Genomic DNA, 144,179 nt, shown 5'->3' with positions numbered 1-144,179 from the left:
CAAACACATGGCTCCAAGGATCGGCACACAGCACAAGCAGTGTCTGAGGGACACCTTTAACCCTTTCAGTGCTGCATCCCTTCCTCCTCTTTCCCCACCACAGAGCAGATCACCCGCACACCTGTGCTCCCCAAGACCTCCCTGATATGCATGGATGGAGTTTGCATGTTTCACCAGCACACTGATTCCTAGCTTTTCCCTCCCCATTTCTGTGGTCATGTGCTAGGGTAATGGGTGTTTAACGCGGTGCTCAGCCATACGTCCAGTACCAGGCCTGCCTCAGGGCAGGCAGCAGAGACGGTGGGCAACGTGAGGCTATTCAGGTTTTCCCTGAGGATCACACTGGGATTAATGCAAACGGAGCCATGGGGGGAGGGTCTAGTGCTGAAGCACGGCCAGCCTGTTGGCCACAGTATGTGCTCCTCTGAAGGCTGGCACCTCTTGCAGCTCAGCGCCCCCTAAGAGCAAGCTGGGGTGCTGGTCGATACTGGGTCTGCCCACTGAATCCCTGAACATTAATTGGGATGGAGGAGAGAATGCGAGGGGCCAGGCTGTGGTGGGCTCCGGGTTGTGTGCCCAGAGGTGAGGGAAAGGAGGGGGCAGGCACATGGAGCCCTTGCACCCTGTGGTACAGGCGCAGTCAGCACGTTGTATGGAGCCACTGCTGTAGGCTAGTGACTGACTCTTGGAAAGGAGCAAGGTGCAAGTATGACCATGGTCCCTCCCCTCCGCCTGTACTGCCCAGCACAGCTGGTCTGGTGGAGTGCAGCATTCCCTACACCCACTCAGATGGCCTCAGAGCAGCTGCTTCAGCCTATGCTCCATTGAGTTCCTGGCTGACTAGGCACATCCCTCTGCTTGCCATCACCCACGGGGTCAGGGGGTGCCTCCTGTGACTGTGGAGCCTATTTCCGATCCTCCGTCTGTTCACGCATCTGGGCAGAGTTCCTCTGGGCGGCGTCCACTGGCTCCCTTGACGCCTTCAAGGAGAAGTGGGCACTGTCCGGGGTTCTCTGCTCAGTGTCCCCGTCAGGTTCCCTTCGTTTGACCCTTTGACCGCACTCCTGTCCCTGATATTTCATTAGTTGTGCCCCGGAAACATTTGGTTTCCAGGTCCTGTGGATCCTCCCCTTAGGCTGAGGGGGGGAGTCCTTTAGCAGTGGACGGGCTTTCACCTGCCCAGTTCCTGGATCCCAGTAGGATCACCTGGGCTGGCCCGGAGAGTGGACTCTCATCCTTCCCTTTGATTAGGAATGACTCTGAGAAATGCAGGGCTTGAGAGCAGAGCAGGTGGAGAACAGGCAGCAATACTGTAGTGCCCCATGTGATTGAGTTGCCGTTCTCTCCGGCTCCCTGTGCACCACAAGTCAGTGGCGCCCTCCAGGAGTCCTGCTCCTTGGGCGCCCAGGCCCAGCATTCAGCAGCAGCTGCCGCTGGGTCCCCAGTGATGGCAAATCAGGAGCAAGACAGAAGCAGTTGGAGAAGAGCAGCAGCAGCTGGTGTATGGAGCAGGCCAGTTAGGCCTCAAGCTGGAAGGTCTAGGACTTGCTGCTAAGGTTGGGAACTTTCCAGGCAAAGCGAGGGCTGAATGTGGGAGGAGCAAAGGTCTCTCGTCATGCGAGTTGGCCTCAGCAGGGGCCACCATGAGGTCCCATTCAGTTCAGTTAATGTCATTACATGGATACAGCTCTATGGCATGCCCAGTGTGTCCTGAAGCCATGCCATCAGCAAGGCTGAGCAGGCGTGCCACAGGGCTGGCTCCGAACCAGGCTGGGGTGAGTATAAACGTGACGGGGAGAAGGGAGAGCAGGAACTCCAGGTTGATTTAATTGCAGCCAGAGCTCCTGGAGGTTCTGTTTTGACTGTTAAAAACTCTCCATTCTAAAACAAACCCTCCCCACCCCCCTTTGGAACGTCCCTCTTCACCTCACCAATCTGCTCTGCCTTTGATTCCTTTTCATTTCTCTTAATTGATGGTGATTTTGCCAAGTTGTCCAAAACTTTGTTTTGCCTGGAATTCTATAACAATAAGTCCCTTCCTCTGGCTACAGCCACATCTGTCCTGCAGCTTCTTGCTCCCAAAGCCTTTCCTGGGGTCAGTGATTTCAGAGGAGTCATAAAAGCCTGCTGAGGCCTCCCTCTCATGACACAGCTGGTCTCTCAGGGCACGCCTGGGCTGCTGCAGCTGGGGTGTCAGCCTCCAGGAAGAACAGACTTTTGGAAGGATCTGCGGTAGGGGGCTTGCACTAGGGGAGGATGGAGTTGGGGGGCAGGGAGATGTGTGACGAGGGGTCTTGTTAGAAAGGAATATTGTGAAGTCTGGATTTTCCATGCTGTCTGCAGAATCCCTTCTTATTTGGCATGAGCCTTGTGGTGCAGATCCAGATTGAAAAATTTCTGAGTCTCCAGGGTGCTGCGATTTGGGATTTTGGTGCTGACCCCATGTAGATGTGGCCCCAGCTGGCAATGTTCTGATCCAGATGCAAAGTTCAGGCACATTCAGCTCCTCAGTCTGGGTTCAAAGCAGCTGTACTAGGCTCTTTTGGAGATCTACATTTGGTTCCCTCCCTGCATTTCAGGCTCAGGTGTCATCCTGGGCTGGAACTGGTTGCAGCTTTGATTATATAGGCACATTACTTGCACTGGGCCAGCACATGCAGTCCTCAGCCAGGGCTTCCATCTCTTGCACTTGCATTTACCCAATGAGGGTGAAGATTTGATTTAGTTCAGCTTTGAGGTTCAAATGTGACTGTGGATTTTAGTGTTTGTTAAAATGAAGCGACCAGCAGCCCTTCAGTAGTATTGTCAAGCCCAGTGCACTCTACCCACACAGTCCTGACATGCAGCATCCGCTGTCTTTCCTATTCTGGGTCACCACACAGCTCCACCAAGGCTCCTCAATCCTCATCTGCAGTTCCCTGCTGTTCCAGCTTTGGCCTCTCCTACACAGATATTGCCAGTAATACCAAAGTGCAGAGAAAAGTCCACTGAAGAAGAGCCTGAGGCATTAACATTGGTAAATCAATTAAACTAACTTCATTGGGCACATCTGAACTTGGTCACCAGAGGTGAAAGGTCTGTAGGGCATTAATGCATTGTGGTGCTCAGTCACTGACCCAGCGGCTTTGGGCTTTAGTTCATTTCCCACTTGTGCTGTGTCATGTTCTCCAGAAGAGAAAATCTGGTTTTCTTTTCCTTCTTCACCTTCTTCCCAGTTTTGCTGCCAGGACAAGTTCTCCCAGAGCTTTAGTTCCTGGCATACATGCATGGGTACATGAGGTGCCATACAACATATGGGGGTCAGGCCTTAGGAAGTTAGTTCTTTTCCATACATTGGTTAAAACTTCACCAACCTTAGGAAGTGGCTGTCTTGGATATGAGACAGGGAATATATAGATCAGAGGTGGTACCTTTTAGGGGTGAACTTGTGGATTTTGGAAGAGGATGGCAAGGAAACAGGAGGTGTTTTGATCAAGAAACAACTTGTTGTTCAGACCCATTCCTTCCAGAGCTACATCAAACTTTGTTTGGAAGTTAATTGCCGAACATTATGTTCAGAGCCAGGCAAACGGAGGTGGTGGGGGCCAGTGGATGCAGCACTGAAGTTGGACTCAGGAAATCTGTGTTCTGTTCCTGGATTATCAATTCATATCCAGACTCAGGTTGATCGTTTAGTGGCCTCAGTCTGCTTTTTAATAGGCAGTCACTGGACACTAGTTGGCCTCCTGGTTGGCAGTCCCAGCAGGGAGGCTGAAGGCTGCACTCTCTCCCTTAGAGATGGCAGTTTCATCAAAGGCTGACATGTATTGTTGCGGTGAGGAAAACTTGAATTGTAGTAGTCCATGCTGTCTGGGTCCTGTGGCTCAGCAGAGCACTGTGTTCTATGTCACGCATTCACTTAGTGCCTGCAGCTAAGTGTTAAGGATCTTCAGTTCCCATAAGCTCTCATTCTCCGTTGCTCTGCATCTTATGTAGGTATTTACCTCAGTGCCAGTGGATGTGAAACTCTACCAAACCAGAACTGGGCTGGTGTAAATAACAGCACCAAGTAAAGGGCAATGCAGACTCAGGCCCACTGAGTCCGCCTCACCGGATTTCAGAACTCTAGTGGGAACAGCTACGCTGCTGTTTTTCCTGCCATGGAACAAGTCCTGGTCTATAGACCCAGGCTCTGAGACGTGCTGTCATGGGTGGGTGTTTTGGGTTTTTTTACAGTGTAGACATACCCAGAGATAGAAGAAACTCAGCACCCAACTCATAAGGGAAACAAGTCACCATGAAGAGTAGGCAACTGGCAATGCAGCTGTTGGAGTGAAGCGGGATCTCTAGGTTAGCATTGCTCCAAAGCGGAAAGCAGGGAAGATGTATAATTTAAGAAGAATGGGTCTTTAACAACACATGGTGGGATGGAAAGGGGGGGGGTCCAACTAGGTTCATCTTCCTGAAGGGGGGCTCAGCTTTGAAGAGTTTGGGAATGCTGTGCTAGGGTGAGAAGGAGAAAAGCACTTTTGGGAGTCTCAAGATGTTCACATTTCCTTCCTGGGTCTTTAGGGTGAACAAGTAGAAGGAGCCGAGAGAGAAAGTGTAAGGAAAACTATTGCTAGCACGCTTGATAATGAAACTCATGTGAGCCAGTGAAAAAGGAGCAGGAGACCTTTTAAAAATAAAAAAGGCAAAATGTTTCTTGGAAAATGTGATTTTTTTCCCCCAATCCCTTCTTTTCATTATATTATTTCATGTTATTGCAACATATACAGAAGAGCGACCCAATGCACCTACTGGCACGGAACCAAAAGAAAAGTCATAAAATGAAGATAAAAGCACTTTAGCATGGAACCCAACTGAATAAACAATAAAAGGCAAATGTCTTTGCAGTTTTATATCTCTGCCCTTCCTTTAGTTAGGGTCTTTTGTTACTGTCCTCCCTAGTTTGCTTCTCTCCAAGCCACTTGGTGCTCTAAGATCCATAGGGGCTGGGGTGCCCCCTCCCAATCTAAACCCCTATCCCCCCGCCACAGTGAAGCATCACTGACATCATCATCTGATATCAAGGCCGGAGCTCTGACATCACCCCAGAAGATGTGGAGACGTTGTGCTCACAGAAGAACCGAGAAAGAGGCGATGGGACAAATGGCCCCGAATGTTTCTGTTCAGCCTCCTAACGAACAGCAATGTTTGGGACCAAAAGCTGCAAAAATAATTTGGAAGGGGGAAAATGCAGCTGCTCCTGCGAAATCTTAGCCTTGTTTTCTTTTGGGCTGTTTGCTGAAGTAGAAGGTCAGGGAGCACACATCCATACATCCATGCTGATGGATGAGAAACTGTCCATCAGGAGTGAGGGATTGGGATGAAATTATTATTGTAACACAAATGTGTGCCGATACAGCAATTACTGGCCTGAGAGCAGGATGTAGGAGAGAATGTGCATTAGAGGTTGCAGGGTGTTAAAGAAATATCTCAGCAGTGAGAGGAAACAATACAACAGTTCTCTCTCTCTCTTTTTTTTTTAAATAGTGGAGCCATGCCCCGAATTTCTCAGACGACTTTCCTGTTAGGGCCACCTCCTTGGAGAAATATGAAATCAGAGGCGTTGGGGAACGAGACATCTGAGAAGAAACCATATATTATGGCCGCAGCTGGCTCCATGGTGATAGTGTGTCCTTCCAGAAAATCTGTTCCTGGATTGGGTCAACTTGCCCTCAGCCAAACTGGTGCTGGGGCATCCCATTGGCCTTTGGTTGGGGTGTTGATTGTTTGAACTGGTGTAGCCCTTTCTTAGGGACTGTTCCTTCACTAGGCATAATGGAAATTGAATGCAAAGCAAAGCCTGCTTTTCTTTCTTTCACCACCATTTGCTCTGCTTTTCTTAGGACAGTCCTTCAGTATTTCCAGGCTGGCTCTTACCTCAAGTCTCCTGAAACCTCAATGGGTGGAGCTGAAATGCCTCCATTCCAGCTAGTCCCCAAGGGCTGCTTTGCATCCACTCTTCTTTTCCCCCAGCTATGTTAATGGGCTCACAAGGGAGACATGGCCAAAAGAGCAGAGCCTGCCGTGGGGGATTTTGAGACAGCAGTCGGACCCTCAGACCCCCAGTGGCCACACAATCCATCTGTCAGGAAAGGTCCCTCTTTTCCTGACCACCATGTGGTTTAGTCTCTCACATGTAGCTCCCCATCGGTGGGGCGGATTCAACTTGTACCACAGGGATGTCATTGTCCTCTGAAAGGCTGCTGCCAGAGCCCTAGCAGCTTCCTCTGCTCCAGGATGAACTTCAGAGAAAAATGCTACCTTTTCCCTGGAGCTTGACCAGTGCTCAGCAACACAACCGAGACAGCTGGCCTGCTTGGAGCTGCATTTACCAAGCTGAACTGGGACCCCTTCTGGGCTTTCCATAGTCAGGATCCTGAGCAGGAGTAAAAATTAAAATTAGCCCAGTTCTCTCCAACTGGTGCAACATCTGGGAAGGGAAGGAGGATCCTGAAGGGGAAGAATGGCTGTTTCAGAGCTCCCTTGCTCCCCATCCTGCTGAGTCCAGCTGCCAGCTCTAGACCCAGATCCTCTGGACCAGCCAAGACATGCTCAGCTCAATCTTGGATGGAGACAGAGTGGCATTAAGGTAACTTGATGGTTCTCTGACTCCACTCTCTCTTATACTGGCTGCCAATGGCCCACAGAGGCCATTTTGGCAGCATGCAGGGGCATCCCAGCTACTCCTTTTTTCCCTGACCGCATCCCTTTGTCCAGGAGTTGAAAGGGGTTGCACCAGGAGCTGCTATGACAGCCCCGTGCCACTGGACAATTCTCCTTGGCTAGGGGAATGTTCAACTGGCCAACTAAATCAGGTTTAAATTGCGTTTGTGCTACCAATTGGTGTCTATCAGACTTAATGGACTGGAGAATCTATCCGGGCCCAGGGCCTCAGCTGGTATCAATCGGTGTAGCTCCAGTGAACATGGCATGTGCTGAGTTACGCCAGCTGTGGATCTGGCCCTAAACTACTTGCTTAGTTTCTGCAAGAGAAAGAGATTTGAGGGTCAGAAGAGATATCTGATTCAAACGAGTGGACCCAAACACCCCGGAAATTCTGAAGAATTTGGATCTGGATTCATATTTTGCATCTTGGATCAGCCTCTCTTTGAAAGTGGTCTTTGGTTGGGCCACAAATTAAAGCCAAATGAACAGCCTAGCTCCTGTGGAGCTGACAGAGCTGTTGACCATCTGTGAAATTTATGGCTAGTCCATAAGAAAGACAGGGGAGGCTGACCTATCCTTAAAAGTCCCTAAAACAATATATTCTTGCCTATAAAAAAAAAGAAAAAATTAGTAATTTTAAACCACAAGCAAATATCTTACATTCCTAAGCAGTGACGCCCTCTGTTTACCACCGGTATTATTCTCAATGAGCTGGAACTGTGAAAATGAATATTTTCTTCGACCTCATTCGTTACCATCGAAAAAAGTCAGAGGAAAAACAAAGTCGTTCAACAAAATGATTGAATGAAAGAATAACATGCAAGCGCAGAAATATATCTGTCATGCTTGCAGAAATTGATTTAAAATGATACTTTAATGCAGTCATAATAGTGATTAATAATACTCAGCACTTACTGGGGCTTTAGTTTTGGTTACACACAGTTGTCAGTCAGTTTTTAAAAGAAAATATCAGAGTGCCCCTAAAACATGTGGTCTGGTGACGTTCAGGGGAGCGATAGACGGGGGTACAAGGATTAAAATCTCAAACATACTTGTGCCTTCAGTCAGGTTATCTCCAGGCTCAGTAACAACTCAGACCACACAAGTAAAATGCTGAAAGAACTTTTACTGGTTCCGCAATATAACCTACAGCAGAGGAATCTGGTAAGCAGAAGAGACTTACGGCTGCCAACTTTGCTGAAGAAACCTTTCTAAGCAAACTAACCTGTCTGCCAGGGGTGAATCGCCCCCTACAGGGCAAGACAGGTTACATGCACTGGAATTGAAGAGAAGTGTGAGTTGCAATAGGGGACGGGCACTGCCGAAGAAGCTCATGCTGCTGGCATCCCATCTGGCACTGGCAGGGCATTGCTGAGGGCAGTTATATGCATCTAGAGAGACCAGGGAATATAGTTGTCATCGTCACCATCAAGGGAAGCCTGGGTAACAAACAAGAGGAGTTGGAATTGCTCACTAATGAGCAATTGGATGCAGTTGGTATTTCTGAAACCTAGCAGGATGATGTGGGTGATTGAAATGGCTGAGGGAGGACTTCCACGTTTGGCCTAACAAGCAAAGAATACACTTCTATCTAGAGACCCCCTACACTGAGCAAGTATGGTTATCCCTGCGATGCTGGAGGGTTAGGCCAACTCCAGGCCTAGATATCAACTGAGAGTCTTTTGGGCGTAACACCTGGGGAATGTTCTTAAAAGTAAGCTAAAACTGTGGTAAAATATTGAGTTTTTGTAGTTTCCTCAGTGCTGGTGAATGGACAACTGTACTACTCATGGGCTAATCTCTATTTCTCACATTGAGAGTAATATTTGTACAGATGTGTTACAGAGCTCTCACCTGGCTGGGACAGACCCCAGGGTAACAACAGCCATTAAGCATTGCTGAGTTTCACCCAGAGCAATGGCTACACCCCTGAGGGGACACAGTAGTTGAGCGATGCCCATTAAAAAGCAACGTGTCCAGAGGAAACTCATCCATTGCATGAAGATAGGTAGAAACCAACGTATGGGACAATGGAGAAGGGGGGAACTCCCACTCAGGGAAGAGTAACACAGGATGGCTTCACCGAAGAGTGACCTCCTGGACTCCCCCGCCTCCCCACCTGTTCCATCTTTGAGCCCTGGGTCGGAATAGTCCCATGGCAGGGCTTTCCCACACAAGCGGCCTAGCGGAAGGAAACAGGGTTTTCTTTCCCAGACTGGACTCTAAGCAGCAAGGACTTTCTCTGTTGGATGAAGGACCACCAGCTGCCACTGCAGAGCTAAGCTTCAGAAGCTGAACCTATCAGACTGTGTTACATTTAACAGAAGTTTTTGTAACCTCTGTTTGTGTTTGTCTGTCCATGTCTTTAGTTTTAGGAGCACTGTGCAACTCTCTCTTGCTTCCTTTGCATTTAATTAATAAAGCCAACATAAGTTCCTGACAGGATGAGGCTTATTGGAGAAAGGCAGGAGATCGAGGGAAGGACTGACCTGGTCCTTTGGAAACAGAGGAACTTGGATTTGCTGGGATATTACGGTGAAAGGGGCCGAATGTCACAGGGGTCCTCCTCACTCGGTGTCAAGAAGGACTGGGGTTTCCAAGGGACTGTTTAAACTCTATACTAAAGCTGGCAAAAGCCCAAGGCATTACTAAGCTGTGTAGTTAAGTGGTGTGTCTAACGAGTTAGAGTCACAGCTGGCTCTGGGTTAGCTTCCCTGTTATTGGACAGTCTGCCCTGAAGTGGAACCCCTGGTCTTGAGATACCAAAGGGCATGACAATCCCCATTTTAGATGTAGGGAAACTGAGGCACAGAGAGGGGCAGGGACTTGCCCAAGGTCACCCAGCAGTGCTAAGAATAGACTGCAGGGCTCCTGAGTCCCAGTCTAGTGCACAATCCACAGGTGCACCCATGCAGCTGTGTAAAACATTTATTTCTTGGGCTCACCTGTATAACGGGCCCATGGCACAACCTGTGATCAAAGCCCCCTTCCATTGGGAGTCAGAGCTGGATGTGGCTCCAAGTATCAGAGCTGACACCTGGCTCTATGATAGGCCCAACAAAACTGCTGGAGCCATCCCTTTGAACTGCTGGGAAGTTTGGGTTTCTTTCTGGATCAGAACTTGGCACCTCTCTGTCTCAGGACTGCTAGGTACCAGCTGCGTTCCAGAGCAGAGGCAGCGCCCATCCTGCACTCCAAGGCTGGCCTGGCTCATGGCCATGATGCCTCCCACAATGGTTGTTTGTGCGCGCAAAGGCTGGTCGACGTCCCCAGCCTGCCCAGCTCCCCATAGCTAATCATCACGTCGGGTAATTGAAAAAGCCACCAAGTGTCGGCCAGGAGCCGTCAGTGATGGCAGAAAGGCCAGGCCTGCAGGTGTGTGCTGGGAGCCAGCCGGCTGCCTCTGGCTGTGACGGGAATAGGGTTACAGGTGGGCAGCCCAGCAATGCCAGGGATGCGAGGAATCCATTCTTGGCCTCAAAAGGACGCATTCTTTAGCGACTAATTAAAAAAAATATTCAGGGACGGTGGGGGCTGTGGGGTGGGCGCACACCTGCTCCGCGGGGACCCAGCCAAGCGGGGGAGAGGGACGGGAACAGGAGGATGCAGGATGACAGTGGGAACCAAGGTGCTGGGAGACAGCAAGGGGGCCCCAGAGGGCTCATTTGTGAAACTGGGCTGGGGGAAGGCAGTGTAGGGGGAGCAGCACAAAAGGATCAAGAACCAGGATCATATGACTTTGCGGTCCCTCATGTGAATTCTTCCTTTAGCACAGCCCATCAGTGCCAGCTGGGACTCTGCCAGGGTGAGCTTCCCCATGGCAGTGCCCGTCAGTGCCAGCTGGATGCCAGTAGCGTGAGTTCCCCACAGTATTGCCCTGCCGGTGCCAGCTGGGACTTTGCCAGGATGAGCTTCCCCATGGCAGGTCCTTTTTCACAGCTAGTATCCAAGGCTACAATTACCGTACGATAAGCCTCTTCACCTTAGTGTCTCGTTAATATAATATGGGCATCGAGCAGTGTGAGCTTCCCCACAGCCATGCCCTGTCCCTGCCAGCTGAGGTTGTCAGATCTCCCTTCAGTCCCTTCCCCACTTGCTCCTCCGAATTCACCCTTCACCTAGGCCAGAAGGAGAAGAAACTCCAAAGCCCACCTCTTGGCTCAGCTGGCAAAGTGGGCAGTGCTCCCACCGCTCCCCCACTGTCATGTATTTGGGGTCAGTTCCCTGGCATTGTCTCCAGCTGCTTTGCTCTCTGTCTCTATGCCACTCCTTTCATTCCCCCTCCGAACAGGGGCTGGGAGAGGTAGAAGCCTGTCAGAGTTGGATCACACAGCACTCACTCTGATCCTTGGGGAGTGCAGCCACCCCTATGCATGTGCTGCAGTTGATTTGAGAGCAGCCCTTAGGCTGCTCTAAGTTACACCTGGAGCCATTTACAAGTTACACCTGGAGCTCCCAGCCAGCCAAGGATCAGAGAACCACAACAGAGGCTTAGAAGTATCTTTCCCATGTTCTCCTCAACAGCACCCAGGGCAAGGTCAGTGCAGCTGAGAATCTAGCCCTTGATTCCTACCAACTCACCAGTGTTGAGGCTGATCTGGAGCTCTGCATCTCTTGGAGAGGTCATTGTCACATCTCCATCCCATTCATTGCTACCCCAGGGAATGGCAAGAGAGGGACCTGCTGTAGCCTGCAGAGGCTAGCCTGCACATTCATCTAGGGCTGCCTGGTCTACCCAGCCTCGGAGCAATGCTGAGATGGCTGGGGGCAGAGATTAGAGATTTGGAGAGTAGGGGGCATGGAAAGAGGAGCTTGGGAGAAGCCTGGGGATAGGAGCAGAAGGAAATGAGAAGAGACCATGGATCTGTGTGCAAGGCAAGCAGTGAATGACTGCAGAAAAGCCACCAGCCACTGGAGCAATAGACAATTGCTAGATGTAGGTGGCATTAGTGGAAAGCAATTCAAATAAGGGCTCCCCAGGGGTGAATGGGTGGAAGGCTGGCTAAAGGAGGAGTGTGACAGGGAGGGAGCAGCATTCTCGAGGCAGCAGGAACACCTCACTGCAGTACTGTGATTTAACAATTATATTCGGCAACCGGATAGATAAAAGTGGAGTCTGTATTTTAATAAGAGAACCCCCAAACTTTGTAACTCTCTAGGTCTTTCATTAGCCTCCTTCCTATTAGGTACCTACAGGGACCACCAGATGGTGTTACGCCACAAAGGGGTTTTTACAAGGTAAAAGTAATGTAAAAAAGAAAGGCTCCCTGTTATGACGTGTGTTTTGCCCTATAATATCTGTTAATCTGGTAACTAGATGGCTAATCATTTTGCAGTGCTTGCTCATGGATGAGTTTTGATGGCGCCCATGTGAGTTGCTGTACATATTTTCTAGGTGTGCCAGGAAAGCTGATATAAAATATAGTATATTGTTGCAACTAATGTTCTAGCTCAGTGGTTCCCAAACTAGGGGGGCTGCTTGTTCAAGGAAAGCCCCTGGCAGTCTGGGCTGGTTTGTTTACCTGGCGCATCCACAGGTTCGGCCGATCGCAGCTCGCAGTGGCCGCAGTTCGCTGCTCTCGGCCAATGAGAGCTTCAGGAAGCGGCGTGGGCCAAGGGACGTGCTGGCTGCCCTTCCTGCAGCCCCCATTGGCCTGAAGCAGCGAACTGCAGCCACTGGGAGCTGCGATCAGCCGAACCTGCGGACGCAGCAGGTAAACAAACTGGTCCGGCCCGCCAGGGGCTTTCCCTGAACAAGCGATGCCCCTAGTTTGGGAACCACTGTTCTAGCTAGTAGCTATGTTTAATGTTCCTGCCACAACCAGCATTTTAAGGGGCAGATTCTGCTCCAAACAAAATTAGTTGGAATTTTGGCCCAGATTCTGAACGGAATTTTGGTGCCTGAAATCAATGGGAGTTAGGTGCCTAAATACTTTAAGGATCTAGTCCTTGGCCCTTGTGTTCAGTGGAGCAGGACTGAGGCTGAGGTTATTAAACCTGAAACTATTTTAAAAAATCAGATGTACCTGTCACTGTTTATGCTGGCTGGTTACTCTTTGCATGGCTCTCAGCTCCACCAGCAACTGGACACAAAATCCATTTCATATTGGTTCCTAAGCAGTTTCTAGTCCATTACAGGTTCAGGTTTTCATGCACTGGTGTAGTGCTACAATGTTATGGCTGGAAACGGTTCAGGGAAGCTTGTGTAGCCATGAAAGAACGGTTCCTTTCTTCCCTGCAAAATGACAATGGTACGAAGAGCAGAAAGCATACCTGCTATAGAACAGTAATGATGGTGAGGCCCTCGGAGAGCCCTTGCCAAAAATAGGGGAAATCTCCTGTATTGATCTATCAAATTTATTGACTCTGCAAAATGGGAGCCTGCCAATTGACTCAGAAAGAGCTCTCCTTTTCACGTCGGCTTCCCAGAGGTTACGTGTGTAGGAAACACTTCCTACTTGTGTAGGAGTTCAATTTGTGTGGTTATCCGTAATGCCTAGCTCTTACTGATAGATCACAAAGCACTTTACAAGGGAGGTCAGGAGCATTAGCCACATTGTATAGCTTGGGAAACTGAGGAATATAACCCAAGTCTCATAGGCCCGCCATTGTGGGGAACTTTCCTGGCTTATACACTACCACGGTGAAATGGGCTAGGGAAAGGATCTGAGTCCTCACTCCCACTCCCCTTACCCAGAGGCCTGCCTGACCTCAAGGGCTCCCCTTCCACTCTCCTGTATGTCAGAGTCCTCGTAACTCCAAAAAAGCTGGGCCAGAGCCATCCTTAGGCATACGCAGCATATGCGACTGTGTAGGGCACCCAAAAATTTGGAGCATCCCTGGGTCTTCGTGTCCACCCTCCCATTCTTCCTATCCCTGTTCTGACCCTTTCTGCAGGTTCCCACAGCTAGCTGCTGAAGCCTGGTGAGTCTTCCTCCAGAGGGGATCTAGTAACTTAAAAGTGAAAAAGCCTTCCAGCTGCCAGACCTATTAGCACAACACTGAAACTGTTAAAGAGCCATTCAAGTGGTAATGAAACCATTTAACAGGCATTTGCCAACCCCCAGGTATATACTGTCAGTTTCTGAATCTACTGACAAAAGAAGTTGTGCATTACTGTAATATTTACTCAGAACATGTTAGTCCTCAGGACCTTAGTTTAAAAGTTTCTCTAAAAATATTTCATTAAAAGATTGACAAAGATTATAAAATCACATCTCTAAAAAATCCTTGCATAGATATTTAGATGCACAATCTATTCATCAAAACTAGTTCATCTAGTTTGATGAACTAGATGAAGTGAGGTTTTTACCCACAAAAGCTTATGCTCAAATAAATCTGTTAGTCTTTAAGGTGCCACCGGACTCCTTGTTGTTTTTCAGAGTAACAGCCGTGTTAGTCTGTATTCGCAAAATGTTGTTTTTGTGGATACAGACTGACACATCTATCCCCTGATACTTGAATCTATTCATCTTTAGCCTTATATGCTTGGATCTTCAGACATATAGTTTTTTAAATAAATCTTTCAAAAGACTACCCTTATCTAAAATACACATTTTAATTTTAATTACTATAGTACAAAAAACTTGCTTCCAAAGTCTTCCTGTCCATCTCTTTCTCCCTTCACCCCCCTGTTGAAGAGAGCCCTTAAAGAGACAACACCCCTTTCCCTCCAGATAGCTGGACAAACGAGTTTCCCTTTTTTTGCTTCTGGCTATTTGATGAACTAGTTTTAAGAGATCCCTCCAGCAAAATCAGTGCCTTAGTAAAATATAAAATCCTTCGTTATGCCTAAAATCTTTGGAAACATTTTTTAAAGTTGATGAAATTTCATAAACATGTCTATTGTTATGTAGATCACACAAAGTAAACTAGTGTTTCCTTTTTCTAAAAACAATGAACATTGTTATGAACACACTAAACCTCTGTGACTGATTAATTGGATGTCTTTGTTAACTGGATGTCTTTGTTTCAATGAGTTAAATATGTAGTAATCTGGAATGATTACTTTATGAAGGTTTAAGAGTACATTTAAAATATAAAATCAGCTTAGAAATATTAAGAAATTGTAAAACAGAGAAGAGCTGCATCATGTATTCCATAATACTTAATGTTGTATTCAGCAGGACAGCTGACTTGCCCTTACTACAAAGTTTTTGCGAATAAATCTCTGACAAACTTCAAGGTATATCAAAATACCTGACATTTTTTATTCCCAAGTTTAGTGCTTTTAATTGGGTACCTTCTGCATGTCCAGTCTTCACCATCTGGCATGCAGTGGAAAACATGCTCCATGTTCTTTTGAAAAAAACATTCTTCTGCAATTTCTTTCTAACGTCATTTGCTTCATTTGGGTTCAGGGATTTGGCTGGAAGGGGGTGAGCAGGGAGAGGGGGGAAGAGAGGAGGGAGACTTAAGCAGAGTGGGGGCAGGGTGTGGGGCAGAGCAGGAGTGGAGTATGGGTGGAGCCACAGGCAGAAGAGATGGGCTGGGGAGCTAGCCTCCCCAAGTGGCGGCTTCACCCACTGCCCATGACAGCAGGTAAGAGCGGGTCAGCTTCTGCACACTCATCACGCACAGCAATCTCCTTAGGCAGGGGCCGTATTCACGGAGCCAAATGCGCCGGCGCTGCACATTCTGCGTGAGGGAGAGGGTATGGGAGTCTCTAGAGGGAACTGTGACTCTCCACCACCGTGAGGCAGGCCGGGTGGCTCGCTATCCTTGCTGCCTCGTCCCTCCCCCTGCAGTCTGCGAACCCCGGCTGCTGTTGGGCATGGGGCACCAGTTTAATAATACTGCTGGGCCCAGGATTCCTGGGGGGCTCGGTCCCCAACCTTGTCATGGTCATTTACTGACCATGCTATAGACCACCGGACCAGGGGGATGAGGTAGATGAGGCTTTCTTCCGGCAGCTCACGGAAGCTACTAGATCGCATGCCCTGATTCTCATGGGTGACTTTAATTTTCCTGATATCTGCTGGGAGAGCAATACAGCGGTGCATAGACAATCCAGGAAGTTTTTGGAAAGCGTACGGGACAATTTCCTGGCGCAAGTGCTAGAGGAGCCAACCAAGGGGGGGCGCTTTTCTTGACCTGCTGCTCACAAACCGGGTAGAATTAGTGGGGGAAGCAAAAGTGGATGGGAATCTGGGAGGCAGTGACCATGAGTTGGTTGAGTTCAGGATCCTGACTCAGGGAAGAAAGGTAAGCAGCAGGATACGGACCCTGGACTTCAGGAAGGCAGACTTCGACTCCCTCAGGGAACGGATGGCCAGGATCCCCTGGGGGACTAACTTGAAGGGGAAAGGAGTCCAGGAGAGCTGGCTGTATTTCAAGGAATCCCTGTTGAGGTTACAGGGACAAACCATCCCGATGAGTCGAAAGAATAGTAAATATGGCAGGTGACCAGCTTGGCTTAATGGTGAAATCCTAGCGGATCTTAAACATAAAAAAGAAGCTTACAAGAAGTGTAAGGTTGGACATATGACCAGGGAAGAGTATAAAAATATTGCTCGGGCATGTAGGAATGATATCAGGAGGGTCAAATCGCACCTGGAGCTGCAGCTAGCAAGAGATGTCAAGAGTAACAAGAAGGGTTTCTTCAGGTATGTTGGCAACAAGAAGAAAGCCAAGGAAAGTGTGGGCCCCTTACTGAATGAGGGAGGCAACCTAGTGACAGAGGATGTGGAAAAAGCTAATGTACTCAATGCTTTTTTTGCCTCTGTCTTCACTAACAAGGTCAGCTCCCAGACTGCTGCGCTGGGCATCACAAAATGGGGAAGAGATGGCCAGCCCTCTGTGGAGATAGAGGTGGTTAGGGACTATTTAGAAAAGCTGGATGTGCACAAGTCCATGGGGCCGGACGAGTTGCATCCGAGAGTGCTGAAGAAATTGGCGGCTGTGATTGCAGAGCCATTGGCCATTATCTTTGAAAACTCGTGGCGAACCGGGGAAGTCCCGGATGACTGGAAAAAGGCTAATGTAGTGCCAATCTTTAAAAAAGGGAAGAAGGAGGATCCTGGGAACTACAGGCCAGTCAGCCTCACCTCAGTCCCTGGAAAAATCATGGAGCAGGTCCTCAAAGAATCAATCCTGATGCACTTGCATGAGAGGAAAGTGATCAGGAACAGCCAGCATGGATTCACCAAGGGAAGGTCATGCCTGACTAATCTAATCGCCCTTTATGATGAGATTACTGGTTCTGTGGATGAAGGGAAAGCAGTGGATGTATTGTTTCTTGACTTTAGCAAAGCTTTTGACACGGTCTCCCACAGTATTCTTGTCAGCAAGTTAAGGAAGTATGGGCTGGATGAATGCACTATAAGGTGGGTAGAAAGCTGGCTAGATTGTCGGGCTCAACGGGTAGTGATCAATGGCTCCATGTCTAGTTGGCAGCCGGTATCAAGTGGAGTGCCCCAAGGGTCGGTCCTGGGGCCGGTTTTGTTCAATATCTTCATAAATGATCTGGAGGATGGTGTGGATTGCACTCTCAGCAAATTTGCGGATGATACTAAACTGGGAGGAGTGGTAGATACGCTGGAGGGGAGGGATAGGATACAGAAGGACCTAGACAAATTGGAGGATTGGGCCAAAAGAAATCTGATGAGGTTCAATAAGGATAAGTGCAGGGTCCTGCACTTAGGATGGAAGAATCCAATGCACCGCTACAGACTAGGGACCGAATGGCTAGGCAGCAGTTCTGCGGAAAAGGACCTAGGGGTGACAGTGGACGAGAAGCTGGATATGAGTCAGCAGTGTGCCCTTGTTGCCAAGAAGGCCAATGGCATTTTGGGATGTATAAGTAGGGACATAGCGAGCAGATCGAGGGACGTGATCGTTCCCCTCTATTCAACATTGGTGAGGCCTCATCTGGAGTACTGTGTCCAGTTTTGGGCCCCACACTACAAGAAGGATGTGGATAAATTGGAGAGAGTCCAGCGAAGGGCAACAAAAATGATTAGGGGTCTAGAACACATGACTTATGAGGAGAGGCTGAGGGAGCTGGGATTGTTTAGCCTGCAGAAGAGAAGAATGAGGGGGGATTTGATAGCTGCTTTCAACTACCTGAAAGGGGGTTCCAAAGAGGATGGCTCTAGACTGTTCTCAATGGTAGCAGATGACAGAATGAGGAGTAATGGTCTCAAGTTGCAGTGGGGGAGGTTTAGATTGGATATTAGGAAAAACTTTTTCACTAAGAGGATGGTGAAACACTGGAATGCGTTACCTAGGGAGGTGGTAGAATCTCCTTTCTTAGAGGTTTTTAAGGTCAGGCTTGACAAAGCCCTGGCTGGGATGATTTAACTGGGAATTGGTCCTGCTTCGAGCAGGGGGTTGGACTAGATGACCTTCAGGGGTCCCTTCCAACCCTGATATTCTATGATTCTATGATTTAGGGCAGGGGCTAGGGTGTTCCCACTCTGGGGTGCTCTCTCCGCACTGGATGCTTCCCAGACCCACTGATCATTACATATAATAAAAAGCAAATACAATTTATTAAACAGCAATCAGTTAAAAAAAATAAGGAAAAAATGGGAAAGTTTAAAGGAAAACACATAACCCTGCTCTGTGGCACGGGGACACCACAACCAGCCATCTCTGGAATGTAAGGGAACTTCAGTCTGTTCCTCACAAGTCCCAAGCCTCCTTCTCAGGCCCTGGCTGTGCTGCTGGGATGCTGCGGGTCAGACACTTGCTCTGGTGGTGGCCACGTGCCTTCAGGCTCTAGATGGCAGGACTCTTCTTTCCAGCATCAGCCTCCCCCCGTCAGGGTTACGATCCCCCTCCAGTCTTGCCCCTGCTTGCTGGGAGCCAATCAAAAAAAAGAAGCAACAAGCTATAAGCCAAACAAGCAACAAGCTACAAACCAAAAACTAGCCAACAAGCAACTCACAAGCCAATTAAGCCTAAAACAAGCCCAGTTTCTGCTTTTTCATGGGTTTGGTATGTCTGCCAGGCAATTCCAGCTCACATGGAGGACTAAACCTGCCCTCCTCCCCGCCCACCTCCTGACTCCCACATTTGCCTGCCCGCCCTGTCAATCAGCAATGCTCCTCTGCCATGTACATTGGCCAAACTGGACAGTCTCTACATAAAAGAATAAATGGACACAAATCAGATGTCAAGAATTATAACATTCAAAAACCAGTTGGAGAACACTTCAATCTCTTTAGTCACTCAATTACAGACCTAAAAGTGGCAATTCTTCAACAAAAAAACTTCAGAAACAGACTCCAACAAGAGACTGCTGAATTGGAATTAATTTGCAAACTGGATACAATTAACTTAGGCTTGAATAAAGACTGGAAGTGGATGGGTCATTACACAAAGTAAAACTATTTCCCCATGTTTATTTCCCCCCTCCCCCGATGTTCTTGTCAACTGTTGGAAATGGCCCACCTTGATTATCACTATAAAAGGTTTCTCCCCCTCCCCCACTCTCCTGCTGGTAATAGCTCACCTTACCTGATCACTCTCATTACGGTGAGTATGGTAACACCCATTGTTTCGTGTTCTCTGTGTATATAAATCTCCCCACTGTATTTTCCACTGAATGCATCCTATGAAGTGAGCTGTAGCTCACAAAAGCTTATGCTCAAATAAATTGGTTAGTCTCTAAGGTGCCACAAGTCCTCCTTTTCTTTTTGCAGATACAGACTAACACAGCTGCTACTCTGAAACCTGAGTTTTAGTAAGGGGCCAACAGTCCCCTTATACAAAGTTCACACCGTATTTTGTGAAAATCAGGCAATTTTCCTAATAATTTTGCATAGAAGAAACACCCCACCACCAAACCCATATTTTGAGTTTTCTCCATCATGATGTGAATATTCACATGCCGCCTCTGCTTTTAAATGATTTCAGGTGGGAAACATATATCGGGGGCTGGTGAACGCAATGTGCCACAATGCAAAGAAATCATGCCCCAGATACCTAATGAAATGCTGGTGGAAGTTTTGATGGCCTGATGGGTGGAAAGACAGTGCAATTCTGCTGGAGACCTGGGTTCTCTTCCCTTCTGTATGACTGTGCATCATTTGTGTCATAGCTCTGTGCCTCAGTTTCCCCAGCTGTGAAATTAGGATGATGCTCAGAGTTCTATGGATGGAAAGTGCTTTGGAAGAGCTAAGTCCTGTTATATTACCTAAACATGAGCCAGAATTGATATTCTCCATGGGTTCTCTGAAGATACTCCTCTCCATGTGGGCTATGCTGTATGCACCTTTTGCTCCGGAAAGTGGCTTGTGTGCTGCATGCTCCAAAGCCACCTTGCTGATTCCACAGGGAAGCCTGGACACTGGAAACCCGGGTTGAGGAGCTGGATGCAGTCCCGGGTCCCCTGGGCTGGGAGGGCAGGTGAGAGTCCAGCAGGGGATGTGCACTGTTGTTCACATGGAGTCAGAGGGTTGCAAGAAGGCAATCTCCTTTCCCCAGATCCACTCTCTGCCCCTCGCTCTCCCCTGTCTCCTGCACAGACCAGCAGTTCCCAGATGCCCCAGCGGATGACAAATTGATGGATTAGCACCTCCACTCCAGCAATCTGCTCTCATGGACCAGCCCCAGGTAGCACCAGATTTTATAATCAGCATTTTCTGAGGTTGCAGGAGCTCTTCCCCTTTCTGCCTTCCCAGCTCCTGGCTGCATCTCGCCTTTTTGCCTTGCCTGGTGTGGAGCTCAGCTGGCCAGGAAACAATGCCCTTCCTGTCCTTGCTGAGGCAAGCAAAGGATGTATCCAGCACTCTGTCTGGGGAAAGCCTGTTAGGTTGGGGCACTGCTCACAACCTCAACCCCTTCCAAAACAACCCTGCCTCTCATGGGTCCCAGGGGGCATGGACAGGTAACCTGCTGCCCCTCAGCACACACAGATGGGATGTTAGTCATTGGCCTTTGGCTGCTGATCCTAAGAGCCTAGATCCCTTCAATCCTCCCTTCCCAGGAGCTGGTGGCATCATGGATCATGGAACTAGGGTGCTGGGGGTGTGGCCGCACCCCCTGGCTTGAAATGATTTCCATCATATACAGGGTTTAAGGTTTACATGGGGGGCTCTCAGCACCCCCACTATACACATTGCTCCAGCGCCCTGGGGTGCACACATCCGCATCAGCAATGTCAGCAAAAAGAGCATGGGGGAGGGAGCAGGAGGAAGTGGCCACAGTCAGCAATGACAGGAGTCGGGCAGATTGGCACAGACACTGATGAGACACAGGGAGGGCTTAAGGGGAGGAGCTCCCAGTGAGGGAGGTGGTGCGCTGCAGGATCTATCCCTAGTGCAGAAGGAATGGGGTGCACTGTGGGATCTGGCCCTAGAGTAGAGGGCAGGGAGTGCACTGCAGGATCTGGCCCTAGAGCAGAGGGCAGGGGGTGTGGGCGGGATCTGGCCCTAGAGCAGAGGGCAGGGGGTTCACTGTGGGGTCTGGCCTAGTGCAGAAGTAATGCGGTGCTCTGCGGGATCTGGCCCTAGAGCAGAGGGCAGGGGATGCACTGGAGGATCTGGCCCCAAAGCAGAGGGCAGGGGATGCACTGGAGGATCTGGCCCTAGAGTAGAGGGTACGGGGATGCACAGTGGGAACTGGCTTTGGTTGCTGTCTCTGGCTTTGCAGGGATGTGTTTTACTAAATCATATTCTCCTGATCTACCTCCTCTCTCCCACCCCCCCCAAAGTGAACCAATGGGGTCAGGCCAGCTAATATGCCTAGACTGGGTTTCTCTCCTTTTCTCTCTTCCAAGGCAGGTGCTCTAGGATGCTGCAAGCTTTGTGCACTGTTACTCCACCTCTTCCCAGTCCTGCACATTATGAGAGCAAATATGTCAATCATAACACAGAAACTCTGCCAACTAATTGTGCCCTGTGATTACTCCAAACAGGAGCTCAAGCCAAGCAGGCATACCCATGCTGACTGTGCCATGGGAATTCCCACTAATTACACCGCTGTGTACTGTAATACTTAGTACATAGGCACCATGTTACAAGTTATACGCCTTGCAGTATTGAGAAAAGGAGGGTGGGGTGGGAGAGACTGAGCCTGGGAGGTGGGTGGGGAGAGACTGGCACTGGCTGGGCAAAGAGCCTGGAACTTGGATGAGGAGCATGGGAGGATGAAGACTGGGACTAGCTGGGTGAGGAGACTGGGACTGGGATGAGGAACCAGGAAGAGACAGGACTGGGACAGGGGCAGAAGAAAGTAAATCCTGGAGGAAGAGGGACAGAAGGGTCATTGCCCACTAGAGGACTCTCTCCTCCAGGACTGGGAATGTAATCCAAGGTTTCTTGGGTTCAGTATCCCTCTGCTTTCAGCAAATGTCTGTGAAGTCCATTGGCATAGTGTGTGTCTCACCCTCCTCTAGTGTAGGTTCATGTAGAAGATTACAGCCTACTACTGCTATCAGTTATTCTATCAGCTCCAGTGGTTGAGGTCCGTGTGGTGGATCTAAAAGTTCCAACCCTGCTGATAACTCATGTGGGCATCAATACGATGGCACATGGTGAAATTTCTGTTTTTCGAATCTGCTTCTTTAAAAAACCCAGGGAATTACACCAAAAAACTATGTGAAAAAGTAACTGAGGCTGCAAAATCAAGCACTCAATAGCTAGGAAATGCACAGAGCCTGTGCAACACACTAACTGTATTATGTGAACCCATGTCACGCCTAGATTCACGGACATGCCCATTATACTAGTACATGCCAATAATACCATGTGAACACAAACAAATCATCCCACATGAGAACATGCAGTCGTACCATACGAAAATATGCAATCCATCAAATGTGCACACAAGGGGATTTCCACTGGGTGCTTCCAGCTCTGCCACCCAGCTCCCTCATGTCTTCAGATTTTCTGTAAGTGAGTTGAAAATCCAAGCTACCTCCAAGGAGAAATTGGTGGTGGCAGGTGGAAGTCTCCTCTCCTAATTCTGATCAACTAAATTAAAGGGGTGGAAAATTGGTATTTCATGCAAAACACTGGGAAGGTTAACCAATTCCAGATGCTGTTTCAGAAAGCCTCCCTCTGACATGATCTGCTGCAGATAAACGCATGGAAGCTGCCTCATGGTATTGTATTACAAGCCATTGAAGTTTCCAAACAATGCTGTGTGCCAGGCCCAGTCTCCTGCCTTATTGCTGTTCTATAAATGGAGCAGATGGGCTCCAAGAGACAGCAGGGCTGCAACTCTGTCCTGGCTCGAGCAGAGTGCCTACCTACCTTTGCAGTTCTGGAGGCTGAAGCAGCCAGTGATATCATGGGGGTTGGGATGGCTACAAAGTTCCATCCCAAAGATTAGGCAGAGCTATGCCAAGTCTCGCACAGGGAAGTTTGTTGCATTGAACAGATAGGGACAGGAACCCTGTGCTTCAGGGCATAAGCCAGTCTCTAGCTGAGGAGGGTTAGAAATAGGTTATTCCATAATGCACCACTCTGGGGTTTCTTACACCTTCTCCTGCATCTTGTGCTGTCTGCTGTTGGAGAGAAGATCCCAGCCTGGATAATGGGCTGCTGTGATCAGTTTCGGCAATTCCTGCAGTGCTATAGCATTGGGCAGCATGTTGCGCAAAGCAGTGGGTTGTATTAATTGGCAGCATTAGGCAGTACGTTGTGTGGAGCAGTGCATTCCATTAGGTAGTATGTTTAGGGCTTCATTTTTAGGATTTATTTTTAGCAGTTTTTGAGTTCTGTGTAGATGTCCAAGAACCAGGGTTGTGGGGGGTTGGTCTTTCTCTTTGTGTGTACATGTAATACTGTTTCAAATAGCACTATATTAAAGCATGCTAGGGAACCTTTAGTGCTCACCAGCAGGATCTACAGGGACTAATTAATGTACTGCACATTAGTGTGCTTTAGAAATCACACCACATAGTCCACATTAGTTCTCCAAAGAAGTCACACAAATGAGGATCATTCTTGTCAGTTGCCAGCTTGTGCAGATCAAGGAGTGACTGGTTCACATTCTTTTCCAGGTGCAAGGCACACTCCATTGCTGTCAGCCCATTCTCCCAATCATCACGATCTGGTTTCTTGATGTCCTGCGAAAAGATAGCCAAGTAGCCCTTAGACCAGTGGTTCCCAAACTGGGGTTCGTGAACCTCTGGGGATTCACGAAATGTTACAGGGGGTTCGCAGGAAAAAATTCCTGAATGGTGGACAGAGCTGTTCCTAGGGATTCCGGGCAACACGAGACCAGCAGCCTGGAGCCCCTGGACTTCCAAGAGCTAAGCAGATCAAAGCAAGCTTATCTATCTCACTGAGGAGATTTAAACTTCAAGACTCCTTATAAGAAATGCAAAGGGAAGTGGATATTTTTTGCTGTTTTTAAAATGAAACAGGCAGCGAGTATTGTTTTTAAAATTATGATGAAGAACAAGTTTAAGCTTTGTTGTAATGTGCGTGATTTGCCTGGACTGCTCAAGACTTGAATGCTTGTGTAGCAGGAATTCTTGATTTGAGTTGTCTTTTTAAATCCCTGCATGCTGTTTCACATCTGATACTCCTTGATGAAAGCTAGGAGCCTTGTCTTATAACAGGCCTATTCAAAGTGATATAAGTGACGGAAGTGAGATCTTGAAGAGTGTTGCCGTTTTCATAAGGTAATAAAGATACTGTCATGATAAATAATAATTAATAATACATAGTGTGTAATAAGCATGTCGTAAAAACCAATGTTATATTTCCAAGAGCACTGCTTTTCTAATTTATACTCAGGTAAAGGAGAAAAGCCCTGGAAATGTTCATTTTTAGGAGGGGGTTTGCCAGACTTGATATTTTAGTGAAAGAGGTTTGCGGATTGGTAAAGTTTGGGAACCACTGCCTTAGACACATGCCAGGAGCAGTGACATTGCCTGTATAGATAAGCTGGACTGGGAAAGGGTGAAGTCAGCACAAACTGGGCCACTATTTCTCGTGTTTTTCCAGTGTTTATTGGATAAACACCTATTGCATTTGTTTTGCACTGGTGTGTTTATCAGTTAAAACCTAAACTCAGACACCCTAAGTATGCTGCATTAGACAGCACGTCATATTAGCTATTCCCAAACTTTGCTTCATATCAGGTGCCAACATAGTTAACAAGCTGTGCTCCCGCTTTGATTCAGTCCCTTTAATGAAAGCCATATATAACCACTATAGCCAAAATCCCACTCCCAGCTGCTATCAAACTAGGTCCAATCTCATAGCCCTGATGCCACAGAGAGCACTTCAGGATCTGTGCACATGTGATTTTTTCATATCTACTTAGAAAGCATTTTAACCAATGGGAGTACAGTATGCAAATATACTACTGCCAGATATAAAATGATAGGCTGAGTTATTTCTGACTTCATACAGTCCCACATCCTTCCTAAGCATGAACTGTTCATAACTGTGGAAATTAATCTGTTAATTTAAACAAAAATCTTGACAGTTTTCCTTCTATTTTCCCTTTGTTTCTTTAACAGAATCTTATATCACAATTAAAATGCAGGAGGAAGGGAGTGTTTTGAAGAGAACATTAATAAAACTAGGTTTATAAACCAACATCCTTCAAATACATGAAACGTAATCTATGAAACCCCAGTATGGCTCCACGTGTCTCAGACCTCAGAAACCATTCTCTCTTGGGGATGTGATGAGACCCCTTTGTGCAGAGGTGTGTTTGTCTTGTCCTGTAGCTCACGTAGGGCTTGTCTGGACAAACTCTTTGTTCATGGCAAACTGAGGTGTAAATCAACCCTTCACAGCCTTCCGCGCACTAAGGCTACGTGTGCACTACGAGCTAGAGCCGTGCCCCAGCTCCGGTAGACATACTCACGCTAGCCTAGATCGCACTGAGCTAGCATGCTATAAAAGTAGTGCAGCCATGGTAGCACGGGCTAACTACCCTGAGTGTGCCCCCATGGAATCAGGTGGGTTTGGACCAGGCACGGCTAGCCCATGCTGCTGCTTGCTGCTGCCAGTGCCACTGCGGCTACGCTGCTATTTTTAGCGCACTAGCTCAATTCAGCTAGCACAAGTGTGTCTACACGAGCGGGGAGTGACACCCCTAGCTCCAAGTGTAGATGTTGCCTGTATAGCCCCTGCTGCTGCACGCTACACTTCCCTAGTGCACTTTAATCTCCTCCCGTTTCAAAGTGCACCAAGCACGATTGTGTGGTGTTCCCTGTCCAACATGGAGCAGGACGCTTTAATAGGGTGCATAGTGTCACTGTCCCCATTTTAAAGATGGGGAAACTGAGGCACTGAGTGGCCAAGCCACATAACAAAGACAAGACTAGAACCCAGGTCTCTTGCCTTCCAAGCAAGGGGTGTGATGCTGTCTTCGGATCAGACCCACACGCCATTCGAAGCTGGGTTTGGAGATGTAGTTCACTGGCTCAACCTCTCTTTTGCGGCTGACCTGGGAAAGCTCAGCTTTGTCTCCCTGACTCCTGGCCCTGTGCAGTTTGCTGCCTTTGCCACGTGCTCCCCATCTGGCTGCCTGTTCGGTAAACCCAGCCTGTTGCTCTGCAGGCGGCAGCACACCTGCCCCGGAGCTGGGGACATTGCTGACATTCCTGACTGCCCAAGCCCACTTCCTGCTCCCCCTTCTTTCTTTCTGCTGGAAGCTGTTCTACCCCCACCTCCTCTCGCCCTGAGTTTGTTTTCTTAGAAGGTGGGTCTGGCACTTGCAAAGCTGAACAATTTCCTGCCCCAGAGAACACAGTCCTTCCCCGTTTGGTCTCCTTGCCTTTCTCCACCCTGGCTTGGGATTTTCTGTCCTATATGCTACAGACTCTCCCACCTGTGACCCCACCTGACCTCACTAGCAGCTCTGCTGGGGAGTGATGTTGGGAAGATCATGCTACCCCTCTGGACCTCATTTTCCCCAGGATAATGAAGCTTTGAAATCTCTGGATGGAAAAGGTTGAGGCTTGTGCAAAGCAGCAGTACTTTGAAGGGTCAGGCTCGGTCAGTACTTAGAGTAGTGGTTCTCAACCCGCAGCCTGCGGGCTGCTTGCGGCTCAATCAGCACACAGCTGTGGCCCATGTGACATCTTCAGGGCCATACAGGTAGTGTATATATTGTGTGGATGCAGCCCACACACAGAGAGCTGCATATGGGACCCACAATGGCAAAGAGGTTCAGAACCACTGACTTAGAGGGAATCCTCTGAGGAGCATGTGACACTCTGTATCTCGGGGGAACACTCTGCACCCCCATGTTCATCCCTATAATGTGATTGTGTGGTATCCAATGCAAAGTTTGTCATGTCGGGTGTCTTCGGAACACTCATGATGCACTGAGCATTGTTGTTATAGTAATGTTACAGGTTGTAATTTCATGTGTATAGTTATGAGGCTGAAAATATGTCCGCTTGGCTTAAAACAAGCCCAGGAACAGAGGGGCAGTTCACACCTCATCAGGGCAGGTATGAGAAAACCCAGTCGAACCTCACAGGAACAAAGGACACTAGCCTAGGCAGCAACAAAGAATCTGTTAGATTCCCAAGTCATCCCCTTCCCTTGGTCAGTTTGGGACTATGATGAGATAATGCTCACCTGACCCTGAAAGGGGGAGGGCAAAGCCAAGAGGGAAGAAAGAACATGATAAAAGGGAGAGACATTTGCCATGCTCTGCCTCTCTCTGCCACCTCCATCTACAGACATCACCACCAAGCGACTGAAGCGCTGATCAAAGGGGAGAGCCTGACTGAAGGGCAACCAGCCAGCCTGTGGTGAGAAGCATCTAAGTTTGTAAGGGCACTGAAAGTGTTACGATCAGCTTAGAATGCGTTTTGCTTTTATTTCATTTGACCAAATCTGACTTCTTGTGCTTTGACTTATAATCACCTAAAATCTATCTTTTGTAGTTAATAAATTTGTTTGTTTATTCTACCTGAAGCAGTGTGTTTGTTTTGATGCATGACAGAGACTCCCCTCGGGATAACAAGCCTGGTACCTATCAATTTTTTTGTTAAATTAACGAACTCATATAAGCTTGCAGCATCCAGCAGGCATAACTGGAGCCTGCAAGACGGAGGTTCCTAAGGTTGTGTCTGGGCCTGGACATATTGGCTAGTGTCATTCGGTTGTATAATCCAAGGAGCAGCTTACATGCTAGAGGCTGTGCGTGAACAGCCCTGGAGTGGGGGTTCTCACAGAAGAGCAGGGTAAGGCTGGCTCCCAGAGTCAGGGATTGGAGTGACCTAGCAGATCACTGGTCCAGATGACACCAGGGGAATATCACAAGCACCCAGTGCTGCAGAAGAGTGCTTGTACAATCCAGTAGGTGGCATTCATCCCTCTGTGTCAATATTGACCCCGTGGCCTAGCGTAAGACTGGGCTTCATGCTGCTAGAGAGCATGCTTTTCAGAGGAAATGTAAAACCAAGCTCCTAGCTACTGGGATAACTAAAGATCCTGGCATTTTCCCCTGTGTGTGGGGGGGCTTAGCCCTGCTGTCCTGGCGACACTCCTGCTCAAGTCATTACATTCTGCCTAATTGCATTCCCTCTGCAGTTTCGTTTCCCATCCTAAAACAGCTGCCCCATTCCATCCCAGAAGTGGCTGCATTCTGCAGTGAGTGAGGGGGAAGAGCTTCTCCTGATACTGCATTCGTACATCAGCTGGAGTGTAAGATATTCTCCCTGTTCATCGCTAGCCTCTTTTGCCCGAGAGTTTGCCTGCCCCTCTGCCACCATGACCTCTCATGATAGTTAACGTCCTGCCGGAACAATGATACTGTTGACCAAGAGGGGGAGAAGGAACCTGGACAGGAGATGGACCTAGCCTATGGTACTCACTGCAACAAGAGGTAAGAGACCACCAGATGGGAGATAGGTAAGAGGGGAGAGGGGCAGTCAGTCAGATGCAAGAGAGGAGCTGGAAGACAGTGGGCAGGATGGGTTCTGGGGCTGAGCAGTGATGAGAAGGAGCAGAATGGGCCAGGTGACGGTGGGCAGGAGTGGCGATAGGGCTGGCCAGTGGTGGATGGGGAGGAGTGATGGGGCTAGGAAGTGGTGGATGGGGAGGGGTGATAGGGCTGGGCAGTGGTGGGGCTAGGAAGTGGTGGGTAGGGCTAGGGAGTGGGGTTGGGCAGTGGTGGATGGGGAGGAGAGATGGGGCTGGGCAATAGGGGTGGCCAGTGGCAGATGAGAGGGGGAGGGGTCTGGGCGATCGGGTTGCACAGTGGCAGATGGGAGGGGGCTGGGCAATGGGGGTGGACTGTGGCAGTTGGGAGAGGAAGGGGGATGGGCAATGGGGGTGGACAGTGGGTGACCAGATGTCCCAATTTTATAGGGACAGTCCTGATATTTTGGGCTTTGTCTTATATAGGAGCCTATTACTCCCCATCCCCTGTCCCAGTTTTTCATATTTGCTGTTTGGTCACCTGTAGCGGGGTAGTTACCCCGCTCTGGTAGAAAAAGTCTAGGTTGATTGGGGAAGCAGCCACAGCTGGGACCACACCTGGCCCTATTGTAAGGGCTCAGGGAGAAGCTGGGTCAGTCTCTCTCTAGCTGTGGAGAGAGAAGGACCTAGTTGCCTGGGAATAGGGTACCTGGATCAGACCCGTGCTGGGGAAGTGCAAGAGGAGCTGTGGAGCTCTAGCCTGGCAACTCCCCAGACTGAGGCCTCGATAAAGGCCTATGTGGGTATTGGACATGGAGCAGGTCCTCAAGGAATCAATTTTGAAGCACTTCAAGGAGAGGAAAGTGATCACGAACAGTCAGCATGGATTCACCAAGGGCAAGTCATGCCTGACCAACCTGATTGCCTTCTATGATGAGATAACTGGCTCTGTGGATGAGGGGAAAGCAATGGACGTATTATTCCTTGACTTTAGCAAAGCTTTTGATACTGGTCTCCCACAGAATTCTTGCCAGCAAGTGAAAGAAGTATGGGCTGGATGAACGGACTATAAGATGGATTGAAAGCTGGCTAGATCATCGGGCTCAACGGGTAGTGATCAATGGCTCCATGTCTAGCTGGCAGCCGGTATCAAGTGGAGTGCCCCAAGGGTCGATCCTCGGGCTGCTTTTGTTCAATATCTTCATTAATGATCTGGAGGATGGCATGGATTGCACCCTCAGCAAGTTTGCAGATGACACTAAACTGGGAAGTAGATACGCTGGAGGGTAAGGATAGGATACAGAGGGACCTAGACAAATTAGAAGATTGGGTCAAAAGAAATCTGATGAGGTTCAACAAGGACAAGTGCAGAGTCCTGCACTTAGGAGGGAAGAATCCCATGCACCACTACAGATTAGGGACTGAATAGCTAGGGAGCAGTTCTCCAGAAAAGGACCTAGGGGTTACAGTGGATGAGAAGCTGAATATGAGTCTACAGTGTGCCCTTGTTGCCAAGAAGGCTAACGGCATTTTGGGCTGTATAAGTAGGGGCATTGCCAGCAAATCAAGGGACGTGATCGTTCCCCTCTATTCAACATTGGTGAGGCCTCATCTGGAGTACTGTGTCCAGTTTTGGGCCCCACACTACAAGAAGGATGTGGAAAAATTGGAAAGAGTCCAGCAGAGGGCAACACAAATGATTAGGGGACTGGAACACATGACTTATGAGGGGATGCCAAGGGAACTGGGATTGTTTAGTCTGCGGAAGAGAAGAATGAGGAGGGATTTGAGAGCTGCTTTCAACTACCTGAAAGGGGGTTCCAAAGAGGATGGATCTAGACTGTTCTCAGCGGTAGCATATGACAGAATAAGGAGTAATGGTCTCCAGTTGCAGTGGGGGAGGTTTAGGTTGGATATTAGGAAAAACTTTTTCACTAGGAGGGTGGGGAAGCACTGGAATGGGTAACCTAGGGAGGTGGTGGAATCTCCTTCCTTTGAGGTTTTTAAGGTCAGGCTTGACAAAGCCCTGGCTGCGATGATTTAATTGGTGTTGGTCCTGCTTTGAGCAGGGGGTTGGACTAGATGACCTCCTGAGGTCCCTTCCAACCCTGATATTCTATGATTCTATGAGGCACCACACCAGTGAGTCAGCGCTGTTACATCACCCTACCAGTGGCAGATGGGAGGGCGGGGAGGGAGACCGGGCAATGGGGTTGGGCACTCGCAGATGGGAGAGGGAGGGGGCCGGGCAATGGGGGTGGCCATTGGCCGATGGGTGGGTGAGGTGGTTGGGCAATGGGGTTGGACATTGGCAGATGAGAGGGGGAGGGGACCGGGTAATGGAGTTGGGCAGTGGCAGATAGGTGGGGTGGGGTCCATGAGACAATCTCTCTGTTCAGATGTGACCCACACAGGAAAACCTTTGAGCCCCCAGTGCTCTACAGCTCTCTGTCTGTCTATCCATCCCTCTCTCCCCTTCTCTCCACATTCCGTCTGCCTGTCTCTCCCTTCTCCCTCTCTCCCGTTATCTGGCCCCTCTGCAGTTTGCAGAAGGCTTTGTTGGTTTAAGGGGCAGCTTCCCAGCCTGTGAGTGCCAGGGAGGTGTGGTGCTGCTCAACCATTTCCTCTCCTGACAGGGAATGGGACAGCCTGCCTGCTTCCCAGCTCACAGCCTGGCTTCTCCGGTGCTGGAATGCTGGAGCCGAACTCGGGCCTTGGGAATTTTTCCTTTGCTTGTCAGCGTGATGGTAGCCACAGGTATTCAGAGGGGCCTTGATAGAAAGAAAACGCCCACGGGGCAGCAGATGGGGACGCCCAGCCCAAATCACTGCAGATTCCACCCCGCCGGCTGCTGTGGGAGGGGAGCGTGGAGCAGGCCAAGCGACACCCCTCCCTGACCTAGGCAGCACAGCTCCGTTTGGGGGTCCGTGTGCAATGAGCCGGGGAGGGCTCAGACCCTGGTGGATGGATGGCACCATCACACACACGGTGCCAGAGCTTTGGCTTGGCCTTAGCTTCTGGCTGATAAATGCCTGGTGCGGAGCCTCAATGTCCTGAACCCCAGGCTGGGGCCTGGCTGGTTCTGAAATGAGCCAAGGCCATGAATGGTGTGTGCTTTGGGGATCACTGTCAGTGCTGGGGGACCTGACAAGGAGAGGGAACACACTTCACATGGGTGCACAAAGGGTCTGCTTTGGTAGGCAGCAGAAAGGGGCTGCACAGAGGTCTTAGGAGGTGTCTGCGGCCTCAGTGTACAGGAGATTCATGTGCCCGTATGAAGCACGTTCCATCTCCCTCTCAGCCCTGCAGCTGGGAGTCACTCAGTTCCCATCCCCCATGCTGCCTCCCTGAGTCCCACACCTGTCCTCCTCCCGCTGCAGATTCCCGGACTCTAGTGCCTGCCTGATCCACTGCCATGCTCACACCAAAGCATCCTGCTGTGGGCCCCAGTGCTGACTCAGCTAGCCTGGCACTAGCTGCTCCTGGCACCAGGCAGGGAATCTGGGTCCATCCCCCTGTGTCTCATGACTGACGAAGCTAGTGAAATAGCGCTGCTTTCCCGGGAGCCCTGTGCCTGCTTCCCTGGCCCCTGGCCACTCCTCCCAATGGCGACGGGGCAACAAGGCTCCTGTCTCCCCCTGGGACTGGTAGATCCAGCAGTGTTTCACTGTGGTGAAGACATGTCGCACAGACAGTGATGACATGCCTGGGAAATGCCCTCCTCCCTGGCTCGGGCTGCTTACCCTCCTGAGCCAGATGGGGGCGGTGAGGCTGGGGCTGTAGAGACATCATGGCCAGCTCGCTCTTGGCACTTGAACCCACCAGCACACAGAAGAGGCAAGGGAACCTACTTATTCCTGGAGGGTGGCAGGCGCAGGAAGCCTCCAGGAGGGTGTGAATCACAACCTGATGGCCGCTAGTGAGCAAAGACACGTGAGGGGGGCAGCTGCTCTGCTGCTGTCAGTGCACAAAGCAGTATTCCTGCCACTCATGGCTGATCTGATGCACAGCCTGCTCTCTTTGGCATGACACCAGGTGCCGCTAGGCCCTGTGGCCAAGAGGCAAGAGGATCCCACCTCCCAGCACTGTGTCCTCTCCTACCCGTGCCTGGTATGTCCCAGTTGGCTGAGATCATGCAGACTGCAGCACCCTGATGGCAGGTGCTGGGCCAAGAGCTCTCCCCCAAACTTGGTCTGGTCGCCACTCCATCTGGACAAAGGGGTACCCGGGTCCCATGCGCCAGGTCACAATGCCACTCACAGAAATGGCCTGACCTCCCCTCGGTACAGAGGCGCGGCTTGGACAAATGTGAGTGGCGCTGCGATCATGCAGCCCAAGTAACACTCTGGCTCACTCTGGCCACAGTCGTCCCGATTGAAAGTATTCGGGCCATGGCCCCCATCTGCAGCCTATGGAACTTTGAGCAAGTGCAAAACCTTAGGGGGGCATCTGCCACCCCAGTTAGCAGCATTGTGCTCACTCCCAGTGCCCTACAGACCTGCCAACAAACTGGTATTGCCTGAACACAGGGATTGGTGCCAAGCTCCTGGCCACGCTGGACTTTGTCGACCAGTGGCTGTTCAGCTATTTCCCTCTTCTCCTCCTGGGCTGTGTTTAATTCACACTTCTCCTACCCTCCGATCCCATTCCCAGATCTGCTGCCCTTTTGGACTCCTGTCCCCATCCCCAGGCCCAGTTCCTGCCTGTCCGCCGCTTCCTACACACCAACCAGGGGGTGCGTTTGGTTCGGGGCTTGCAAATCATCCCCAGAACATCTCCCCTTTGTAGCAGTTTAGGGCAGCTCCTTCCAGTGAAGTCTATGGACCTTGGAAACATGGAATTAGCAACCACCCAGATCAACTTGGGCCAGGGGCACGGGCCAGGATTTTCCTATTTTGGTATTTATCCGGCACCCATCACTGGAGTGTTTAGCTGCTTGGGGCGCGTGAATCCCATGGACACATTTTAATCCCTTGGGGCAGCATTTCTTATGGTGGCTGGCAAGGCACAGTGATTTTCAGGGGACCTTCCATTACCATGCTGTTCGGTATCTCCGTCTAGTGGCACCTGCCATGTCAGGGAGGATGTTGTGGGTGCTGGCAGGTTACCCCTGGGGTTCATGGTGCCAGAAAGAGATGGTTTCTATAGGTTATTTGTGTGGGACTGTTCTTATAATACTACATTTTGAGTAGATGATGGGAGAGAAGCAATCATGGAAGGGCAGTCAACCAGTGCTGCTTCTGCTCCCCTTGGAAGCAGCGTCCCAGGGCGATCCACAAACTGTGACTAAAGGAGCCAATCCAGCTGCAATCCAGTTTGGTGGACATGAGAGTTAAGGATGCTTGTGGAAAGGGACCAGGCAGCTTGTGGTGGGACTCAGTCCTGAAGGAGGTTGCCTTGCTGCTGGGGTTGCTGACCTGAGTGCAATGGCTGCCATGGTCAGAGATGCCGGCTTCACCCATCATGTCTTACTTCCTAATGCACTTGACCGTGTTTCACTGTGGGACCTTCCAGGTCAGTGCTGCAACAGAGAGTAGGACACAGCCTGCAGAGTCCCCCCGACCACTCCCTTTTTCCACGCCCATCCTTTGTTGCAATTCAGATCCAATCTTTCCAGTGGGGCCTGTAGCTCAGAACCAGCCCCTGGATCCACTAGTCAGTGGGTTCCCTACAGGTGATACTAGATGAGATTCACTTGCCTGGATTTTGCAGGGTAGAACAGATGCTCTAACGGTCCCTGCTGGTCTTACAAATGGACAAGTCCAGAATGGGCCTGGCCGTTGAGGGCAGGTTCTGAATCGGATCTGAACACGGTGGCTCAGAAGATGGGGGTGGATGGACCCAGAAAAGGTGAGAAATGTGCTGTGATCAGATGGTGAAATGCAGAGCGAACAGGAGCAGAGACTCTCTCCCATTGTGGCCTCACTCTTGGCCTCTGCTAATATTCTCCCCACCCTGCTGCCGACAGAAACCCTGAAAAACGACACGCCTGTCAGGAAACCTTCAACCTGGGCCAATGGGTTTTTACACATCTGCCAGTATAATCCAACCTTATCCAAATAACTATAACCCGGGCTCTCCAGCTTTGATCCAGTGCTCCAGCTTTTCTATTTACTTAATTGTCCCGTCCCTGCTCTGAACGGGCTCTGTGCCCACAGCTGCTGCCTTTGCATTCTTCAGGGCTTATCACAGGCTGCTCACCTGTTTGCCATTACCCAGAGTGCCCCAGGAATATGGGGCTGTCTGAGCGCACCTACCCCCAGCTGAGCATTTGCTGCAGGGCGACCACCTGCTCAGGAGTTTAAACAATGGCCCTTATATGGTGCCTTGGCCTGTGTCGGATCGATGCTGTGATCCAGTCTGGACCAGTATTTCCTCACCCTGTGATGCAGAGGTATATGGCTTTCCTCTTAGTGGGAAATTGTGGGAGGTGACCCCATATGTCTGGTATTTTCCACATACTCAACCTTCCTCACATCAGACAGTAGCTGCTGATTACTAGCTCAACCATGGGTTGACTGGCGCCTATGGCCACCACTTGAATATTGTCCAGGTCCTTTTCATGCTCTTCCTTTTTTTCATCACTAGCCATCCCTTTCCCTCCACACCAAAGGTAGCTGTGGACTCCACTTGGTCTCATACAGCCATGTTACCTGTAGCTGGGAAGCAACTTTGGGTATGTCTACACAGCAGTTGGGGGTTATATAGCATATATAGACTTACCCAACCTAGCTTTGATCAAGCTAGCTTGCTAAAACTAGCATAGCCACGGTGGCACAGACTAGCTGGCTGAGTACAAGCCCTCCTGGGACCCTAGGTATGTACTTCAGTGGCTAGCCCATGCCACCATCTGTGCCACTGAAGCTACACTGTTATTTTTCATAAGCTAGTTCGGGTATGCCTATGCATACTGCCCTGACTCTTTGGATCTGCCAGTGACAGCATGGGTGGAGAGGTGAACTGTGTGGGTGAAACTGATGCAAAACAACAAAGCTATGCATCCATTAGAAGCAGCCAGTAGAGACCATCATGGATCTGGTTCAATGCAGGGCAGGTCATGCCCATCCATCCTGGCCCTGCAGAGCCACCAGTGCTACTTTATGGCCTAGTGGGTGGGAATTTGCCATAGGATGCATCCCGTCCAGATTGGTGGTGGGAGTGAACTGAGATTTGATTTGCATGAGCACCCCATAACTAGAGTTTGTGAGGGGGAGTTCAGATTGCCACATCCTTGGCATCTTACAGTATGAATGTCCCTGCCTTCCTATGTACGCATGGCGACTTCACACAAGGCTGGCCGTTTGCTCCCACACCACATGTCCTTTGCGTTGGCCTGTGCCTGCCCCACTGCTCAGTGCAACTTGGCCTCTGCAGCTTGACTGAATCTTAGCAGCCTGTGTTCAAAGTCTCACTTCCTCACCCCCTCTGTCCACATCATCAAACAGCTTGGTATAAGTGGCTCAGGCTGGGAATGCCAAGGGATGCTGCTCAACAGCAGTGAGGTATGGAAGCAAGGTCTGCATGACCTCTCCCCTGACATCTAGCAATGAGTTGGGGAAGAAGACTTCATGAACTGACCTTGTTTGCATAGACATGCCCGCTCTGCCTAAGTGCATGGCATGATGGGTCTGCTTTACCCAAATGATCATGTGACGGGTTCGGTCACAGAGGCCCCCTTGGGACTGTCACCTGATGTGCTGAAACTACCTCTGAGCCCATTTTCTCTGATGGCTTGGGACTCCATAACCCTGCCTTGTTGTGCCAGACATGCTAGCTTGCTGCAACATAGACCCAGGGTCTGAACCACACCCCCAAAACTGCAGACTTAACTGAAAACAGCTCAGCAAGTACTCCTGTTTCCAGCACCCAGACACCCAGCTCCCAATAGGATCCAAACCCCAAATAAAATGGTTTTACACTGTATAAAACTTATACAGGGTAAACTCATAAATTGTCAGCCCTCTATAACACTGGTAGAGAGAGATGCACAGCTGTTTGCTCCCCCAGGTATTAATCACTTACTCTGGGTTAATTAATAAACAAAAGTGATTAAGTATAAAAAGTAGGATTTAAGTGATTCAAGTAATAACAGACAGAACAGAGTAAGTTACCAAGCAAAATAAAACAAAACATGCAAGTCTAAGCCTAATACATTAAGAAACTGAATGGTAAATCTCACCCTCAGAGATATTTCAAAAAGCTTCTTTCACAGACTAGACTCCTTCCTAGTCTGGGCCCAATCCTTTCCCCTGGTACAGACCTTGTTCATTCCAGATCAGGTGGTAACTAGGGGATTTCTCATGACTGGCAGCCCCCTTTGTTCTGTTCCACCCCCTTTTATAGCTTTGGTACAATGCAGGAATCTTTTGTCTCTCTGGATTCCCACCCCTCCTTCTAAATGGAAAAGCACAAGGTTTAAGATGTATTCCAGTACCAGGTGACACGGTCACATTTCTTGTGAGACCCCAAGCCTCCATTCTTTCCAGCCTGACTCACAGGAACACAGGAAGGCTTACAAGTAAACAGAGCCATTTACAACCAATTGTTCTAATTAATGGATTCCAGTTCAGGTGACATGATCATATGTCACTGTAAGACTTCAGTACCCACTTGCTGGCACACATGAATGCAGGAAGACTTACAAGTAAACAGCCATCTACAACCAATTGTCCTAGTTAATGGGAGCCATCAAGATTCCAAAGCACCATTAATGGCACACACTTTGCATAATTACAATAGGACCTCATAGTAATACTTCATATTTCTAGTTTTAGATGCAAGAATGCTACATTCATACAAATAGGATGAACCACACTCAGTAGATTATAAGTTTTGGAATGATACCTTTCAAGAGACCTTTTGCATGAAGCATATTCCAGTTACATCATATTCACACTTACAAACATATTTCCATGAATCATATGGAGTGCAACATCACAGATGACTTTTGGCTGGTCTTGGATCACAAGTAACTTTGTTATTGGGGCAGAGATAATAAAGGGTTGTTATCCTTGTTGTGTGAATCAAGGGCAGCAGAACTGTGTTTGGCATGCCCTGATTGAGGGACTCACCCTCAACTAAACGGCACTCACTAGCCAGGGGACAGGGGTGCCAAAGCCTAGCGGAGTTGAAAGAGGGGGTGTGGCTGCTTTAGATGACGTTTTACTCTTTTTCACTATGTAATAACATAGCTGTTTAAGACTCAACTGAGAGTCTTTTGTTGCTGGCTAATAAAGCAGAAATCACTGATAATCAGGTGTAAGTATTAGATCTGCTTTAGTACCCTGTCTCAGTCTCTAGCAGTGAAGCTCCCCCACTAACAGCTAAAACCACTGAGAGCAGTGAGTGACATCCCTGAGGGTGCAAAGCAGCCTGTGGAGTGGCAAGTGCCTGGGCAGGGGAGTGAACAAGGTGCCTTTCTTTTCCCCCAACCCTGGGGTGGGAGGTGAACTCATGTGGATACACCTCTGAACTCTGGGTCTTCCCTGATCAAGCACAACAACTGTGAGTGGGATGCAGTGGAGGGAAAAGGGAGGGGCACATTAGAGGAACCTTTGGTTGCTGGGTTTAAGAACCCAAGGCAAAAGGACATGGCCCAACATAATCTGGGGTGGGGGTTTGGCTCATGGTTTTATGCATATGAATCCTGCTTGTGGCATTTTCCCAACTTAATACCAAGTGACTTTCCTCCTTTTTATTAAAAGTTTATTTTTGACACTCAGTGCTTGTGACAGGGGAAGTATTGCCTCTCGGAGATGCTCAAGGGTGGTATGTAATTTCCTCAGGTTACTGGGTGGGGGCTCTAGCTGGCTCTTTGTGGTATTGTGAAAAGGAACCTCTAGATATTGAACCTAGCCGTCGTCACTGCAGACTTCACCTGGCAGAAGGATTGCAGGTGCCTTGGCCGGGCTTGGGGAGGGAGTCTGTGGGGGAGAAACAGAATAAAATAGGGACTGTAATTCAGATGATAAATTCTCTGCAGCAGAGATTGTCTCTTGCTATGTGTCTGTACAATGGGGCCCCAACCTGTTTACCAAGAACCACTGATGCGTTTGCTCTTGCCTGAAGCTGTAACCGACCTAAGCCCCACCCAGGATGGCTGGGAGAGCATGTGACAGTTTGATTCTGACACACCTAGAACTGTGCTCCCTGGACTGGTGGACACGGTAGCACTTTCCACAAGAGCAAGAGTGTTAGCCTAGGCATGCTGCCCAACTCCCAGGCTGCGTAACTATGTCCTGCTGGACTAGGTCTCTCTGCTCTGCTTTCAACCAGCAGCAGAATCATCAGCAGTCCTGTCTCAAACTGTCAGGTAGTGTTGCTGTGTTTCATTTCACCCCAGCAGAGGCTGCATTTCTGTAGTGGACACTAAAGCATTCTTGAAAACACTGGGCACCCATCTTGCTCTGTGGTGATGACAGTGTGAGATCATGAGTGTTTGAACTGGTGTTACCTGATTTAAATCAGGTGAAATTCCTGCTGATGAATGGTTCTAGGGGGACTTTGCTGTCACATGAAGGGGGTGCCCTTTTGCTCACCTGGTAGAGAAAAAACATTCTCAGAAGGTTGTAGTTGTAGTTCTATAGACACATGTAGCATCTGTGGCCTGAAACCCTGAAAGTAGGGACCTCGCTGCTGGCATCTGTTGGTAAACAGACAGCAGAGCGGCCCAGAGCTGCTTGAGAACTCCGGTGAACAGGGCTCCATTGGGAAGGGAGCTCTCTGCTGGCATGTGTTGGCAAGTAACTGGAAATGACTGCTTGGGATAGGCCTCATTTGCATGTCAGTGATGGGACAATTTAGGGCATTCTAGTTAAATACAGATAAGTTTTGAGTTTGGGGGCAAGAAAATGCTGTTGTCCCTGTTGGGATATGAAGGGACAGGAGAGCTACACCAAATGTACCTGTGGTGAGGGGTCACTCTCACCAGAACCACAGTTAGCCATAGCTGGGTGTAGGAGCTGGGAGAGGCTTGACAGGGGAAGAAGTAGGTAGAGAATTTTATGTTTGTGGGGAGTTCAAGAGTGTATTATATACACGAGCCGAGCCGAGCCGAGCCGAGCCGTAAAACAGCATGTGATGCAGAACCCAGTTGATGTTGAAGCACTGGGTAGCATAGAGCAGTGGTTCCCAAACATTAACAACCTGTGTACCCCTCTCCTAAAAATGAATATTTCCAGGGATTTTCTCCCTTACCTCAGCATAAATTATAAAAGCAGTGATCTTGGAAATATAAAATTTGTTTTTATGACATGCTTATTACATACTATTTACTAATTATTATTTATCTTTGCAATATTTTTATTACATTATGAAAACAGCAACACTCTTCCAAGATCTCACTTTTGTAGCTTGTATCACTTTTGATTAAGCCTGTTATAAGGCGAGGCTCTTATCAGAGGCGGCAGTAGAAAAAATGGATGTGGGGGCAAAGCCCTCATGCACCCCAGAGCCTGGGGGGACACCACCTGAAAAGTTGGGGGACCCATGGGGGCTGCTGGAAAAAAAGAGGAGGGACCTGCGGGGGGAGGGGAACTGATGCGGGGGCGGCTTGTGACCCTCGTCACCCCCCCAGTACTGGTGCTTCTGGCTCTTACATTTCATCAAGGAGTATCAGATATGAAACAGCATGAAGGTATTTAAGAAGCCAACTCAGAGTTCCTCCTACACAACATTCAGGTCTTGATCAGTCCAGGCAAACACCACACATTACAACAGAGCTTAAACTTAGTGTTCATAATAATTTTAAAAACAACACTAGCTGTCTATTTAATTTTAAAAACATAAATTTAAAACCATAAAGCAAAAAATATCCACCTCCCTTTCCATTTCTTATAAGGAGTTTTGAAGTTTAAATGTCCTCAGTGTAATAGATATGCTTGCTTTGATCTGCTTAGCTCTTGGAAGTCCCCAAGGCTCCAGGCTGCTCACCCCATGCTGCCCACAGTCCCTATGGACAGCTCTGTCCACCATTAGGGAATTTTTTCCTGAGAACCCCCTGTACCATTTCGTGAACACCCAGGAGTACACAAACCCCAGTTTGGGAACCACTGGTATAGAGGCAGCAGGTGATCATTGTGAGGTAGTTCAGGCTGAAGTTGCAGAGAGCAGCAGCCTATTCAAGGATCTTTGATGCAGGCCTCCCTACCCAGCAATCAAAGCTGAAATCACCTCAGCTGGGGCAGGTGGCAGAGCCTCCAGAGTGGGGCAAGGCCAGAATTCTTGGACTCCACCAACCCAGGACAACGCACTGTGATTGGGGAAGCTGGGGAGGAAGGATGTGGCTAGAACACACCACCCACTCCCAGCTGTAAGAGCGGGGCTGAGATGGGACAATTGTTAAGGCATGGGCACCATGGGCGTGGTGGTGGGGGGTCTTGCCTAATATTGTTAATAGATAATATTAATTGTTATTTGGTTAATATTATGGTTAATTAATTAATGGCTGGCTTTCCCAAGTTCATTTTGTTGTCTCTCTCCTCCCCTCTCCCTAAAGTTTTCTTTGTTTTAAATGCCTGGACTCAGCCTTGTGGGTGGGGAAGTACTGCCTGTCAGCAATGTCCAGCATGGTAGAGAGAGTTTCCAAGGTTTCTGGATGGAGGCTCAAGCCAGTGTTATCTATATTTTCAGAAGGAACCCCTAGAAACCTGAGCCTGGCCCGTTTGGCTGTCAGCAGCTGGCACAAGGATGTCACTCTCACTCCCTCACACACACACACACACATTTTCTCTCTCTCTCTCTCTCTCTCTCTCTCTCTAGATTAAAGTTTGATTTTAAACCCCCCACCAACAGCCACCACATTTGAGCATCTTAAAGGGGATATTTCCTAAGGGTTTTAGGAACATATGTTCCATTGGCTTTCAATGGGATTTATGCTCCTAAATCCATTAGGCACTAGACATTCTCCCCCTGAATTAATTCTTAAAGTCCCACAATAATGAGGCCCAGAATGGGTGCCCTTGGCTCATGCTGTATAGTACTGGTGCCACCCAGTCCCACTGCACATGTGGGGTACAGCACAACTCGGCATGACTAATGGTATCAGTCTGATGCATGAATTCTAAGGACACAAAGGAACCCTCGGAGCATCTTGCCTGCCCTCTGTATGACACAGGCCATGGCATTTCACTCAATGCTTCCTGTAGCTGGCCCAGTAATGGCTTTGAACTAGGCAGATCTTCTTGAAAGACCTCCAATCTCGATTGAAAGACTTCCTCCTGCTTTTCATGCCAATGCCCATCCTTTCCTGACCCATTCAACCCCTTTACACCCACCCTTTCTACATTTCCAGCATGGAGTACAGACCTCACCTACCAGGGATGACTGGGGCACCAAGAGGATAGAGCCACCTTGAGCAAGACCAGTTGACGGTGGTTTGGTTGGCAGCAGCACAGATGATGGCTGACTAGTCTTTCCTTTCTGATCATGGCATGAGTGAAATGAGTGTGAAAGTCTTAGCTTGGCCTCCATGAATTTCCCTTCCCTCCCCTCACTGTATTTTCAGAACTTGTCACTCATGCAATGAGTAGAGGAGCAGGGCTTTCATTCACTGCAGCAATGGAGGGAGAGCAGCAGCATTCCCGAGAGAGGCAGAGACAGCACAGGGGGCTGCAGTGGCGCCCACAGCTGTATGCCCAGCATGCACCATGGGCAGGGTGCCAACTGGGGGACAGGGCTGCCGGGTCGGGGAGGACGACAAAGGAGTTAGTTTGCCCTGGGCCCCCTGTTTGAAAGAGCCCAGGAGCTGCAATGTCACTCAGGTATGGCCCAGTGACCATACCTTAAGGTGGCTCTGGCTGCCCCTCAAACCTGAGTAGCGCTAATGACCCTGTGTGTCAGGTCACAATGCCCAGACTGGAGTCCACCACGGGACTGGAGACAAACTGCCACTGCTAGGGGAGTGCGGGTGTGCGTCAGATGCTAAATTTCTGCAGTTCTGGGGCTGTGGGGAATGACGAAGAAGTGGTTTAGAAGCATCACACAAAGAGTTATCACCCACATCCCAAATCACTGCCTAATTCCACATGATGGACAGCTCAGCTCAGGAAGGCCTAGGACTGGAATAACAATGTGGGAAAGTTTAGGATTGAGGTGTATTGGAGGGGGCCATGGTTAGGGTACCAGGCCTGAAATTACAGTACATTGGCAGAGATGTGACCATATGGCACAGGGAAGAAAGGTCCTGAACAGCAGGGAGAGTGATATCCCAGTATTCCCTTTGCCCACCCTGGGAGGGTGCTATCCCAGAATTCCCTTTGTCTCACACTGGGAAGGTACTATCCCGAAATTCCCCTTGTCCCACACCAGGAGGGTGCGATCCCAGAATTCCCCTGGCCCATGCCAGGAGAGTGCTATCCCAGAATTCCCCTTGACCCATGCCAGGAGGGTGCTATCCCAGAATTCTCTTTGTCCAGGGAAGTCTTTTATTTATGCAGCCATCCCTGGCAGTTTATTGGAATAGTCATCTGATTAACTCCCGGGTTCTGGTTTTTGACGTTGCGGCTCATAATTTATAAGCAGGAGCCGCTTGTGGAAAAAAGGAATATTTCACTCGCAGGCAGCCCTGGGTGACTCTCCTGGATGCCCCGGTTCAATGATTGATGGGCACCATGGTGTGGGCTAGATGGACTGTGTCCAGAGTTCTGCAGAACAGCCTATTCAAGAACACACAGCCCTCTGATACCACCCCAAGCTGCTGACAGATGGAGCATGTCCAGCATATGAAGGATGACCCCTCCAGCCGCTGCGCCTGCTCCTCTGCCTCTTGCTGTTATACTGGGGTGTTGTGGTAGACGGAGCGTGTCCAGTTTGTGAAGGACATCACCTCCTATGCTATGCAGGGTTTTCACTGAAGGGCACTCCCTCTCTTGCTCTCTCCCTGCATCTGTTCCACTCACTCCTGGCCAGATCCTCAGTTGGTGTAAATTACTGTAGCCCCACTGATGTGGGGCTGTGCCTACTTACATCACCTTAGGATCCGACCTTTTTTTCTCTTTAATTCTATTAAAAAAAGATTAATCCAAGTTCCCTCTTTGTGGGAGTGGCTCAGAGTATACTGGCTGCCTCTGCGATTTCTCAGCGATGAATCACTGATCTGTATCGCGATGAATCACTGATCTGTATCGAGTCAGCAGAGTTCACCTGGGGAACAATAAAGAGCTTCTCTCCTGGCTGTCTGGGACTCTTGAAAGGGCCAGGTGCCCAGGGGCAGAGGCTGGCATGGGGCAGACAAAACAGTAATAACACAGGACCTCAGACACTGCATGAATGCTTAGCCCTTCTGCAGCATTTCAAAGCACTGTGGAAACATGAAGTAATTAAAGAATTACGCTTCCCCCCACAACCTAGCCCGCAGTCCTGACCCACAGCCCCCTGGCTATTCCAGTGCTGGGCCCCCACCCAGCTCTGGCAACACATAAGTCCCAACCCCTCCTGCTAATCCTCAAGGAGGCCTGATGCAACACCTTGTTGTGCTCTCCAGAGCACAATCGCTCTTACACACCCTCCACAGCTGGGCAGATCTGATGTCTGGTGCAATGAGGGGACTGGTTATACTCCCATCCCCTTCTCCCTACCTCTCTGAAGGGGTGTATTACACCATTACAGGCAACCCTGGTATTTGCTTTAATACAAGGGCTGCAATTGTGCTGGGGCCCTACAGTTGTGCTGGGCCTTTGCAGTTGGGCGCAATCTCTGTGCAGTCACTCCCTTCAACCAACCCTGCTTCCCCCAGGGCATCTCCACAGTCTGGCCTGTAGCCTGTGAGCTCCATGAAGCAGAGCCCATCCTTTGGCCTTCTACAGTGCTGAGCATACTGACTACATTCAGCGAATAGCTGGCAGGCCAATGCTGTCTCCCCTATTCCCTTGCCGTTTGGTCACATGTTCCCAACAGAACCACACTCAAAATCAATGCCATGTGTCAGGAAATTATTTTCAGCCTAATAACAATGCACCAATGACAGCCTTATGCTGTTATAACTCAGTCAATGGGAATTTAGCCTGAGTAAGAATTGAGAAAGGATCCCAGGCTTTGGCCCAATAACAACGTTTAACCCTGACATAATGTTTTTCATGTGCAATGCAGTCTACATACATTAACTGCTGAACCTCAGGAAAGAGGTAAGCTGATAGCCAGGCAAGTGTTTGGAGGTGGGGAACCTGTTGAGTTGTCCGGACGCCAACTTCTGTGGGCCACGAATGGCTTCCGCAGATGCAGTACGGATGGGATCAGATTGGGATCACGTTGTTCTTTAGATATGTGGCCATCACAACACCCTGACCCAAACACTTGGGTTGCAGTTAACAATAGGAGATGCAATGATTATTGTGAAAACCCTGGCACCCCCTTATTCACCACTGTCATATAATTAAGATATGTTTTGTACAAAGTATGCCTTGTGAGATATCATTCTAATAGTCTTGATCTGCTAGACATTAATATCTCATTGGATTGCATGTGCTGTCATTGTATGTGAAGTTATTAAGTTTGGCTATGTATGTGTTACTAAACTGTGAGGTTGAAAACACCCACAAGCAGCCTTTCAGGTACAACAGTAAAAAGGCCAAACAGTGTTACTGGTTTATTGAGGAAATGCAAACAAGCACAAGGAGGAACTGTGTACAATAGCAACCTCTCAGAGAGAGCACTACACAATGGAAATTGTTTGACTCAGGTCACAGCAAAAGAGCTTTCCAGTTCCAGCAAGTGGGAAGAAGATAGAAAAGGGGGAAATAACATCATGATAGTAACTCACTCTCCCTAGAGCAACACATCTGGAAACACCTGAGGAACAAAGACTGAACTGGGGGAAGTGATGGTCCCAGGCCAAAGGGATTTCTAGCCTGTGTATGAAAACCTGGGAAGCCCAAGCTGCAAAGCAAATGCAGCTTGGGTCTTAAGAATCTGCCAGTGTGTTTATCACCAGGGTCAGAATTTGCTAATTCATATCCTATCTGTGTAGTATGTTAAGATCAGTTTGCGTTTTTGTTTATTTACTAGGTAATATATTTGGACTGTTTGCTATCGCTTGTAATCACTTAAAATCTATTCTTTTGTAGTTAATAAACTTATTTTATGTTTTAATCCAAACCAGCATGCATTTGACTAAGGTGTCTGGGGAAAATCTCATCTTGGTTACCACAACTGTGCATGGTCCTCTTAACATTGAGGGAGAGGCAGACCAGGTATTAAACCCATATAGTGGCCAGATTTGATCAGGGCGGGATGTTACTGTTCTGGGGTCCTAGGCTGGGATGCTGGTGGTTAGAGAGCCTGCATGTAACTACAGCTGGGTGTGTCCCTAACTGTATGAGTGCAGGCTGGAGGGCTTTGCAGCTTGTCACAGCAGCACAGTGCGAGAAGAAGCCAAGGCTGGTGGGTCAGAGGGCTCAGTGGTACCCCAGTTCCAGGTGGTACCCCGGGAGGAACCCATCACAATTATAACTGGCAGTACTGTAGGATGGAAATGAATTGAAGAGGCGTGGCTGTGGAAAGAGTGGGATGAGTGCAGGGGGAAGGTGATGATTGTCTGTCTTAGTCTGGATTGTCACAATACCATCAACCACCATGAACTTTTCAGAGGGCATCAGTGGAAGGGAAGAAGAGAAGTGGTGTGAATGAGGAAGAGAAAGGAGAAGAGGTCAGAACAAGACCACTCCTGGGACAGGCTACCAACTAGTTCAACTCCATGATCCAAACATTCTCACTGCAGCCTTACTCCCTGCCCTTCAAAACCACAGGAGAGCATCTGCTCACAATGCCCCAAACTCATCTGTTCCTAACTGCAGCTGTATCAAGAGCTCCCAAGTTCTGCAACTCCCTCAAGTTGAATGAACTTGGGATTTCCAAGGATCAAAACTCCAAGCAAATTGTCCTTAGAAAAGCTCAGAGCACCAGGACTTTTCCAGAAAGCTCAGCAGGGTCCTATTCTGAACAAGACTTGCCAAAATCTTAATCCGACCAGCAGGGGATGCCCCAGGCAGTATCTCTGAAGGGGAGCCAATCATGAGGCTGAGGAGGGAGAAGGACAGGGGAGGGAAGAGTGTGGTGGTGGATGGAATTTTGAAGTTTGACATGTTGACATTTCCCAAGTAGCAGCCAGTCACCCAACATCTGGCTGGTTATATTGCGTCTTGCCTAAGAGCAACTCCAGATGTTCCAGAGACCTTTTTTCATTATTTTGTTTCTTTCTTTCATTCTCCCCCCCCCCCCCGCCCCCCGCCACTATTGACTCACTAAATCAAGGGAGACAGGCTTTTAACTTCCTCGAAAGAAATAAACAACTCAATGGCGAGATGAAACGAATTCTCTGGAACTGAATGAGCAGATGTGTGTTGTGGGAGAGGGGAGGGGGAATGAGGTGTGAGACACCCACCCACCCACACAGAAAGACATCTCTTAACTGTGTGAGCTGCCCAAGGTAAATCAGAAACATGGTACAAGGACTGAACCCTTGGCAAGCCTATATGACGAAGAGAAACAGTGAGGGCAAAGTTAGGAGAGTTTGGGATTTGGAGGAAGAGGGAAAGTGACCAATACATGTCTTCCTGGGTCCACTGTTAGTCCCCTCTCCAATGTAATTCTGTCCAGTTCTTATCTACTAGAGGTGGCTCAGAGCTGAGGTCAAAGGAAGGATGAGTTAGGTGTATGGAAAATGCTTATCTGAATAGATAATTTATCACTGATGGGGAGGGCCAGGTGCCCAGGGGCAGAGGCTGGCATGGGGCAGACAAAACAGTAATAACACAGGACCTCAGACACTGCATGAATGCTTAGCCCTTCTGCAGCATTTCAAAGCACTGTGGAACCATGAAGTAATTAAAGAATTACGCTTCCCCCCACAACCTAGCCCACAGTCCTGACCCACAGCCCCCTGGCTATTCCAGTGCTGGGCCCCCACCCAGCTCTGGCTATTCCAGTGATCAGCCAAACAGCAAGAGGCATGGAAAAAGTGAAAGGGGTACAGGAATGCAGGATTGTTCCCTACTACATTCTTGAGTGCTTGATCTGGTCTAGTTTTAAGTGTCCCAAGCAATGGAGCTCCCCATCATTTCCCTGTGTAGACTATTCCACAGTCTAACAGGTATAATCATTAGGAAAATACATCAGGCTTAAATTTCCTCTTCATTCAGTTTCATCCTAGTTACACCCTCTCCATGCTCAGTGTTTATACTCTGCATGTACCAGTAGATAGCTAGCATGTTCCCTTTCTTCATCATTTGGCCCAAGCACTATTGGAACATGGAGTTTACAGTAGCTCTGTACTTATTTTGTTAGCACTTGCAGAGCTCTTCTCAGCCCATTCCTGCTTTATTTAAAATCTGATGTGCCAGATGCATCCTGATGTGAAGGTACCAATGTACTGGCATGTTGAATGAAGGCTCCTACACCTTGTGACAGATGCACAAAATGCTAGAAGGGGGCTTGAGCCTGTTGACATCCTACTAAACTGGATTAATTGTGAAGAACTAGATTCTGCCACCCTTACTTATTTTGTGCAGGACCTGTGTGAACCAATGGAACGAATCTCAGAGTAAGGAACTATTCAAAGTGTGTTAGGGTAGGAGAATCCAGCTCTAAGTTACTTGCCCTAAATCAGTGACCTACCAGGCCTTCTGGAGCAATTCACCAAACAACTCCAGGAAGTGCTCAGAGAACTAGATAAATTCATTGAGTTTAAGTCCATTAATGGCTATTAGCCAGGATGGGTAAGGAATGGTGTCCCTAGCGTCTGTTTGTCAGAGGGTGGAAATGGATGGCAGGAGAGAGATCATTTGATCATTACCTGTTAGGTTCACTCCCTCTGGGCCACCTGGGTAGACAGGGTACTGGGCTGGATGGACCTTTGGTCTGACCCAGTATGGCCATACTTATGTTCTTATGAATGCTGAGAACCTGGGCGAACTATCACCTGTGCAAGATGGCCTCCCAAGAGACTTACACCTACTAGAAACATGCTGCAATCCTTCAGCTGTGCAGGCCAATCTGGAAAAACCAGGGCCCACATTTTCAAGTGAAAAGATTGACGAGTACTTGTGGTACCTTAGAGACTAACAAATTTATTTGGGCATAAGATTTCATGGGCTAAAGTCCACTTCATCAGATGCACGCAATGTAAAATACAGTAGAAAGATACATATGTACAGAGAACATGAAAAAATGGGTGTTGCCATACAAACTCTAACAAGACTAATCAATTAAGGTGGGCTATTATCAGCAGGAGAAAAAAAACTTTTGTAGTGATAATAAGGAGGACCCATTTCAAACAGTTGACAAGAAGATGTGAGTAACAGTAGGGAGAAAATTAGCATGGGGAAATAGTTTTAATTTTGTGTAATGACCCATTCACTCCCAGTCTTTATTCAAGCCTAATTTAATAAAGACTGGGACCTGAATCAGAGCTGTGCTGGAGAACTGCAAGAGGAGTTGGGGAGCTCTAGCCTGGCAACTCCCCAGACTGAGGCCTTGATAAAGGCCTATGTGGGTACTGAGCATGGAGCAGGTCCTCAAGGAATCAATTTTGAAGCACTTCAAAGAGAGGAAAGTGATCACGAACAGTCAGCATGGATTCACCAAGGACAAGTCATGCCTGACCAACCTGATTGCTTTCTATGACGAGATAACTGGCTCTGTGGATGAGGGGAAAGCAGTGGACATGTTATTCCTTGACTTTAGCAAAACTTTTGATACGGTCTCCCACAGTATTCTTGCCAGCAAGTGAAAGAAGTATGGGCTGGATGAATGGACTATAAGGTGGCTAGAAAGCTGGCTAGATCATCGGGCTCAACGGGTAGTGATCAATGGCTCCATGTCTAGTTGGCAGCCGGTATCAAGTGGAGTGCCCCAAGGGTCGGTCCTGGGTCCGGTTTTGTTCAATATCTTCATTAATGATCTGGAGGATGGTGTGGATTGCACCCTCAGCAAGTTTGCAAATGACACTAAACTGGGAGAAGTGGTAGATATGCAGGAGGGTAGGGATAGGATACAGAGGGACCTAGACAAATTAGAGGATTGGGCCAAAAAAAATCTGATGAGGTTCAACAAGGACAAGTGCAGAGTCCTGCACTTAGGACGGAAGAATCCCATGCCCTGCTAAAGACTAGGGACCGAGTGGCTAGGCAGCAGTTCTGCAGAAAAGCACCTAGGGGTTACAGTGGATGAGAAGCTGGATATGAGTCAACAGTGTGCCCTTGTTGCCAAAAAGGCTAACGGCATTTTGGGCTGTATAAGTAGGAGCACTAACAGCAGATCGAGGGACGTGATCATTCCCCTCTATTCGACATTGATGAGGCCTCATCTGGAGTACTGTGTCCAGTTTTGGGCCCCACACTACAAGAAGGATGTGGATAAATTGCAAAGAGTCCAGCAGAGGGCAACAAAAATGATTAGGGGGCTGGAGCACATGACTTATGAGGAGAGGCTGAGGGAACTGGGATTATTTAGTCTGCAGAAGAGAAGAATGAGGGAGGATTTGATAGCTGCTTTCAACCACCTGAAAGGGGGTTCCAAAGAATCAATCATAGAATCATAGAATCATAGAATATCAGGGTTGGAAGGGACCTCAGGAGGTCATCTAGTCCAACCCCCTGCTCAAAAGCAGGACCCATACCCAATTAAATCATCCCAGCCAGGGCTTTGTCAAGCCTGACCTTAAAAACTTCTAAGGAAGGAGATTCCACCACCTCCCTAGCAACGCATTCCAGTGTTTCACCACCCTCCTAGTGAAAATGTTTTTCCTAATATCCAACCTAAACCTCCCCCACTGCAACTTGAGACCATTACTCCTTGTCCTGTCCTCTTCCACCACTGAGAATAGTCTAGAACCATCCTCTCTGGAACTACCCCTCAGGTAGTTGAAAGCAGCTATCAAATCCCCCCTCATTCTTCTCTTCTGCAGACTAAACAATCCCAGTTCCCTCAGCCTCTCCTCATAAGTCATGTGTTCCAGACCCCTAATCATTTTTGTTGCCCTTCGCTGGACTCTCTCCAATTTATCCACATCCTTCTTGTAGTGTGGGGCCCAAAACTGGACACAGTACTCCAGATGAGGCCTCACCAATATCGAATAGAGGGGGACGATCACGTCCCTCGATCTGCTCGCTATGCCCCTACTTATACATCCCAAAATGCCATTGGCCTTCTTGGCAACAAGGGCACACTGCTGGCTCATATCCAGCTTCTCATCCACTGTCACCCCTAGGTCCTTTTCCGCAGAACTGCTGCCTAGCCATTCGGTCCCTAGTCTGTAGCTGTGCATTGGGTTCTTCCGTCCTAAGTGCAGGACCCTGCACTTATCCTTATTGAACCTCATCAGATTTCTTTTGGCCCAATCCTCCAATTTGTCTAGGTCCCTCTGTATCCTATCCCTACCCTCCAGTGTATCTACCACTCCTCCCAGTTTAGTATCATCCGCAAATTTGCTGAGAGTGCAATCCACACCATCCTCCAGATCATTTATGAAGATATTGAACAAAACTGGCCCAAGACCGACCCCTGGGGCACTCCACTTGACACCGGCTGCCAACTAGACATGGAGCCATTGATCACTACCCATTGAGCCCGACAATCTAGCCAACTTTCTACCCACCTTATAGTGCATTCATCCAGCCCATACTTCCTTAACTTGCTGACAAGAATACTGTGGGAGACCGTGTCAAAAGCTTTGCTAAAGTCAAGATACAATACACCCACTGCTTTCCCTTCATCCACAGAACCAGTAATCTCATCATAGAAGGCGATTAGATTAGTCAGGCATGACCTTCCCTTGGTGAATCCATGCTGGCTGTTCCTGATCACTTTCCTCTCATGTAAGTGCTTCAGGATTGATTCTTTGAGGACCTGCTCCATGATTTTTCCGGGGACTGAAGTGAGGCTTACTGGCCTGTAGTTCCCAGGATCCTCCTTCTTCCCTTTTTTAAAGATTGGCACTGCATTAGCCTTTTTCCAGTCATCCGGGACTTCCCCCGTTCGCCACGAGTTTTCAAAGATAATGGCCAATGGCTCTGCAATCACAGCCGCCAGTTCCTTTAGCACTCTCGGATGCAACTCATCCGGCCCCATGGACTGGTGCACGTCCAGTTTTTCTAAATAGTCCCTAACCACCTCTTTCTCGACAGAGGGCTGGCCATCTATTCCCCATGTTGTGATGCCCAGCACAGCAGTCTGGGAGCTGACCTTGTTCATGAAGACAGAGGCAAAAAAAGCATTGAGTACATTAGCTTTTTCCACATCCTCCGTCACTAGGTTGCCTCCCTCATTCATTAAGGGGCCCACGCTTTCCTTGGCTTTCTTCTTGTTGCCAACATACCTGAAGAAACCCTTCTTGTTACTCTTAACATCTCTCGCTAGCTGCAGCTCCAGGTGTGATTTGGCCCTCCTAATTTCATTCCTACATGCCCGAGCAATATTTTTATACTCTTCCCTGGTCATATGTCCAACCTTCCACTTCTTGTAAGCTTCTTTTTTATGCTTAAGATCTGCTAGGATTTCACCGTTAAGCCAAGCTGGTCGCCTGCCATACTTACTAGAGGATGGATCTAGACTGTTCTCAGTGGTAGCTGATGACACAACGAGGAGTAATGGTCTCAAGTTGCAGTGGGGGAGGTTTAGGTTGGATATTAGGAAAAACTTTTTCACTAGGCGGGTGGTGAAGCACTGGAATGGGTAACCTAGGGAGGTTGTGGAATCTCCTTCCTTTGAGGTATTTAAGGTCGGGCTTGACAAAGCCCTGGCTGAAATGATTTAGTTGGTCCTACTTTGAGCAGGGGGTTGGGCTAGATGACCTCCTGAGCTCCCTTCTAACCCTGATATTCTGTGATGCTATGATTCAGAGAGCTTCAGACTGGTTATAAAAGCATCCTGGGAGAAAGATGTGAGGGCCTTCTGTGCTATAACAAAACCACAAATACAGTTCACCAATAAAATTCTGGGTCAGCAGAATAACTTAACCCCTTCCATTTATGGGAGTGAAGTCTGGGGTACTACTGTAACAGTCCACTCTGCCAAATCGGGCCAAACCCAACAGAAGCCCAGCTCATACCATTCTGTAAGAAATACTTCATGCAACTGGAACCCCAGCAACAACGGTTCCTCTTCCAAATCAACATAGATTGAAGAGCTTCTGGTGCCAGCTCCACCAAGTCAGGGGACCAGAGAGAGCCAGAACTTGAGATGGTTGGAACGGTCTTCCATTGGAAAATGCTGATTTGTCTATATGGAACCAGCTTGCCCATTCAGATCCAGCTCATTGCCTGGCGCCTCAGCAGTCCACCTACTGGATTGCCTTCGCAGTGGTGAATAAGGACAAGAATGGGTCACTGACTGAGAGCAATCTGGATCACTTGGTAAGCTGGGCACAAGCAAACAAGATATGTTTTAATATGGCTCAATGTGAATGTGTTCATCTAGGAGCAAAGAATGTAGGCCATGCTTACAGGATAGGGGACAAAAGAGCTAATGTGGTCCTGGGATGCATAAACGCAAGAATCTTGAGTAGGAGCAGAGAGGTTATTTTACCTCTGTATTTGGCGCTGTTGCAATCACTGCTGGAATCCTGGGTTCATTTCTGGGGTCCACAATTAAAGAAGGAGGTTGATAAATTGGAGAGGGTTCAGCGAAGTACAATGAGAATGAGTCAAGGATTAGAAAACCTGCCTTCTAGTGAGAGACTCAAGGAGCTCAGTCTATTTAGCATAACAAAGAGAAGGTGAAGGGGTGACTGGATCACAGTTTATAGGTACCTACGTGGGGAACAAACATTTGCTAATGTGCTAGTCAATCCAGTGGACAAAGGTGTAACAAGATCCAGCTGGAAGCTGAAGCTTGACAAATTCAGCCTGGAAATAAGGCATACATTTTTAATGATGAGGATAACTAGCCTTTGGGGCAACTGGCCAAGGTTGATGGTGCAATCTCCATCATTGGCAATTTTAAATCAAGATGGATGTTTTGCTAAAAGCTCTGCTCTAGGACTTGTTTTGGGGAAGTCCGGTGGTCTCTGTTATACAGGCGGTCAACTGGATGATCACAGTAGCCACTTCTGGCCTTGGAATCGATGCATGCAGCTCCAGACACAGGAGGGTTTAAGAAAGAAGATAAAGAAGAGGGCATGGGAGAAGGGCAATCAGAGAGCAAACAAACGAGTGTTACTGTGACCTTGCACTCCAAATGTTTATGGAAATATGTTTATAAGCGTAAATATTATGTAACTGGAATATGTTCTATGAAAAAGGTCTCTTGTAAGGTATCATTACAAAGTGTATAATCTACTGAGTGTATTCATCCTATTTGTATGAATGTAGCATTCTTGTATGTGAAATTAGGAATATGAAATATAATTCTGTGGTCCTATTGTAGTTATTCAAAGTGTGGGCCATTAATGGTGGTTTGGAATCTTGATGGCTCCCATTAACTAGGACAATTGGTTGTAGATGGCTGTTTACTTGTAAGCCTTCCTGCATTCATGTGTGCCAGCGAGTGGGTACTGAAGTCTTACAGTGACATATGATCATGTCACCTGAACTGGAATCCATCTTAAACCTGGTATTTTTCCATTTAGAAGGAGGGGTAGGGATTCCTGCCTTGTGCCAAAGCTATAAAATGGGGTGGAACAGAACAAAGGGGGCTGCAGTCATGAATCATAGAATATGAATCATAGAATCATAGAATATCAGGGTTGGAAGGGACCTCAGGAGGTCATCTAGTGCAACCCCCTGCTCAAAGCAGGACCAATCCTCAACTAAATCATCCCAGCCAGGGCTTTGTCAAGCCTGACCTTAAAAACTTCTAAGGAAGGAGATTCCACCACCTCCCTAGGTAACACATTCCAGTGTTTCACCACCCTCCTAGTGAAAAAGTTTTTCCTAATATCCAATCTAAACCTCCCCCACTGCAACTTGAGACCATTACTCCTTGTTCTGTCATCAGCTACCACTGAGAACAGTCTAGATCCATCCTCTTTGGAACCCCCTTTCAGGTAGTTGAAAGCAGCTATCAAATCCCCCCTCATTCTTCTTTTCTGCAGACTAAATAATCCCAGTTCCCTCAGCCTCTCCTCATAAGTCATGTGCTACAGCCCCCTAATCACTTTTGTTGCCCTCCCGCTGGATGCTTTTGAATTTTTCCACATCCTTCTTGTAGTGTGGGGTCCAAAACTGGATACAGTACTCCAGATGAGGCCTCACCAATGTCGAATAGAGGAGAACGATCACATCCCTCGATCTGCTGGCAATGCCCCTACTTATTCAGCCCAAAATGCCATTGACCTTCTTGGCAACAAGGGCACACTGTTGACTCATATCCAGCTTCTCATCCACTGTAACCCCTAGGTCCTTTTCTGCAGAACTGCTGCTGAGCCATTCGATCCGTAGTCTGTAGTGGTGCATGGGATTCTTCCGTCCTAAGTGCAGGACTCTGTACTTGTCCTTGTTGAACCTCATCAGATTTCTTTTGGCCCAATCCTCTAATTTGTCTAGGGCCCTCTGTCCTATCCCTACCCTCCAGTGTATCTACCTAGTTACCACCTGAGCTGGAACAAGGTCTGTACCAGGGAAAAGGGTTGGGCCCAAACTAGGAAGGAGTTTAGTCTATTAAAGAAGCTTATTGGAACGTCTCTGAGGGTGAGATTTACCTGTATTCAGTTTCTTAAATGTATTAGGCTTAGACTTGTGTGTTTTGTTTTATTTTGCTTGGTAACTTACTTTATTACTTGAAACCACTTAAATCCTACTTTTTATATGGATTTATTTGCGGTTTGGATCCCACTAGGAGCTGGGTGTCTGGATACTGGAGACAGAAATACCCACTGAGTGGTTTTCAGTTAAAGCCTGCAGCTTTGGGGGCGTGGACCAGACCCTGGGACCATGTTTGTAGTAGACTAGCGTGTCTGGCTCAACAAGGCAGGGTTCTGGAGGCCCAAGCTGGCAGGGAAAATGGGCTCAGAGGTAGTTTCAGCACCTCAAGTGACAGTCCCAAGGGGGTCTCTGTGACCGAACCCGTCGCAGGTACAAAGGAGATGGCTCTATCTGGGAAGGGACTGGATCAGGGTGGTGGGGCTAGTGTCAGCAAAACGACTGACATGAATGTAAATGAAAACCGCACGTTGCTACATCGCAACATGAGCGATTTCTTCTGACACTCGTGGTTGTTACAGTGTCACTGATAATGTTGGTTCAAATCCACCATATTAACCATGATACACAGCACACATTGTCCTAAACAAGAGTAACCAGGCCAGGTCTTTACACTGAAGCAGTACAAACATATAGGGCCTGATTCTACCCCCATTCCCATTGATTTTACTTTAGTCAGATGGACCACAATGAAGCTACTCCTGATTTACTCTGGTTTAACAGAGCAGAATTCTGTTCTTACCCTGTACACTTTTGATGACTTGAGTGTGGGGCTAGCCATCCACCAATATGCCCTCATCAACCGGTAGCTCATGAATGCCCAGTTCCCTACAGCTCATGGTCTGGCCCGACTCAGTTGTGTTGCATTTCACTGGGCTAGGTGCCTGCGAATCCAGGGACAGACACTGGAGTTGCTGGTACCTGTTGCTCCAGCCACCTAACACATCTGCAAAATGTGTGTGACAAGCTAGTGGCCAGTCTGCTGCAGCATAACAGCCTTTTGGCCCAGTGCCCCCGATGTCCGCTGAGGATAGGACAAGAAGCAATGGGCTTAAATTGCAGCAAGGGTTGTTTAGGTTGGACATTGGGAAAAACATCCTAACTGTCAGGGTAGTTAAGCACTGGAACAAATTACCCAGGGAGGTTGTGGAATCTTCTTTATTGGTGGTTTTTAAGAACAGGTTAGGCAAACACCTGTCAGGGATGGTCTAGGTAATGCTTAGTCCTACCTCAGTGCAGGGGACTGGATTAGATGACCTCTCGAGATCACTTCCAGCCCAGCATTTCTATGATTCTATGAGTGCAAAGGGCAGCAGGGAGTTATCCAGCAGAGGCACACACCGTGCTGATGACACAATAACAGAGTTCCCAGTGAGCATTTGCTCACTGAGCCAGGAGGAGTTTTGCTTTAGCATGCAACCATTGCAAACTCTTTCCAGCCGGCAGAATTTCCCTGATCTGACACGCCCACTGCTGCCCCGGTGGTGCTGCTGTGTGTCATCAGGCTCCTGTTACCTTCCTTCCTGGCAGCGGGCTCTGGGTGGAAAGATTTTCTTTCCTCCCTCTTGTTTGCTTGTGGTAAGTAGCAAGAGGGGCAGGAAACACAGAAAGCATTATTCACAGCCCAGGGACAGCTGAGGAACCCAGGGCATGTTTCTGGAAGAGGCTTAGAAATTCCGCCATCCCTGGCTAAGGCCTGTATTTCTAAAAGCCCCATCAGCTATGCTGGTGCAAGAAATAGCATGGGCTCAGCCTTTGGACATTTCTCCTCTCTAATCAGGATGCCCTGCGCTGGCTGCGGGAAGTGCACAGCTTCGGTCCTGGCCTGTCCCAGAAAGAGGGGCTGGCTGGTGGGGGGAAAAGCTCACAGATACGCTTGTTTTACACTCTGCCAGTAGGAGGCACTCTAGAGGATCTCAGTAGAAGCTGGGTTCCAGCTAGAGCAGGCTGGGCAAACATTTTGGGCCACATCGGGTTCCGAAACTGTATGGAGGGCGGGGTAGGGAAGGCTGTGCCTCCCCAAGCAGCCTGGCCCCACCCTATCTGCCTCCTCCCACTTCCTGCCCCCGACTGCCCCTGAACTCCCGACCCATCCAACCCCCCTGCTCCTTGTCCCTTGACCGCCCCCTCCTGGGACCCCCTGCCCCAACCACCGCCCCGGGATCCCACCTCCTATCCAACCTCCCCTGCTTCCTGTCCCCTGACCCCTATCCACACCCCCACCCCCTGACAGGCCCTCCAGGATTCCCACGCCTATCCAACCACCCCCTGCTCCCTGTCCCCTGACTGCCCCCCGGAACCTCCTGCCCCTTATCCAACCCCCCTGCTCCTCACCCCTTTACCATGCCACTCAGAGCACCAGGACTGGCAGCCATAAGTAGTACACCATAAGTAGCACATTCCTACGGGGAGTAATTTAGTACACTACACCTGCGGCTCTTGCAGCCATGCAGCCCAGCAGGCACTCACAGCCCCGCCGCCCAGAGTGCTGGTGGCACGGCAAGCTGAGGCTGCACGGGAGGGGCCGAGAGCTCAAGGACCGGGCAGGACGGTCCCGCAGGCCGGATGTGGCCCGTGGGCTGCGGTTTGCCCACCTCTGAGCTAGAGTACAGGAACTCCTCAGTTAAAGTTGTCCCGGTTAATGTTGTTACGTTGCTGATCAATTAGGGAACATGCTAGTTTAAAGTTGTGCAATGCTCCCTTCTAACGTGGTTTGGCAGCTGCCAGCTTTGTCCACTGCTTGCAGGAAGAGCAGCCTGTTGCAGCGAGCTGGTGGGTGGTTGGAACCAGGGTGGACCAGCAGCCCCACTATCTGCTCCCCGCTTCCCTATGTTTCCTGTGCAGCAGCTGCTCAGCAGACTGCAGTTCAGCTATCCCTCCCGCCACTGCCATGTGCTGCTCCTGCCCTCTGCCTTGGAGCTGCCCCCGGAGACTCCTGCTTGCTGTGTGGGGGGGAGGGGAAGAAGAGGGGGGCTAATGTCAGGGTGACCTCCCCCCCTGCTCCTGCACCCCACTTACCCCATCTTCCATAGAGCAGGGGGACACATGGAGGGAGGGAGCTGCTGCCTTAGGCAGTAGCTGCAGCTTCCGTCAGGTCTCAGCTTGCTGATCTAATTAACAGGGCAGTGTACTTCTGACCCCACTCTTCATACTTAAAGGGGAAATGCGAATCTCTATCTCTCAAACACACACAGGGTGTGTGTCTCTGTCTCTGTCTGCCCTCCCTCCTTTTCTGCTGCCTTGTAGAGTGTGAGATTTAACCTTTGAGGGCTCAGCCAAGTGCTAGTTCATCATTTAGCAGTAAGGCATTCCCTGGGAAATATCCCACCCTCTGACTCCACCACCTGAACCAAGCTTCACAATCATCATCACAGTGTACCAGTATTAAATTGTTTGTTTAAAATTTATGCTGTGTGTGTATATATATATAATCTTTTGTCTGGTGAAAAAAATTTCCTTGGAACCTAACCCCTTCATTTACATTAAGTCTTATGGGGAAATTGGATTCGCTTAACATCGTTTCACTTAAAGTTGCATTTTTCAGGAACATAACTACAACATTAAGTGAGGAGTTCCTGTATAGTGATTTAGTGCTGGAAGTTGGAATAGATACCAGCAAGCCTGGCTCCTAGATTGTCTCTATCCACTGGACTACACCAGGAAGCCTGACTCCCTCCCTCTGAGCACTAGACCAGACTGTCTCTGTTAACATCCGCCATACTCCTCCATCAGCCAATAGGAGCTTCGGGGTCTGAGGCTGGATAGCTCTAATGCAGAAAGACTTCCCAATGGGACCCTTACTGCAGAAAGCATCATCCCCAGCCCTGGAGCGAGGCAGCAGATGCAGAGTGGCTCTAGCCAGCCCCTATTTGTGTTGGGGATTTAATCCTTGCTGAAATTATTGCACTGTAGACAATATGAAGTGATACAGCTTTGGGGTCAGCTATTTAACGCTTAGCTGACATAGCAGGAAGGCTTGTGGATAAGGCAATGGCCTGTGAATCAAGAGCCGTGCATTCATGTCTCCCACAGCCTCCCTGTATGACCTTGAGCAAGTCATGTAGGCCCAGATCCTCAAAGGTGTTTAGGCTCGTATTCTCCATTGAAATCATTGCCCTGGAGGGGCTGGGCCCTAGACCAGGATTTTCAAAAGTGACTAGTAATCCTGAGTGGCTCCATTTTCTGGTGTTCATCTTCAGGCACAGTGCAGTGCTCGGCATCCAGGTCTGCAGCTGGGCCCCCAGAATCACTAGTCCCTTGGAACATTGTGGCCTCCCTCTGTGCTCAGTTCCCCTCAGTAAAATGAGACACAGTGGTGCAGCAGGGATAAGGTTAGGCATATCGGTGATGCTCTCAGATATACAGTGAGGGGTCTGAATAGCAACATAGATTGTAGCAAATGTTTTTCACCTGCCAGACATTCCATGTTACAACTATTCCTAAACTAAGCTGAGTTGGGCAGAGGAGTTGTTTCCTGAAAGGCTCATGAGTGCCGGAAATACCAGGGCTTCACACAGATCAGCAGAGTCCAGTGCCAAAGAGACTCAGCACCATTGGTGAGCATGGTGCATTTGTGCCTGGACTCTAGTGGGAGCTGAGGGCACCTCGGTGGGCCAGGGCACTAGTGTAGCAAGTTTATGAACCTCTTTTGAAAGAAGCTTTGCTGGAGGAGATTCGAATGCTTGTGCCCCAGATAGCAGCTATTTCCTGTCTGCCTTCAGCAGCAGAACACAGTGAGCTGGGCCAGAACAAACCTGCACCAGGGCTAGAACTGCTGGCTTTGCCAGGAATGTCCCTAATAATGGGGCAGGGCCCTGGATTTCTGCTTCTGTCTTCTCCTGGACCCATTAACCAATGCCACAGGCTGGGGACAGGACTGCGCGGGGAGGGGGGGTTGTTTCCAAAGTGGTTAATTGTACATGCTCTTGTAACTGAACTGGGTGCTGGGCCAGCAGAGAAATAGAGCTTGGGCCTGTAAGGCGCATAACCTGGGTGGGTGGAGCTCGGCTCTTTGTCTCCCTCTAATGGCTGGACCACATCCAGCAGTCGATGGCTCCACTGCTCCTAAGAGCAGTGGGACTTGCTTCTTTAGCTCATGGATTGAGAGTATGAGGCTCCAGGTTCAGAGCCCACAGGTGATCTGTCCACAGACATCATAACACCGGTCCGTGTGAGCTGGGTGCATTAGGAGCAGCGAGGAAAGTTCGGCATCCTTCAAGGAGCTACCTGGGACGTACATTTGCAATAGGGACCAGAATGAATAAAGGGAGCCATTTGCTTTTCTCTCCCCTCCTATGGTGTTCTGCCCCTCCTGGGTTACCTGTGGGGGTGGGGGCTGGGAGCAGCTGCCCCCACCCACACTGATGAGCAGGTGCAGACGAGATCCGACTTGCCTGGCTGCCCCCAACACCTTGCTGTGCTGTGTAACATGCCAGTCAGTCCTTACAGTGTCACTCTCTTCTCCTTGCAGGGAATGAGCGAGAGATGTCGTTTGTGTTACTGCTGGGCAAGAGCTGGGGCTTTGCTCCTGATGGGGTGGGCGGTGCTGGAGCTGGCCACCTTTGAGCGTTGCTCACTTGGGCTGTCTGCGGGCGGGGTGGGGGGTGGAGAGGCAGGAGGATGGGGGTGGCTGCAGCTGGCCCTTTTCTGCCTTGAAGTGCCCCTCATCTGAGCTTGTGAGGCACCATTAGTAATGCAAACACTAAGCACCACGGGGCTGCTGTGGCCTAGTGGGAAGAACACAGCACTGGGAGGGGCTGGTCTCTGCTCCTTACTCTGCCACTGATCTGTGGGCATGTTTCTAAGGCCTAGCCTGTGCTGTGTCAGCCAAGTGGGGGTTTGCTTGGCTCTGAGTCTGTTATGATTTCTCCCCTCCCCTCTGCAAGCAAATGGCCAGGGATGGGTGGTGAGAGAGTGGAGCCTTCCTCTTCCCGCCAGCTGGAGGTGCTGGCCTGGGACCGGAGGGAGGGGAGTGGCACCGCTCCAAGCTCTGCAAACCCTCCGAGGCATGGTGGCCCCCTGTGCCAGGTGAAGTGCTGGAGAACAGCTCTGTTTTGGTTGGGCCCCTGTGACAGGGTATCCACCCCACCCAGGACTGGAAGGGTTTAAGGGGCCAGGTAGGCCTATTAACTCCACAAGCTGCACCTGGGGGGAGAGCCAGGGAGCAGGGAATTGCTGGCAAGCAGGCTCAGCTGCTATAAAGCCAGGAAGCTGGCACCAGACGTAGGCAGTAGTTACTCCCTGGGAAGAAGGAGGAGGGTTTGGAGCCCTTACTCCCAGGATAAGGAGGGGAACCAGGAGTGTCAGGAAGCAGTCCAGGAAAGGAGCAGTGAGGGATGGGGGAGGAAGCCCAGAACTGCTGGGTGGAGGATTCTGGGACTGGACCCAGAATATAGGGCGCGCCGGTGCAAGGATATTATGCGTCCTAGGCGAAACTTCCACCTTGCGCCCCCCCCCCCCCCGTCCTCCACCCCTCCCCCTGGAACATCGCTTATTATAAACTTTCAAAAATGAATACTGCATAATGTGGCATTGTTCATTAGAATTAATACATGTTCGGCTTGAAAATTTATTAATTTAATTATTTAGTCTACATATTTAATGAAAATAAATGGTCTTGGGTCTCTTGCACATGGCTAGAGTCCCTCCTGCACCCCCCCCCCCCATAGATATGGAAAGGGCTGTTTTGGGGATCAGACCACAGAGCTGGGAGTCGGGATCTGGCTTCTATTCTCCACCCTGGCACCAACTCACTGGATGACTTCAGGCAAGTTACTTCCCCGTTCTGGGCTTCAGCTCCCCCCAGCGCTAAGTTGTGAAACGGTTCCTTGCTCCTGGGCTGGAAAGTGCAATGCAGGCAGGAGGGGTGTCTGAAGGCCTGTCTTCCCCACAGGTGTGAGGCAAGGACAGAGTTCCAGCCTCCGTCATGGCCGTCCTGGTTGCTTTACTCTGCCCCCCGCCAATCGCTGCTGAAGCCCCTTACTCAGAGCGTCTGGCCCAGGGCAGAGGTGTCAGTGTCATTCTGGGCCTGATTTTGAGAGATGCTGAGCACTTCAGGTCTTACTCAGGCAAAACTCCCGCAGATTGCAAGGAACCCAGCGAGCTAATCTCCAGTCCTATCACAGCAAACGCTGCTTGCCTTCGGGCTATCGCGAGGCTGCCGTGCAATCCTATTCGCTCCTCCAGCCCCTTTTTGGTGGGGGGAGGGCAGGAAGAGATGGTGGCAGGGATTTAATGGACAAATGTAAGCAACTGGTGATGATGCATCGTGCCATGGTCTGGTTGCCTTCTCTAAGGGAAGTAAGAGCCTAAAGGACTTCACTGGGAAACTGTTGCAAAGAAGTTGGCACCCAGCTCCCCAAGCCTGGCGTACAGCATGAGCACAGGGGGAGGGAGGGCACCGAACCAAGCGGTTCTCCCACATGTGACTGTTCTCAAAGCTGCATGTGTGCTCGGGGCATTTCCCCATGACCACTTGCAGGGGCTCTAGCCTGTGGGACAGCTGAGCACACCACACTGCTCCTGCAAAGCCCCCTCGTGCCGATCCAGGCTGCACCCCAGCCACCAGTCCCTGAAGAGAAGCAGGTGCTCGTTACCTTTGGCGTCTCCCCTTCAGGTCCTGCCACCTCCAGTCTCCTCCTCACCCCCAAGAAGACGAGGAGAGCAGTGGTACACAGGATACCCAAGAGACCCAAGAGAGACAAAGCCAGCCGGCGACTCGGCCATCTCATCGCTCAAAAGTCCCCCCTGACGGCAAGGCGAGGGGCAGAGGGGCTGGCACCCCCATGGCAGGGGGAGCACTACCAGCAGGCTGCTTCCCCTGCACAGGGCATGGCTGGAGCGGGGGCTACTCCGAGCCTGGGTGGAGACAGAGAGCGGTGAGTCCCGGGCTGGGCACTGTGCGGGGCGAGGGAGGAGGAACCACCAGGGGTGGAGAGGGCTGGAGAGCAGGGAGGGAGAGGCTGGCTCAAAGCAGGAGCTGCAGCGCCAGATGGTGTCAGGCTCTCCGGGAGGCAGGAAGGTGTTGTTGTGTGTCTGGCTGTGTCACCCTGGCTGGCAGCCCCCAGGGAGCAGGGGGAGGCACTGTCGGCTGCACTGTTTCCCCTGCCACTGCCAGCCAAGGCATCCCCCCACCGGGAACAATAGTGTAAAAAAAAAATTGGGGGGCACTGCTTTTTGGCGCCCCCAAATCTTGGCGCCCTAGGCAGCCGCCTAGTTCGCCTAGTGGTTCCACCGGTCCTGCGGGCCTGGTTCTCCTACCAGCCACTGAAGGAGGGGCACCTGAGGCAGTGAATGGGAAGACTGCCTAGGGCTCTTAGAGGAAAGACTTTGATATACCCCGGAAGGGGGAAAACTGAGTGACCTGTTGGAGGACTGAGACGTGAAGAGGACGCTGCGGTTCCTGGGACGAGAGAGGAGCTGCAGACCTGAGACAGATGGTGTGATGGTGTGCGACTGCAGGAAGGGGTGTTGCGCTTGAGAGCTAATCCCCAGAGTGACCAGGAGGAGGCGCCAGACAAGCGGTTAGTGGTGTGCCCTGTCCCAGCCTCCCACAATGGTGTAGGCCTTGGTGCAACTGCACCACCTGCACATGGTAGCTGCATCACCGCACCATTCAACTGGGGGTAACCAGGCAGCTCTGAGATCTGGCAGTGAAAGTGTGAGCACTGCATTATTTAGCAGCCTGTTGGTTCTATGCTCTGTCTATATAGCTGAAGTGGAGGCAATGTAAATTTCATCTCTCCTGAGAGGCCTTTTAATACTTGGACGGAAAATACGCATTTTCATATGGTTATATTTCACAGAAGCCATTCATCTATTTAAAATGTAGGAGACAAGGTACAAAAGACATTTAGTATTGTAGAACCAGCCAAATGTTCATGAGATTTGAGATATATGGTATGTGATCCAGCCCCAGTTTAAATCTGCTCCACTATTGTAAATTCCAATTACATCATGCCACCTATTTTAAATACCATGAAAACTGGCTGATTCCTCAAGTATGTTTTATATATTGCCACATCCATTTGAAATAGATGGGCAGTGCATTTTATGGCACATGTGAAAATCTCTCTCTATTTTTTTCCATCTGGGGTGTTATAGGATCTTTCAGAATATTCATAATGGGGCTCAGAGGACATGTTCGACTTGAAGGCAATAGCAGAGATTTATGGCTGGTGCAGAGGATGCCAGTGAAAAGTCTGAAAGAGCCCTCAGAAGACAAAGACCTGTGATTTCATCTCACACTCCCTGCAAGTTAATTTTGTGAAACGGACAAGACTGGAAGTTTCCTAAGGTAAGCTGGGTAGGCTATTGGAAAGAGCTTTCTCTTAAAGGCGGTAGACTTTTCCACCGGAACAAAGGAAAGATTGCTATACAAAGCAGCAAACCAGCCAGCGTCTGCATTCCCTTTGCCATCATTTCAGATGTTTTGATGCCTGATCTGCACCAACATGCACCAGGGATTGGTGGAATTGAACCCTAGATGTTCTTCACAAAGAGCCCAGAGCCTTGCTGTGGGAGCTAATGGGACCACTCTGCTGATGGCTCACTTAGCCCCAGTGTGCATGATGCAGCAGCATGGGCTGTTGGTTAGAAAAGTTGTGCTGTTACACGTTTAGCATTTTCACATCCATGTAGGATGTAAGGAGAGAAGGAGGCTGTGACAGAGTGGACTTTGGGTCCTGTTGTGTGTGCTAAAAATCCCATTAAAGTCAGCAGCAGTTTTGGTGAGACGTGACACCTGAGTTGAGGCACTGGTCCCTGTACCACCGGTACCGGTGAGCTTCCCACCAAAGATCACCCCGGCGCAGGTCACCCTCGCCTAGATGGTCTCCCAGACGTCCGTTCCCACCAGGGTGGGATCGCTCCCTGTTGTGCCCCCAGTCACCAGCCCCACGGTACCGTTTTCCAGCAGGCACCGATCCTCACCCTCGCCTCACCAGTCACCGACCAGGGTCAGTCAACAGACTCAGACCTCAACGGCTGCACCCTGGTTGCTGGAAGGACAATGATCCAAGTTGGACCAGGAGTTCAGCCCTTGCCAAGGAGGGGTGATTTGCAGCCGACCCATGAAACTGGCACGGCGCCTGCAGCAATGGCATGGTAACAGGGACAGTGGCACGCTCAATGGCTGTACTGGAACCCGTGGGGAGTGCCTGTTATGCCAATCCCATATTCCCGCCAGTCCTCCCTGGCCACCTTGGACAAACTGCCCCCAGCATTGCTGGCACTGGAGTCAGAACACGGTACTGAATCCTATGTGGGAGCAGCACATTGGACTCCAGCACCTAGGGAACCATCCCCGGAGATGGAAGGGGAACCCACCACTCCCCAGGTGGTGCATTTGTCGTCGTTGTCTCTGGACAAAACGGTGGCAGGTCCCTCCCAAAAGGTCAGTCCCCCTGACCACTTCAAGGAACACCACGCCCTCCATAAAAGGGTGGCTACCAAATCGACTTTAAAAATTGAGGGGGTCGCGAAGGAGTGCAATGACCCCTTTAATGTTATATCCTTCTCCACCCCGGCCCGGGTTGCACTGCCCATCCATCCAGGGGTCCTTAAGATTGCCAAAGGTTCTACTCCCACTACTTCCTAATCCCGAAAGCAAAACAGGGCCTCAGACCCATTTTGGACCTGTGTTGCCTCAACAAGTCTCTCAAGAAGTTGAAGTTTCACATGGTCTCCCTGGCCTCCATCATCTCCTCCCTGGATTCAGGAGACTAGTACGCCGCCCTTAACTTGAAGAATGCGTAGTTCCATGTTTCCATTTTCCCAGGGCACAGGCGCTTCCTTCATTTTACATTGCCATTTCCAATTCACGACGATGCCATTTGGTCTCTCATCAGCCCCACAAGTGTTCACACAGTGCATAGTGCTAGTGGCCACTTACCTGAGGCACTGGGGTGTTCAAAGGTACCTGAACCTTGACAACTGGCTAATACAAGGTCGGTCCCGGGATCGGGTGCGGCAGCTGCAGTGGCTCAGGAGCCAGCAAACAGAGCTGTAAACAGGGGAGTTTCAGTGGGATTTTGTATTGCGGTGCTTGTTTGGGGTTTGTTTTTGCTGTGGGTGGTGGTGGTTTGGTGTGGTTTGTGTTTCCCAGATTAACAGGATTTAGGTGAGAAGGCTATGACAGACGCAGAGGCAGCAGTGGGAGTGACCCGTGTAGTGGAAGACACAATGAAGATGACTGGATGTGGAAGCTGTGGTGTGTACATGATCCTGGAGGGGCCACCTGGTAAGAGTTTTGTCTGTATGAAATGCCGTCTAATAGAGCTGATGGAGGAAAAGATCCGAGGATTGGAGACGCAGGTGGAAAGTCTGGTTGAGTTTAGAAAGGGGTTCGAGCGGATTATAGAGCAAAGACATGAGGCAGCTGAAGGGAAAAGCTCAGACTTGCAGATAGAAGCAGGACTGAAGAATTCTGAGGGGAGACAGCTGGGTGAAGAAAGTGGACAGTGGAAGCATGTGACTAAGAGAACCAGGCAGAGGAAAAGACTGGCTAGTGAAGGAGAAATAGAGCTCAAGAATAGGTTTGCAGAGTTGGAAAACGAAGAAGGGGCTCAGCAGGTGGTCACTGAAGGTGGAAGGGCAAGGAAGAAGAGAAGAGAAGCTAGTCCTATAGGAAAAGGGGAAGAGTCAATGGAGACTACACCAAATATGAGTCCCAGGAGGATATAGGATGGGTTGAAGAGGATTACAAGGGAGAATAGGAATAGAAAGAACTTGCAGCCAGAGGGAACAGGGGATAGTCTGGAGAATAGCACAGTCACTAGGAAAAGGCAGGTCTACGTGATCGGGGACTCTTTACTGAGAAGAATAGACAGGTCTGTAACCGGAGCTTATCCAGAGAATAGAAGGGTGTGCTGTCTTCCAGGTGCTAAGATACGGGATGTAGACCTGAGGTTGAAAAGGATCCTAAAAGGAGCGGGAAAGAATCCCCTAATTATCCTTCATGTGGGAACAAATGATACCAGTAGATTCTCGCTGGAACGTATCAAGGGAGACTATGCTAGGCTGGGGAAGACACTTAAGGAAATCGAGGCTCAGGTGATCTTTAGTGGGATTCTGCCTGTTCCTAGAGAAGGGCAACAAAAGTGTGACAAGATTATCACTATCAACAGATGGCTTAGGCAGTGGTGCTATAAGGATGGCTTTGGGATGTATGGCCACTGGGAGGCGTTCATGGACAGAGAACAATTCTCTCGGGATGGACTTCATCTGAGTAGGGGAGGAAATAGACTTCTAGAATGGAGGCTGGCACAACTGATTAAGAGAGCTTTAAACTAGGAATTTGGGGGAGATGGTTGGGAGATGTCCAGGTAATCTCCACGTCGGATTTTAGCATTGAGAGGGAAGAAAACAAAGTAAGAAAGGATACAGCTGTGGGTAGGAGAATGGACATAAGGAGGAAGGGCAGTGTGGATACCAGTCTAATAGGTTATACTGGCTGTAAAATGACCGTGCCTAATCGGGTACAGAATGTGAGTGAGGCCAAACAGCAAAAATTAAGATGTTTGTACACCAATGCGAGGAGCCTAGGTAACAAAATGGAGGAACTAGAGCTACTGGTGCAGGACGTGAAACCAGATATTATAGGGATAACAGAAACATGGTGGAATAGTAGTCATGACTGGACTATTGGTATTGAAGGGTATGTGCTGTTTAGGAAAGACAAACAAAGGTAAAGGTGGTGGAGTAGCATTGTATATCAATGATGAGATAGAATGTAAAGAAATAAGAAGCGATGGAATGGATAAGTCAGAGTCCGTCTGGGCAAAAATCACATTGGGGAAGAAAACTACTAGAGCTTCCCCTGGGATAGTGCTTGGGGTGTGCTATAGACCACCAGGATCTAATTTGGATATGGATAGAGCCCTCTTTAATGTTTTTAATGAAGTAAATTCTAATGGAAACTGCATGATCATGGGAGACCTTAACTTCCCAGATATAGACTGGAGGACGAGTGCTAGTAATAATATTAGGGCTCAGATTTTCCTAGATGCGATAGCTGATGGATTCCTTCATCAAGTAGTTGCTGAACCGACTAGAGGGGATGCCATTTTAGATTTGGTTTTGGTGAGTAGTGAGGACCTCATAGAAGAAATGGTTGTAGGGGACAATCTTGGTTCAAGTGATCATGAGCTAATTCAGTTCAAACTGAACGGAAGGATTAACAAAAATTAAATCTGCAACAAGGGTTTTTGATTTCAAAAGGGCTGACTTTCCAAAATTAAGGAGATTAGTTAGGGAAGTGGATTGGACTGAAGAACTTAGGGATCTAAAGGGAGAGGAGGCCTGGGATTACTTTAAATCAAAGCTGCAGAAGCTATCAGAAGCCTGCATCCCAAGAAAGGGGAAAATATTCATAGGTAGGAGTTGTAGACCAAGTTGGATGAGCAAGCATCTCAGAGAGGTGATTAAGAAAAAGCAGAAAGCATACAGGGAGTGGAAGGTGGGAGGGATCAGCAAGGAAAGCTACCTTATTGAGGTCAGAACATGTAGGGATAAAGTGAGAAAAGCCAAAAGCCATGTAGAGTTGGACCTTGCAAAGGGTATTAAAACCAATAGTAAAAGGTTCAATAGACATATAAATAAGAAGAAAACAAAGAAAGAAGTGGGACCGCTGAACACTGAGGATGGAGTTGGAGGTTAAGGATAATCTAGGCATGGCCCAATATCTAAACAAATACTTTGCCTCAGTCTTTAATAAGGCTAAAGGGGATCTTAGGGATAATGGTTGCATGACAAATGGGAATGAGGATATGGAGGTAGATATTACCATATCTGAGGTAGAAGCAAAACTCAAACAGCTTAATGGGACTAAATCGGGGGGCCCAGATAATCTTCATCCAAGAATATTAGAGGAATTGGCACATGAAATTGCAAGCCCATTAGCAAGAATTTTTAATCACTCTGTAAACTCAGGGGTTGTACCGTATGATTGGAGAATTGCTAACATAGTTCCTATTTTTAAGAAAGGGGAAAAAAGTGATCTGGGTAACTACAGGCCTGTTAGTCTGACATCTGTAGTATGCAAGGTCTTGGAAAAAATGTTGAGGGAGAAAGTAGTTAAGGACTTTGAGGTCAATGGTAAATGGGACAAAATACAGCACGGTTTTACAAAAGGTAGATTGTGCCAAACCAACCTGATCTCCTTCTTTGAGAAAGTAACAGATTTTTTAGACAAAGGAAACACAGTGGATCTAATTTATCTAGATTTCAGTAAGGCGTTTGATACCGTGCCACATGGGGAATTATTAGTTAAATTGGAAAAGATGGGGATCAATATGAAAATTGAAAGGTGGATTAGGAATTGGTTAACAGGGAGACTACAGCGGGTCCTACTGAAAGGTGAACTGTCAGGCTGGAGGGAGGTTACCAGTGGAGTTCCTCAGGGATTGGTTTTGGGACCAATCTTATTTAATCTTTTTATTACTGACCTCGGCACAAAAAGTAGGAGTGTGCTAATAAAGTTTGCGAATGATACAAAGCTGGGAGGTATTGCCAATTTAGAGAGAGACCGGGATATCATACAGGAAGATTTGGAAGACCTTGTAAACTGGAGTAATAGTAATAGGATGAAATTTAATAGTGAGAAGTGTAAGGTCATGCATTTAGGGATTAATAACAAGAATTTTAGTTATAAGCTGGGGACGCATCAATTAGAAGTAATGGATGAGGAGAAGGACCTTGGAGTATTGGTTGATCATAGGATGACTATGAGTCGCCAATGTGATATGGCCGTGAGAAAAGCTAATGCGGTCTTGGGATGCATCAGGCGAGGTATTTCCAGTAGAGAAAAGGAGGTTTTAGTACTGTTATATAAGGCACTAGTGAGACCTCATCTGGAATACTGTGTGCAGTTCTGGTCTCCCATGTTTAAGAAGGATGAATTCAAACTGGAACAAGTACAGAGGAGGGCTACTAGGATGATCCGAGGAATGGAAAACATGTCTTATGAAAGGAGATTCAAGGGGCTTGGCTTGTTTAGCCTAACCAAAAGAAGGTTGAGGGGAGATATGATTGCTCTCTATAAATATATCAGAGGGATAAATACCGGAGCGGAAGAGGAACTATTTAAGCTCAGTACCAATGTTGACACAAGAACAAATGGATATAAACTGGTCATCGGGAAGTTTGGACTTGAAATTAGACAAAGGTTTCTCACCATCAGAGGAGTGAAGTTCTGGAACAAGGGAAGCTTCCAAGGGAAGCAGCGGGGTCAAAAGACCTATCTGGCTTTAAGATTAAACTTGATAAGTTTATGGAGGAGATGGTATGATGGGATAACATGATTTTGGCAATTAATTGATCTTTAACTATTCATGGTAAATAGGCCCAATGGCCTGTGATGGGGTGTTAGATGGGGTTTGGGATCTGAGTTACTACAGAGAATTCTTTCCTGGGTATCTGGTTGGTGAATCTTGCCCATATGCTCAGGGTTTAGCTGATCGCCATATTTGGGGTCGGGAAGGAATTTTCCTCCAAGGCAGATTGGAAGAGGCCCTGGAGGTTTTTCGCCTTCCCCTGTAGCATGGGGTACGGGTCACTTGCTGGAGGATTCTCTGCTCCTTGAAGTCCTCAAATCATGGTTTAAAGACTTCAATAGCTCAGACATAGGTGAGAGGTTTATTGCAGGAGTGGGTGGGTGAGATTCTGTGGCCTGCATTGTGCAGGAGGTCAGACTAGATGATCATAATGGTCCCTTCTGACCTTAATATTTATGAATCTATGAATCTTGATTTGGTTTGTTCCACCTCTTGCGACCTGGGGCTGTTAATAAATGAGCAAAAGTCTACCTTAATCCTGGTACAATGCATAGAGTTCATTGGAGCGGTCCTCGACTCTACTCAGGCCAAAGCCTTCCTCCCTGATACTCAGTTCCAAGCCATGGCAGACCTCATCTCATGCATGCGAACCCGCCCTCTTACCACCGTTCCCACGTGCCTACAATTGTTGGGCCACATGGCGGCCTGCACTTATGTGGTCCGTCATTCATGGCCCCACCTCAGGCCCCTGCATGTGTGGCTGGTGTCGGTCTGCATCCCCAACAGACACAGCATGGACTATGTGGTCAGGGTCCTGGATCATGTACTATCGTCACTCATCTGGTGGCGGAATCCTGCATCGGTGTTGGAGGGAGTCCCCTTCACGGTTCTGTTCAGGTCCTGATGGACAATATAGCAGCTATGTTCTCTACCAACAAGCTGGGCCAGATTCTCTGCCCTTTGCCAGGAAGCCCTCAGGCTCTGGACCTACTACATACAACACGGCATCCATCTCATAGCCACTCACCTCCCCCGGGCAAGGAACACTTTGGCAGATCACCTCAGCAGGACCTTCTCGTCTCGCTATGAGTGGTCCCTGCATCTGGAAGTGGTCAGCTTCATCTTCCAGAGGTGGAGAACTACCCAGGTGGACCTGTTCGCGTCCAGGCAGAACTGGAAATGCCACGTTTTCTGCTCAGTTCGGGGATCGACAGAGGCTCCCTGTCAGACACTTTTCAGCTCCCATGGTCAGGGGCTCTGTTGTACTCCTTCCCTCCAGTGCTGCTAATTCACAGAGTCCTCATGAAAATCGAGCAGGACAGGGCGAAGGTGATCATAGTGCGGGGTGGCTGCACCATCACTGATTCAGAATGCTGCTGGACCTCTTGTTGGCTGCTCTGTTACAGCTGCTGCTCAGGCTGGACTTGCTGTCCCCAAACCATGGCAGTCTTTTGCATCCAAGCCTGGCAGCACTGCACCTGACGGCTTGGCTGCTGCTTGGTTAAATGTGGAGGAGCAGGAGTGCTCAGTTGTGGCCCAGCAGGTCCTGTTGGGCAGCAGAAAGCCCTCCACCAGAGCAACCTACCTGGCCAAATGGAAGTGCTTGTTGGACCTTGGATAAAGGTATTTGGCCTGAATGGGCCTCAGTGAAGTTGATCCTGGACTACCTTCTGCATCTCAAGCTCCAAAGCCTGTCCCTTTCATCTATCAAGGTCCACTTGGCCGCTATTTCAGCCTTCCAACTGCCACTCTAGAGCAGGTTGGTTTTTGCCCAGGATATGACTGCCAGGTTCCTCAAAGGCCTCAAGCCCCTCCAGCTGCACGTCAGGGACCCTGTTCTGCCATGACCCACCCTCCTAGAAGGAATTGAGATGGTGTAGGATCGGCAGTGCCTAACATACCAATGCATGAGTGTGGCCCTCAAGGGGGCACCACAGCTGATCCAACAGATACTGCTAAGGCAAAAATCTCCAATAACTGTGCATGGGGGGGCAAACACGCCTAGCATGGAATGGACATGAGCAAAACATCTCAAAGAACAACAGTTAGGAAAAGATAGGTAACCATTTTTTATGATCAACTCTGTCTTCGTCTCTTGTTTTTCATAGATGACGACGTGTCTTTGTCCAAGTGCTGTGTCTATGAACCTTCTGCCCAATGTGCTGTACTCCTAATAAACCCCAGCCATCTCATTTCACATTGCGTGGGCTCCTGAGACAGGGGAATGGAGTGGGCAGTATTTATTATGACAACAGAAAGTTCTGCTCTTTGGCATTTCTGGGAAATGGGATTTGTCTGAGATGGAAGCAAAAGCATTTATTTTAAAGTCGTGTATGGACCGTTTGTTGAATAAACAGAGGGCTTACTTTTACAAATGCTTTGTGGTTTGTTACTCCATTAGGGCCTGATCCTGCATAATGCTAAGGGCTTCAGAGAGAGATGCTAAGTGACTTTGCAGCTCCCCAAAGTGCTCAATAGCTTTCAGAATCAGACTCTTAAAAATCAGTCCCAGGGGAGAAAATGAACATAAGGACTTGATTTCCCCTCTTACTCCAGTCAGGAATGCGCCTTTGGTAGGGAAATTCAGGATGGAATAAACAGGGAGATCACATCCTCTCCACCCTCCAGCGGTCCGCTTCCATCTAAAACAACCTGGTAACATCTCAATGTGTCTAACCTGGGTGAATGTCCTAGCATTCTCCCAGTGCTAGCCAGTTCAGGCAGGTGGTGGGTCCTGGTGATTAGACATTTTCTTGGGTTCTATTGCCAGCTTCTTTTATAATGTTAGGAACCTCGGTTTCCCAAATTGATGCCCATCTCTCCATTTTAAGCTAGTAGTAATAACATACCTCATAAGTAGTGCTGTAAGGCTTAATGAATTAAAACTTGTAAAGCACTTTGAGGTTCCTGGATCAAATATTATCTGCAGTTTGGATGTCAGCTAATTCCACCAGATTTACTATTTGAACTACTGTGACACCTTGCTTGAGGTCAGGGCCTCATGGTGCTGGCTGTACATAGGCAGAGGACGAGACAGTCTCTGTCCCAAAGTCTAACTGACAAGACAAAATTATTGACACCATTGTACAAATGGGAACTGAAGCAGAGAGACACTAAGTGAATTTGCCCACAGTCACAGAAGGAATCTTTGGCAGATTCAATAATTGAACCCAGTTCACTGTCTCAACGCCAGCTAGGGGTTGGATCTACAGCAGGTTGGGATGAAAAGGAAACATTTTGATTCCCTGAAACAAAAGAAATAAATCAGTGTTTCAGCTCCTGGATATTTTCAAGATTTGGACTTTTCGTTCTGATTTGAGAAGGAGAAAGAGGTTGAATTCTCAAAAATATTTGCAGGATTTGAAAACCCATTTCCCAGCAAGCTTATGGAGGATCCCAGCACCTACCACAATGGGGCCTGTCCATGACTGGGGCTCCTGGCAATACAGTAATACAAATAATAAACAACAACACATGGGGGGGTGGGGTAGGAGAGTTCTAGCGTTACTGAATCTATCCAAGTGAACTCCAAGAGCACGGTGCCCAACCTAATACTGGCCACAGCCAACACCTCCTTTCCTGTAGCCATCACAGGAAATTCCTGGCTATGTCTACACCCCCCTATGATCTCATCCCTGTCTCCCAGAGCAGAGCATCCCTGCACTGCCCCGCTCGGAAAGTCAGCAGTGATATTTACAGACAGATGCTCTCCCCAGGTCCTAGCCAAGAGCAGGAAGTAGCAGCTAGCCTGGGAGTGGCCAGGGTCAGAGCTGGGCCATGAGGTAGAGTCCCAGCTTGGGATGGTGGATATTCTGGCATCTCAGTTTCTTTCTTTTTTTCTTTTAACTCATTCTTTTAACTCAGCAGTGGGAAAACCTGCACCGAAGGAAGCCAATGGGTTTCACCAGATGGCCACCCCTCTGACCCCAACCGCTCCCTGTCTTTAACTGTTCCTTACAAAAACACAGGGCAGGTCAGCCAATCAATTAATGGTTTCCTTATGTTCCCTGTACACTTGGCCTGATGCAGGAAACCTCCCTCCTTTTGCCACCTGGCCTTCCCTTGCTGTGTGTGACTTGACCAAGCCAAAGGGATCTGGGGCAGGAGGAGAGGTTAGGTGGCCATAGAACTGCCTGAAGAGAGTTACACTTTCATTGGGAAGATGCAACATTAATTGAAAAACCTGACAAAACACCCCCACCCCCCAGCAACACTGCAAGCAAAGCAAATACATTGTCTCCAGCACACTTTATACAACGATGTGCATGTATAACACACTTGCATTGTGCCTGTTGCATCACCCTCTAGTGGCTACTCCCACAATTAGGATAACAGTCTTTTGTTGCTGCCAATGCATGGAGGGCTAGAGGGTGCCATGGTATACGGTAAGTGTTATGAGCACAGACTGGGATTTCTAAGGAGTTAAGCACCCAGATCTTACTGAATTCCAATGGGAATTGGGTGCCTAACTCCCTTAGTCTCTTTTGGAAATCCTAGCCTTAGTTAACTAACTTCCTTCAAGATGTCAGGGAGGGTCAGGCTGGCTCACTCTCCAACAGCATCTCTGGCTTTCCTGTGCCTGGAGCTGTGGGGCACAGTGATCAGTGGGCAGCTAAGTAAGCAATGGGTGTGGTGACAATGGCACACCCGGATATACTATCTCATCCTGTCCGCAGCCAGAGCAAGGCTTCTCTGGGAACAGGGCACAGTGTTCTTGGTCAGATGGCTCCAGATGTGGAACAAAGGCCCAGAAGGTATCAGAATAAGCCCTATGCCTGGTTATGGAGCAAAATGCAAGAGCTGCTTTCCCCCAGAAGGAACCATCGGTTTCACTTCCGGTGGGCAGGAGACAGTGAGGGTCAGGGAAAAGCAGAAGGCAGACCATATCTCAGTTCTAACAGTGACTGAAGTTAAAGACCGAAAGAGCACAGAGCCATTTATGCAGGTCACTTGCTGGGATTATCTGGGTACGTCTGCCCTGCTGGGCCTCAGGCACTGGCGCACCTCAGTCCCTCTTGTTCTCTGCCTGTGGCACAGAACAGCCTCGTCTCCTGAGGGCTGTAATACTTTGGTCTTATTTTGATTGTTGACTTTAGCGAGCAGGTGACTGGGTTGTGTTGGTGGCCTGTGACAAACAGGAGGTCAGACTGAATGAGCCGGTGGGCCCTTTGGCCTTAAACTCTATGAATTTCAGGGAAATCCTTAACTGTAGCTCTGGTGCCAAGACATTATGAGAGGCGCATTAAAAATGCTGGTGAGGATAGACAGACGGACAGATGAGACTAAAAGTATGTTTGCAGTGTTGTTGTAGCTGTGTTGGCCCTGGCTATTAGAGCAGCCAGGTGGGAGAGGTGATATTTTTCATTGGACCAACTTCTGTTGGCGAGAGAGACAAGCTTTCCAGCTCCACAGAGCTCTGCTTCAGGGCTTAAAAGTAAGACACATATCGATGTGATTAGGTTTAGATTAACCAAAAAATACTCAATCATTGGGCTGCATGTAACAAACCACGCCTGACTGCTCCCCAGCCTGCTAGGCCCTTTAGAACCAGGAGAAGAGTGGATGTGATGCACTTAGAATTTCAGGGTTGAATTTTTGATTAAATCCTCACGAGGCTATTAAGGAAACCTGGTAACTCCAGAGTTAGAGGCAAAGTCTGTCATGGATTAAAACCATCTTCAGAGCTAGCAGTAAATGGCAGTTCTCAGCAGCCAGAGACGAGGCGTGCCAGGGCTTAGTATGGAAGAAATGGCATTTAATATGGACTGGAAGAAGGGTCAAGAAGTGACAAAAGTGAGAAAATTTGCTCAGGGAAGCTAAATTATTGAGGTTAACATGCCTGCTAGTCAGTGGCACCCTCTATTTTCAGAGTCCGTTTCTAAATAGCTTATAAAGGGTTAATAAAATGTTAATAGATGGTTTAATAAATAGTCCATCATTTATTACAGATTGTTATACAATCCAACAGGTCAATAGATTACATATAATCATCTGTAACACTGCCTCCTGATTTGTTCATAACCTGCTGTCACACAGACCACTCCTAGCTGTCACATGCTTATAGCATCTGTTAATTATTTATCCACCTTATAGAAACTATTTGTAAGTGGACCCTTAACATAAGCGTGACCAGTAAGCGTGTGCATGCACCATCCCCTACTCGTATCATCGGCTCGCCTCGGTGGCCGTTTTCTGTGTGGTTACTGGCCAGCCTTTCTTTACGCTCCACCAAGTGAAGAGAAGTGGGCTTTTTGCTCTACCCCTTTCAGAGGGCCGAGCCAGCACCTCCGCTGTGGCGTGCTGCTGTAACCCCTGCAGCCGTGCTGATCTACACCAGCTGAGGAGGCATATTTCATCAGCAAAGGTGGCGCTAGTAACAAAGCTACAGGTAATTTTAAAACCATGGAGGCACATTTTCTACTGGTGCAAACTGCCCCAAGTCCCGTGATTGCCATGGAGCTGCACCAATCGTTGCCAGCAGAGTTGGCCCCAGTGCCTGATTTTGGTTTCACTCGTACCCCCATGTCCAGTTACTGAAGCAAATGGGGTTGCACCAGAGTAAAATGGGGGTAAGAGTGACCTTCACCCCTGTGCAAAACACCAGCCCGAAGTCGAGGCACCACTCACAGCAAGTGGAATGTAATCAGCGTGCACAGGCCCAGGGCTGCATGCACAGGGCTGAATTTCATTCTAAGTGAGCTCAGAATCAGGGTCCTTGCTTTTGATCTTGATGGGATCCCTTGAACCTCCTCCTTTGGAATCCAGTCTGGGTCTCAGTCCCACCCCCCAAACTCACAGATCCTCAGCTGGTGTAAATAAGCACATTTACCCCCGCTATGCTGAGCACTTGCCTTGTGCTCTGCGCGAGGCATGCTTCCAAGTGGGCCTTACTGGTGCAATTAAAAAGCAGCTGAACCCATGTCCGGGGTGGGGGATGAGGTGTCATCAGCAGTTTAGCATCAAAAGCCAAATGCAAACTGCAGTCTCAGGGAAAGAAAACACCGATTTAGGCAGGCAATACACATTAGACTCGTGTTATTAAAAACAATAATAATAAAAAAGAAAAAGTACATATCTTATATATGTTACACTATGTTCCATAACATTGGTTGTTATTTTTTTTTTACATATTCAACATTATTTCATGGAGATGTCCTGGTCCACAGCCTCCCTCCAATTCTTTTGCTCTGTTGCATATTGGGAACTATTAACAAGACATACATGTTATAACCTAGAGGTCCAAAGCTGGCCTGAGGAGAGGGTCAGGGAGATGGTGTTTCCTGCAGCAGGCTTGGCCCATGTCATACCTACCATTCTGGGTGCCCAAACGTTGCAACGTTCAAGGGCAACTTGCCAAAACACCAAAAACTGTCCTGAATCTGCCCTTATATGGTTGTATGTTTAAATACAAAGTAAACGCACACAGGCACAGGCTGAGAGTCTCCAAGCAGCCTAGGGGCTGTAGATGTGCCTCTTTAATTAGAGCAGCATCTAACTCCCCTAGCCAGCTTTGCAAATGTCAACCATAGCATTTACCTGCTCAGTAAAGGAATATGACGTGAAATGCCTTGTGGTCTGAGTTCACCAGCTGTCAAACCCGACAGTTTTGTCCTCACCTGACACAGAGAGAGCAGCAGTGAGCTTTGTTTTAGGCTGGGCTGGGTTGGATTTGACCCTCAGGCTGCAGTCTGGGCACCCAAGGTTCATAAGCTACAGCAGTGAAATCTACCCCTTGTACAGATGGTCAGCAGGCAGCTTCAGCGCCCCTGCAGCCCCACTCAGGGTGTAGGTGTGATTTAAGATGCACTTGTGCCGCAACTCTATGTGGGGTGAGTTTCCTCCCCCAAAAGGTGCAGCCCAAGTGGCATTTAGTGCATGAGAAAGTGAGAAATTCTCCACAGCATATTCACCCAGGAGCAGCCGTTCTCAGCGACCATGCAAAACCCCTCCACAAAAAAACCACCCTTCTCTTGGTTTGTGCCTAGCAGCTTGGGAGTTCAGCAGTTACTGTGACAGTTGCACACTTTCCTGGTCACTTTGAGAGGGTCTTTGTTGCAGAACAGGAACAGCAGCACACATGCACGCACACACGGACGGACACACACACACACACACACCCCGTCTCCCCTACCCCCAAGAAACTAGGGACAGCGAAAGTGATGGCGACTGTGCCCATAGAAGCCAGCAGAACAAGCCTCTTTAGGCTTCAGTGAGAGTTGACCAGGGCCCATCACACCGCTGCAGAGGCCTGTGGGCCTGATTCTCCCCTACCCTGCACCCTGTGTGCTGCAAGGGGGTGTCAAGCACTCCCACTCCTGGGCCGGCTCCTCAGCTGGTGTAAAGTAGAAGTGCTTCTGTTGCCCTCCGTGGAGTTATGACAGGCTGCAGCAGCTGAGGGTCTGGCCCATGACTTGGTAACAGGTTGCATGACCACGTTGCACTAGTGTTAACGGACTGCACACAGGGTAAGGCGGGGGTGGACCAGGTCCTGTGGCTCACAGACACCGGAGGGACGGGAAGGTAGAGTCACATTAGGCTAAAGCAGGGAATGGGTGCTCTGTGCATTTTCCCCATCAGCTGTCACCTGAACAGATTGTGCACCACCCTTGTGCTACCTGGGCCCTTTCCCCCACTCCTGAGAGCACAGGGGCTGCATGGGACATGACGTTTGTTCTCACTGTGTGGCTGTAATTCACAGGAACATTTTAAACAAAAAGTACCTGTAACATTTAACGCCAGGAGCGAGCGAGTTCGCTCAAAGCCCTGCCAAGCAACTACATCAACGCAGGTGACCCGAGGGACGAGCAGTTACTATGCTACAAATGGGCCCGTGTCACAACTGTGTTAGTGACACATGAGTCTGTTACTTGTCAAGGCGCCTGTGGCCATTATGTCAATTACTATATTCAGCGCAACTCTGGAAGCCCTGCCCCCCATCTCATTGCCGGCCCACAGGTGTTGGGCATTCGCGCTGCTCCACCACGCTCTAGCCAGTATTCCCGTGTCCCATGAGCCACATTCTGGGAGACAGGTCTCAGCCTCCCACCCCTCATTGGAGTAGGCTAGGCAGCTGCCACGCTAGCTTGTGCTGCAGTCAGGCTCTAGGTGCCCCTTTGCATGTGTCAGCAGTAGGTAAGGGGATTGACACGGGATGGAGGGGGCATTGGTACGGCTCAGAAGCCAAAAATGAGCCCTGAAGGTTGCTAGAGTGTTGTTCTGCTAGAATACATTAGTAGGGCCATAAACAAAATGGGCTTTATTTGTAACCCTACAATAATAAACCATTGTACAGCTTCTTCCCTAAGCATAGTCAAAAATGGCATTGCAGCTTCTTACACCAGGCCTGAGTTTGCCCCATGGTGTAAATTGGTTAGGAAATGACAATTCCTAGCACAGCAATGGCTTGTGGGGTTTTTTTTGGGGGGCGGGTCAACTCCAGAGGTCAGTTACATCAGTGTAAATCCAGGGTAGCTCAGGTGCCTTTAATGGTGTTGCTCTGGAATTACATGGGTGTAAATGAGATCAGCGTCAGGGCTTTGGTGTTCAGTGGGTGTGCAAAATATGTGTGACACAGCACACTGTGGGTCTGGTCCTGATCACACTTACACCAGAGTAAATGAGGAGTAACTGCACTCAAATCAAGCAAGTTGCACTGGTGTAAAATTGGTATGAGAGGAGAATCAGGCTGCAGTGTGAACTCACAGGCCCCCTGGAGAAGAGGGTGGGTTTTTTTTGCAATTGATTTCAATAATTAGCCAGGTTTTGGCATTGTAAGAAAACATGGCCTCACATGTATGGTCCCAGGTGACATTACCTGCTGGGGCCTGCCTGGGGGGGGACTGGATTGTGATTCAATGACCATCCCATGATGGAGGCTGATTGTGAATAACATGAGTAGTGACTAGGTGTCAGGAATGTGCAGTTCCACTCTGCTCCATGTACTAATGCAAACACAAGGGTGCACCTGCTGTGCTGTCTGCTGTGAGAACAGCAAAGGCAGCCTCTGGGCAAACTAGTCCAGCTAGCACACCTCATGTGACCATTTGCTAGTCTGTCTCTGGTCCTCCCACAGCTATGGAACTTTGATTTTCAGCAACCCCTTGTTCTGCCAGCATTCATGGGCCTTCAGTGCATGACAGTCCTGACCTCAAAGAGCTTTGCTAAGCCAATTCTGGGCCTTCAGCCAGCTCTGCTAATGTACCTTAACCATGCCCCAAAGCACCTCCTGGTGTTCAGTCCTGCATCACTATGCAGATCACCTCAGTCTGGCCTCACAACACACTCTTCCATTCCTGAGCTACTACACAATTCTGCCAGTATCTTAACCTGCAATGGTCCCTGTGCTAGGCCTGGGCCCTCACACAGCTCTGCCAATGAGCCTCAGTCTTAAACTGCTCTGCAGCATAATGCCTCCCTGAGCCACAGGTGCCCACGGCAATTGGTTTACAAGGATTATCCCGCCACACTCTGTTTCCAGGCTGCTCCGTTATCTTGCTGCACCATTTCCTGCCCTCTGAGTAGATCCAATCCAACAGCCACCCAGGCCCACTCTGTGCCCATTTGGAATGTGCCTGTGTTAAGGGACTACAATTCCCTTGCCCTGGTGAACTAGAGCTTCTCACCATAACCACCAGTGCATTAACTTTGCTTTATCAATCCTACCCCTTGAGACTCAGAGGGCTGGGGAAGCACAAAAACACTCCGAGGACTCAGTCTTCCTGGGATTTCACCTTCTGCCCCCATTTACACCTCTGCAAAACACTGTCCAAGTCCAAATGGCAGCATTTCACAGTCCTTTGGCCCAGATGAAAATAACTACACCAGGTGAAAAGCAGGGCAGAATCAGGCCCACAGCTGATTTATGCATGTCGAGCCAGATCCTCAGCTGATACAAATTAGCTGATTTTCACCCAGCTGAGGATCTTCCCCCACAAACATACACATTTTCTGAGAGGATATAAGAGGGCCTTTGGCAGTGACCTTGGCTAAGACCAGTCTGTAGGTGGGGGCTGGTCCATGGCAGCAGTTGCTGAATAAACCCAAAAGGCCTGATTCTCACTGTGTCACGTCAGTGTCATGCCAGTGAAATCAGTGGTGGTATATCAGATTAACATGGTGTAACTGGCAAATCAGACCCTTTGGTTTTTCATGGAACTCCAGGGCTGGAATCTCCTCTCATACTGGATGCATATGGAAATCCATTAACAAGCCATGCACTTATTCCTTATCTATACCAGTACATATGACAGAAGAATCTGACCCTCTATGTCCAATGCTTTTGCTTTCCCTTCAGGAAGACCTGAAATAGGGTAGAAGATGGGAATGGGGGAAGGTACGTCAGGGAAATTCTCTGGCCTGTGCTATTCAGGAGGGCAAACGAGATGATCACAGTGGTCTCTTCTTGCCTCATAATCCATGAACTGACACCAGGTCAGTCTCAGTTGCTATGGATGGGAAGGGGACTGAAGAGCTTAGACTTCTCCACACCCAGGTGTACTGTGGCCAAGTGAAGAGTTGAGGACTTGTGCTTGGACACTGGGAGCAAGCAGGGCATGGAGCTCATCACCAAAAGGGAAGAGAGATCAGAAACATTGAGAGACACCCACAGGAGAGGGGCCCAGGCAGAGAGGTCTTTTGCTTATATCTTCTGAGCAACTTCAGACCTAGTAACACTGGGCTCATCCTGCACTTCACTCCTCTTTAAAGGCTTGTCCTTACTGTGTTACTTTTAATCAACATTAAGGACACACACCCCCCCCAGGCACACCTGGGCCTTCACGCACACAAAGGAACCCATCGCAAATATACACTATAGACAGGAGAGTCTGTTCTCGCTATATATATATACAGAGTCTCTGGGGAACAGTCTGAAGAGTGCGCATAGGGCGGGGACTTTAGTAAGGGACAGACACAAAACCCATCATGGTTTCAAACACTTCCCCTTCTTCTCTCGCCGCTGCAGTTTCCGCAGGCGCCGGGTCCAGGCATCCCGCCACTGGATAACCAGGCTGTTCTTGTCTGCCATTAGTCCTGGACGGTCAGTGGGGTTTTCGCTGATCCCCATGACAAGGTATTTTCTGCTGATTTGGATCTTGGGGCACTTGCAGGCCAGGTCTTTCATGTGGATCCACAGGAAGTTATCACCACGCTTCACGCGCTCGTCGCGGCACTTGTAGACCGAGAGGACGTTGACGGTGAACTTAGCCCAGTTGGCCACTGTCTCCATGTCTAAGACATTCACTTGGACAACTGGGGGAGAGACAAAGAGAGATGTTCAGAGTGGAGCAAGGGTCAGTGATGATACTCTTTTAGGGTGACCAGATGTCCCAATTTTATAGGGACAGTCCTGATATTTGGTTTTTTTTCTTATATAGGCTCCTATTACCCCCCACCCCTGTCCCGATTTTTCACACTTGCTATTTGGTCAGCCTATACTCTTCTTCCACCCCACCTCCCACCCCCTTGTTCTGGCAACAGGCACATTTGCATGGCTCAATCTTTGTGGGATTGTTTCTGCTCTGACAGGGGAACCACCCACCCTTTAAGAAACCACTCTGTCCTGTTTCACTGCAGCTTCTCGACGGACCAATTCCACAAGATCTAGTTACATCTTCTTGCCACAACACTCAGTTCCTTGGCACTAGAGATGCTTGGAATTTTTCCTTCAAAACAGTTTTTGGGGATGAGAAATGGCTTTGTGATGAAAACAAAAATGCTCACAATAAATTTTTCAGTAAAAAATTTCTGGTTTTGGTAAAATTTCCCACAAAAAATGAAAAAAAAATCACCAACTTTTTTTGTTTTTGTTTTTTTATGAAAAACTGGAAAATTTAACGCCCCCCCAACCTCATACCAATTTTCCAAAATTGCCAGCGAAAAGTAATTAGCATTTTTTGACCAGCCTTACTCAGCACAGCTATCCCCATGCTTCTTAAAGCAACAAGCCCCCAGGGCACAGCTTCTGTGGTCCAGAGGATGTTTGAGACTGCTGAGTGCTCAGAAAAGGCAGCCTTCAGGAGCCTACTGAGCCTCCAAATTCTACCTGCACTGCTGGAGGACAAGATGTTGCTTAATTTTCCTTTTCAGACACACATTGCTAGTCAGTGACATTCACCCTGCTTTGGGACTGTCATATGGTTCTGAGTTTTGCTGGCCAAACATGATTTCATCTCAGGCCAGGTACATGAGGAAGGGGCAGGACGCTGGGGAAACCAAAGTGGAAAGGCACTGATTTGGCCCTGGAAGACACAGGGCAGCAAAAAGAGTTGGAAGGCCTGATTCTCCCTTCACTGACACTGGTGTTAATTGGGGTTAATTTTACTGAGGTCAATAGGGTTATGCTGGGTTAAAACCTGTGTCAGGTTTCAGAACGAGGCCACATTAACTTGGAACGCCTCAGACCTCCCCAACCACGACCCAGTGACGGGACTCCTGACAAGCAGTTGTAGCAGCTGCCTGGCTGGCTGGGCTACGGGTAGTACTGGGTGTTTGTAGCCTGTCACTCAGGAGATGTACACTCAGTTTCTAGTTCTGCCACTGAGTCCTTAGGTGACCTGGAGCCAGTCACTTACAATCTCTCTGTGCCTCAGTTCTCCATGGCGAGAATGACGTTTCCCTGCCTCTCAGGAGTGTTGTGAGGATAAAGTCATGCCTATCTGTGAGGTGCTCATATGTGGTCCATAGGTACAAAGAGCAGTTCAGGGATCATAGAATCATAGAATATCAGGTTTGGAAGGGACTTCAGGAGGTCATCTAGTCCAACCCCCTGCTCTAAGCAGGACCAATCCCAAACTAAATCAGGGGACTGAAGAGGAAAATCAGGGGTCACCCTAAAAGAAATAGTTGGAAAGTACCTGGAAATTAGAGTTTTGTGGCTCAATAGATATTTGCCGGCAAACACAATGTTGAATTTTTCGACACTGAAATGACCCACACTTAGAATTCCTTTTATGGGGGATCTACAAGCTCCCATGAGTCTATTACGGGCACATATGGCACAGGTGGCTACTTGGAACCCTTCCACTGAAAGTCCTGAGAAACGTAAATGGGTTAAAGTTGCAAGAAAGTCTAGCTGAATGGAAGGACTAGTTCTGGTGAGCTCTTCTCTCTCCAAGCTCACATTCACTCCAGCCTCCTCCCCCACCCCATGACTCAGAGCCATCTGACAGCCATTTCTATTGCTCTCCACCTTGCCAAAACCATCTTTTCGGCTGGAGCCAAGGGTTCCTGTGGAAGATCAATCAACCAGCTCTCTCTAGCGAACCTCCCTCCACGCCCGAGTGTGAATGGCCCTGTGTCACAGTGATTAACAACGTGCAGTCAGCATCCGCCCAGCCTGGCCTCACAGTAGTGATTCACATCAGCTTTCTCCCAAGACCCCTCAGACAACAAGAGTATGGAGAAAATGTTCTTTGTAAGGTATCTGGCAGGCAGGGAGGGATGGAGCGGGAGAGGGCATGGAATGGTTTAACAGGTTTGCTTTAATGAATGTCATGCTGGTGGAAAGGGCCAGACTGACAACACCAGACACTGAAGGTGTCACTTTGCCTCCACGGCAGGTACCAGATGGGCAGTGGCAGCACTAGCTTCCAGCACCCCCTCATCGGTGCACTTCAGCAGTGTTCTAGACAGACGGCCTCAAGGAGTGAGAGGGTCACCTATACTCCATGTATATTCGGGGTGAATTTGGGGAAGATGGCTTCCCTTGAAGTGTCTGGAAAATTGGCCCCCTCCATTAAATTAAATTAAATCTGAGTAATTGAAGCCCAGAATTCCTGACTGCAGTTGCAAATCAGATAATTAAAACACCAAATTCTCAGATTCCTGCCTGCAAATGCATATTCAAGCCATTGAACAAGATAGCCTTTAATTTTTAGCATCTCTACCAACTAGGGTGCTGATTGCCATCTCTTACAGTGAGGGTGAGGGTCAGCTGAGGAAAGATAGGGGATGTGGACACCAGTCCACCATTGGCCAGAGACCACCATGCGCCATCGAACTACCACCAGATGGCAATGACTTTTGGTCACCACTGACCTTGGATGCCTCTCTGTAAGCAGCTGGATCTCTGGCTAGATTGAGGCCCAACAGGAGAGGAACAGAGGGTGGGGGAAGCTTGGATGGAGTGAACACAAACTGAATTCCCCTCTCAGTCCAGAAGAGCACGACCCGCCTAGGGCAGGGTGAGATGCTCCGACAGATCAGGGTGGGACAGAATTGTGTTCCCATCCCAGGACTGGGTTTGCCCATCCAAGGCGTGGCAGCAGGTGTCCGCTGGCCCATTTCCTCACTCTTCTTCCCTGCGAAGTTGACTTCAGGAAGGAAGAGCAGCTTACCATAATCCTTCTTGCAGTATTTTTTCATATTAATCTTGTAGTTGCCTTTGGCTGGCTTGCAGTACGAATCACAGTCTGCAGAGAAGGAACAGAGCAAACTAAGAGCTGAGTAGTTTCAAACAAACCCCGTACAAGCAAAACCATCACAACCGGGGGGAAGGAGAGGCTAGGGGAAGTTTGCATCTCTCACCTGCAACACTGTACGCTGGTATTAACAGTGAATCACCCACTTGGGGCAAAGACTAATAAAAGGCAATATCATTTCATACAGCAGATTTCAGAGAGACTGAATCCTCAAACTCTCTAGAGCTTTTGAGCCAGATCCTCAGTTGATGGAGCTCCTCTGACTTCAGCTGAGCTCTGCTGATTTACAGCAGCTGTGGATAATAAAACTATAGAGCTAATAATAAATAACAGCGGTGGCCGAGAGAAATCGAGAGGCACAGATTTTAAGCTCTTCAGACAGGGACTGTCTTTGTATGTGTTTGCACAGCTTCTAGCATAATGGATTCTTACTGTGTCTTTTGGGATAACATAATGAGAATATTAAATAATAATAACCATGGGCAAGGGAGAAAATGTGTCCTCAGCTTAGATTTGAGATGGACAGTGGAGTATTAGAGGCAAGGTGTCCCGGGTGGTAGGAGCAGCAAAGGAGAAGGTTCTTGCACCACCAATAGCCAGATTGTGAGAATGAGGCTGATGCTAGCTAAATAAAGGAGCTGGGAGAGAGGCCCAGAGAGGCCAGATCTTCAGCTGATGTAAATCAGCATAGCTCCGTCAAAGCCAACAAAACTACACTGATTTACATCAGCTGAGATTCTGGCCCCATGTCCCTTAGGATGGGCTGGAGAAAGTTCCAAAGAGGGAGTTAGAACACATTTTGCCAAACTCATGTAATTCCACTGAAGTTGAGGGTGTTACTCCAGGGATGAACTTGGACCATGTAGAATCCTTTTGACCTGTATTCTGATGCAGACAGGAAGTCAGCGGAACTGTCTGTGGCATGGGTTGGGCTCAAGCCTCCTCATAGGTGTGAGGAGGCAGGAGCAATGCAGTTCTGCACATGCCAGGTCCTGGAGCTCTGGGAAACAGAGCTGCAGAGAAGGGAGTTGCAGGAATCCAAGGGAGAGGAGCTCCAAGGGGAAAGGTGGTGAAATCACGGCAGGATCACGCAGGAGGTGTGCTGCAGATCTGAGGGATGTAGGAGGAGAAGGAAATTGGAGTCCAGGGTAACATCAAGGCTACGGGTATGGAGACAACAGGAAACAACAGAGTCCAGCAACAGATAGGTACGTTTGAACACGTTCCATCTCCCTATCCCACAGCACACCGGCAGTGTAGGAGGCTGCTCTGCTGCAGGAGGTGTTTCCCTGAATAACCTGAACACACTCCACCTCCCACCCGTGGGGGGCATTGCGCTGCTGGGACGTGGCCGGGGAGGTGTTCTTTGTGGACATGCAGCATCATTCCAGGTCTTTGGCACAGCACAGGGCGTTACGCTCCCTGATCTGGCCACGTTCCCTGGGGCTGGGCTCATGCCATAGGCCAGCCTTTTTATGCCTATTACTGGAAGCCCCAGCTTTGCATGGAGAGCAGAGCAGTTCTGGAGCCTTTCTCCCCAATGTCTTTGATCCCAAGGATTTCCCAAAGCAGCCCCCTCTTCATTCCTTTCTCCTGCCACCGTCCTTTGAACAGCTCAATTTGTCTCTCTCTGCACATTTTGCTTAGGTTGTGTTTTTCTGAGCCCATCTTTCTTCCTTTCTTCCCCTCTTGCAGATTCTCTATCCAGCTTGGCTCCATTTCCCCTGGGACAGAGCAAGCAGTCAATGAAGCTCTCTTTGTCTGTTGGTTGCCAGAGGGATCGGAGAGAAAGAAACAAAACAAAACACCAACCTCCCCGTGCCAACTTCCACAAGAAAAAAGGAAGAAAACCAGAAACACAAACGGACCCTGGATTCTGCTGCTCTCTCCCTTTCCGCCCTGCTCCCTTTTATTCTGGCCTTTGTGCTGCTGGCTCCAAATTTGTCACTGATAAAAGCAGCTCAGCACGAAGCTAATTCCCCAGCAAAGGGGAGTGAGTGCTGTCCTCTACCCCAGCTTGCCCTGCCCACCTCAGCTGGGCTCACGGTGCCCAGGGGGCACCGGTCTTTTCCTGCTTCGCTTTGTTCTCCTCTCCCTTTTTATTTAGGGAAGCACAGAGCCACACTCTGGCAGCTTTTATGACAAAGACATTTATGCTAGGTTTTTCCATTTCTCTCCCTTCCCTTTTTGAATGAATCTAGCGCTGACAGAGGATGCTCCACTGCCCATCCTGGGGCCTGAATCCCTTTCTTTGTTAACAGAACAAGTACAGTATGGGTAGCAGCAGTGCAAGCTTCCTGCACATCCACTGCCACCAATGGATCTGAACCATGACTCCAAGGCATGGTCTAGGGAGAGAACACAGTTCGTTCTCCATGACCCATTCAGTCCTCAGCTTCTCTGCTGAGTGGGCAGCCCGAGTGACCTTGGCAATGGTGGTTTTTGGACATGGACCTTTCTCCCCTGGGAAATAGTCTGAGATGGCCAGCTCATTCCACACAGGCCATGGAGCTGCTGCCAGATGGGGCTGACTTTCTGACAAGGGTCAGAACTTTATTATGTTTACGCCTTATGGGGAAAATTCACTCCTGTGCAGAGCCTATTTTCAGGGCTTTAGTGGACTTTTGAGATCTTGTGCAAGGAGTGAACTACACATTATTTTTAACTGTTTTTGGAGAACTGCTCAGTGCTGCTTCTGATGTCGCTGATACTGGCTTTACCTGCCCTGAATTATTCCAGTGGGCTCAAATCTGCTCTTGGTGAAACCACTACAAATCTAATCCAACTCAGCTGGTTTACACAGCCATTACTGTAGATTTACATCAATGGAAATAGGCGAGAATTTGACTGGCTGATCTCACCTGAGTTGCTCCTGATTTACACTAGGGTTTGAAAAACCAGAAGGAAGCCTATAATGTCATTGCTATTTTTTTAAATAATGGTAGCAAAACTAAACACAACAACATAACTTGAAGTAACAGGTCTACCTAAAAATCTGAAGACTAAATGGGAAAGGAACAATGGGCAGATTAAAAATACAGGAACTTCTCCATAGTAGTTTAAGAAACTCTACGGGTCAGATCCTTAATTGGTGTAAATGGCTATATTTGGACTCTTTTGTGAGCTAGTTGTTCAAGCTAATCAGTTGGAAAGTCTTGGCTCCTATACAGGAGTTATTTCAGGCCCAAGTGCTCCAGCCGTGACAAGAAGATTTCATCCCCTCAGTTTGGTTGTGTTTATGGTAGAGCCCCTCCCTCCCCCCCGAAAATGGATTTTCCATTCCACAGAATCTTTGGAGAACTTGAAATTTTTTTTTCATCCCAAATGAAGAGGAAAAGCCAAAATTTCACAAATTTTCACAAAACAAAATTCGCACCCCCCCTGCCCCCCCGGTCAACCAAAACATTTTGTTTTAACTTTGACCACTTATTATTATTTTAAATGTTTTCATATAAAATAAAGTAAATTTCAAAACAAAACATCTGGAAGTTTTGACATTTTTGAAATGTTTTTCCCAAAATGAACTTTCATCAAAATCGATACGATTTTGCAAAAAAACTATTTTCATCATGATGGCATGTCTCAACAGCAAATTGTTTTGATAAAAAGTTTTCACCCAGCTCCAGTTTATAGGGCACATGTGAAATGCCCCAATTTAAGATACTGTGATTTAGCAACTGCCCCAGCTTCTCTGGTGTGTTAAGGCTGCTTTGTACCATTCTGCTTTAAAGTCTGTCTATTGAATCCTGGGAAACTCACCCAGCATAGGCATATAGCACCCCCTCTTCCCCCATCCCTCCTGTCATGGCGGGGAGCACGGCTGAGGCAAGGAGGGCAGCTTGTAGATGTTGCTGTGGAGATGCTCACAAGTAGGCTAGGCTAACCTGGGTGCTCAGACCCAGGTACTGATCACCCAGGTTAACTGGGCAGTGTAACCATAGCCTTGGTGTTTGACGTCTGTCCTTAGGCTTCAAATGCAGCATTCAAGGAACCCACAAAGTGCAGGTTTGTCCAGAAGAGGATTCAGGGTGAGTCAAGAATCCCACTGCAAGACCTCGTGCCAGTCTCTGCTCTCATGCCTTCATCAGACCTGTATCCCTAATGCTGTATCACTAATGCAGTGGGGCACTAAGGGCCCTGTCAGAACCAGCGCCTCACTGGGCCAAGCACTGGCTGTATCTGCATGCAGACTAACTCTCCGTGGGAGAGAATTCACAGCAGTAAGTATCAGAGAGCAGCACCAGACTGGGGCAGATGGCACTGGGGCTGGTGGCAATAGCATAGCTCCGAACCACATCCAGCCACGGGATGGGAAGTTGTTCAGAAAGCTGAAAGGAGAAGGGATGCAAAAGAAGGAGGAGTGCTAAATGGCCATACATGGCCTAGTGTTAGTCTGATTACAGAGACCTGACTAGGTTCCATCTACACTTTATCGATGTTGGAACGGGGTCAAGTGACAACTGTGTTATAACCAATCCTCTAACTGGGTTGTAATTGTGGCACACACGGGGTATACGAGAGACTGTGATGAGTGACAATTTGCTAACACCTCTCCCTGCAGTAAGCCAGTAGATTATAGTCCTGGGGCAAAGCCCTGGGTTGTGGAGAAGAGGTTCATGAGATGTGCAGAGCGGATGGGAAGAGAAGGAGAGACAGAGCAACCCTGGCAGCTGAAAAGCTTTGAAGAAACTGAAGTTTAAGCCAGCGACCACTGCCAGGGAGATCTGGCCTGAGAAAGAGCCATAAATCTGAGCCTTTTTTTTTTTTTGGTATAATAATAATGTTTTTAAGTGCCACAAGATGTAAACTAATCTACTTAGTTAGAAAAACATGTTTCTAGGGAATTGAACGATTTCTCTTGAAGAAACCAGGAGGGTTTCAGAGGAAACAGCGAAGTTCTTTACAAAGACTAGAAATTATTATTAGCACCATTATTTGTAAAAGCTATAAAGATTTCCAAAAGATCATTCCCCCTTCACTGTGCCACCCCACCATTCTGTCCCAGTCCCCCCCGCACAATGCTGCTAGAAGCTCATCAGCAGAAGATTAAGCAGGAACATAACACAGAGGGCTGAGGGCAGCATGAGATGCGGAGGCCGGGGAGAGAAGTTGGCAAGTGGGAGGAATGAAAAATGATGTGGGAAGTGGGTGCGGGAGACAGTGGATAAAGTTTTCAAAAGTGACAGATTTTTAAAGGTATTTCAGTACCTAAAGATGTATTTTCTAATTGTATTTTCAAAAGCACTGAGGGTGCCAAACTCCCTTGGAATCCCATTTGACTCCCACCTGCATCTTTAGGCACCAAAATACCTTTAAGAATCTGGCTCCAAGTGATTTAGGATCCCATCTCCCGTTATCAGAAGGGACTCAGGCACTTGGAAGCCCAAGTCTATGGGCATTTTTGAAAATGGGACTTGGGCTGTTGAAGATTTTCCCCAGTGTCCCAAGATAGAAGGAGGAGGAGTAAGGGAACAGGAGGCTGGAGAGATGAGAGCCTGTCTGCTCTGGTGAAAACCCTGATTCAGTCACAGGCAGCCAGCATTCAGCCCTCCTGCACTGGGGTTGTCAGTGCTCCTGAAGTGTAAGCAAGGGTGAGCTGCACTTGAAACAGGGATGGAACCTGGTTAGCTTCTCTTTGCCTACAGGTAGGAGGCAGCACTGGTGCATACACATGGACTGCTGATCTCCAAGAGTTGCCTGGGTCCTATTCCCAAGGGTAACAAGGCAGGAAGAATTGAGGATGAAATGCAGACAGAGGAATTGAAAGATGGAACAGAGTGGGAAGGATGACTGAGGAGAGGGAGGCATGAAGATGAGTTTGGGGGGCAGCCAGAGACCTGGTGTGACGGGTGGGAGATAAAAACAAGAAAATACACCAGACACGAAGCACACAGGTGACATCTTCACTCTCCCTGCAGCCTCCCCACTCAGTCCTGGGTTTTGAAGAAAAAAAAAACTGCTCTGGATTTATAGTCATGATTAATATAATACAAATGTGATTATGAAAGAACGGAAACAGTGTTTGGAATTAATAATTTAGGCTTTTTTTAACCTCTGTTTTGTGCCGAGGAACATTCCTAGAATATAAAATTAATTTCTACTTCAATTTATGTAAGAAACTTAAAAAAAAACAAGAAACCCTCATTATTTATCTCCCCTTCTCTCCTCCCCCATTCTACCACATGGCCCTGAGTCTCAGCTAAATTCAAACCATTTGATACTGTTCTGGTCATGGAACGTGGCCTTGAAGTGGGCGTACATATACTTTGCACTACCAGAGCAGTGTAACAGAGCCACAGTGGAAGTAAGACTCATGCCCCACATGGGAGGGTATGGCTGGGTGTGACTGCAGTCCAAGCTGACATACTGGAGCTAGCTTTTACCAGTGTCACTTATTTTGCTCGAGTGGAGCTGGAATAAGCGCTGTTGGCAAAGGGGTAATTTTGCTAGAGCTTGTCTTGTGGCAGCTTCACTCTTCCAGGCCCCAGGATTTTGCCAGTACAGCTATGTAGGCACAAACCCCACCCCGACTGACACAACTACGTCGGCAAAAGGTTGTAGCATAGACCTGACCAGCAACGTGGGCTCATAGTTCAGACAAGACGAGGAAGTGATTTTCCTCTCACGGGCATTGCTGTAAATCAGGAGTGACTCCACTGTGTTAACTGGAGTTATACGGACAGGAGAGTCAGGCCTGGGCTTGTCTCTTTCTGGGGTTACTCATTGTGCTGGGCATGGTGGAGACACCGCTCCGGGATGCTGTGATGCTGACCTGTGAGCGGAGCAAGAGAAACAAAAGACACAGAAGGGAAGGGACAGAAGAGTTGAGAAAAGAGTGCAGGGTGCAGCAAATCTGTTCCAAAGGCAAAGCAAAGAAAAGCCTCAAATCAAGTGGATTTCTGGCCCCATGAGCCAGGGCTGTGCTACACCCTTTATATCAATCCTGAAGGGTAACCCTATAAAAGTGTCAAGAGAAGTTGGACAGCCATCAGAGGAAATGTTTCACAAGCACCTCTCTCACTTGCCAGCTGCCAGAGCATTTTTTCCTCTTCCCAGCTCCCTTGAAACTTCCCGGACATGGTGTTATACACGCTAAGGGGATTTAGAAAGAAGATCAGTTTAAGTCTGACTGGCTCCCCAGATATCATCCAGGTGGAACAGACACCCACCCATCTGCCTCCCCCTGTAATAACCACCCTCCCCACCAGAAAAAGTACATGTAGCTCTGAGCTCGGGGTTCCCTCCAGGATGCAGAGGACATCTGGGAGCTGGGGGACCATCCACAGAGTCAGCTGTTGCCAGAGCTGAAGAACAGATGTACACAAGTGTGTGATGGGGCGAGAGTTGACGTTTGGGGAGGGGGTGGTATGAGGGAGTCCTGGGGGGCACAATCCCATTGCCTACTGTGTTGGCACCACTCAGAACGAAATATTCCATGTGGAAAGGGAAATCAAAGCAAAGGGACCGCAGCCAAAGCCAATCCACAGCTGATGTTTCCTCTTTCTCCACTGGGTGAGGTATAAATGGGCCCAGTGTAAATCCATCTGTGTTCCCAGGGTACAGCACGCAGCCCTGCTCCAGTGTGGCTAAGCCACCGGCACTGGCTGGGACAGAACTGCCAGGGGAGCTCTGGTGGAGGTGAGGGTGAATGGAGGGGATCCCGGCTGTGGCTATGGGTGAAGGTGAATGGAGGGAATCCTGGCTATGGCTGTGGGTGAGGGTGAATGGAGGGAATCCTGTCTGTGGGTGAGGCTGAATGGAGGGGATCCTGACTGTGGCTGTGGATGAGGGTGAATGGAGGGGATCCCAGCTGTGGCTGTGGCTGTGGGTGAGGGTGAATGGAGGGGATCCCGGCTGTGGCTGTGGGTGAGGGTGTGTCTTTGCATGCAGAAGAGGGAATGCTGTTTCCATGGCATGCTCCCTGCTAGATCCCAACCCCTCATGGACCGAGGTCTGGAGGCTGGTAGGGGGCATGGGGCCAGCTGGTCTCTAGTGGATACTTCCCCCTATTGCATGGGGCACTGCAGTGTAAGTCACTGCAGACAGCCTACAAGGTGTAAGCAGCCCCTGCCCCAGTCATGAGGGATGCTTTTGGTAGCAAAGTTACTGCAGGACCCATGCTGACCAGCAGAGGAAGGCAGCCAGGCTGCAGGGCAGAGACAAGAGGTCCTCACAAGGCTGTCCAATGGATTCCCTGAACCTCCGACCTCATCCATGGGAGCAAACCTCTTCACATGCAAGGAAACTCCAAGACACGCTACTCTGCATGGGAAGCAGCAGCATAGGGCAGAAATTGCCTGACTGTTAATAATAAATAACATATGATATTCACATAGAACCACCCATCTCTGAGAATTTCAACGCACAAACTGCAAACACAGCAGGAATGACATCGCCCACCCATGACATGCAGCCACCTCTGGGGTGACTCACAGCAGCTATTTTATAGCACTCAACTATTGGTAAACTGTTGGGCCAAGTCATCCACTGGTACATCAGTGTAATTCCTTTGACATCTGGCCCTTAAATTGCAGGTCTCAGGACAACCTTTGAGTAGCAGCCTCAGCCATATGTAAAGCTGCCCTTAGGAAACAGGCCCATTGAAGGTACAGGGGAGTTGGGCACCTAACTCACCTAGGCACTTCTGTAATTTCCCCTAGGTCCTATCAACATTTTAGGCTCCAAATACCATTGTAAATCTGGCCTTAAGACATGGCTGCATCATTTCTGCTGTGTCATAGCACCTGGGAATCCCAGCATTGAGACACAATGTCATAATGTCATCACTTGGACTACAAAAAACGAGAAGTCCAGTGGCACCTTAAAGACTAACAGATTTATTTGGGCATAAGCTTTCATGGGTAAAAAACCCACTTCTTCAGATGCATAGAGTGAAAATTACAGATATAGGCATAAACATACTGGCACATGAAGAGAAGGGAGTTACCTTACAAGTGAAGAACCAGTGTTGACAAGGCCAATTCAGTCAGGGTGGATGTGGTCCACTCCCAATAATTGATGAGGAGGTGTCAATACCAAGAAAGGGAAAATTGCTTTTGTAGTGAGCCAGCCAGCAATTTTCCCTCTGTTATGGCATAGCACCTGGGGACTTTCCACACTAACACACTACTGGATCCACTCCCCGACAGGACAGCACCCAGCTGCCGCTGGCAGTAAGCCATGACATGCACTGAACTATAGCATGGCCCACAGGAAACCTCCAGCACTGAGACCTAACCACACTACAGCACTCCAGAAGCTCTAGCACTGAGACACTTGGATCACTTCTGTTATATATCAGGCCCTGGAATCCCCACCACTGAGACACAACCGCAGCCCCCTGAGCCCGAGCCCCAGGACACAGTTGGATAGCTGCCACTATCTTACAAGTACCACAGCTGGACACATCTCTCACCACTGCAAATCTCTAGAATCCTGTGCCAAAGTCCTTTGAAATGGGGATAAGCTCTCATTGGGTTCTGCTTAAAGCTTATGCCTGGTCTGTTTGCACAAGAGCGAGCTTTTTCTTTACAGGTCCCTGCAAATGAGAGACTCCCAGTGCTGGGAAGAACCAGGCACAGGGCGGGCAGATCACGTGCCATTGCCGGGGCTGGCAAAAGCTGGGCAGTGGTACCACAAGTGCATTGGCAGGGATGGGGATGTCCCAAGCAGCTGTGGAGTAAGAGGTGATGCCAGTAGAGTTTGCACCCACTCACCCACCCATCATTGTGGAGTTTTCTTACATGTCCTAGAATTTAAGGCCAGAAGGGGCTCATGGAATCTGACCTCCCACACAGCCCAGGGCACTAAACCAAATCACCCTTTTAGTACATCCAATAACCTATCTTAGACTAAAGTATTCCAGCTCTGGAAACTAAACTATCTTGTGCCACAGGCAGAGATCAGGAGGGACTGAGGTGCTACCAGTGTCCAAGGCCCCTGCAGGGCAGGAAATACATTTTGTGAGATAGCCCCAAATGATCATACCACTAGACCACTAACACTCGCTATGACGCTCTCTACCTCGGGGGAAAACCCTATACCCCCATGTTCATCTTTATAAAATGATTGTGTGGTATCCAATGCGAAGTTTGTCATGTCGGGTGTCTTCGGAAGGCTCATGATGCCCTGAGCATTGTTGTTAGTGTAATGTTATAGTAATTGTTACAGTAATGTTATAGTAAGGTTATAGGTTATAATTTCATGTATGTAGTTATGAGGCTGAAAATCCACATGGCTTAAAATAAGCCCAGGCAAAAACTCTGCAAGAGCAGAAAGCCAGTTCACACCTCATCAGGGCAGCTATGGGACAAACCCAGCCCAGCTTCACAGTCACAAAGGACGTTGGCCTAGGCAGCAACAAAAGAATCTGTTGGACTCTTGAGGGAATCACCCCCCTTCCTTTGGTCAGTATGGGACTACAATGAGGTAATGCTTACCTGACTCTAAGGGGGAAGGGGAGGGCAAAGCCAAGAGTGAAGAAAGAACATGATAAAAGGGAGAAACATTTGCCATGCTCTCTCTCTCTCTTTCACCTACATCTATAGACACCACACCAAGTGACTGAAGCGCTGATCAAAGCGGAGAGCCTGGCTGAAGCACAACCAGCTAGCCTGTGGTGAGAAGCATCTAAGTTTGTAAGGGCATTGAAAGAGTTAAGATCAGCTTAGAATGCGTTTTGCTTTTATTTCATTTGACCAAATCTGACTTGTTATGCTTTGACTTATAATCACTTAAAATCTATCTTTCATAGTTAAAAATGTGTTTATTCTACCTGAAGCAGTGTGTTTGGTTTGAAGCATGTCAGAGACTCCCCTTGGGATAACAAGCCTGGTACATATCAATTTTTTTGTTAAATTGACGAACTCATATACGTTTGCAGCGTCCAGCAGGCATAACTGGTCACTGAAAGGTGGAGGTTCCTAGAGTTGTGTCTGGGACTGGAGATATTGGCTAGTGTCATTCGGTTGCACAATCCAAAGAGCAGCTTACATGCCAGAGGCTGTGCGTGAACAGCCCAGGAGAGGGGCTTCTCACAGCAGAGCAGGGTAAGGCTGGCTCCCACAGTCAAGGATTGGAGTGACCTAGCAGATCACCCATCCAGACAACACCAGAGGGGAACGTCACATTCGCCCACCCCCAAATCCTGCCACCACTTCCTCTGGGACCTGGCCATAGCACTTGGTAAAGGAGGCTGTGTGTGGTGAAGGCATGAGAACAGGGTGAGAGCTGTAAAGTCCCAAATTCTAATTCTGGCCATGCCACTCACTTGATGTGAGATCCTGGGCCACCTGACTTCACTTTCTGTGCCTCAGTTTCCTTCTCTGTACAGCAGGGATAACAACAGCAGCCTACCTCGCAGGTGTGCTGTGATGTTGAGTCACTGACTACAGTGTTTTGAGGCCCCTGAGCCAGACTCTTCTTTCACTGCACTCATGTACACTGAAGTGACTGCAGATGGAGGCTGGAGTGGCTGAGCAGAATCTGGCCCGCACAGAGCTATGTAAGTGCTAAGTGGTATTGTGAAGGAGTCCCTGCATTGGCAGTGAGGTACTCGACTCCGCTTAGGTTTCTCTAACACTTAGCTAACACCACCACCGAACAGTTAATTTCTCCCCTACAGGAAGAACGAGTTGGGCGGAGCTCTTTAACTTTCAGTTGGGCTGTTAGTCTGGGGCACTCACCTGTATCACAACGAAAAGCTTTACTGAAACACAAGGGGAATATCAGATTAAAAACAGACGTCAATAAACTGCCTTTCCTCCTCCTGCCTCTCCTCTCCTCCATAGACACATTCCCCAGGTCACCCTCTCTAATCCAAAGCACATACCCTCCATCCCCTCCCTCCTTCCCATCCCTCCTCCATTGCCCCGAAACTTCTTTTTCCACTTAACCAAGTCTCCGTAGCTCAGCTTGGAACTTTCAACACCACTAGGAATGATCTGAATGCATCATGCTCAGCAGGGGGACCCGGTACTGTGGCACGAATCCAGGTGGGCAAAGAAAGGAAATAGCTGCCATTTGTGTGACCGTGGACAGGAGAGAGAGAGAGTGCATGGGTGTGTGCATGATAGAGATGATAGATGAGTGTGTGTGTGTGTGAGACAGAGACAGAGTGAATGTATGTGAGTGTGTATTGTTGTGTCTGTGTACATACTGTGTATATGAGACTGTATGGCTACATTGTGTGTGTGTGTGTGCGCGCACGCACATGCATTGTGGGCCTTAGACTAAAGTAATTCCACTCATGTCAGTGTATTGTCCCTGGATATACACTGGTGTAAATGAGAGAAGAAACAGGCTCTGTGTATGGGAAAATATATGGGTGTGTATGAGGGTAAAGCATACATGTACTCTGTGTGTGAGTGACAAAGAGAGGCCATTAGCCAGCCAGCCAGAATTTGTGTCTGTGTACTGTATGTATTTCTGTGAGTGACAGTAGTATGGGAATACGAAGGAGTGCATGAGACAATGAGTGAGTATACGGGAAACAGATGGAGAGTGAGAGAGATAGTGTGTGTGTGTGTGTGTGTGTGAAAGAGAGAGAGAAAGGGGACTAAACCCAGCCCTGGCACAACGAGGTGTTATTCCCATTGACTTGGAGGGCAGTTACACAAACTGCATTTGGCTGTACGCGTGTGTGAGTGTGCGAGTGAGTTTGCACATCTGGTTTACTTCTCCCTGCTTTAAAAAAAGACGGCATATTTTGTTTTAAGAGAGATGTAACTTAATTAGGTGTTACGGCTGCAAATCTTTTACTGCTGACTTTGAATTCCTTTAAAGCCCTAAGACGCACTCCGCCAGTTTTTGCTAATTCTAATGGGGAACAAGCACTGAGCAGAATTTTTTTAAAAATAGTAATAATAAAAAGAGGGCCCAGAACACTTTGTTCCAAAGCTAGCCTGACACTTAGATGGAATCGGGGCTCAGGAGCAGAAGCCTGGGTTGCTGGAGACATTTGGGGACTAGGAGACGCCAGCTGGGCAAATAGAGATCTTAGAGAAAAACCAGGGCTCAGCCAGGGACCTGAGTGGGGGAGGAAAGGGGAGGGGAGCCAAACACCTGAAAAGCAGGAGGCTTGAAACAATGAAACACTGTTAGCAGACGCCTCAAAGAATGTGACACACCTGCTGTGAACTCTGCAAGCCTTTGGAGATGAAATGAACGGGGGAGGGAGGGTGCATGTGGGGTATTTGGGGACTCACCAATGTTGTGTGTAAATCATCACTGCTCTGAGGTAGTTGTGGGATCCCTGCACACGCCTGCACTGGGTTTTATTGTAGCGGGATGCTGGCCCCAAGCAGTGGATCTTCAGTTTGAAAGTAAATGAATGGGGGGCCTTGGGTGAATGGCTGCACAGGGGAAACCCGGTAGGTTTGCTGGCACTGGCTCAGGGAGAGAGCAAAGGGGCATTTGAGGGGGATCAGATAGAAGAACTGACAGAAGAACCAGTGGAAAAGTGGTAAAAATTAGTGGTAAATCAGGCCACCAAGGGCTTGCCAAAGTGCTCAGCTACATGAGTGTTTGCGAGGTGAACCCGTACAGTGGTTCAAATCTGCACAGACACACCCCTGGAACCCCGACCTGGGATATTCTATCTACTACCCAAGATCCATAAACCTGGAAATCCTGGGCGCCCCATCATCTCAGGCATTGGCACCCTGACAGCAGGATTGTCTGGCTATGTAGACTCCCTCCTCAGGCCCTACGCTACCAGCACTCCCAGCTACCTTCGAGACACCGCTGACTTCCTGAGGAAACTACAATCCATCGGTGATCTTCCTGATAACACCATCCTGGCCACTATGGATGTAGAAGCCCTCTACACCAACATTCCACACAAAGATGGACTACAAGCAGTCAAGAACACTATCCCCGATAATGTCACGGCTAACCTGGTGGCTGAACTTTGTGACTTTGTCCTTACCCATAACTATTTTACATTTGGGGACAATGTATACCTTCAGATCAGCGGCACTGCTATGGGTACCCGCATGGTCCCACAGTATGCCAACATTTTTATGGCTGACTTAGAACAACGCTTCCTCAGCTCTCGTCCCCTAACGCCCCTACTCTACTTGTGCTATATTGATGACATCTTCATCATCTGGACCCATGGAAAAGAAGCCCTTGAGGAATTCCACCATGATTTCAACAATTTCCATCCCACCATCAACCTCAGCCTGGTCCAGTCCACACAAGAGATCCACTTCCTGGACACTACAGTGCTCATAAACAATGGTCACATAAACACCACCCTATACCGGAAACCTACTGACCACTATTCCTACCTACATGCCTCCAGCTTTCACCCTGACCACACCACACGATCCATCGTCTACAGCCAAGCTCTGCGATACAACCGCATTTGCGCCAACCCCTCAGACAGAGACAAACACCTACAAGATCTCTATCAAGCATTCTTACAACTACAATACCCACCTGCGGAAGTGAAGAAACAGATTGACAGAGCCAAAAGAGTACCCAGAAGTCACCTACTACAGGACAGGCCTAACAAAGAAAATAATAGAACGCCACTAGCCGTCACCTTCAGCCCCCAACTAAAACCCCTCCAACGCATTATTAAGGATCTACAACCTATCCTGAAGGATGACCCAACACTCTCACAAATCTTGGGAGACAGGCCAGTCCTTGCCTACAGACAGCCCCCCAACCTGAAGCAAATTCTCACCAACAACCACATACCACACAACAGAACCATTAACCCCTTGCAACAAAGCCTGTTGCCAACTGTGCCCACATATCTATTCGGGGGACACCATCAAAGGGCCTAATAACATCAGCCACACTATCAGAGGCTCGTTCGCCTGCACATCCACCAATGTGATATATGCCATCATGTGCCAGCAATGCCCCTCTGCCTTGTACATTGGTCAAACTGGACAATCTCTACGTAAAAGAATAAATGGACACAAATCAGATGTCAAGAATTATAACATTCATAAACCAGTCGGAGAACACTTCAATCTCTCTGGTCACGCAATCCCAGACATGAAGGTCGCTATCTTACAACAAAAAAACTTCAAATCCAGACTCCAGCGAGAAACTGCTGAATTGGAATTCATTTGCAAATTGGATACTATTAATTTAGGCTTAAATAGAGACTGAGAGTGGCTAAGTCATTATGCAAGGTAGCCTATTTCCCCTTGTTTTTTTCTACACCCCCCCCCCCCAACGTTCTGGTTAAACTTGGATTTATGCTGGAAATGGCCCACCTTGATTATCATGCACATTGTAAGGAGAGTGGTCAGTTTGGATGAGCTATTGCCAGCAGGAGAGTGAGTTTGTGTGTGGGGGGTGGGGAGGGCTGAGAAAACCTGTATTTGTGCTGGAAATGGCCCACCTTGATTATCATGCACATTGTAGGGAGAGTGGTTGCTTTGGATGAGCTATTACCAACAGGAGAGTGAGTTTGTGTGTGTGGTTTGTGGAGGGGGATGAGGGGGTGAGAAAACCTGGATTTGTGCTAGAAATGGCCCACCTTGATTATCATACACATTTTAAAGAGAGTGGTCACTTTGGATGGGCTATTACCAGAAGGAGAGTGAGTTTGTGTGGGGGGGGGGGGCGGAGGGTGAGAAAACCTGGATTTGTGCTGGAAATGGCACAACTTGATGAACACTTTAGATAAGCTATTACCAGCAGGAGAGTGGGGTGGGAGGAGGTATTGTTTCATGGTCTCTGTGTATATAATGTCTTCTGCAGTTTCCACAGTATGCATCCGATGAAGTGAGCTGTAGCTCACGAAAGCTCATGCTCAAATAAATTGGTTAGTCTATAAGGTGCCACAAGTATTCCTTTTCTTTTTGCGAATACAGACTAACATGGCTGTTACTCTGAAACAGTACAGTGGGGACAGAGTTGGGCCTGCGGGGCATGGAACGGGGGAAGCGTGGCAAAGAAGTAACAGGAAAAGTAACAGGAAGGTGTAAGATAAAGGAGGGGGTACGTTGCCCACCCATTGAATGCACATGGGTGTCAGGTAGCCTGCTCTACTACTTCCAGTCACTGACTCCTGCTGTCTGACTGACTTTAACCTTATTCTCCTCCCACGGAGACAGGACCTGGGACCTGGCTGGACCTGTCCCTCCTCTCACCTACACCCTGTCAACACCAGGGAACCTCCACTGACTTCAGTGATACTACAGCTTATTTACATCAGTGTACCTTAAGGAAGAATTACCCTCCCCCCCACATCACCTGTATACCTCACATCATTGCGCCTGCGATGTCATGGCAGCTGCTCCCACAGACGGCAGGGGTTTACAGAGTCCAAGGCCAGATGGGACCATTGTGATCAGCTAGGCTGACCTCCTATATCATGCAGGCCAGAGACCTGCCCCAAACAATTCCTGAAGCAGAGCTTTTAGCAAAACAGCCAGTCTCAATTTACAAATTGCCACTGACGGAGACTCCTCCATGATCCTCAGTAAGTCATTTCCACGGTCAGTTACTCTCACCATTAAAAATTTTCACCTTATTCTCAGTCTGAATTTGTCTAGTTTCAAATTCCACCCATTGGATTTTGTTAGACTTTTGTCTGCTAGACTGAGACTGTACTCAATGCTTTTTTTGCCTCTGTCTTCACGAACCAGGTCAGCTCCCAGACTGCTGCGCTGGGCATCACAACATGGGGAATAGATGGCCAGCCCTCTGTGGAGAAAGAGGTGGTTAGGCACTACTTAGAAAAGCTGGACGTGCACAAGTCCATGGGGCCGGATGAGTTGCATCCGAGAGTGCTAAAGGAATTGGCGGCTGTGATTGCAGAGCCATTGGCCATTATCTTTGAAAACTCGTGGCAAACGGGGGAAGTCCCAGATGACTGGAAAAAGGCTAATGTAGTGCCAATCTTCAAAAAAGGGAAGAAGGAGGATCCTGGGAACTACAGGCCAGTCAGCCTCACCTCAGTCCCTGGAAAAATCATGGAGCAGGTCCTCAAAGAATCAATCCTGAAGCACTTACATGAGAGGAAAGTGATCAGGAATAGTCAGCATGGATTCACCAAGGGAAGGTCATGCCTGACTAATCTAATCGCCTTCTATGATGAGATTAGTGGTTCTGGGGATGAAGGGAAAGCAGTGGATGTATTGTTTCTTGACTTTAGCAAAGCTTTTGACACGGTCTCCCACAGTATTCTTGTCAGCAAGTTAAAGAAGTATGGGCTGGATGAATGCACTATAAGGTGGGTAGAAAGTTGGCTAGATTGTCGGGCTCAACGGGTAGTGATCAATGGCTCCATGTCTAGTTGGCAGCCGGTGTCAAGTGGAATGCCCCAGGGGTCGGTCCTGGGGCCAGTTTTGTTCAATATCTTCATAAATGATCTGGAGGATGGTGTGGTTTGCACTCTCAGCAAATTTGCGGATGATACTAAACAGGGAGGAGTGGTAGATATGCTGGAGGGCAGGGATAGGATACAGATGGATCTAGACAAATTGGAGGATTGGGCCAAAAGAAATCTGATGAGGTTCAACAAGGATAAGTGCAGGGTCCTGCACTTAGGACGGAAGAACTCAATGCACCGCTACAGACTAGGGACCGAATGGCTAGGCAGCAGTTCTGCGGAAAAGGACCTAGGGGTGACAGTGGACGAGAAGCTGGATATGAGTCAGCAGTGTGCCCTTGTTGCCAAGAAGGCCAATGGCATTTTGGGATGTATAAGTAGGGGCATAGCGAGCAGACCGAGGGACGTGATCGTCCCCCTCTATTCGATATTGGTGAGGCCTCATCTGGAGTACTGTGTCCAGTTTTGGGCCCCACACTACAAGAAGGATGTGGATAAATTGGAGAGAGTCCAGCGAAGGCAACAAAAATGATTAGGGGTCTGGAACACATGACTTATGAGGAGAGGCTGAGGGAACTGGGATGTTTAGTCTGCAGAAGAGAAGAATGAGGGGGGATTTGATAGCTGCTTTCAACTACCTGAGAGGTGGTTCCAGAGAGGATGGTTCTAGACTATTCTCAGTGGTAGAAGAGGACAGGACAAGGAGTAATGGTCTCAAGTTGCAGTGGGGGAGGTTTAGGTTGGATATTAGGAAAAGCTTTTTCACTAGGAGGGTGGTGAAACACTGGAATGCGTTACCTAGGGAAGTGGTAGAATCTCCTTCCTTTGAGGTTTTTAAGGTCAGGCTTGACAAAGCCCTGGCTGGGATGATTTAATTGGGGATTGGTCCTGCTTTGAGCAGGGGGTTGGACTAGATGACCTCCTGAGGTCCCTTCCAACCCTGATATTCTATGATTCTATGATTAGCAGATGTTTGATCCTCACATAGGCACTTCTAGCCTGGAATCTCATGCCCCTTCACTTTCTTAGGCTAAATCGATCAAGCTCCTTAAGAAACCAGAATGAATATGGCCCAATGAGTGTTGTGATTTCAGTCCTGGTAGAGATCATAAAATCACTGCTGTGTTCAGCATTAATGTCAGCCCCCACTTGAGCTCGGGGGTGGGGCATGGACCGTGAGGGCCAAGCCTGCCCAGCACCTGCCCAGCTCTCAGCTGTGGCACTATCCCTCCCTTTTCATCAGGGCAAAATTCTCCCAATAACAACAGCAATAAAGATCAGAGACAGATTCAAGTCTGCTTTCCCACCACCAGGAAGGGATGAAGCAGATAAGCATGCCCCAGCAGGTGAGCAAGGCCTAGTGATGGAAGGCAACAGGAAGCGGCTTTGCTAGATTGCCATAGGAACAGGACCAGCTGGTAGGGTTGCCAGGTATCTGGTTTTCGACCCGAACGCTTGGTTGAAAGGGGACCCTAGCGACTGTGGTCAGCACCACCAACCAAGCCGTTAAAAGTCCGGTTGGCGGTGCTGCAGGACTAAGGCCTGTCCTGACATTGCGCTGTGCCCCGGAAGCGGCCAGCAGGTCCGGCTCCTAGGTGGGGGGGCCATGGGGCTCCATGTGCTGCCCCCGCTCCGAGCACCGGCTCTGCATGCCCACTGGCCGAGAACCACAGCCAATGGGAGCTGGGAGCACAGCACGTCGAGCCTCCTGGGGCCCCCCACCTAGGAGCCGGATCTGCTGGCCACTTCTGGGGCACAGCATGGAGCCGGGACAGACAGGGAGCCTGCCTTAGCCCTGCTGTGCCGCTGCCCGGGAGCCGCCAAAGGTAAGCCCACACTCCAACCCCGAGCCCCAACTCCGTGCCCCAGCCTTGAGCCCACCCAAACCCGAAGCCCCCTCCTGCACCCCAAACCCCTCATCCCTGGCCCCACGCCAGACCCCGCACCCCCAGTCGAGAGACCATACCCCCTCCTGCACCCCAATCTTTTGACACCTCTCACGAACAAAGGCAGCCAGCATTGCCCAGCAGTTGCCATCCATTCCCCAAAAAGCCACTCACCTTCTCCCCCAGGCGCAGACTGCATGGAGGGGAGGGAATGGGCACAAGGGAACCAGGCTCCCTAGTGACCAGGTCTGCCAGTCTGGTCCTCTAGCTTCTGTACTTGCTTTCCCCTCCCCCTCCTTTCCCTTTCAGCAGCTGTTGGGGGGATCCAGGATTGATAACCTACACAAGAGCATGTTTCCCTTTGAGACCCAACCTCGGAAAGAGAAGTCTGAGGTGGACATAGCATGCCAGCCTGGAGGGGTTGCAGAGAGGAGGACAACCCCAAGGGGATGGATGCATACAGACTTGAGAGACACTGACACTGGGGGAAGAGGAACCTGAGTAGAGCAGGGCAGAACAAGAATAGTACTGGATTTTTACTTATTTCATCAAAACTGCATTGCAGTGAAAATTTTATGACCAGCTATGAACCTGAACTGGATTCCTGTGCCCTCCTGGAATGGCCCATGGGTACAGCTCCAGGGAGAAGCAGATCCCAAACCCAATTCATGGGCTGTCCTGTACTCTCGCTCCACCAGTAGTTATGGGCTTGATGTAGGTGGGTTCTCTGGTCTGTTACGTAGGAGGTCAGACAACATGATCATAATGGTCCCTTCTTCTGGTTTTAAAAATCTGTGTATCTAAGAGAAAGAGGGACCTGAACTGGAGTGGATTTCTGTGCCCTCCTGGAGTGGATTTTGCACTGAAGATACTTGAGTTAGAAGCCGAAAATCCTAAAAATACAACCCCGCGGATAAAACTACAAGCAGCTTAACACGGGCCCACTCCACTAAAGCAAAATAAACACTAAGGTCTCCATCAAGTGTCATTTATTTTTATTCGGCTGAAAATATTAGGATCTGTTTCTAAGACCATCCTATTTGTAAAGCACTGTGGGTGGGGTACATCGATTAACTCCTCTCAAAGTGTAACTCAAGTCTTGGGATCAACACTTACGGAAAAAAACATTTGTTTCCTTTCCAAAGTGTCCATTCTTTGATGTTCCTGATTAGGACTTTTAATGTCCAAAAGCAAAAAGCTTCTATTTCCAAGTGACCTGGGAAGTTGTCTTGAATTTATTCCCTGCAATCTTTCCTGCCCAACAACGAAGACCAAAGAAATTATTTCAGATTCCCCACCTTCTTCTCACCAGAGGTAGGGATGAAAAATGGAGCCCCTGAATGGCAGAGTGGACTGCATCAGGGCGCATCTTGTGGTACCAAGCTCAGCCTCTCAAGCAGGAGTTGCTAGGTAACAGTGGATATATTGGTCACAGTTCTACTAATTCTCACTATCCCAGCAGGAGGGATTGGACAAAGGACTCCTGCTGGGGGATCTCACAGCTCCTTATCCCATTTCAGACTGGAGGGAATGGGGCAGGAGTGCTGCTTTGTGGAACTCCAATCCTAGCTGCCCCCACTTGAAGGTACTGTCAGGAATGATGTGTAGAAGAGGTGGGGGTAGGTGGCTGTCAGAGTCCCAGTCTCCTCCAGCAGGAGGTGCTTTAGGGAACAATGTAGGAGCACAGGGCATGTTGGTCTATTGTCAGTCTCCCCAGCCAGGAAACACTGTCGAGAATGCATCACAGCCCCTATTATTTGTCCAATTATACTGCACAAGTCACTTGACTTGCAGAGAACTGTCCCTATGCCATGCTTGTCGCATGAAATGAAGCGTAGTTTATAGACACTATAGACTAGGCTACAAAAATATAAATGTCACTCCAGTTTGACATTATGTTGATATACTCTGAGCCAGCTCTTCTTCTGGGGTAAATCATTGCAGCTCCATTGGAGACAGTGGGTCAAAGCCCCAGCTACCGGCATAGCTCCATTACTGTCAATGGAGCCAGGCCAGTTCACACCAGCCGGGAGTCTGGCCCAGGAAAGTATCTTCACTAGTCTATAAAACATGCAGCCAACTCCAGCTCACACTGAAGTGACTTTCCTTGGAAAAATAAAGCAACCAACACAGTCAATATCTGAATATTTTTTTAAAAAGTGGGCCAGGTGGGGGCCCCACAGATTCATGGGACTCAGAAAATGGCCCAAAGCACTTACATACTGTTTTTGAAGGGTCCACCCTTGAGCCAGGCTGGGAGAAGGGCTTGCAAGAACTCCAACAGCCACGAGCCTAAGTCAGAGGGAGACGTGCAACAACATTCCCACAGAACTCCTAGCACTAAAGAGCAACTGCACAGATGTGCCGGGGGGTGGGGGGACAGAGATTACTAACTCCACAAATGGCTGGGGGGATATGCTGTGGGGGGTCACTGTATGCCCAGTTTGGGTAAGGCACGAGGGGTTGAGGAGGCTGGGAGAGGTCACTAAGGATCCCCTTTGTTCTACACCTCTAGACTTCATGTTGTTGCAGCTACATCCTCCATATGTACCTGGGGGCAATGACCTGTCCATAGGAGCCCATTCACACTAGGAAAGCAGAAGTGGCATGAGATAACCTGGCATCTTGACAACATGGAGGCGTTATGATACAGAAAGCCCATGCTACTCCACCCTGTCAGGGACTTGTCCAAACACATGATCATTACAAGGAGTCTCCTGATCTCAGCCAGCTATTGGGGAAGCTCTTGAGAAGGTGGCTTGTTGACCCTGAGGAGGTGCTCAGCAGCAAGAACATGCATTTGTTGTCCTCTTAGCACCAGAATCCCCGTGTGTGCTATCAACCAGGAGCGGAAACTGGGTAGGGTGTCTGCTATTTTCATGCTGAGGTGTATGAGAAGACCAAGGCCTTGAGGAGAGTAGTATGATGGGCGGAAGAAAAAAGTGTCAGAGACCCTTACACTCCCTTCCTCCCCTGCTCTTTGACTAGCTAATAAGGAACACTACAGATGGATACAGAGTGAGTTGGAGGTTGCTTGTGAGACTATTACTATGGCAATAAACACCTCAGAAATACAGGCGACAGACAGATTAGATGGAAGGATTACATGGGGATGGGAAGGAAAATGTGACCTAAAAAACAGTGGCTCCTCTACCACAGTGATGAGGGAAGGAAAGAGATTGCTTTACTTTTCCACCACTGCATGTGGCAGGTCACAGCCAGCAGTAGAGCTAGTCAGAAGACTGTCGGCTGGCTGCTATATCTTTCTGGACTCTTTATCCGGACTCAGGCACAAACATGGTAGCACTGAAAGTCGATAGCAGCATGCTTTGTGTAAAAGATTCACCACCTCTATCTATTAATCCCTCCATCCCACAATCATTACTAAGGTATCTGGGAGCCTGGCCCGACTGAGTACTGGCACATCTCAGAGGCACAATTTCTGAAAGAGTTTGAGGAAGTCCAAGCCACCAACTGGAAATCAGACCTGTGCCTCTGGGGTAATGCAAAGCAGTGGAAGTGTCTGGATGTCTAATGAGAAAGACTGTCGATACTTCCCCTTTGAGAGACAATTTACCAGGTCAGGTCTTTGCTCAGGTCACCATCCCTCCATGCTAGCAATGTTGTCAATGCCATTCTATCTCTAATCCCTCTACTTCAGTGCGGATGGGTCCCCTCCAGCAGCATCTCCTCTGCTGCAATATCTGAGACCCTTTCCAGGCCTAGATTTAAGATCTGGGCCTTCAATGGAGATAGGGTCCAACATATTCATGGATGATGTCATGAAGCCTGAGGACAGAAGGCCTTGCTCTTGCTATCATCAGTCTTTGGCTTGTGGACCATGAGGTGCCACTAACCTGCCCACAGGATCTAGCAGGGGTGGGTGGAGTTCCATTAAAACAGTCCTGCTCCTTCCTCTTAGATAGCTCCTGGGACTATGACGGACAGCTGTTTCTCCTTGTCAAAGCATGCTCCTAGGTTTCCCATAGTTATCAATCCTGTTGCCTCTTAGATCCGCTTAACTCAGATATGTGTCTCCTGTGGAAGCTGCGAGACATTATGGGCTTACCATGCCATCGCTATGCAGCTGACACTTGGCTTCTCTCTCCCCTTCCCATCAAGTGTGCACCATCACCCTGCTGTCCTAGCCTCTCAGAAAACAGCTGGCTCAAGCCCAGTCTGGGAGGAAGGAGGCGATGCAGATAGGTGGAGGGAAGCCGTCGGAGGAGCTAGCAACAGGAGGCCAGTCTTCCATTTGGAACCATGGCTGTTCATCTAATCTCAGAAATCAGCTGTAGCCAGCAATGTTGCTTTCTGCTTAGGCAGGCCAGGAGCTCCCCGCTCTCAGGAGAATGGCAAGACAGCAACTATGCCAGGCCCTTGTGTGGGAGTGCAAGGATGGGGGGATGCACCCACCCGAGGACCAGGCCCCATCTGGCTCTGAAAAGAGAACTCAACATGTGTCCCAGTGGTGCGAGCTGATCCATTTCTCAACCTGCCACTGGATGGCACAGCTGTGGGACAGATGCCATGGCCTGAGAGCCTTGGAACAAGAACAGCAGATTTCGAAACCACACGTTCCCCAGAGGGAGCTGATGCTGCAGCAAAGAGCACTCAGGGGAAATCTCTTGTGTTTGGAGGAGATTAAAGAAACAAACTCCCCTTGAATCCCAGTGTGAGAAAGCACTAGGTCCCCTCCGCCAAAGGGGTGGGCTGCTCTTGGCCAGAGTGCATGCAGGCTGCTAGGACTCCTGTCAAGTTTCTTTGGTTGGTTTCCAAAAATAAATAGGATTTAAAACCTCATTTGCACATTTTATTTTTCGTTGGAGGAGACCTACCTGCTTGCTCTCTGCAACCAAGCTGGGCATGAGGAGACTATTCAGTGCTCAATGCCAGCACATGCTTAAATAAGGGGAGAGTGGGGAGTCCTCCAGGAATGGCAAGGGGAAAATACAATTAGACAGGGATAGCTGCAAGGTGCCCAGATAGTGTTCTTTTTATGTCTTTTGTAAACCGGAATTTAGAGCACTCACCTGCCGGCTCTTCTGTGCTGGTGACCACGGAGGTTGGGTTGATGGCAGGAATCTCTGGAAAAGAAAGGGTGAGATTCTTAAGGAAGTGTGCTTGCTTTCCAACTGCTGGGTTTGTCCAAACCTATACCTTCTCCCCCGTTTCTGCTGGTGAAGAGAGAGTCCATTGTTAGCAGCAAGAAAGGACAAAGCAGCTCCCCCTGCTGGTTTCCTTTGCTGCTGCCATTGGGACATGCGGGGTACTAAGAGGGGGTGCATCACAACACATCCCCCTTGTTGACTCTGCCAGTCAGGCTAGAGGGAGCCCTGGGAGTCGTAGGGTTCCCCTAGGGATAAGCCCAGGAAAAACACACCCCAAAGGAGTCATATAGAGGATTAACAAGCTTCATTCATGGTGGCCGCTGGTTCTGTTTTCAGGGTGAATCTAGAATAACTCCATTGAAGTCAACGGGCCAAGACCGGCATAACTCTGATGATTTCAATGTAGTTAACACCAGGAGGGAATTTATCCCACTATATACAGTTCAGGCAGAGCGGTGACTGCTGGGAGCCATGGCAGATAAGTGGCAGTGAGGGACAAGGCCAGTGTGTGCTGTCTCATGTTCTCTGTGCAGCAGCACTGTCTTCCTGCCTCCGCCCTGGCACCAGCCAATCTCTGGAAGAGATGTTCTCTGCTCAGATATCTCCTCTTCTTCCCAGCCAGTGCTGCTCTCTGGACAAGAGAGCCAGGCCAGGCATCCGCTGACCCTGCTGGGACAGCTCTGCTGTTGCTGATGCAGAGATAAAGAGGAACTGGAGGCTTCCAGGAGACCTTTAGAGAAATCACCAGAGCTGCCTATCTTGGCCCCGAGAGCCATTGCTGTGCTCCCTGCAGCACTGCGATCAGTGGGTGGAGAGAGATGCCAGTTAGCTGACTCTGTGCACTATGGGGCCCCCACTCTGCTCCCTTGTGCTCCTGCAAGGGAGCCGAACTAGGAGCATCCTATTCCCATTGGCACAACGCAGCTGCCACCTTTAATCTCTTCCCACCCCTGGCCTCCCTGGGGCAAGGAGCATGGAAAGACTTTTACAACCTCCCCAAGGCTTCCAGTTCAGCTTCAACCCAGCACTGCTATGGGAGCTGGGACACTGGCCAGGCTGCCAGTGCAGAAAGCGAGATGGAAGAGAAGGAAGTGAGTAGAGAAAACCTCTTGTGCAGAGTTCCCACATGGCTGCAGGGTCATTCAAAAGATGTTCTCCAGCAGCACAGAGCCCCTGAGTGTATGGATCCACTAGCATGTGGTGCCCCCTGAAGGGCTCCTACCCAACTGCTGCCCCATGCCAGCCCTGCTTAGCTTCTAACAGCCAATGACCTCACAGTCCCTGGCGGCAGGACAGCACTTCGCAGCCCCAGGTAAAAAAATGGCTATAAGATCTTGCACTTGTAAAGATGGCGAAGGAGGAACCGGGGCTCTAGAACACAGGACTGCTGGAACTAGGCATTGCTGACAGCGTTACTCACTGATGCATGGAGCCACAGGTGACCGGCTCTGCTGGTAGCCCTTGGCACAGCGATTGCAGGTGAGCCCTGTCACACCATCTTTGCATGGGCACTGCCCGGTGGTCTGGTTGCAGGTTTTACCAGCTGCACCAACAGGGTGGCAGTCACAAGCTGAGAAAACAAGAGAAAAAGAGAAATGCTGCGAAAAGAAAGTCAATAGATGTATTTCACACACAGTCCTCTGTGCTGAACAGGACATGTCTCTGATAACAGTCATTGCACACAGACTGAAAATTAACAAAATATTTTTAAAACACCATAAATCTGGCTGGGGGTATTACTTAGCTCATTTAGACCCTTCTTTTCTGTTCATTAACCAAGCCTGATTTTCTGTGTATGGGTTTGATGAATTCACTGAACCTTTCAGATAAACAATTTTAAACCGAAGGGCTGCTCACAACTGGCTATTCATGATCTGGTATTCGTGGCATGTGACTGGTCACCTGAATCACATGATGAAGTGAGCTGTAGCTCATGAAAGCTTATGCTCAAATAAATTTGCTAGTCTCTAAGGTGCCACAAGTCCTCCTGGTCTTTTTGCAGATACAGACTAACACGGCTGCTACTCTGAAACATGGTATTGTTGCTAATCCCTGATTGGATGACTGAAGTTTTTACATAGAAAAATAATGAATGGTGACCAGTGACTAATGAAAAATGGCAGTGATTGTCTCTAAAGGTATTTGTATGAAGAACAACCCCCCTCCAAACATCAGGAGCCCATTTGTGTAGGTGAGGGCATGCGTGTGATGTAAGTGCTGCACAGGCTGTTTGCACACATACTAATTGACTGCATAATGAATATAAAGGTAGGACTACAGGGCATTGGCAAAGCTGGGTGGGGTGCGGAACTGAAATAGCAGGGGCTGCTGCCAGTCACGACTGAAGTGCCTTGACAAAACTAGGTAGGAACAGTTTGCAGAACACCTGCCTGCACTATATCTAGCACCAACTACAACTAACAGCCTATTGCTTGGATAAACACATTAGCTTCGGTGACAAAATGTAAAGGAGACTGAGTTTCGAAACTCCCCAGAGGATTCTCCTGAGAGGAAAGAGCCTTGAGTAATGCAAGTGACATCATGGGACTCTCAAGGCAGGGTGAAACAGACAAGAGTGGGATGGTCCAGGACTGGAATATGGAGAATTAATTCTCTTCTCACCCATGGGAGAAAGTAGTTCCCCCTCAGTCAGGGATGGGGGTCAACTGGAGAAGCAGCCTCCAGGATCAGAGAAGCATACAGCTGGAATTCCCATCTCATTCCAAGCGCAGGGATCTGGCCAGAGGATGCTCCTACTGTGTGTTTCTTTTCATAAAGGGCTTGGAGCAGGGCATGACCTCTTCTCAGTTAGGTCTCCTCAGGTTCAGTCCCTAGAGCTCAGAGTGTTTGAATTGGCACTTACAGCTGTCTGCCATCCTTCGAGCTTCGGACATCAGAACAGCCAATTTCTCCCACCCCCTTCCCTACCTTAGGGCGAACACAGCTGCAGCTGCTTCAGAGGACCTTGTGGAACCTGGGAGGAATTTCCAGGGGCTCTCCTGCCAGCTGGCCCCATCAATTAGCCAATCGTGAGCAGGCTGGGGGGGCCCAGGGTGAAAGAGAGAGTGTTAAGGCTCATTAAAGGTAACTAATTGCAGCCTTGTGAAAAAGGGGAGGGAGTGAAAAAGGAGGAGAGAGAGAGAGAAATAAAAAAGTTGGGTTCCAGCAGGGGATTTTTAACTTTGGAAAAAATGTGTAAAAACCGATCCTGGTTTCTGTCAGAAAAAGGGAGAACCATTTACAATGCTCTGCTCGTTTTTATTGTTGGCAAGGTGAGGAGTGTGCGTGCCATGGCTGGCGAGCCCAGCATACTGGCAAAGGGGGCAGTGAGCTGGGATCTGCCTGGTGCAGTGCCATGGCCAGGGCAGAGCGGGGGAGAGGAGAGGCAACACCTGTGTCATCGCTTGTGATCCAACCATACCAGTCGCTCAGTGTCTTGTAAGCAACCACAGCTGTGCTGCTCCTAGGCTCAATGGTCTGGACTCCTCCCTCCTGCATTCCAGCTACTCCTGGCCTCTATGCTATCTCCCTCTCTCCGTCTACAGAGGCAAGAGAGGAGGTCTTGGAGCCTGGAGCAGTGCGTCAATCTCACGGGATGAAAGGCACTGCAATGAATGGTACACCCGTGAGGTTGCAACACTTTTGCTGATGCAGCAGGAATTTGCTGAACCAAACCATTGACACCCTCAAGGAGGAAGCTGAGGGACTGGGATGAAAGCTTCACTCCAGTAACACTGCTTGTATCACATGCTTAGCAACGAGACCCATCTTCTCATTCTTCCATAGCGATGGGGTGATTCTCTCTCAGATGGGATGAGTGCTAGAACTGGGACTGGAATACAGTTCCCTCCTTACAGGCACACACATGCACACACACACACCGCCATAGTCCAATCTCCCCTCATCAGAGGACACAGCTAAGATAGAGTCAATCTGAGTCTCCTGTCTTCATTGGAAAGACTCACAGTGGGTCTTTCCCTTTCACTCCCTCATCGCAGGAGCTATACGCAGGGGATGGAAGTGAAGTTATTCCTTCATGGTTCTTGCTTTCGCATCTTCCTCTCTGGCTCTAGAGCCATGGGATGAATCTGAAGTGAGTCTTCTTGGTGATTCCCAGCACATCTGATCTCCAGCTCCATGGGGAGGACCCAATCTGGCTCATTCCCGTGCCCCAGCCCTACAGCCACATGGTTTACTCATTCTGTAGTGAGTGCTTGATGGGAGAGTCACAGGAGAGAGAAAAGCTGCTAAACCAGGAGATGACTGTCTCATCAGCCAGCTTAGGACTGGGGCTGTTTAAGAACTGGGAAAGGTATCTTGGTTTCCATCAGTGTAATAGTCAAACGTGACTCCAAAGCCAAACAAAAACAACTCCCCTTGTGCCCCCCCCCAAAGATGTTATCATTTCCCTAATTTTCACCAGATGGGATCTCATTGGAGCACAGCATCCCTGCTCACCAGGCCTTCTCATGCTCAGCAAGAAATGAGAGCATGCAGTGTCTAATGTGGAACAGATGCCTTGGTCCTTATCAGATCTTGGCTGGGATTGGAAACGGACGTGTTTCTGGCAAGGGTATTTGGGGGCTCAGCTGTGATAACAAATGGCAGCAGATGAGGGAGTCCTGGCATGGCATGGGACCTTCAGAAACACGGGACCTTTCTTCAGCCCCAGCATGCTTTGGTGCCAGGACTGTGGGGGCCTGTAACGCCTCACTTAGCAATCCACGGCTTCACTAGCTCTCCTGGAAACATGAAGTAGTCAGCAGAAACCCTGAGAAGACCCCTGGGGCCATGTCCTAGGGGGATCCTGTGTGGGCCCCTGGAGCTGCTCTGCAGCGTGACACTGCCCAGGTCCCTGGACTGGACTGTGGGGTAACCCAGAGCCAGTTGCTCCCTGGAGCCAGTCACATTAGCTCTCACCCAGCTCTGTGGCTCTGGCTAGCCCCTGTCCACACAGCTTCTTTAACATGAGGCTTCAATTTGCAGTGAACCCAACCCAGCACCTTCCCCTGAACCTCACTGGACTGAGTCCATCCCTCTCACTGCTTCATCCCGTCTCCCTTTCCAAGGCCTCGGCTTTGCTCCAGACTTCTCACAGGGTAGCCACAACAGTGACATGCTCGCTCTAGAGGGCAGAACTACGGAAACTCCCACCAAGACTCAGCCACCCTCCACGCCAACAGGGTGCTGGGAAATGCCCCTCCAGATGGGCAGAGGGGTCTCACGCAGCAAGACTGAGATGCAGGGATGTTAACATCTCATTGACGTGATGCAGGTGGTTATTTATCAGCCATCTCTCAATCTAGGGGCTTGAGTGATGTCAACAACTACAGAAGTGATGCCAGAGAGCAACAAACTGTATAACTCATCATGCCAACCCCACTGCTATTGACTCTTAATAGTAATACTACTTTGCCTTTCTCTGGACTAGAGCAATGGGCACTTTCATCTCCTTTCTCGACAGATGCCTGGGATGGCTCAGGCATTTTAAACAACTTTGATGATTCCTCTGGCATCTCTGCCTGTTGGTACAATACATGACTGTGACTGTGCTGCAGGGGTATCATAGGGTTGGAAGAGACCTCAGGAGGTCATCTAGTCTCACCTCCCGCTCAAAGCAGGACCAACCCCAACTAAATCATCCCAGCCAGGGCTTTGTCAAGCCTGACCTTAAAAACCTCTAAGGATGGAAATTCCACCACCTCCCTAGGTAACCCATTCAAGTGCTTCACCAACCTCCTACTGAAATAGTTTTTCCTAATATCCAACCTAAACCTCCCTCACTGCAACTTGAGACCATTACTCCTGGTTCTGTCATCTGTCACCACTGAGAACAGCCTAGCTCCATCCTCTTTGGAACCCCCCCTTCAGGTAGTTGAAGGCTGCTATCAAATCCCCCCTCATTCTTCTCTTCTGCCCAGTTCTCTCATCATCTCCTCATAAATCATGTGCCCCAGCCCCCTAATCATTTTCATTGACCTCTGCTGGACTCTCTCCAATTTGTCCACATCCTTTCTGTAGTGGGCAGACCAAAACTGGACGCAATACTCCAGATGTGGCTTCACCAGTGCCAAATAGAGGGGAATAATCACTTCCCTCGATATGCTGGCAATGCTCCTAATAATGCAGCCCAATATGCCGTTAGCCTTCTTGGCAACAAGGGCACACTGTTGACTCATATCCAGCTTCTCATCCACTGTAATCCCCAGGTCCTTTTCTGAAGAACTGCCGCTTAGCCAGTAAGCCCTCAGACTGTAGCAGCGCATGGGATTCTTCCGTCCTAAGTGCAGGACTCTGCACTTGTCCTTGTTGAACCTCATCAGATTTCTTTTGGCCCAATCCTCCAATTTGTCTAGGTCACTCTGGACCCTATCCCTACCCTCCAGCGTATCACTCTGGACCCTATCCCTACCCTCCAGCGTATCTACCTCTCCCCGCAGCTTAGTATCATCCGCAAACTTGCTGAGGGTGCAATCCACCCAATCATCCAGATCATTAATGAAGATGTTGAACAAAACCGGCCCCAGAACTGACCCCTGGGGCTCCGCTTGATACCAGCTGTCAACTAGACATTGAGTCATTGATCACTACCCGTTGAGCCCGACGATCTAGCCAGCTTTCTATCCACCTTATTCAATCCATAGTTCTTTAACTTGCGGCAAGTATCGAGTGTTGCTGGGGCACTGGCTGCTCAGCCGTCGGTCTAGAAAGCAGTTCTCCATGTCTTTGCTTCAGACACCTGTACAGTTTCCTTAGTGAGCTTGTTCTATATTTTCCCTGGAATAACTCTAGTTGTGCTCCAGTATCTCAGCTGAAAAGCTACAGTTCTGCCATTGCCATTTGACTGCATTTGCCAGTCTGAAGCAGTTTGCTCTGCTGCAGATGTTGTACCTACAAGGAGATTGCCTTGCTTTTCTGCAAGTATTTGAGCACTCTGGGCTTTAGCTATTTGACAAGCCTTTGAAAAATCATCTTTCCTGTTGCTTTTATGGGCAATTTCTTGGATCATAGAATCATAGAATATCAGGGTTGGAAGGGACCTCAGGAGGTCATCATGTTCTCATCCACATCTAGTACAGAGCTAGTTTTGCCTGCTAGAATAGCTCGTAGTCCTATTCTGATGAATATTTTGGGCTTTCTTAACTGCTAGTTGTTGAAATGCTGCCATATAGACACCTCTTGCAGTGCATCAAGTTGACTCATTTCACTCATACCTAAAGCTTGGCTTGCAATTGGAAATGGCAGCGAATCAGGAATTCTAGCCCAGTGGTCACTCCTGCCTCCTGACACTTGGAAACCTTCCCCTAGCCACGCACAGGGTGTGATTTATAAACAGCCTTGCTAGTGCACTAAGCAAAATGGAGCCTGGTAGGATCCCAGGTACTCCTGCTCTCATGTCCGTTTCAGTGCAAGGCTGAGCTGGAGCGGCTCATTAACTGTGCTGCTCTGCATGAGAATTAGTAGGCAGCTGGTGTGGCAGAGATGTTACAGTTCCCATATGGTGGAAATGTTGCTCCGTATTATATGTATTATGATCACATCTCGAGGGCCCTTCCATTGTGCTGAGCACCATATAACCACATAGATCATCCTGATTACAAAGAGCTTACCATTCAAATTGACAAGATAGAGAACCATGGGAGAAAGACAATAGGATGATCCCTATTTTATAGATGCCGAATGATGAAGTGACTTGCCCATGGTGTCTGTGGTAGAGCCAGGAACGGGACCAGGCTCACCTGGGTCACAGCAGAGTGCCTTTACCACAAGACTAGCCTCCCGCTCAACACAGACAATGCAGCAGGGGATGACCCAGTGCAAGCGTTCCCCTGGTTTTGTCGAACTTTGTGACATTCTGGGGGTGTTTGCAAATTCTGCCGGCTCTCCAGGAAAACGCACCCAAAAATGTAGCTGGCAAAACACCTGCCTTTTGCTTGCAGTGCATACCGGGGGTGCTTGCCTCCCAGGAGAGAGCTGCTAAAGATTCAGCTGAGTGTGCAGAGTCATTGTGCAGAGCTCTCCTGGTGAACTGCATGCTGGAGCTCTTCCCTCTCAGTCCCCTCCCTCTTCCTAGAACTATGTAGCCTTCCTTGCGAGCAGGCAAGCTGTGTTTAGAGATTCCTATCACTTCCTCACCTAGCCGGGACTCCTGGTGTTCCCAGTAAGTCTGAATTAGCGAGCGGAATCCCTGTCTAGGATCTAGGAACATGGGAATGTCAAAAGCCACTGTCTCTGCCCCTCTTCTGCCTGGCTTGTAGGCCCTCAGCAGCAGCACAACCAGCCCTGCAGGATCTGTCCCGAGGAGCAACAGGGTAAGCAAGCAGGCTTCCTTTGTGCATCACAGGCTGCAGCTTGGCTATAAAATCACAGCAGAATTGCCTCTGAATGGATACTTTCCATCAGCCTAATACTCTGCAATTACGTTCTGCGAGGATATCAGAGTGGGACTGTCCCAACAGACTTCAAGCTGCTGCTTTTGCCATATGGATTAGGCAGTCAGAACTGTGGCACACTTCATTGGAGGAGACCAGGGCCTCTTATGCTACCCTGCCCTCATCTCCAAAAATAAAGAAGCCTGAAAGACAGCCAGGGGAGGAAATGCTCAGAGTTCCTCCCACGACTCAGTGTGGAAATAAATCTGCCTGGTCCTTTGAATACTCAAACTCACTCATACGCACACTGTCTAGTGTCTTCCTGTCTGTCTGACAGGCTTCCACAGCAACTTGTCTGTGTGCACACACGGGTGGTGCATAGGGTAAATAGGACATCTGCAAGGAAGGCACCTAAAAATCCCCAGCAAAGAACACAGGCAGGGTAACAACAGTTTCTGCTTTCACAGTGCCGGGTTATGACGATGCCCAACCATCTCCAACCAGGGTGGACAAACAGGTTCAGAGAAGATCAGAGCTCACACAAATCTCTGTGCAAGACTCAGACTGAACTGTGGAGATTGGAAATAGTTGGCTAACTCACTTCCACCTTTTCCAATGTAGTGTTCCCTCTGCTCTTATTGGTTTGGGCTGGGACCAGCTGCAGAAGTGACAGAGGTCTTTTGGAGGGCCTAAGTGGCTCAGATAGAGCTGGAACTCAGAAGACTTCCAGCCTAGCTTGTAACAAAGAAGTTGGGAGAAGCCTCTGACCCATAAGAAAGGAAGAGTTATTTATAAAAGACATGCTGTAATTAAGGCAAAAGAAGGCCTGATTCTCCTCCTAGTGGATTCACAACAGTGCATATCTGGAGTAAGAGAGATCAGAATCCGGCCCAGTATCTGCGGTGCTGAGCTAACATTGCCCAAGTCTGCAGTGTCAGCAGTGGACAGCATCCAGGACAGCACTGGGCAAGGAGTTCTATAGAGGGAGCACCACGTGGCTGATACAACGGCTCCTCCATGCATGGGGAGCTGCTGTACTGGCAAGAGAAGCCTGAAGAAGCCAGGCAGAGAGAGAGCTTGAAGCCACATTCTGGAGGGCTTGGCAGGCTGAGGGCATCGCTTTCTAGCCTCTGCAGAACTGAACAGCCAACCAGCAAAACGTGGGCCACTGTGGGAGTCACACACAGCATTGGCTGGAGCTGGTCAGAAGCATAGCAGCAGTGGCATGGGTACTGACTGAGCAGATCAAGGGCAGGTGTGTAAAGAGATGAAACAAAGGCAGGAATAAAGCACTGCCTCAGCAAACTGCCACCACCAAAACTTTCACAGGGCGGGTGTGTGAGAGAGAGGAGGGGGAGAGCATAGTGGCAGAGGGAGCCGGGGAGATTGCGTTGCAGCAACGGTTCCTGCAGATCCCCTCCCTACCCCCCAGAGGAAATGACTCAGGGCTTTTTGGAGAAACCACAGGCTGACAAGTCTGCTGCCTGCCCTTCTGCATTTGTGCTGGGTTGCAATATTTAGGGAATACTTTGCACTCAGAGCTGTTTCCTGGGAAACCATACGGCCTGACCAACAGGGCAGCAAGCCCAGAGGCAGGATGAGCAGTGTCTGGAGATGGCAAGAATGCTCCCACAGTGACAATGCAACCTGGGTATAGATCCCGAAACTGGAGACGCTGGAATGAAAATCTGTGAGGAAGAGACACTGGCTCCCTTTCATTCCAGCTCTCATGCAGCAAGATCCAGACGCGGGCATTACCACTCACAGTACCAGCCTTTGAATCCTGCACCAGTGCCCTGGCGTGTATATCCTATGCACACACCCATCACAGGGGGTGACCTCTGGCAGCAGGGCCCTGGCATGTGACACTGGCTGTATGTATAGAGGTTGGAAATGTGCAGCTTCCAGATAGTCCACGTTGCCCTCCTCCCTTATTCCTCCTCTTTCTTTTCTGCCGATAACATTTTCCTCCTTTGCATCCCTCACTGCTCCATCCCAAGTCTCTCCATCAGATGCAACTGCTGTTAGCATGTTCCAAGCCAAGACTGACACTTGCCCCACCCATATAAAGAGGGGTTGGCAGAAGGGGAGCAGCAGGGAGCCAAGGCCCCTAAAGCAGAGATCTAACCATCCCCTCTTCCCTAAGGCCCTCAGATGGAGGAGGGAAATGGAGAATGGCGCAGCAGAAGGGGATATTTCCCATCCCCCACAAAGCAGACATAGGGGTTCCCATTTTACAAAAGGTGTCATCCTAAGTGGGTCCTGAGACCCACCCCCAAAGAAAGAAAAGGAGGACTTGTGGCACCTTAGAGACTACCCAATTTATTAGAGCATAAGCTTTTGTGAGCTACAGCTCACTTCATCGGATGCAAAGAGTGACAAGTCTCCTGCACCTTCAGCCCCATGCTTGGATTCAGAGCTACAGCCTGATTCTGCAGCCGTCTTGGGCAACACCACATCTCTTGGGATAGCGGGGCATTGATGGCCTGGGAGCATCCGACCAGGGTTAACCACTCAGCTGTTCTGCAGAGCTCTCTGTCCCTTGCAGTACTCCCAGAGGAAGAAAATTTCCCCTTGGCAGCATCACAGGGTGGGGGTGCACCACAAGCCACTGGAGCACTGCTCCTGCTCCAACGAGCCACGTTCCCTCCCTTTGCCACAGTAGGACACTCGGCTCCCTTCTGGCACAAGGTGCTCGACATAAACCACACCCCACTTGGCTCCCACATCGAGCTGGGGGGGGGGGGAGCATTTCCAAGCCGAGTCACCGAAAGGCCAATGGTGTCTGAAGCAAATGTAAAATCCCCCAGCCACGGGAGAGCTTTGGTTGCCGAGGTGAGGCACACACGCACGGGGGGCCTGCCAACTCAGGGGCTCCACTTATTAAAAACGATTTGTTCTCAGTTCCTGATGCCCTGGCGGCAAGGCAGGTCTCAGCTGTCTGTACCAGCGCCAGACGCAGTCACGCCTTCTGCCACTGCTGCTTTTCACTGTATGAGACGCTCGTTAAAACGGGGACTTTTCCCTCCTCCTCTTCGCATCCGCATTCGCGCCGCTCCCTGAAGGCGGGGTGGGACTTGTATACGTCATGCACTAGGGCTGATGAAGAGGCTACCAACTTGCCCAGCACAAAGCAACATGCTTAGCTCCCTACCTTCAAATTGTTCTAATCTGCCAAAGAACAGGGGCCAAATGTCAACGTTCTAAACTATCCTACTGCTGCAAAACTGCCCCCTCCTCCCCAAAATCTTTAGCAGTCACTGTTTATATGTAAGGCCTACGTAAAAGCAACGTTTTGTGGTCTGGCACTCCTTCGACTCTGCAACACCCACAAGAAAAACAATCCACTGCATCCTCTCTCCAAGGCTGCCTGGCCCATCAGCATGCTCCCACCATGTGACTGGGTCAGGGCTGAAGTCCCTCCCAGTATGGATGGTCACCCACCACAGTCTGACACAGGCATCAAGGTTGGAGAAGAAGAGAAGCTCCCAACCTCCCAGATTGGAGTCCTTTGAGGTGGTGAACTGGCTTCTCCCAGCTCCCTCTCTCCAGCCTGGGAACTACTAGTTTGTGTAGGGTGAACCTCAGACCGCTGGAGCTGCGCTGGCTTCGATGCCTATCCAAAGCTTTTCTAAATATGCTGCACCTCTTGCATATGGGAAACCAGGCTTGAGATCCTGAGCGACCAGCCTGGTTTGTGGCTCTGTATCTGGGCGTGTCTGCTTCCAGAACCCGTAAGGAGGGTGGCAGAAGACCAATATGAACCATAATGAGCGGCCTGTTTTCTCAGACCTCAAAAAGGATCCGTTCTTGTCAGGGGGAAGGAGAGGTTGGTTCTAGATTGGTGCACAAACTTGTTGGAGTAAAGAGAGACTTATTTTACCCACCTGTTCCCTGGGCCCAACCCAGCCCCAAACAAGACAAGGGAAAGGCTCCCACCAGCATGACCAGAAGCTGAGAGATCCCTAAAGCCAGCTGCCAAGTGCATACTGGCCACTGTCTCGCACTGTGGTGGGTAGAAGAGTGTTCCAGAGTAGAAAAGAAAGACAAGACAAGGCCTGTGTGTTCCCAGCAGCCTCTCCGGCTTGTGCAGATAAGATGTCTTCTTGATGCCAGCAAGGCAGCCCCACTCCCTTCTTGAAGAAACTGACAATCTCCATTAGACACAGTCCAGGGGAGAAATCCTGGCTCCATTGAAGTCAATGGCCAAACTTGTGTTGACATCAGAGGGGGCAGTATTTCATCCCAGGTAAATAGCTTTCCCAGCGATGGCCTAGGTGATGCCAACTGTCACTCGCTCTGTTATCTGAAGCGCTCCTTTCCTTTGGGAGACTGTGGTCATGCTGCATCACAGAGGAAGTGTGCTGTGAGGGGGGGTTGAATGAGAACAGCTGGCTGTAGGGATCTGCCTAAGGCAGAGCAAAAACCAGGGAGAGGATAAGTCCAACAGTGGGCAGAATCCAGTGCAGATCTGATCCAATTTTCAGTGGTGCTGAGCACTCCAATGGCAGTTAACAGGAGCTGTGGGGCACAGCCCCCCTCAAGCACCAGGTCCTAGAAGTCAATCTACATTAGAAAACTTGCACCAGGGGAACTAAAGTGGATCTAGTTACACCAGTGCAACCCCCTACAATAGACACACCCAAATCAGTTCCAGTTGCATTTAAACCAATGTAATAATTGACCGCCTTAATCTAAATCAGGTCGAAAGTAATTTCCATCCTTTTAAGTGCGTCTACATTAACAGTTTGCCCTGGTGTAACTAGATCAATATTAAATGAATTTAGTTACCTTGGTGCATGTTTTCTAATATAGACAAGGCTTTAGATATCTATGTGTGTCTATGCATCGCCTCTTCGAGATGAAGGATGGGTGCATTAGACATCAGAAAGACAGACTAAGCTGATGGACAGATGGATTCCATCCTTATTGCCTGGGCAGCTGAAACTCACACACTCCCATCAGTAAAATGCTGGGATTCTCTGTGGGAGGAAGACAAGCCCAACCTGTTATTTGTCTCCCTTCTGCTCTCCCTCATGCTCCATCAGCTCATTGGGAAAGCAGCAGGGACCTCAGCCTGCAGCCAGAGGGAGATGACTGCCCTGGTGAGTGGAGTTTAGAACCTGGCAGGGGCAGCAGGACTTACGGGGCTATATAGGACAAACAGCTGCATTCAGAAGGAATTAAGTAGAGAAAAGTAGGTGTGCCCCCTTAGAGATGGCAATGGTGCAGCCAACAGAGGAGGAAAGGGCTGGGAGATGGGGTCTAGGGGGAGAGGAAGGCCGAAGGGGGAAGATCCCCCTTGCTGACAGCTCCCCTTACCTTTGCAGGCCTTGCGGTCGGTGATGGATTTGCTCATGTCCCGGTAGAACCCCTCTTTGCAGTAATGGCAGTGCCGGCCGGCTGTGTTGTGTCGACAGTTGAGGCAGACACCTCCGCTCTTCCTGCCTGAGAGTTTGTACAGCTCCATATTGAAGCGGCAGCGCCGGGCATGCAGGTTACAGTTGCAGGCTGCAGGAGGAGGGGGGAGAAGAGGATGAGCAGGTGTAAAAAGGGCTAAGGGACCAGAGAAGAGTCCCCTCACGCAGCCTCCAACCCCAGGGCCAGACCCACTCAGAGGATTGCCCTGGCCAGGATGCAGACTCAGAGCCACTATCAAAATTTCAACTCAAGGCACTAAGCCAGAGGAGGTCGGAGTGAGCCACCCAACACAGAACGTCCATAGACGCCTCGAAAGGGAGGCCCGATTCAAGTTCTTATACTCAGGTGGTGCAATCCCACAGCGAGGTAAGTGGGGTCAATGTTAGCTGAGAGGTCAAGGACTGAATGGGCCAAAGAGCCCAAAGCACGGCTACTGCACCTCCTAGGCATTCTGCGTGTGCAGTGCAGGCAGGAGCAGAATGGTAGGAGGTTGATTGGCTACAGATCAGTGAGTAAGGTTGGGACAACTAGTTCAGATCAAATCAACCTGAGCCTTCACCCCTAACTTGGAAACAAACATTCGGAAACTTCTGCTAGTTCACTCGCACTCACATGCTATTTTTCCTTTTGCTCTTGTTTGTGCCCTTGCAGGCCACAGCTGTGAACAGAAGCTGGAGAAGCCAGAAATCCCACGAAAAGGCCTGTTCTCATGAGACCTCCCTCCCATTTTGCAAACCTGAGAGAGGTGCTGAACCTTTGGCTTTGGCCCATCGCTGCAGAGAACAGATCCACACTCAGAGGGGATTGTAGGTAAGGTGTTGTAAGTCACGTGCAGACTCCCTGGACGTATTGTATACCCACTCACCACAGTGTCAGGGAGTCTAAATCAATGTAATTTACACACCTAGAAATCAGGAGGTGTAAATTACAGCCGGGAGTATCCAGATATTCATCTACCCTCCCCTTAGTTGTTTTTGTTGCTCCAGGTCTTCCATCCAGCGTATCTGAGCTCCATCGGCTGAGACTTGCTTAGGCACAGTGGGCCAAGCGCAGGAGTGACGGCAAAAGAGAAGGGAAGCGGCACACTGGGTGGTATGGGGTGAGGGAGCGACTCTGTGTGCACCACAAATGTCATTGGGAGCTTTGCCATGGACTTCAGCCGGAGCAGGATCAAGATCTGAGGCTAAGGACAAAGGAGGTCTCAGGGAGCCGGGAGGGCATCTAGGTTGGTGCAACACCCATGCTGAGGGGCAGGAGGCACTGCAGGCTACACCAGTCTAGACTGCCTTAGACTTTCCTCTGAGAGTTTGGTGTACTTCTTCTTATACAAGGCAGGGACTGTCTTTGTGTCCTGCGTTCGTTCGGTGCCTAGTACAAGGGAGCCTGGTCCAAACTAGGGCTCCAGGGTGTTACCACAATTCAAATAACAACCACCACCATGGAGATCCAGCCAAAATCTCAAAACCTCCAGCGCCCCATACCAGGCTAACTCTTCCCAGCCTCCCCTCACCCTTCACACGCCCCCCCCCCCCATGCCTTTCTCCAATGAGGCGCAGAACCTGGGCTAATGGAGCTTGAAGCCAGAGAGAAGAGAGAGGGAGGAACCCCTCCCCGGCAGCTGCCAGATCTCGCCCAAGTCCCCTCCATGGGGTGGAAGGAGCAGGTGCCGACCTTTATCGCACCCCATAAACAGGCTCCCCACAGGAACTTGTCTCCACTGCGGGGGGAGGGGGGAAGGAGAGAGGGGAGGAGTAAACAATCAACCCAGAGGGCCTCTGAGGAGCTAGGGGAGGGCAGGGCGGTGCTGGCAGACAAAGGACCATGCAGCAGGCAGAGGGGAGGAGGGTTCAGAAGAAGACAGCTGCCCAGCGCCTGTTGTCTAGTGTAGTTCCCTCCGAGGAGCCGTGATTGTCTCATTGCCCATCGACTGGCTCATGGCTTCGCTGCTGGCAGGATGGCTGAGGAGACGGGGAAGGGGAACGAGCAGCTTGCCTCCATGTGTTCTCCAGATGTGTAATATCCTCTGTGCCCCGTTGGGCTGGGTGCTGGGGAGGTCGCTGCTGAGGACCTGGGGCATGTGGAAGGGGAAGGTGGGAGGCCAGTTCTGCCTTAAATCATAGACAAGTGCAAAGTGGACGGTTAGAATGAGACACCCAGCGGAAAGGCCAGCTGAGCACCTGCCATCCTGCTGCCACGGCATCTCCCCCCTTGCTGCCAACAGATGGCAGCTGCCCCTGGCACAGAGCTACCCGGAACATAAGGTTGAATCTGCTTCGCACCCAGCCCCCCAGTGGCAGCACACAGTATGCTTCTGGGAAAGATTGGGAGAACCGGGCCCTGGCACTGAGCCACTTGCCATGCCACCTGTGCGCCCCCTGCTCACATGGCTCGTGGCTCCAACCTGCCTGTTACAGAGGGCTACACACAGGCCTGTATTGCTAGGTACTCCTTGCTGATTACTTGAGGCTCATAACTCCCCAGGAGGTCATTATTATTATCCCCATTTTAGAGATGAGGAAACTGTGGCACGGAGAGGCTAAAGCCCAGAGCCTCAAAGGTATTTAGGCTCCTAACTCCCAAGTGACTTACCCAAGGCCACCCAGTATGTCAGTGTCAGAGAATGGAGACCAGGTTTTACTGCCTAACCGCAGCCTTGCCTGGTAGCTTTCACTTTGGGAGGCATGCCCCACCTTTCTGACCAGCCTGTCTGCCCCGTGGCCATGAGCTGTAAGCCTTCCCCCCTGCCTCTCCCGGGGGCACAGGCAGGGTGGGATTCATTCTGGGCTGCACACACGATCCTCGCCAGGCTACCAGATCTGTGTCACCGCAAGTCCAGAAGATCCTTTTATGTGAAAAAAAGCCAGGGAAGCGCCCCACTCCCTTAGGCTCTGCCCTATTAAAGGCAATAGAGGTTGTGCTATTACTGTCATGGGGGCAGGATTGGGCCCCTGAGGTGCAAGGAGAGTTATGTTTGTTGTTTCCTGGCCTGTCCCCACAGCCCTCTTCCCCAACAGCCCCCAGTCTGGCCCTTTAAAAGGACCACCCGCTTTGCACTGGGTTGCGGGGTGGAACGGCAAAGCTCCTTCTGTTGTTGTGCAGTGCCAGGCCCATTAGGGAGCATGAACAGTGCCAGCTGTGGCCAGGGTGCTGTGGTGGAGAGGAAGGGCCTGGTCTCCAATCTGCTAGCCAGAAGCAGCAGAGGAGAGAGCTGCTAAACTCGTTTTATTTCAGATCTCCCCCCCCACACCACACACATACCCTTTATTTTTTATTAGCCGCAGGAACCCAAAGGGGAGGGGGGGGGGAATTCCAAATCCACGTGTGTGAGATAAAAAGGAAAAAGCGCTGCCAGTTCCTGTTTAACACTCTCGCAAAAAGATAATGGGAACAAGATTTCCTTCGGCGAAGCCCAGCACCCTCTCCCTCCCCCGCTTCTCTGGGAACTTGAGGCTGGGTGAGAGTTTTTCCAGGCATACTGTGAAATTCATTAACATGTCAGCCCAAGATTTAACTGCTGGGCCTGCTTGTCATTGTGTGAAATTTCCTCTCCCAGCCCCCTCCCCATCAGCTCCCAGCTTCAACCCTTTGCAGAAGCCGACAGAAGAAAGCTGGGGAGGGTTAACTCCTCAAGGTCAAACAGCTGCCTGCTGCCTGCTGCCTATTGTCAAGGCCCCTCTCCCCTGTCTGCTGCTTTCAGGCCCAGCCTCAGAGGTGGGGAGACACTGTTGAATGGTAGGGGTGGGAAATGGGGTTCCAAATCACCCTGTGCCTTCTCCCCAAACCAGACCTCTGTACACCAAGAGCCTTTCTGGAAGTGGGAAAAAGCTCAGCGACATTTTTCTGCCCCCGGTTGCAGTATTTGCCAATCCCAAATGTTAAAAAATCACAAGTCAGCACCCCCAAAAATCATGAGATTGGTTTAAAAATCCTACCTTTTGGGTTTCTTTTAGTTGCCTCTTTGGTTTTGAGCCATGAGAGCTCATATTTGCTCCACAACCATGAGGGACAGAAACTTACTTTTGTTTTAAACCAAAGCTGAGATTCTCACATAAGCACATGACTTCAGGAGCTGGAGCTTTAAGAAAAGCATCGAAAATGGTGAGCTTTGTGATGACATCACGCGAGTGGGAGATACTGCTGTGATTTTTCCTTTGTGCATCTGCTGGGCTTTTGCATTTCCACCTTCCGGCCTGGACCAGGAGAGAAGTGGCAGAAGAGGGAACAAAGCTGTTCTTATAGCATTCCAACCTAATGGGACTCTCAAGAGAAAGAGGCTCTCAGGGGCTTAGTCCCATGTGAGGGCTCCTTCCTCCAGCACTTCCACACCGGTCTTGATTCTGCGGGGCACTGAGTGCTCCCAACTCACTTGGAGGCAAGGATGACTAGGGTTAGGCCTGTGGCCTAGCAGACAGGGCACTGCATTGGGGCTCAGCAAACCTTGCTTCTTTTCTGGCTCAGCTGCTCAGTGAGTCCCAGCATCTTGTCTGAGAAATAGGGACACTGATCCTTGCCTCCTTTGCCAAGTGCTCTGAGCTCTGTGGCTGGACAGAGCTAGTTAAGCAATAGGTGTTCGGAGGGTGCACAGCACCTCCCAGTTTCTGGCAAGCGGGGAGGAAATCCATTAACATTAATGAGACTGCACCCAGGGGCTACAGGTGCAGGTCCTGATTCTTCAGCCTCAGAAGGGCCTGATTCTTCTCTTCCTCCCACCCACCGTTGTCCAGGCCTGATCCAAAGCCCACTGCAGTCAGCAGGAGGCCTCTCATTGACTGCAAGGAGTTTTGGGTCAAGCCAGTAAATGGGAGGGACGCTGTGGAAGTCAGCAAGTTGCAGCGGTGGCAAATCAGTATGAAAGGAGAACTGGGCTCTGAAGGCTCTGGAGGCTTCTCTGAACTGAACATCTGACTCAGGCTGAGGTCCAGCACTGCTGTTGAACAAGCAATCCATCCCCTCGTGCCATCCACATGTCCCCACAACAGGGTTTGTGAACATAACAAACCAGCCAGGAACGCTCTGGGAGGAGGCTCCCACCACATGCGATGACCAGCCGAAATCAGGGAGCAGCTGCAATGCTGCCCCCCATCTTCAGCCTAACTGGGAGATCGCATAGCCCACCATTGCTTCCTGACGCGGCATCGTCTGCACTGACGCTCTGCCACCGCTGGCCAAGCAGGGTTTCAGGCCTTGTATGACCTTGCAGGGATAGGACATCACAACCACCCAACCCAGGCGGTGATGGAGGGCTAGAGACACTGCTTACCATTACAGCCACGAACCGAGGGCAGCTCCCATCACGCTGCCGGTTGCTCACACTATAAATCTGAGCTGTGGTGGGGCTGCAGCTGGTTCAGCAATGCCAAGTGCAAGTGCCCCACTTCCACCTTGCTCCTCGCAAAAGGAAGCCCCATTGCAGTATTCCCCTGGAGGCGGATGGGGGCTGGGCTGGGGTGGAAGTGTGGCACAGACGAGGGGAAAGGTCAGGTAAATAATTGGCCAGTCTTGTCCCATTTCGCTCTCTGCCTCCAGTTTAATGAGTGAGAGAGTAACTGGCGAGGGGCCTGTTGCAAAGGAGGGAGAAAAAAGTGCTGGGGAGCAGCCCAGGTAGCCCAGCAAGTGATCGGATTGTCACCCCAACTGCATCCCACTGGCCAAGTCCTGGCCCTGCAGGAGCTCCTGAGCCCATTTCTGACACGGCCTCAACCCCGAGAGGTCCCATGCAGAATGCTGGGAACCAGGGGTCTCAATAGCAATGGAAAGAACCATTGACTTTACTGAACCCAACTACCAGTGCTCAGGACCAACAGACTCCCACACGCCTGTCCTGCTGGCTTGCGATGGATCTCCTGTGGCACCTGGGAGGGGTTCTTTGGGGAGAGCTGCTCCCTGGGCTGTGCCATAGGCCTGGAATCTGTCCAGGGTACTCCTCCCCCAGGAAATGACTAGCTTGTACTCTTAGAACAAAGAGATGGTAACGTTCTACTTCCATCCCTTCGTCCCCCACCACTTCGTCACTGGTGCAGCTTCGATGGTAGCAATCCTGGGAGAGCGAGTGAAGTCAGGGCAAGAGTATTTGAACCACGCAGGATTAGGCGACACGAAGTGGGGTTACAGTGTTGGCCAGGAGCTCTTCCCACAGGCATCACTGGGAAAACGCTCTGTAGCATCAGTGGCAGCTGAGATAGACCAATGAGGAGCACCTGACAATCTCACCCATGGGGAGCAGCTGCCAGCCCAGCACCTTGGCTACTCTATTCCCTCAACCTCTGATGCTGCTGGTGGAGTTGCACAGCTGCTAGCCACAGTGCGAAATTCTAGGGAAGAGTGTCTGGCGAGGACAGGGCGCAGAGGGCCACATTCATAAAGGTATTTAGGTGCCTAAAGATACAGATAGGCGCCTAAACAGCGTTATAAATCTGGCCCCTAGAGACCAGTGGAAATCCAGCTTGGGAGGCCAGGTTTGAAGGTGGCATGCGGTCCATCTGGAGAACCCGAGTTCCACAGGACGGTGGTTGTGCTAAGAGACAGGAATGCCTCATTAGCCAGGGGTGCACGGATCCAACTGGGGAAGAGAGGAGGGGCAAAGCTTGCAAAGCGCGCTCCTTCTGTTCTCAGGCCCAGCCATCCACATCTTCTAGTGCTAAGCAAACAAGCTTCCCTGGGACGTGTGCTGTGACTAAGAGCTGGGCTGGTGCAGCTAGCTGTCTGTCTCACATTAATCACTAATTAAAGGCTTGAACCTTCCCTGCTGTTTGGGTATTAATAAGAATTTAATTGCACAGTTTGGAGCTAATTACCTGGTGCCTTGCTTCCTTCCTTAGACAGTACGCCCCATTAAACAATCACAGGATGAAATAAACAATCCCATGATCAACTCATTTGCAATAATAGCCTAATTCAACTTAAACCCTCTGCAATGGGGCAACTTCTGTCCTCCTTTCAAGTGTCTTGGGGACACTTTAGCCTTCCCTGATCTAGCTGGAAACTCCTTTGCACCAACACTCTGCTGCTCCCTGTGCCATGGCAGGGAATGTAGCCCGGGCAGTCCCAGGGAGACAATCACTAACAGCAGCCACCTCCTGCTCTCCCCGAGGAGATGCCTTCTCCTTCCAGTACAGACTGGCAACAAGTGAGCACAAACAACAAGGGTGGGAGGTGAAGTGTTTCTGGTCGTGCAGCTGACACTGGGGACAACTGGGCAAGAAGAGAGGATGATGGAGCCCAGGCTGGCGAGGGATGGGTAGAGGGATCCCTCACTCGGGGATGATGGAGTCCAGGCTGGCGAGGGATGTGTAGAGGGATCCCTCACTCAGGGGATGATGGAGCCCGGGCTGGTGATGGATGGGTAGAGAGATCCCTGACTCACGGGATGATGGAGTCCAGGCTGGTGAGGGATGGGGAGAGGGATCCCTCGCTCAGGGGATGTGGGACCCAGGCTGGTGAGGGATGGGTAGAGCGATCCCTCATTCAGGGGACGATGGAGTCCAGGCTGGCGAGGGATGGGTAGAGGGATCCCTCGCTCAGGGGATGATGGAGCCTAGGCTGGCGAGGGATGGGTAGAGGGATCCCTCGCTCAGGGGATGATGGTGCCCACGCTGATGAGGGATTTGTAGAGGGATCCCTCACCCAGAGGATGATGGAGCCCGGGCTGGCGAGGGATGGGTTGAGGGATCCCTCACTCAGGGGATGATGGAGCCCTGGCTGGTGAGGAATGGGTACAGGGATCCCTGATTCATGGGATGATGGAGTCCAGGCTGGCGAGAGATGGGTGGAGGGATTTAATATCAGTACTGGGCAAATAAGTTGAAACAATAGTAAAGAATAAAATTGTCAGACACATAGAAGAACATAAATTGTTGTGCAAAAGTCAACATGGTTTCTGTAAAGGGAGATCATGTCTTACTAATCTATTAGAGTTCTTTGAAGGGGTCAACAAACATGTGGACAAGGAGGATCCAGTGGACATAGTATACTTAGATTTCCAGAAAGCCTTTGACAAGGTCCCTCACCAAAGGCTCTTACATAAATTAAGTTGTCATGGGATAAGAGGGAAGATCCTTTCATGGACTGAGAACTGGTTAAAAGGCAGGGAACAATGGGTAGGAATAAATGGTAAAAGTTCAGAATGGAGAGGGGTAACTAGTGGTGTTCCCCAATGGTCAGACCTAGGACCAATCCTATTCAACCTATTCATAAATGATCTGGAGAAAGGGGTAAACAGTAAGGTGGCAAAGTTTGCAGATGATACTAAACTGCTCAAGATAGTTAAGACCAAAGCAGACTGTGAAAACTTCAAAAAGATCCCACAAAATTAAGTGGTTGGGCAACAAAATGGCAAATGAAATTTAATGTGGATAAATGTAAAGTAATGCACATTGGAATAAATAACCCCAACTATACACACAATATGATGGGGGCTAATTTAGCTACAACTAATCATGAAAGAGATCTTAGAGTCATTGTGGATAGTTCTCTGAAGACATCCACGCAGTGTGCAGCACCCGTCAAAAAAGCAAACAGGATGTTAGGAATCATTAAAAAAGGGACAGAGAAGAAGACAGAGAATATCTTATTGCCCTTATATAAATCCATGGTACGCCCACAGCTTGAAGACTGCATACAGATGTGGTCTCCTTATCTCAAAAAAGATATACTGACACTAGAAAAGGTTCAGAGAAGGGCAACTAAAATGATTAGGGGTTTGGAACAGGTCCCATATGAGGAGAGATTAAAGAGACTAGGACTTTTTGGCTTGGAAAAGAGAAGACTAAGGGGGGATATGATAGAGGTATATAAAATCATGAGTGGTGTGGAGAAAGTGAATAAGAAAAAGTTATTTACTTGTTCCCATAATATAAGAACTAGGGGCCACCAAATGAAATTAATGGGCAGCAGGTTTAAAACAAATAAAAGGAAGTTCTTCTTCACACAGCACACAGTCAACCTGTGGAACTCCTTGCCTGAGGAGGTTGTGAAGGGTAGGACTATAACAGGGTTTAAAAGAGAACTAGATAAATTCATGGAGGTTAAGTCCATTAATGGCTATTAGCCAGGATGGGTAAGGAATGGTGTCCCTAGCCTCTGTTTGTCAGAAGGTGGAGATGGATGGCAGGAGAGAGATCACTAGATCACTACCTGTTAGGTTTACTCCCTCTGGGGCACCTAGTATTGGCCACTGTCGGTAGACAGGATACTGGGCTGGATGAACCTTTGGTCTGACCCAATATGGCCATTCTTATGTTCTTATGATCCCTCGTTCAGGGGATGATGGAGCCCAGGCTGGCGAGAAATGGGTAGAGGGATCCCTCACTCAGAGGACAATGCAGCCCAGGCTTGTGTGAGATGGGTAGAGGGATACCTCATTCAGGGGATGATGGAGCCTAGGCTGGCGAGGGATGGGTAAAGTGATCCCTCGCACAGGGGATGATAGAGCCCAGGCTGGCGAGGAATGGGTAGAGGGATCCCTCGCTCGGGGCATGATGGAACCCAGGCTGGTGAGGGATGAGTAGAGGGATCCCTCACTCAGGGGATGATGGAGCTCAGGCTGGCAAGGGATGGGTAGAGGGATCCCTCGCTCAGGTGATGATGGAGTCCAGGCTGGCGAGCAGAGGAGAGAGAGCTCCCTGAGTCTGGGAATTCACTGGGAATAATTATTTAACGGAACAGTCTCAGCGAAACCCTAGAATGGCCAGTCCTGCCAAACCCACAATGGATTCGAACTACGCCCCTGCTTTTGCTGGAGGATTGCCCAGCCGGGATGCTTGCAAGGCACGGTTGCTACTGCTAGCCTGTGGGAGGGGGAATCTAGACCCAAACACCCCCTTCACCTCCCACCCTAAAGAAATACATTGTGCCTTATGAAGAAAAGTCTACCGCCATGGCTGAGAGCACTATGCAGCTTACATTGGTCTCATGCGAGCACGCCAGCTATTCTTGCAGTCCCCTGCAGGTTTGTATACAAGCACGCCAGAAGAACTGCCACAAACCTCTCTAAATTCACACAGACTCCCTGAGGTTCGGCAAAGCCCGGCTCATTTTTCCCTGCTCTTCCAATTTTGTGTGACTTTGGGAACAACGGGGACCAAACCCGCTGTCAGAATCCCCCAAGGAAAGCTGCTTCTCGGAGATTTTTCAACCCTGTTTGGCAGGAGCAAGAGGTTGGAAAAGCAGCTGAGCATGTGGAGGCTCAGTGCCAACAGTCTGAGGTTCAGCCATCATTAGCCAGTGCCCCGCTGGCTAGTAGCCATCTCCCTCTGCTGAGCTCCACCTGAGCAGCTCTTGGTGGTGCTACATGCTGCACCACAGTCGTTTGCACTTGGCCAATGCCGGTGGCTACTGTCCTTTCCAAAACAGCATGGCTCCTCCTTCCTGCCAGAAGGGGTGGGGCCGCCCCTGCTCCACAGGTAAACTCAGCCTCCCCTTGCATTCAGTCCTGCTTCCTTGCCATCACCTGGATCCCAGTCATCTCCAGTCACACGGACAGGCCCAGCACAGACCTCAAAGGGGGCTCTTTTAACTGACCTGAGCCTTTCCCAGAGCATCCCCTCGCAGCCGTCAGCAGCAGTTATGACCCAGGCCAGAGAGCAGAGAGAGACATGGCGACTAACATATAAGACCGAACATTAGAGCTAGACGCTCTTGGCATTTCTCCCTCATCCCACTCTTCACCCCAGCCTCCAGGGAGCTTGTTCTCTGTGCTACAGCAGCTCTGGAGATGGAGTGGGCAGCAGCCGCCTCTGCCTTCTCTCAGATTTTCTGAGACCTCTTGCTACTACTAATCCTCCGGGATGGGTAGAGGGATCCCTCGCTCAGGTGATGATGGAGTCCAGCCTGGCTGGAGAGCTGCATACAATACAGGCGGCCCCCCGACTTGGGTCCCCTACCATTGTCTGGCTGTGCTCCCTCCTCTGGCCAGGTAGGATTTATCTTCCAGGGCAGGGGAGAGGAGGCAGCGGCTTCAGGCTACGAGCCAGGCCTTGTTGTGCTACCTCCCAGACATAGCCAGCAACATTCAGCACGGCCTGGGGCTGGAGCCACAACCTCAGGCGGTCTAGCAATTGCAACAAGTGCAGGCCTGTGAAATAAAACCCCCAATAACACTTTTCTAGGGAATTTGTGCCACAGAGCTCCAAGCACTTTACAAAGGACGGCAGTGTCACGATCCCCACTGTAGAGATAAGTAAACTGAGGCACACAGAGAGGTACTGTGACTTTGCCCAAAGTCAGTAGCAGAGGTTGGAAGGGAAGCCAGGTCCAACTGACACCCAGTGCAGCATCCTAACCAGACCTGAGGAAGGGTGCACAGACAGGGATCCATCAAGAATTTGCGGGGAGGGCAGTTCTCATGCTCTCAGTCCTGCAATAACTTATTCTGTGAAGATGTGGAGGAACCAGAGAATGAGACTGAGGGTTTTCCCCAGCTCCGGGGAAGTCTGACCTGACTGAAGGAGCTCCAGACACAAAGCTTCTTTTGGCGCACCAGACTAGAGGCAAATCCTCGCTATGCTGATTGTGTTTCCTTGCCCCACCCAGGGCAACCATCTTGCATCCTCTGAAACGAGACTTGCAAAGGGGCCGAAGGAGTGACTGAGAGGCTCATTAACCTTCTGAGGCTGTAAGGATGTTTTGGGCCAGCCCCAGTCACAGGCCAGGGCCCCTCATGCCTCCAGCACGCTCAGTACCTAATCCTGCTAGAGAAGAGAGAGACGCTCCCAGTCAGAGAGGAACTGACCCGAGCCCTTGCTCACCAGTGTCGTTCCATTGCCCTGCATTCCTGGAGTCCAGGTGAGCATCTCTCTCATCCCTAGCAGGATTAGGTACTGAGCATGCTGGAGGCATGTGACTGGGGCTGGCCCAAAACATCGTTACAGCCCTGCAGGAAAGAACGCTGCAGGAAAGGCAGTTCCTCGGCTGGCTCAGCCAGAGCTAGGGAAGAAAGCCTGCTCACACCAGGCTTGCCTTCTATTTGGATAAGCTGCCGACCCAGCTCTCATAATGCCTGTCTGCTGATGTGCCTGGCTTAATGCTGCTCTCTCGTGGAGGGTCTCCAACAGCTTCGCTGCTGCGGTGATGGAGGCAGCTGTGAGCCTCCGCGTTGGGAAAATTGCTTCAAAAATTCTAACCGGCTTTAAACCCAGTTCTTCTGTTCCAAGTTGCTGCAGACAACATAGAGCAGGCTCCAGGCAGCTTGGCCTTTTTTTTTCTGAAGGGGGACAAAGCCACTGTAAAGGCTCCAGGCCACCTGGAACCAGGTTTACTTTATGACTCCAACCAGTTTTAAAACCAGTTTGAATTTCTGAGATAGTTTCCCACCTATAGACAGGTGCCCTGAGAGGACAGAGAGAGAAATGGGCACAGGATGGAGCTGAGAGAGGAGATGGCTAAGGCAAAGGGTTGTGACGCCAGGAATTGTTCACAAACACTGGTGTTACAAATTCATTAGGCCTTCGGCTTCCCAGCTCAGCCCAGCCAGCTTGGCTCTTCCAGGAGAATTTACCATTTCCCTGGCGAGTGCTGGGATCAAAGCTCCCCTCAGCTATTATTTCCCTCTTGCTCCTCTACAAACGGAACGGATTCCAATCACCGGAGCAAGGTTTCCCTTCTGTACTCCATTCAGAAAAGTGCTCCAGCCGTGGTGGCGACAATGGGAACAAGAGCTCAAGAATTACCAGAGAGTGGATCAATTACTTCCAGTGGCTGCATCCTGCTAATCCCCCCCCACGCAGCCCTTGGTGTCCGCAGAAGCCCTAATGACAGGTCTAATTCCAAGAGCAGGAGCCTGAGGAATGCTGCATCTCTTATGCACGCTAACAATCAAATGTGGGGTGGGCAGGGAAAGCCCAGCAAGAATAATTCGCACTTATTATAACACAATCACTAGGAGGAGCCTGTGCACACATTCACACCCCTTTGACTCCCCCCCTCGTGGGCTGTTAAAAAGAAAACAAAAGCCCCAAGCCTATGAAAATGAAGCCAACGGATCACCACGGGAGTTTCTTGAGCCTAGAGACCTGACTGCAATTTTTCAGCCTCCAGGGTTATCAGAGGGGCTTCCTTCTCTCTTGGCAATTCTCCCCCATCTGGGATCCACCCAGGTGGGTGGCTGGCAGGCGATGCCCATCAGGAAGTGGGAGAGAGGAAAGGAGGGATCTCCCCCACCCCCCCCCCCCCCCCCGCAGCAGACAGTTTTAATCTGCAAGAGATCTCTTTGATTCATGCCAAAGCAGAGTCTTGGGCCCAGCCCCCATCTCACAGGTTCTCTTCCCAACTCTTACAAGAAATTAACAAACCTTACTGCTGAGCAAGGTCCACACTTGCGGGAAAGAGGGGCAGTGACTGTGTAACGCTGACAGATGCCTGTCGTCAGGGGGCAGGATCAAACCTGGGGTCTCTGGAGCTTAGTATATGAGCCGCTACTGCATGAGCTAAAAGCCATATGGCTGTTAGCTAAGGCTATAGAGCAGACTCAATCTCCCTCTAAGTGGTCCATCTCGGGGCAGAGCACGGCACCCAGGAAGTGTGTGGGTTACATCTGCACAAAGGCTGGGCTGGGCTGCATGTGCTGGAAAGACGGCAGGGTGTTGGGTGGCAGGGGATGGATTGAGCTGGCATGCAGGGGTGGCAGAGATGAACAGGGTGGCTCGGGTGGGAGTAGACTGACCTGCGGCCCGGTGAGAGTGGTTCTCTGCAGTTTCCTTAGGCTTTGGCAGAAGTTAAGCTTTTGCTTTTATATTTTCAAAATCAATTATCTAGCCCAGCTCACTGCAAATTAAGAAAACCCTCTGAATGTGACCTGCCTGCCAGAGTCTGCAGACAGCGTGAAACAGCAGTGCTGAAAGGGGGTGTGATCTGCCCCCATTCATCTCAAGTGGGGCTTGATTCGGAAGCCTAATGAAGGCAAGCTAAATATCAATATTGTTCACTATTTTCCTGTTGATCGTTTTGACATAAGCATCCCCTCTTTGGGAGCAGGGGGTGACGATTGGGCAAGGTACGACCATGAATGTTTGTCCCGCAAGGGACCCGCTGCTCAGGACATTGGCAATCAGATCCGGAGCCTTCCCATCTGACTCAGACCAATATGGGCAAAACTTGTTACCAGCAGTTGGCTGTTTAGTGGCATGAAATAAGCTGGTGGCTCCCATTTCAATATCCTCAGCTCAAAAGCAGGCAGTACGGCACCATGGCCCGTCCCCCTCTGGCTCCTCCCAACAGAAGCCAAGGAGCCTTGGAGAGTGAAATACCCTCTGAACTTCCTTCCAATTAGGAGAGAGGCAAAATGGTGAGTGCCAAGGGAAGGCCTGAATGTGACAGTGTGCTCTCCCTTCCTGCCAGCCAGGCCTTGCAGCACATCAAAACCATCTGGAGCTATCCCCAGGGCTAATGCTGCAGCATCCCATGACCTTTCATGTCCCGCCAGGGGGCTGTGTTGTATACTGGGACCATTTGTGCCCCAGTGGCATGACATGACACCACGAGTTCCCCATCTTTATGCCATGGTTTACATTACCTGTGCTGGGCCACTCTCCCTTCCCGGCAGCCCAGCGGCAGCACCACACTGCAGACTCTGAGGGGCAATGTGAAACCCCCTCTCCAACAACGGGCAGACCAGCTCGCAGTGCTATCGACCCGGGAGGCCTACGCAGCTGCAAAGGACTTAATGACTCTGCCGGTACGTGCCTTGTCACCATATTGCACTGGCTAGGCAGCAGTTCTGCAGAAAAGGACCTGGAGATTACAGTGGATGAGAAGCTGGATATGAGTGAGCAGCGTGCCCTAGATGCCAAGAAGGCTAACGGCACACTGGGCTGTATTAGTAGGAGCAGCGTCAGCAGATCGAGGGAAGTGATTATTCCCCTCTATTCGTCATTGGTGAGGCCACACCTGGAGTACTGCATCCAGTTTTGGTCCCCACACTACAGAAGGGATGTGGACAAATTGGAGAGAGTCCAGCGTAGGGCAACGAAAATGATGAGGGGCTGGGGCACATGACTTACAAGGAGAGGCTGAGGGAACTTGGCTTGTTTAGTCTGCAGAAGAGAAGAGTGAGGCGGGATTTGACAGCAGCCTTCAATTACCTGAAGGGGGGAGTCCAAAGAGGATGGAGCTCGGCTGTTCTCAGTGGTGGGAGATGACAGAACAAGGAGTAATGGTCTCAAGTTGCAGTGGGGGCGGTCTAGGCTGGATATTGGGAAACACTATTTCACTAGGAGGGTGGTGAAGCACTGGAATGGGTTACTTAGGGAGATGCTGGAATCTCCATCCTTAGAGGTTTCTAAGGCCTGGCTTGACAAAGCCCTGGCTGCGATGATTTAGTTGGTGTTGGTCCTGCTTTGAGCAGAGGGTTGGACTAGATGACCTCCTGAGGTCTCTTCCAATCCTAATCTTCTATGATTCTATGAAACTGCATTTGCCCTGCAGCATTGCACTGGTACCTTGCCATGATACAACCCAGCAACACACGGCATCAGGTGACTCTTTGGTTCCAGGAGCTAACATTGCTAAGTGGGCACCTTACACCAGCGCTTTGAAACAGACAGCAGCAGGCAGTTCCAAAAGAAGAACCGACCCAGGCTTCCTCCTGAAACTCAAACCCATGTCTTTTTTGAGGTCCGCAAAAACAACATTCAATTCACGTTTCTTTGTGGGTTTGTTTCCACCGCTGCATTTCTATGATTTAGCTGCGACTGGAAACACCCAAATCATCATAACAAATATCTGGCTGTGAGCTGAGACCAGGTTGTTCTGTGAATCTAATGGGAGCTTCTCTTTGCCAGGACTCAACTCACAGAACTTCAGCAAAGTCAGTGGAGCCCAAAGAATCCCTCAGTGCTTTCCCCATTTTCTGCTTCTTCACTGTGGGCCAAATGAACTCTTAGTTTCACTCCAGCACCTCCCATGAAATCACAGCCCGAAATGCACGCCTGAGGGGGGGCAGGGGGTGTCCAGCTCTCAGGATTGCCTCCAGAATCTCAGGACTTGAGTGTGGAGGCCACAGGAGACACGGCTACAGTATTGCTGCCATGCAAGTGACGCTACAGAAGGAGGAAAGAACCTATCCAGGCAGCCACAAAGACGGTTTCTGAGCCCCACTTGTGCCTGGCTTCACTTAGTCAGAAATGTGTAATTGTCCCCATTACAAATCATTTCATGTTATCTTTCTCCCACGTGGTGTCAGCCAAGGAGAACATCATGGGCATTCCAGTCTCCCACCAGGGGCAGATTCTGAGCTACCTCAGGGCTGGATCTTTCCCTTTGGCAATGACAGCAAGCTGAGACAAGCGGTGACAGCCCCAATGGGAACATTAAGAAAAATGTATTTGTAAACTCCACTGGTTTGTCATCCGGAGCAGGTCCTGGAATAAGGCACTCTGCAGATCGCCCATGGTCCTGCCTGCCTGGATCAGGGCCGGAGTCCAGCTACCAAGACTCACACCCTCCACATTGGCTTCATCCAACCTTCTATCATGACAGCACCTTCTGTTTAGGCTGCCTTTGCCCAGCTACCGAGGCTCAGGCCCAGCCGAGCCCCACGCCAAGGTGGAGCCAGCTCCAGAGGTGCAGGGCCCCTAGAACGGGGGCTGCAGGGGGATTCGCAGGGGTGGCAGTGAGGAAATGCCAAGACTGTGTGAAGCGAATGGCCAGGCAGGCCCTCTCCCTTTAATTGGTGCTAATTGCTGCATCTGTTCGGGCTGGCTAGCAAGATGTCATTGTTGAAAGGCACAGAGGGGAAGGCTTGAGGAGCTAATCCGGCTTTCAGCCGCTAAACCCTTCGGAGGCGTGTGATGGAGGAGTTCTTTCAGGGCCCTTCACAGAGGGCACAAAGCCTGAGAGGGGAAAGGGATGCAGAGGAGATGGAGTCCACAGGAAAAACTTTCACACGGCAGCTCTGCTAAGCCGCCTTTGTGTGTGTGGTGGGCTTGTCATGGACATCTTAAAGGGCCAGCGCTTCTCTCCCTCCTCCTCCCAGCTTTTCTTTTCTCTATCTTTTCAGTTCCATCTGCCAAAGGACTGACCCCAATGGTGGTGGGGGTGGGAAAGAAGGAGCAATCTCCTTGTATATTTCTGGAAGGGATGGCGAACATTACCTGCCTGTGAGGGACTTTTTCAGCCTCCTCTCTCCTGGGGAGGTCAGAGGATACTCTGCTGTCTCAAGCATGGACATGGATGGTCAAGGACCAGCCACGTAGTTCAGTGATGCAATCAGAACCCAGAGGTGGGGGTGGGGGGTGGGGTGAGGTGGGGTGGGAGGTGAACCTCATGAGGTTCAGAGGTTGGGTTTGGAAAACATCCTCAAAACCCAGGCCCTGGTCTGAATCCCTCAGCCCCCGGGTCTCCTCTAGCTTATCAATCCACTTTACACTGACTCCAGTGGAGTTAGTCTGGACATATACTAGATAGAATGGATTGCTACAGCCAGGGCGACTAGCAGAAGCTATTCTTAAGCTTGCCCAGTTATTCCCATTTTAGTATTCTCTTTTCAGTTCATGATTTTCCTAAAGTTTCACTGTTCGGTCCAGAATTTACCAGATTTGGCTTCTTTTGGGGTCTGCTTGCTTGTTTGAGCAAAACTGATTCAACCAGTTTTGAGACTGAGGGGTTGGGGGGAACACACTGGCCTATACATTTTCAAAACAGCAACTAACTCTGTTCTTGGGAGCCCAGCTTTAGACACTGACCCACAAGCCATTATAAAAGTACTCTTGCAATATTGTTTTGAACAGGAAGTTGGGTTCTAGCGCATATAAACAATACATTAAATATAAAAGAACCTAACAAGCTTCTCCAGTGTCCTCTAGACACATTCATTAGCCTCTCAAGTGGCTGCATAATCATATGGTTTTCTCCTTCCTCCTTTCCCTCTGGTTCCCCTATGAGACTCAGGTTTCAATTCTGATTTCACTTACACCAGAGTTACACTGAAGTAATCCAATTTGTTACACTGAGTAACTCGTCATTTACACCCAGTGTAAGCGAGAGCAGCATCAGGCCCTGATCAATTTTTAATTGTGTTGTAAAGTGCTGTGCTTGACATTTATGGCATCATTCAAGTAATAAATCGTAACAATAACTTCCCAGGGTACTTTGGTGCTTTTGCATCTGGCTGATTCATGGAAGATGCAAAGACACCTATGAGAATGAAGCATAATACAAGAGGGGGGAATGAGTTACTTGAGCTTTTCCAAACCTCTAAAAAGGTTGAGGTTTGTTATGAATTTTAGGTGCGGCTCTAATAGATGTGATGGCAGAGGGAATTTTTAATCTATCCAGCCCAAAGCAGCTGCTCTTTAGGAGAACCCAAGTGCTGTGCTCAGTGAGGGAGTAATTGCTCTGAGAAGCAGAACACTGGGCCAAAGTTGTTCCGGGTGTAACTCCACTGACCACTCTGGAGAGGCACTGTTGCTGAATGTGAGACAGGGGATGGCTGCTCTGCAATCAGATGTATGACTGCAGCACATGCAAACATACCTGAGCTGGCTTTGATCCAGCTGGCTCGAATAACGATAGCAGTGAAGCCCTGGGCAATAAAGCGGCTGCTTGAGTACATACCCAAAGTCCCAGCCGGCCTTGTGCAGCCCTTGCTGCCTCAGCTTCCCTACCATTAGTACCCACGCTAGCTAGATCAATGCTAGCTCAGGTCTGTCTATATGTGCTACAGTGTAGACATACCCATAGACAGATAGAAAATACTGAGCACTCATCCCTGGCATTGCTCCGTTGATCATTCTGGAGATACCATGTCGACGAGTGCGATATAAACAGAATGCTGTCTGAGTGAATCTGCCCCTGCTTCTCTGCACATGCTCCCAGATCTGATTGTGGTGGGCGAGGAAGAGGATCAATCTCTTACCTAGACACTCGTTGGCCTCCCTGGCGTTGGCCCTCTGCCACGGGCGGTCATAATGGAAGGGTTTGCAGCGGTCACACTCGGGGCCCTCAGTGTTGTGCTTGCAGTCGCACACCAGCTTGCCCTCCTTGTCCTTCACGCAGCGGGAGGCGTGCCCATTGCACTTGCACCGCCCCCCGACCTGGAACTCACCCACGGCATAGTAGTATGAAGACAAGCCAGTCCCGCCATCATCCTCCTCATTGTCCCGGCCCCCCAGCTCTCGGAACAAATGGGGGCGGCTGAAAATGACCCGGATGTCCGTAGCTGTCACCCAGTCCTGGAGCACTGGGCTGTTATCAAAATCTTGGGCGGAGGGCCGTCCGTCCAGCGTGCTGAAGGCAATGAGGCCCCCAGTGAGTGGATACAGATCTGTGTGGCCATCAGTGCACAGCGCCTCCTGCTCATTTTGCTTGGTGACGGTGGCTTTGTTGGGCTTGCCGTAGATCTTCCGGCACTGGGAGGAGTAGTACTGGTAAGGCACCCAGGTCTTACCATAATCCATAGATTTTAAAATGGCCGCTGACTCAGGCCGGGGCGAGCAGAACTGCAGGCTGACGTAAATCACCTCAAACTTCTTGGCCAGGGAGAGGGTGAGCGTGACGTTTTGAGGGGAAAGGTGCAGGCTCTCGGAGCGCCAGCACGTCATGTTGGAGGCAGTGTTGAGGTCGGTGAGGTAAGATGCCGGGTGGGCTTTGCGGGGGTCTGAGGCATCGCAGTGGCGAGTGGGAGGCTTCCCACACGTGCTGGAGGCCTGCACTTCCTTCCCAAAGGCGGCATTGACAAACTCGGGGATGCAGCGCCGGGGGGCGCTGTTCTCATCGTAGCAAGGGTCAGATGCAGTTTGCTGCACCACAAAGGGGTTGATTGTCTGGGACAGGCCGAACACACAGGCAGTAAGCAGCAGCCGTAAGAGGTGCAAGAGATCCATCCTCGCCGGATAAGCTCTCTCCAAGACACACAAGCCAAATCCTCCCTAAACATAAAGCAAAGGAGCAGTGAATCACACATTCCAACCCCCAAGGTCTGAGCTCCCTTTCAGCAGGTAGAAGCGCAGAGGCCAAACCAGTGTTTGGAGGCTGGCTGGGGGTTATGCTGGTGTCAGATGGCAGAGAATAGCCAGAGCTGATTGATTGGCTATTGTCAGTGCTGGCGAGCATGCAGAGGTCTGCGTCTGATGACATCTCTCCTTTGGGTGCCTTTCACCCAGATTGTAACCACGGAAAGCAGCCAGATCTCATTTAGATTGGGGGGGGGGGCAGGGTTCTCAGTAACACGTCATTTATGATTATCTCCCTGCTCCATAAAATAGCTTCACAGACAGCTGGATAGATAGCATACGGGTCTGTGGGTTAAGGGAGGAAGGGTGGCCTTATGGTGCAGACAATGGGTT

The 144,179-nt window shown here is 49.6% G+C and overlaps 1 protein-coding gene across 1 annotated transcript; it reads right to left on the bottom strand.

Moving 5' to 3' along the window:
- Positions 1 to 82,312: 82,312 nt before the first annotated feature.
- Positions 82,313 to 143,717, bottom strand: NTN3 (netrin 3). The gene is made up of 6 exons (XM_077828949.1): positions 142,751 to 143,717; positions 123,805 to 123,993; positions 111,531 to 111,680; positions 110,033 to 110,086; positions 85,728 to 85,802; positions 82,313 to 82,641 (listed from the first exon to the last, which is right to left on the bottom strand). Exons 1-6 carry the CDS (start codon positions 143,715 to 143,717, stop codon positions 82,313 to 82,315), a joined length of 1,764 nt encoding a protein of 587 aa, XP_077685075.1.
- Positions 143,718 to 144,179: the final 462 nt, after the last annotated feature.

This window comes from Eretmochelys imbricata, chromosome 10 (genome assembly GCF_965152235.1).
Source record: "Eretmochelys imbricata isolate rEreImb1 chromosome 10, rEreImb1.hap1, whole genome shotgun sequence".
Taxonomy (NCBI): Eukaryota; Metazoa; Chordata; order Testudines; family Cheloniidae; genus Eretmochelys; species Eretmochelys imbricata.
Note: the sequence above shows the minus strand (reverse complement) of the source record. Positions and strands in the feature narration are given on the sequence as shown.

What these genes read in the sequence shown, in the direction of transcription:
- NTN3 (XM_077828949.1), bottom strand. Translation starts at nt 143,717, where the DNA reads ATGGATCTCTTGCACCTCTTACGGCTGCTGCTTACTGCCTGTGTGTTC. An exon ending in GGAGGCCAACGAGTGTCTAG is followed by an intron (nt 123,994 to 142,750) that starts GTAAGAGATTGA and finishes CTCCTCCTGCAG; the next exon opens with CCTGCAACTGTAACCTGCAT. An exon ending in CGACCGCAAGGCCTGCAAAG is followed by an intron (nt 111,681 to 123,804) that starts GTAAGGGGAGCT and finishes TTGTTTTCTCAG; the next exon opens with CTTGTGACTGCCACCCTGTT.